Source organism: Aquila chrysaetos, chromosome 6 (genome assembly GCF_900496995.4).
Source record: "Aquila chrysaetos chrysaetos chromosome 6, bAquChr1.4, whole genome shotgun sequence".
Classification (NCBI taxonomy): domain Eukaryota; kingdom Metazoa; phylum Chordata; class Aves; order Accipitriformes; family Accipitridae; genus Aquila; species Aquila chrysaetos.
In genome coordinates this window covers 26,769,106-26,913,284 of record NC_044009.1, presented here as the reverse complement: position 1 = coordinate 26,913,284, position 144,179 = coordinate 26,769,106, and the positions used below count along the sequence as shown (strand labels likewise).

Genomic DNA, 144,179 nt, shown 5'->3' with positions numbered 1-144,179 from the left:
CACTAGGTCTTCTGACTGGATCTCATTCACAATTAACTTTTTTTTTTTTAAAAGCTTACCAAATCTTCATCAGGAAAGAATACAGCCAAAGACTATTAAAAATATAGGTCTTTACACTTTGAAAGCCCAAGATCTGAAAGAGGCAGGCAGACCTAAAGGCATTTTTCAAATGGCTAAGAGCTGGATTAGGCTCTAGTCTAGAAAGTACAAAGGCTGCATATATTATATAAGATTGCTCTCATTACAGAAAGCACCATAAATCTTGAAGAAGTACAGATAACTACAGAGAATCAAAGGACTGAAGAGGAGGAATTCCTGCTAATGTACTTGTACTCTGAAGAGTGACTTTGTTTAAAGGGCAAAGACACATTCCATCATCTCTGAATCTCAACAGTGCAGTCAAAATTGCTCCACGAGCAGGAAAGCAGTTCTATTTACTGCTCTTTCAAACTCCCCAAGAAACTTGAAATTCAAGCTGGTTAGTTCTGACTTGCAAAAACCTCCATTAGCGTGGATAAAAAGCACATGAAGTAATACCACATTTATGCACCTTTTAATCCTGCGGTCTTGGGAACCACACAGAGCATGGAACAGGCAAGGATTTGAAGAGGATGCAGAGCAGCTAGCCTTCAAACCCAGTCACCGCTTTCACTATTGATACCTGGGCCACAACACCCAGTATATACTTTTTCATACCTGGGTCAGATCCACAGGGTGGACAGGTATATGTAACACCTTACTGTTTAAAATGATGTAAGAGACTGCAAACCTTTGAACATCCGGTGATCAGAAACACTGAGTAACACGATGCCACTTCTAGGTAGTCACTTTAAAATACAAACCCCACAGTTTAAGGGTTCCTTTGTTCTTTCTTCATCTGAGCTTAGTGAAGTTTGGCATGGCAGGCTGTAAACACCAATGTTTCCACACAATAGAAAGACAGTAGATAAGACTAAGCATAAAGCGTTAGTGTTTGCAGTTTTACATTAACCTCTTGAATGGCACTTTCTTAAACTGGGCATGCTGCACAATCCTCTACCTTTGATCTAGGTTTAACTGCTTTAAAAGAAAGGATTCCGTTTTATGTTTTATGATGTGCAAGGCTGATTATAGTAGGCTATGAATAGTTAGGTCTCTGTCCTCAGTTATATGCTCAAATGTTTAAACGTTGAGACAGATTTTTGAACTCTTCCATAAGCAGTTCATGTTAATAAATTCAGATGAAAGCCCCAGCTTTCTCTATCACATAGGATGATTACACAGTGTCTGAGTTTGCATGAACTAGTATGACATACATTTCTGAAATATTAACCATTATTCCATCACATTCTGGGATTTTAAGGGTATTTCAGTCTCCCTGTTCAACTGCGTGAGGGCTGATAAAGCCCTCCTTCACATGCATTTATCTACTTGCGTGCCTTGCGTTAACTGCAAAGGGAAACTTTCAGTTTCTGAGAAAGACTGCACAGATCTTTTTACACCATCCAGCCCTGCTCACTGTCAAGGCTACAACACCCCGTCACAACTTGGACAAGCTGCATGCTTGCTCCGTCTGAGCCAGCACTGCCTGCAGATGACAGCAGTGCCCAGCAAGTTACAGCACAGCGTCCTGCGGGATCCTGTCACCTACAGCAAATCACAAGAGGGACACCTGGAGATGTTTGCTCCAGAGAGCTATATGCTTCCTTCCTATAGGGACTTAGAGCTGCCCAGAACAGCTGAGAAGTTTTGCTCCTTGATCTACTGTTTCAGTGGCACTACAGTGCTTCACGTAGCATTACCTTCACATGTTTTAATCCAATCCATCACTCTGAACAGTTAGTGTTTATAGGAGCAACACACTTTGGGACAGGCATCTTCTTAATTCATGTGCACATACTCCCATAGCACAGCAACACTCCTGCACTGAACCATGCTACTTTAGGTGGAATTGGTTACTGTCCTTATGCCATTTTGCATGCCCAATTTAACTCTGGGTTTTTTGCTTCATGTGATATAGAATCTACATCGTTCTGTTTCTGGTTCTAGGACTTCTGTTATTTAGTTCATGCTCTACTTTTGATAAAAACTTTTTTAGTTTCAATTTTAGAGTTTTGAATGTTTTATTGTAAGCAGTGTGACAGTGTTAAACCTATGCAATAAAAAAATTCAAAGTTGGGCGGTGGCTTAATGTTCCATCATCTGAGTCAGGCTGTTTGATAGGCTTACTTTTTAAAGAAAGAAATAATTTGGATTCAGTCCAAGGTGAGAAAAGCACCAGTTTAGGAAATGAACAAATATTAGCTGTCTGAAAACAGAAGCAAAAATAAGAATCACCCACAGTACTTCAGGTATCTCTTGGGTCTCCTCCACTCCCAACTCCTGGCAAAGGAAGAAAGTAGTCTGAAAATTTGAGTCAGTGACTTACACACCAAGAAGCCCTTTCTTGAATTCTGTTTACCCAGGTGTCCCTAGCTGATGATTTTTACTATTGAGCACATACTATCAAACTTGTATTTTGAGAAACAAAGCAAACAAAATATCATATCAAACATTATAAGGTAACAAATGTGAGACAGAAAATATTTTTTGCTCCAGGAAGCGTGACTAGGGATGTATGAGGGAACAGGATACTCAAAAATAATTGTATAACTTTTTTTAAAGAGACAACCAGACAGCTCAAGGAGAGTGCAGGACTAGGGCAATCTACTATTTACAATTTTTATGACTGAATGTTTACAATAACTTTCTCCAAGAAGGCAATAAAGGTTAATCTCTCATTTTAAGTATCTTTTGCACAGCATCTATTTTGATTAAAAACATTGTGGAAGACTGATGTTTTTTGTTATGTATAGTGCAGATGTATTTATTGACAAATTTATTAATGGGTTAAACGACAGTAATGGAAAGTTTCTTGCAGTCAGGCCAGGTTCTTCTGCTTATATTCTTTCAGTAGGATTCTTTTCCCTCTCACTCCCCTTTGGAAAGGCTTTCCAAAGGCACAGGTTACCAAGATTGCTATGGATACATTATATCTGCAATACTATACCTTATTATTGCAGCCCATCAGCCATATTCCAGGAGCTGCTATGCATAGCTGCCAGGTTGACTCTGCATCTTTGAATGCTGCTTCATTGCAGCATTCCATTTTAGGCTAATTTCTCTAGCATATAGAGCCAAACTAGAAGCTTTCTACATCTCTTGCAGGTGATGAACAAGTCCCTCATGGAGCAAGACTGCCTCTTAAGTCTCATTCTTGAAATCTTCCTCCCCGATGCCTTCAAAGTGTTATTTTCATCTGCTACCCTATCCAATTCAGCTAATAAAGCAATGGATTAGGAATGATTTGCCAAACTATATAAAACCACTCTACTTAATGTTTTCTCACTGCTGAATGTTGTTGCTTCAAAGAGGGAGAAAAATGACACCATTAGGAAACTGTACCTTCTGCCTTGCAGCAGACACACATGCAGAGGAACTCAGACCGAAAGTGTGACAACACAGGGCAAAGATACACACCGCAGCCCAGTACAGCCCTCTTACAGCCAACCCTGAAGCTGGTAATAGCCAAAAGTAATTATCTGCAAACAGGCCAGCTGTATTTATCGGGAGGGACATAAGTGTAGACCAGCAGGGTGATTACATTAAGAAGCTTCCTGATGCTGCGAAGAAACATCAGAGGAACAGCAATCCATGGGGTGGAGATGGGGAAGGAGAGATCCTCTATGTATGATTAAAAGCAAAAAAATTTTAAAAGCTATTTTCAGAAGATAAACAGCTTATTTCAGTACTGTGTTACATAGACTACATCTGTCACAGCTGAGGAAGGTTTTTGCCAGAGGGACTGTCAGCAGTCAGGTGGCAGATGGACATGATGTCTAGGATTAATGACAGGTAGCAAAGCCTCACATTTTGTGGCATGGAACACGAGAGAGCTGGAGATGCAAAGGACAACAAGGATTGCAGAATTAAGCAGACATGGTGTTCCTTCTTGTGGTGGGATAAGACTTGATGAAAGGGAAGGTAAGTTCTGTGCAGCAGAGTTAAAAATCAAGTGAGAAATCTACATATTGCAGGTGTACTGGGGCAGTGCCAGGACCCAGAGTTAAGACTATGTGGGCATGTACTTTAACTGACTTGTTCTTCCTTTTCACATCTATGCACTTGCAATTTGATCATACACGTCTTATCAAAAAGCAGGAAAGCCAGACTTACAAATCTCTGTTTTGACCGCTTAACTATTTGGCCAAATAGAGATGGATGGAGCTTAGGGACCTGAATAACATAAGAAGGAAGAGCTTCTGTTTGCAGAACGCACTGGGTAGCAGATAAAAGAAATATCTCTTTACTATCACTGAACAGGGTTTCATCAATTATTTTTATTTATCACTTGGCAATATATTCAAAGTACACCAGGTGGGATGAGCTAAGGGAAGCAGGTTTTCTCTGTTTGGTGGATTCATGCAAGGTGTCACAAAACATATTACTGAAGTGAGAAAAGCGTTTTGTTTCTGTCTGCACATCTGGAACCAGCCACCATTTTGGAAAGCAAAGCAGCTCCAAGTACACTATGGTAAAATAAAAAAATTCCTAACACTTGAGTAATATTAAGGTGCACAGATGAGACATAGAGAAGATACATGTGGTGCCTCCTCATAGCAAAGTGGTGGAAACAAGGGCACATGGAAGCACAGACACAAGGCCCTTTGGCATAGAGTAGCTTCAGTAAATAGTAGTTGTGGTAGGACAGCCAAAGGCTGAGGGAGAAGTTTTCAAATTCAGATTGTGGTATCAGTGAAAATTTAATGCCAACAGAAAATGATTAATTGTTCCTATCTGCAGATATAAACATCATTGTTTTTTTCGCCAAACAACAAAGTGATCAAATGGAAATAAGCTGTCAAAACTACACCCACAGGGACAATTTCAAGGACAAGCCACATCTAGAATACTTATGCACTTGCAGCAACAGAATAATCACAGTTTAGACTACCTTTTTTTAATATATATAAAAAACATATATATATACACACACACAATAATTACAGCTGACCATAGGGTAAATTCCTCTTGGTTTGAAATACGGAATTCAGCTGAGGTCCCTTCTCCCCACAGCCAAATTGACCAGCCCTTAACTATTGAGCCTCTACCTAGCATAAGCCTGATCAAGCTCTGAAATAAGGCATGGTGCAGCATTTTTGCAGTGCCAGGATAAGGGATGGGTTCCAGAAAGGAGCATGGGAAGCTAGAAGGGGGCTTTTCTTTCTTGGGAAATTGGAGCTAGGAGTTAAGAAAGAAGAGGGACAGGGAACTCACTGGAAAGAAAAACTGCCAAGCAAATCCCTAGGTGTTATGGAAAACCAGTGACATTAATCTGGTTCATCTGTTCTTTCCCTACATCTCCAGCAATGGGGATCTGGAAATGATGAGCTCACAGCAGCCCTGGTATTTGAAGTGTATAATTTTTCATTCAGCATAGCTTACATATTTTCAGACTAGAACAATCTGCCAGTATTTCCTTGGAACAGAGGAAAGAATATCCTATACAAAGCTATTTCACTAAGAATTATGCTGAAAGGAGGAGAAACAAAAATAAGAAGTTTTAGTGAGAAATAATCAAAGCTCTTTTTTTTTTTTTTTTTTTTTTAATTTATATCAGCATTTGCATGGCCCAGAGCAACACGAAAAAGTTAAAGACTGTCACATGCATGGCACACCCGCTCTTCTTTTGGGGGCTTGGCATCAATTCCTGGTTTATTTCTTACCTCAGTCCCAGCTCAGCGAGCACAGGGACTGGCAAGAACCACTCCACCATGCCGGTGGGTAGCCAGGACACCCCTGGGCTTAACAGGGTGCAGGGGCAGGCTCAGGAGCGGGGGTCCTGCCTCAAGGACCCCTCCTTGCCTCTTACTGCTTTATCAGGTCCTGCCCATCTGCAAGCGCTAGGCTTCCCCTGCTGAGACACACACACAGATGCTGTTGTGAATTAACTTTAAAAACAAACAGAATGCAACGTTGCTTGCAGTAAGCATTATAACAGCAGCGGGAGGGCTCTGTTAAACATACTGATACAACACCAGATCCAGAGCAAAAAGCAGCAGCAAACAATATATGCTGCTCACCGAAACAGCGCTACTTTGAGCTAGGGTTTTTTTCCATAAGAGATTTGTTCTGCATGTCAGAAAAATCAAAAGGCCTTTTCTCATTGCATTGCTTCCTCAAATGCAGGGTGTATATTAAGTTAAAAGACCTATATTTGTTAGCGATACAGAAATTGCCTCACGGACCACAGACTGTCTCACATACAGCTTTCAAGTGCCACTTATTTAAATAACATTACTCCCTAGAAAGAAAAACAGTGATTAAGGAGCAAAATATATTATTTCTGGCCTGGGGAGTGTGCAACCATATTTACTGTATGTCAAAATTAGCAAAAATGTTTACCAGCCTTTATAGCCTCATACATAGAAGTGCAAAATGCAGTTCTGCTTGGAAAAGCAGACCCAGAGAAATGGTGTATCACCAAGTTCATTCTTTATTGTATCTCCATCTTTCTTTTTCTCAATTTAGAAAAAAATTAAAAATCATGGAACAAGTGACCGAGGTGTAGTTTTTCCAGCTCCAGACCTGTAAAGTTACAATAGGATCTTCCCTTCCCACCCTTACAATATGATCAATACAGAGGGTAACATGCTAACACAGGTTTTTAAAAATGAAAAGATTGTCCTTCTTAAGCTCTACATACAGTGCCACGAAGAAAATCAGCAACAAATTCTTTTTGAAAGAGGAGGGTTTTGCTATCATATTTCAGCTACAAGAAATCCTATTAGAACTCCATAAAGGCATAATCCACACAACTGGATTTGAAGCTTCCCCTATTCACCAGCCTATCTCCAAGTCGGATGGAAGGGCTACAGAAGAGGAAGAGCCCAGGACAATAACAGTAGTGCTCACCAGCTCTCACGCATCTCATGAGCTTCTTACTAGGGAACAGGCAAAACAGAGCAAAACACAAAAACACACAGCATGTACTGAGGATTTCATTTCAGACTTGCAGAAGGCAGAAGTAGCACAGTATCATCTTGTAGGCACTAAGCTACCAGTGCAGCCTGGGGACTGTAGGTGCTACTGTGCTTGCTCAGAAGGTGTTTAAGTAAACTGCTGTTTTCTGTGCTAGCTTCAGTCTGAGCACAATTCAAGTATACTTGAACACTGAGCACTCTATAATAGTCCACCCCTCAAGTTAAAAACAGTATTTAAATGTCAAGAACCACATTCATGAAGAGTGAGCCTCTTGGGCTCTTCATCAGAAGAAGAGTTCTGGAGCTCCCAAGCCTGAAACGGCCTCCAAGCACCAAGGGACTCCAGAAACCCCTAGACACAAGAGGCCAGGATATGAGAGCACCCCTGGATCTTCTCCAGCCTTCTCCAGAACCACATTTTGCTTCTATAAAACATGGCAACAGTTTTCACTTACCAGCAAATTCTTATTAAACAATCTCATAATTTGCCTGTCCAGCTATATTTGTGTAAAGCAGAGACTATCGTAATTGTTCTAGCCAATTGACAAAAACCCCACCTTGTTTTATGCAAGGCTGTAAACCAGGGATCAAGGAGCATTCTGAGTGTGCAGAGCGAGTAGACCAACACTGGTGGCATGTCAGCAACCAACGACCTCCAAAATTTTTCTCTACTGCATCAGAATCACCTTAGTCTTTCTTCACCCAGCATTAGCTAGCTGCTTTTCATCTATTATTTCACCTGATCCTTTCTAAAAATACACTCAGAAAGATGCAAAAAAAGAGCTGACCATCTTCTGCAAGTTGTGACCCAATCTGAAATCACCTCATCCCCACAGAGGTGTTGAAAGAATTGTTTCTTCCTGGAGATGTGCTCCAACATCAAGCTCTTCCTACTGAAGAGGGCTGCTCACAACAAAGTCTGCCTTCCACTTACAACAACACAAGATCATCCACTTTCATATCTCAAATTAACATATTATAAATCAGTCCCACTGCACTTGACTTCACTGTCTGGAGGAAGCGAGATGGTCACTATGCCTCAGGTTGACATCTGAGAAAAACCCACCGATTCACAGGATTTAAATACATTAACGAGGTTGGAAAACCATTAGACAATGCTGGTGTTTTCTGTCACATTATTAACAAGAATTAGCTTGGTGCCTTTCCTTTCTTTTCATGCCCAAATGAAGTTTAGGAACTTTGGCTGAAGACAGTAGACTAAGTAAAAATGAGTTGGTGTACCAGAGACAAATCAGAACAGCTGCAACTTTGAGCTTCCTCTTATATTATATCCAACATTGATCAGGTAATATTGTTCAGTCTACTTACTGAAATGTAGTCTGAATTAACTTGAAGCAGTAATGCACACTGAATATATTCATAGTGAGAAAACACTGGATGAGACTAGACTGATTGCAAAGGTTTCAGCAGGTCAGCTCTAATGAAGCAGTTCAGCCATCATATTCCCTATTTTTGACCTATACTCCCAGAGTATTTTAGAGCATATTAAACACTAGTGAGGCATTTTAATTGAGAAAATTAATCTGTTCTTACAGCATTAGCAAGGTTGAATGCTTCACAACAGTTCGGTTTGCCTTGCAATAATATTCTAATAAATTGTTTCTTATCTCAGCTCTGCATAAGGTTTGTACCCCTAACAGTATTCAGTTTACTAACATGTCAATGGTACTTCCTTCCCCTTCCATCACCAGCCAGAGAAATATCTTAATTTCCAAGACGATACATTTTTTCCGCTCACTGATATATATATATATATATGGTTTCCCTTTGTTTCACTCTCCAAATACACCTCATTTGCACATGTCAATATTTGAAGGACCTAAAATTTCATCAGCAGATCCAAGATGTTGATGTTCCTGTTTAAACTTTTTTAAAAAAGTATTTCTTTTATTATCAATGCATTAAGACCTCTGCAAATAGGCTTCTTTAAGACCTAAAAATATTGAGGGTTAGTGCCTCTGCAAGTGTATGTCAGCATACTTCCTTTGATAAAGCTGCGTTAGTTAACAACAGCCAGGATCCAGTCCCAACTGGATTGTCTCTAAAGTAGATAAAAGCAGTGGTGAACTCTGGGGCATGGGCCGGTACCAAAGAGATTTTAAAGACTGACTGCTTATGTTTCCCCCAAAGTTAAATTCAGATTGAAGCCACCCACTACACTTTAAAGAGCTTTCTTTTTTCAAGCATAGTAAGCACTTGACTAACTTGCTTGAAAAAATTGCACATAGAATAGTCCAATGGATACACTCCTGTTTTACAAAGGTATCAAGGATCGGTAATTATATGCTCTTACTCTGAAGCATACAGGGTATTTGATGCAAAAGTGAACACAGCTCTGAGCAGTCATTTTATTTAAGGAAAAAAAAAAAAAAAACAGAACCTGTCAGACTAGACATCATAATCCTGTGGCATCTGTTCATAAAGTGAAATACTCCTGAAAACTGGCTGAAGCTTTTGTTATACTACAAGGTAAAGTCTTGGCAGATAAAGCTGCTGCAAATATTCAATATGATCTTATGCATGTGCTGGATCACATAACAGGTTAAGGCACTTCCATTAATGAGCTGGTGCCTCTTTCTGTAACTAACACACTTGATTTTTATCTTAGGCTGTGTGGGAAACTTTCCTTGGCATTGCAGAGTCCTTCAATACCATCCTTCACCAGAGGTTAGGATAAAATTTACTTACTTGCTCAGTAAGTAATGACTGAGAACACGCATTTTCTGTGCTGGTGGGAAAAGGCACAATATTACCAAGTATTTTCTCTGCTAGCTGTGTTTCAGCAGTCTCGTGACTTAACAAGAAACAGAACAAATTAAGAGGCATGTGTCCTACTCATAAAAAGCCTGTCGCAGGCATCTGTGCACACAGTCCTGTGCATGAACTGACAGTGTAAGCCAAGCTCCCAACTCTCAAATTCCCCTCTCTAATTGAGGATGGAGGCCGGGTGCAGCACCGTGCCCAGCAGCACCCCTGCTGCCGCTCCCAGCAGTCCTAACTGCAGCTCCAACAACAACGCAGTTGCTTTTAGCTCAGATGTAACACCACCGCACACCTAACCTTATCTTTGCAAGGCAACGTATACAACAGCATAATATGAGACTACAGGAAGGTAATTTTTATTTTTTGCAGACAACTGAAATGGGATTCAAGACAATGAAAGATACAGCCTTTCCTCTTTTCACTGTCTTCAGCTTTGCGAGCAACAGTCTAGCTCAATTATTTGCAGATGATATAAAGGCTACTGCTGAAGAACTACAGATCAGTTATTATCAAAAACATCACCTGAATATATACAATGGCTGTTAGGTTTGCCACAAGGCTAATTCTTAGTATCCTCTATTTGCCAGGGGAAATATTTCAAATAATTATACCATTACAGAAAGCTGCATGGAAGAGTTCAGTATGGATTATTTGACTTAACTTCACACTCTTCATTGTTTTCTAGAGTCTCTTAGATTGCCCAGAAAAACTATATAGCTCAGAAGACAAGCAAGCCACCTTTTCATTAAGCTCTAATAGAAATAAAGTAGCAAATTTCATAGATGGAACATGGTATTAGCCAGAATTCATACAGTCCTGATGACAATTTAGGGAATTCTCCTATTTTTCTTTTTGCATTCTATTTCCTTGGTAGTTTCATGCCTTCACAGATTTTGTTTTTTTCCTTGGCAGGGCTGGGGGCGGGGGGGGGGGCAATGCTGAAGAATACTATACTGTTTACATAATTTTGGCCATTGACTTCAACAAGAATAAGGCTAGAACCAATAATGCATGCTTTCATAAAAGCAGCTCGCAAACTGTAACTAGCTAATTCTTACCACACTGCTGTGAAGGTGTGATTAGTGATGCTATTATCCTTACTTTACACTGCAGAAAGAATTGTAACACAGAGGCTGAGTGACTGCCGGGGGCCTTGGAGGGAAGCAATGTTTGTACAAGAAAATAGACTAAGAAAGAAGCTCTTGGCTCAAAGGGCAAAAAGTGCTTTTCATTACTCTGAAAGGAAGAGGAAAAAAAAGCAAGCTTTAGCTAAGAACACCCTTGTCAGCTGTTTAGGTGGAAAATTAAGATAGGACAAAGAAGCAAAAAGTTTTATGATCATTTCTAGGAACAATGCCATAGGTAAAGTCCAAAGAGTTCTGAAATTAAACTAAAAAAACCCACTAAAAATTAGCATTTCTCTGTATTGCCCACTTCTCTCTAAACAGGTTTCTTTTGCCCACCAATAAGTTAAATCATGTAATATCCTCTTCCAAAGTATGGCCTTTGCATAGCTAATAGGAGCTGCCCCACTAGCTGAAATGGAAGCAGTTGTAGGATTCAGAAGATGCCATCTGACCAAGACTGAAAGATCAGCGCCAGGTGCCAACTGATGGGTCAGAGCTACATACTCCAAACCAAATTAATATCCTCTCTGCAAAGGAGCTAAACTACCACTACAGTGTACTCAAGAATCTATAAACACTAGGAGGGCAGTAAGGGGATAGACATGGCAGGGCAGGAGCAGATTTGCCATAGTGCACCACTGGGGAAAGAGGGGATTCTGCAGTTAAGTTAACCATTTACACACGTATAAACTACACTGCTGCTGGGTTGCAGGATTTAGGGGCTTGGGGGGGGGGGGGGGGGGGGGGGGAAGACTAACAGCAAGTTAGCCATACAATTAATTTGACCTCATACAGATCTCTGGTATGAGCCCTCCATATTTCGTGAAACAGAATGAGCATCTGAAACAAAGCTAACCAATAAAAAGTTGACTTTAAGTGGTTTTCATCATATGGATTTCTCTAACTAATGCATAGAAAGTATATTCTTGGCATCTCATACAACAAGGCCCTTCTCTTTCTCGGAAGGAAAAAAAAAACTGGCCTTGGGGTGAACTCAGTGGAGACAGGGGAAAAAAAAAAAATATCAGTATCAATTTCAGTGGCACACCAATTAACAGGTAGCAAAGACAAGGGCAAAGGGATGTGCAAAGTAGTGAGGAGAAGTATGAAGTGCCTGAAATTTTAAAAGGGTTTTCAGAACAGGGTAAGCATACCTTGTTCCTTTGAGCAACCTATAAATAAGCTCATGTTAGTGGCATCACTCTCCAATTGCTTAGCTTAAAAGAGAGCTCAAGACAGAAAACACTGTCAGGCGAATAGATTTTTGCATGATGTAGACCTCTTTGCTTATACTACAAAAACTGAAATACCTGACCTAAAATGGGGAGCAAGAGGCAGAGACAGGGCCCTAACTGTTAAGTGTTCAAATCAAGGGTAATACTACTGGACATTATTCTTGCTTCTAGAAATATAAACACAAATTAGCAAACAATTTACGTTAAAACAGATTTGCTGATATCTAAGCCTATTGCCTGTCTATGCAGAGCTGGGATGTACGCATCACAAAGACCAATCTGGAGTTTTATAGGCAGGTTTATTTGCTCTTACAGCTTCAGCCATTGAGCTTGTTAAATTGGTAAAAATGAGATTATAATCAATATAAAAATAACAACCATAAGAAAAAATGTCTATCCTGAATTATTATGACATAAGATCTATAATGTGTCATATAAAATGAGATCCCCCCCCCCCCCTTTCTTTTTATTGCTCAAGCATTAGTTTCCATCTCAGGGACTGGACTATACAGAGGATTGGTAATGAAATACAGATTGGCAATGAAAAAGCAGCTTTTCATCAGCAGGCTGCCAGCTAACTCGTGTCCCATCAGCAGTGATCCTCCTTGGCCTTCTGCAGCCAGTGGGCCAGCTGTCCCATTCCACTTCTTACCAGATGCATTTCCGTATCAGAAAAATTAAGCACTGCGTGCAATGGAAACTGCCCCGGCCAGCATGCAGAACTGCTCTCTCGCAGGCTGCTGGCAGGCCTGAAGACCCAGGCGTAACACAGGATGATTGTAACAGTGTTGTCACCTTGCTTGCTTATAAAAAAACAGGCAATGAGCTTCAGCTGTGCTCCTGTATTTTGCAACACTCCATTCAGTTACAGAGCACTTCTGGGGAAGTTTTGAGAAACCACTGCCCATCTTTAAGCTAGGTTGCTTTGCTGCTGGGCATGTTTCCTTGCTCTTTTTGATAATCATATCAATACTGCTTGGCACTTGGATTACTCTGCCTTGTGCAGACTCACACTGAGATCACACTCAATGCTATTTTCTGGGAGGCTGAAGGCTGCAACTCCAGAGTGGCTGCATAGACCAGCTGCTTGCCAGAAGCAGAAACCTTGGAAAGCTAAGTAGGGAATGTAATTTAATACCCATTCCTTTGACTAGGAGAACACTTTGACCCAAGATATGAAGCAGCAATTACTGAAGTGCACTTACAAAACTGCAGAAAGGAACTCTACTGTAATAATGAGCAACAATATTCTCCAAACTGGGTACATGCAATGCATCATTCAAATGAGCACTCACACTGAGCACAGGCAAAGAGGCAGAGACATAACGCACTCAAGGAAACAATGCCAGCCTTGCAGGAAAAAAGTGAGAGAAAGGAGGCTTTTATACCTGGAGATGACTGGGCTTCCCAGGAACACTCTACCTTCACAGAAGTAATGTCTCTGTCTTCATCTTCATATCCTGGACATGCTAGAGCTAGGCAGGTCTTGCCAGGTGCTGCATCTTTTATACTTTTATGATGCTTTAAAGCTTATTGCCATTATTATTATATCAGCAAGTATTTCTTGTTACCACTGAGGTCATAAAATGCCAGGCAACAAAAATCACACCTAATCTTCACTTTACGGGCACAGCTTTGTTTTTAAGACAGCAGTGCAGATATCAAGAAAGTGAAAATTCCCATTCCTCTACAAGTCAATGGTAAAACTGTCATATACCTCAAGGTCTGGAAGGTAGCCTGCAGCATGAGAAATACATCAGCAACTTAGGAATTTGAGTGCTCCAGGCAAGATATATCACTTATCACTGAAGCCAGGATTAGCATCCTGGACTGAATTATATAATGACTGGAAGAGAAAACACTTTCTGGAGGAGAAACCTCAAACTTGGAACAGCCAGAAGAGTGCTCAGGGTGCTCACCTCATATACTTTGCTTCTCCAGGGCACTGGCAATCCCATTAGGTATTTTTCCTTTTCTTGTGCTGCCCAGCAGTCAAGGAACCAGCTGGAAAGTGAGAGGCATGGCATCTTAGGAAGATGCTTAGATTTCTCCAACTTGCTCCTACAGTTTTGGGCGTAGTGGCAGCTTCCAGATGTTGGAAAAAAGCAACAGTGGAAGTAATCAAGCTTAATTGTTTCTTTACTCAGGACAGCTATCATTTGTGATGCTTTTCCTAACCTGAGCTACAGACTACATCAATCTTCAAGTGTGGGGTATAGAAAGCTTTTTTAAAAAACAAAAAACCAAAAGAAACAAACAAACAAAAAAACCAAACCAAAAAAACAACCAAACAAGTGTGCTAAAACTATCATGTGAAACCACCTTCCACCCAGCAGCCAAGAAACCTAGGGTTGAGGCTATGGGACTATTTAAACCATGCCTGTCATGGCTTGGCAAGTTTCTGTGCAGTTGGTGGTTTGAGAAAGGTCCAGAGAGGCTGCCTGATCACCAGTCCTGGACACAGCCACACAGCAGGATGTCTCCACATCTGGCAGCTTTTACTGTTGCTCTCCTGCCTCTGGCAGGCAAAAGCAGGGGGAATGGGGACTGGCATGCTGCCAGGGCTCTTTAGCTGGCCCAAGATATGAAGGGGGCATGGCTTTCCATCTTCTTCACAGCCATCAGCTCCAGCTGAGAGCTGCGCTGAAACAGCTTTACTTGCTGGCTTATCCCAACTCTGTAATAGCTGTAGTTGACAGAGATTCATTTAGACACTTCATTTTGTTATCAGTGCTATATTGCTTCCATGAGCCCATCACTTAAACCAGCCAAAGCCAGCATGCTTTTAAAAAAACCCAAAGTTATTCAGAAAAGGAAAAACCCCAAACCAAAACATCTAAACCCAGAGGAATTTTAATTTGTTAAGAGTCTGATAAGCAAACCACAACAAAGAAGTGTATAGGTCTATCACCTCAGAATTCAACTTTTCTTGCTGCCCCAGGATGGAAACAGCTTGACCTAGAGGATCCTAGGATTTCCCATTTATCTATGTAGAAAGGGGGGGGAAAAAAAAAAAAAAAAAAAAAAAAAGACTAATGCTCAGTACAAGAAAGTAGCTGAAGAACTTTTGGGATTTTTTTTTTTTTTTTAAACACTTTCCCAAGTGGAAAAGTCTTTCTGGAAAAAATATGGATTTTGTGGGGAAAAATAACGTTTGAGCAGGTGGATAAAGGTGGATGATTCCTAGCTTGCTCAAGGTAAAAAGCTCTCTCACTCTAGAGAAATAGTTTTGCATGACAATATCCTGGGATAGCGTAGGAGTAGGGAAAGTGATGATTTATAGTAGTTAAGAGGAAGAGAGGGTGGCAGCAAGAGCTAGTTGGCATAGTTGTGATTTTACCACTCAGACTTTCCACTTTTCCACACCTGGGCTGGTCTCTCTCTGGGAAGAGACCAAGTAAAATTATTTCTGATCTGCACTCTTACAGAGTTTTTTGGGCCAATCTACTAATCAATCATAAGACAGGCCTCAGTGTCCAAGAGTTCTTTCAGGGTGCACCTGAAAATAAACATTAAGCAATGGTCCCTACAAAAGCCCGCTAATTAATTTACTCAGACTCTGTCTATAAAGTCCTAAGATTAAGGTAAATACTTTTTTCAAAGGTAGCATTCATGAACTCTGTAAGTGTATTTTACAGGTTTTATATCTGATGAGATCACTTGGTTTCCTCTGCTCCAAAGCACACAGAACTCGGGCCAAATTCTGTCCTCATTTAAAACCAAACTGTCCCATTGGTTTCAGATGGGGGTATAGCCCAGGTCAGAACTGGCTCTATTCCTGTATTTCCTGAATGAGAAAGACATGATCTCATAAGGGCATTAAAGGTCCTCTATAGGATGAGTAGTCACATACAGAATGGTCCGTACCTGTCGAACACAAAGCCAGCATGCATGAATTGAACCGCACCTTACATGAGTTCCACAGAAATGGCAATATTCCATTTCCAGTGAAAATGGAAGTAAAAGCAAGTGGTACAAATAGCCTATTACAGTTTTAGGATAAGTGTCATTTGATAATTTTCGCTGATGTTGAGACTTTTTTTTGTTCCCAAGTAGTACTGGGCAGACTCTGGCCAGAGAATAGCTGCCATGATGTCAACTGAGGAGATTTAGCACATACTGGGTTTAATCTATGTTCTTCTCTATTCAGACCTCAATTCTTCAGTCTTGACAGGATTTCCAAGAACCTCTTCAGCATGAGCTTTAGTGTTTTTTTTAGAAGAGAGATGCTTTTAAACTGTAGTTAAAACCCCCTCAATCTGGAGTTGTGAAAACCAGGTGTGGAAATACATACTTAGAAAGCAAAGCATAAATACTGTGCCCCATTTCTTACTTCACACTTCAAGCTTCCAGTTAGTAACAATTCGACATGGCTAAGTGCTTGTCCAAGGAACCCTGCAGATTACAAGGAAATGTAATACAAAACAGTAGCCAAATTATCAAGACTGTGTATTTAATAACTAACTTTACACACTTTGCTGCTTCTAATAGCTCTCTTGTCCACGCAAAGGGTTTTCTCGCCTGGGAGATTCAAGTAACCTGTAACATTTAGCAAAAAGGTATAAGGCAGCCTAAGGGACAGAGTTGATCCCATAGTCATGTAATCTGTATCCATAAAACAGCTACTTGGTGAAGCTTGCGCACAGATAAACGCAGCCTCAGAGAATAATCTAACAGCAATAACACGTACTATAGTGAATGAGCACAATTTGAAACCAATTAGCATTATGACAGTTTTGGTAAGTATAATGTGCAAACACCTATAATATTGCAGAGTATTGCTTTAAAAAGGGAGAAGGAAAGAGGGAAATAAAGCTGTCATGTTTTTCACACATAGCCGATGAGGCATAACCCCAAAAGCTTCGCAGAAGTAGATGGTACAGCTTTCTTATTTTTCAAGTAATTTCAGACTGAGCTTTGTGCTCAAGAGGTCCATCCCATGGTTTCCTTTTTGTCCCCAGAGCTGCTTAACAACTCCCAGTCCCATTTGGAAATGGTCAGTCTTGCACTGAACATAGTGATCAAAGTAGTGTTTTGGTCTCCAAAAAAATCCACATTTTTAGACTGAATAGTGCAGAAACAATACCTATGTACTGCAAGACTGAAAGCAACATTTTATATTACCTTTTCAAAGGAGAGCTCTGAATTTCTACCTCATTTGGTAAATACATAGTTATAAGAGTTGAGAAGCCTTTTATGGTCCACAAATATGACACTAGCGACCAGAAACTAAAGAGTCATCTGTAAAACCTACAAAGTATTGGAGAACTGAATTCAACCCACACCAAAGAGTACTTAGATTTTACTTAAAATAGGTAGAGAATAATGCACTCCATGAATTATGTACAATTCAGTTCACACATGTATTGCAGAATGCATTGAAAGCCTCCTGCCAGCTGCTACAGGGATCCAACATAAAGCCAGATTGAGGACCTGGGGTGCCTGCCTCAGAGCAAGAGCTTTAATACATCTCCACTCAAAGATGTGGAGACTGAACAAGAATGTTTTGCATTGTAATTCAGAAGGTGGTAGCAATATCTTTGCAAAGCATACAGAAAGGAGAAATTCTTTGCATTGCTTTTAAATATTTCTTGAAGCATTTTCTTAAGACATTTTGTGAAGATTTTCAGTTTAATTTTATATAAAAGAAGCCCTCCAAACTGTGAGTAAACAAACAGTCCCTTTATTTTCTGTTCCTGCAGCTAATTGTTTTATCTAGTAACTTTTCAAAACATCCAGCTTCGGAATAAGGTAATATTAGATTTTCTGTTTTTTTTAGTTTTTCCTGAACATTTGAACTTGAAAGTTAGTTCAACTGCCAAAAATTAAACACACTTAGTACAGCCATTTCAAAATTTTGCAGTAAGTAGTGTTTGTAAGGTCTTATTTCAACATTGTCACAAGTAAATTTTTCTGCCAGAAAGGATAAGATTTAAATCTACTATATAGACAGAAAGTTCATATAATATTCAGAGGCAAACAAGTCAGTTCTTGTAAAAGAGAAACAGCCATACAGAGCAATAGCACAAAGTAACCCTTTCAATGGAGGGTTACAATTGATTAGCCTTTCAAAAATAAAAATTAAAGAAAAATATTAAATCCTGTAACAACTGAATCAAAACCAGTATTTAAAGGGGGAAAACCCTTCAGTTTTGGCTTAGCCAAGACCCTTCTTGAATGAGATAAAACTCCTTAAATAAGTATGGCTAATTCTTGCTTCAGATAAAGCTGAATCAGATTCGTTGTCAACTGTATTTCAGTCAGCTGAGCGCTAAATTGCATTTATTCCATCTAAATGGAACATAGGACTTGACTACCTTCCTTTCTGCATATCAAGTGTCATGCACTGTTAGTCTCAGAGCAACACTGATCAATATACTTTTTCCCCCCAAAAGGAAAAAAGTGTACAAATGGGAAGCTGCAGAAAGGACACAGCCTAGAGTCAGAGTCAGATCACACATGTTTTCATGCACATGCAGAGGATACAAAGGTCTCTGCACAGCTCTTGGCTCTGCACAGATTAATTCTCACTCTCAGCCAGACTACAGATGTACATTAATGCTTTTGTTGCTGTACCCATAAGCATCAGCAAGGAGGGTCGTTGTGCCTAAGCTGATATGCCAGCTAGAGTTTAGCACAGTTATTTGCAGATATTCTGTGTTAACACCATTCTGTTTATTCAACCACACTATAAGAAGTGAGATCTTCAATACAGTTGATTGGGCATTTATTGTGGATTTACCACATCTCACATGTCTAAATGAATAAGGACTAATTACTGAAACTATTGAAGCTACACAAAAGCTTTGGAGTATTTATATTGTCGCATGCAATTGCTTTTGACTGCATTTTTAAGAAGCAGGGTAAGCAATTTCCTGGTGTATCAGATTTTGGGATGGCAGCTCCCCATGACCACCTTTTCAGCTTCCAGTGGGAGGCTCTTATTTCTCCCCACAAGCAGAACGTCCAGCAAGATAACATCCAGAGAGATAAACAAGATGCCTGGGGCCTTGCATGCAACCTTGGGGCCTATACCAGTCTGGGTTTTTTTTAATTGTTCTTTGTGTCATATTTGGTTAGCAAGAACACCTACAATAATTTTACACTGCTTCTTTAAGGTGATATCCTACTCACAGTGGCATGCAGTTAAACACTAGTAATAATATTTCTAGACAGGGGTAAGAAACAGCCTTTCTACTGCAATTTTTTGTGGTTTCCTTTCTCAGCTTCCATCTTTCCACATCCCACTTTGTTTCCCTGGCTTTTCCCCGCTTCCACCAGTAGGCAACCTAGTGAATAACACAGATGCTCAACTGTCCCTCCTCCTTCCCTCTGCACTGACCTTTCTGCAATACCACGTACCAGGCAGCCAGGCTACAGATTTGTCATTCTGCCACACGGCACCAGGAACTGCTGCAGGGACTGAAACTGAAAATCCGATTCAGACTTAAAGGCATTTAAGATATGGAAGAACCAGTACAGGGCTTTCACTTTTTATTTGCCCTGACTTCTCCACCCCTGAGTCCTCAGACAAATTCTGACGGCACTGACCTATTTCAATAGCTACTTTTACCTTGCACTTGACTGTGTCACTCTTCACCACAGGCTCACAAATTGATCTACTATTCCCTTTTTCTCCTGATAGTTAGACAGTAGCAGATTGTCCACACATCTCCCCAGCGAGGCAGGAAATTCTATAGTTTGACATAAAGGCAGGGGTATCCACACTGAACACCTTCCCATTTTAAGCCTCTTTTATCTCTACAGAGGGCCTGTGTTTTTCCCTACTATTTTAGCAGGTCTAACCCATCAAGTTTGTCAATGTGGTGCACTGTTATAGCTTTGTCAGTTAAAAGTACGAATGCATTTTATGCACAGTAATCCTCAATTCCTCTGTAACATGGGAAAGTGTTATTCATTCTCCTGTTATTTTTGCTCAGAAAAATAACTACTCTAACAATGCTACACAAACCTGATAAGAACAAAGCCCAATTACTACAACAGGGCAACATGTTCAGAACTTGAGAGCAAGGCTGATAAGCAGCCAGATAACAGACTAATGAGTAAAATGCCTGTAGTCTATTAAATGGCTAATGAAGGTATCCAAGACACCTGTAGCATTTTATAGAGGAAAATATAAAAAGGCCCAAATATAGCATTTAAAAAATACACCATAAACTCCTGGTATACTAATTTGTCCACTTAGAGTGTGGATAAACAAATCAGCAGAAAAAATAATGTTTTTATCATACAAGCCTTACCTGGTTATATAGATCATCATATATGATGGAAATTAGTAAACTTGTAAGTATGGGAGATGCAACAAGTCAAGGCTGCTGAACACTCAGATGCCACTGCATGCATGAACTATTTGTTCATCAAAATAGATTATTATACCTGACCTTTATCCTGTCCTGAATAAACAAGTAGACCTGCATAGTGGGGCAAGGCTGAGCCTTGGGAAAGGCGGCATGGAAAGACTCTGGAGCAGCAGCTGTGGCCATAGGCAAGCATCTCCTCCCAGAATTGTATTTCTAAGTGCCACTGGCCCTGCAAATACTTAATCCAGAGGGAGATAGAGACCCTGGAGAAAATAACCAATATTAACACTACAGCTGTTTTGATTTCTCAGCAGGACTGATTTGGGCATAAGCATAGAGCAGAGGCTAGCAAGGTAAACACAGACCAAAGCTGAGAGGTGTACATCACACAAAACTAGTGACAATAAATAGCAGCTGTAGCACCACTTACTGACACTACTAATATTATCCACCTTAAATGATAAATATCCGAAGGGTTATAAAGTCTGCAACTATCATAACTTCTCACCTGAAGCAGTGTTTCTCTACTTAAGTGATAATTGCATTCATTTCTTCCTGCTTGTTAGGCAAACAACTAGCAGCAGTGGAGGAAAAGTCATGACAACAAACCTTACAAAAGGCCTTGTGATAAATGCCACCAGTTAAGGCCATCAGCAAAAAAAACTCTGCATGTAGCGACGTTCTCTAGCTCGCCATCCAGTTTGCTCCCATGAGATGCATTGAAAAACATGTCTCACAGCAATAAATAGAGAAAAGATGAGCCGTGTTTTTTCCCTAAAACAAGGCAGAGTGCACAGTAGGCAAAGGCACCGGAGGAGGACGCAAGTATGCTTGCTTTTCCCTATTTTTTCTTGTGTCACCTTGGGCTTGTCACTTAATTTGCCTGACTTGCAGTTTCTCCTCTGCAAAAACGGAGGTAACTACACAGGAGCATTGTAGAATCCACTAACTCTTGAAGACTCTCAAATACTAAACTGAACCATCAACAAGTACATAAGACACAGGCGGCTGTCATGCTAACATACATATAGCAGGACCTGTTGCAATAGGACAAGGGATAATGGTTTTAAACTAAAAGAGGGTAGATTTAGACTAGATAAGGAAGAAATTTTTTTTACAGTGCAGGTGGTAAAACACTGGAACAGGTTGCCCGAAGAGGTGGTAGATGCCCCATCCCTGGAAACATCCAAGCTCAGACTGGACAGGGCTCTGAGAAACCTGATCTTGTGAAGATGTCCCTGCTCATGGCAGGGGGGCTGGACTAGATGACCTTTAAAGGTCCCTTCCAACCCAAACCATTCTATGATAATTTAAGTTGTAATTTCACTGCCCTTGGTGTTTTCCCTTCTTTCCCCGCCAAGATATAAGAATAATCTGCTAGTGTTTTACCACCAGGAAAAGGAAAATCAATTTAACAGACAGTAGTTTAATACCTTGCAGAGCTCAAATAAAGACTTCCCAATAATCAAGCCTTGATTAGTGTCTAGTAACCCAACGCTTTGATCTGAATAGGGTAAATGGAAAATGAGGCTGCTACATGCTAGCCTGAACATTAACTTGTTCTCCCTTTCAAAGGTCTGCGTTTAGGCCTCAAATACTCATAAAGATTATGTATTTCTGTTACAAAACATAATCAAATATTGCAGTTTTAGACATACCAAGTTGAAGTTCCCATGCCTATCAATGTTACATATGAAGACTGTTTATTAGCTGCTGCAAGAAGAGAGGGAAGTCACACCATGGTTCGCTCGCTCTGCAGCATGTTCCTTCTCCACCCCCCAGCAGCCTCCAGGCTTGTCCTGCGACAGCCCACAGCACAACCCACAGTCCCCTCCAGAACAAGGAGTCCCGTGTCCCCACTTCCACAAGGGCAACGGGGCTGCTCGCACAAAGCCGCTCTTGAAGCTACAGCCAAAATCCTGGCCTTACTGGAGTCAATAGGAAACGTGCCGTCGACCCCCACGAGGCTAAGTTTCACCCTTTGCTGAGGTTATGAAGTGTAAACAGCCATAACTTACTTCCAACGCCACATCGATATTTGCAGGCTGCAGGAACACGCACATATTCAGTGTCTTGTGTCACTCAAACTGCATGAATTTGCACTGTTCTTTCAGAACAAGTTCCAGAAGCAGGATGATATTTTTAGGTTCTATTTCATGTTGAAAAATACTTGAAAATAAAACCCGATTTTACATTTATTATTCATATGTTATTTTATGACATAGGTCAGTGATAACGTTTAATACAACACATCATTGTACCAAGTCATGTCACAAGCTTTATAATCATAATGACATGTCAGATTAAGGCACACCTGAAATATTCTATTTTTAAAACCTTTAGAGGTGGCTGCTGCTACTCAGTACTCCTTGAAACTTCTTACCTTATTTTCTAGATCAAAATATTTCCTTTTTCCCCTGTAATGAGACACATCGTTATTTTCCAGATCAAAGTATTAAACTCTATTTCTAAACAGAAGAGCAGCTGCTTTCAATACCTTTGAGCTTCCAGTATTAAATTAAAACAGCCCCTTTTGACTATGGGGCCTGTCAGGGACTACAATTACTCAGTACCTAACCAGAAATAATGCAAAACCTATATATAATAGCAATATATAAAGCACTGTACATTTTAAAATTACAGTGGTCTATTAGTCAATTTGGAGTTTCAAATAACTTCTAAAATACTTAATTTCAGGAAACATTCTAATACAATTTTTTGTTTGAATATGGAAAGAAAACATAACAAGATGCTGGAACTTCTAATATAACAAGTTACCCATGCTAATGAGCTCCAGGTCTGAGTCAAGATCCTGAGAAGTGGAAGAAGCAGAAAAGATCCAGTTTATTAGAAAATGATACTTTAAATTCTTATTTAATAACCTGGAATTGGTCACAGTAGTTGTTCATCATTTTCCCTCTGCAGCAGAGAAGTTGCTACAAGTCTTGGCTTCCTATATGACTCTGCTCTTCCAACACTTTCAGGTTTTTATTTGATTATTATTATTATTCAAGAACAAACTTTTAATATCAGATTTTTGCAAAGTGATGTCGCAACCATTAGCAGGGACATCTTGCAGAAGAGAGTCAGAGAACAGCGTGATGCCAGGCAGAGAGCAGGAGTACCTGCTCAGACCACAGCCACGCTCTGGCCACTAAGAAATTTTCCCTGAGCAAAGGAGTTTCCAGAGCAAATAAGCTGCTTACTCCACCTACATTTTCTGCTACTGCATCCTACCATTTCCTTTTCATAACACAGGTCATCATTCTCCATACCATATGCCATTCTGTAACCATTCATCTTACCATCTGAGATATTGGCATACGATTTACTCGCACAGAGTTTCACTGTCGTGCAGCCTAAAAACCTCTGCCCTGGTGTCCCCAGGAAACCAGCTCCCTTGGGGAGTTTGAACAAAACACTGAAGTCCTAGTCCCTTTGCCCACCATGGGCTGGGACCCCTCTTGGGTTTCTTTTAACTTGCTCCCACAGTACCAAAAGGAGGATAAGTAATTCCTAACCCGTAAACCTAGCTACTTGAAGCCCTGTACATCCATTTTGAACAAGTGGAAGAGCACAAGCCATCCCCTGGCCTCCAAAGTAGTAGAAGACTCTTTGTAGAGAGTGATGAAATCGTTTAGTCCAAACTGTGAAAACTCATTATGTTTTTGTGGGCAAGATGATGCACACAGGAAACAGCACTGAAGTTTAAGTATATGCAACAGGGCACAGTTGCAGCTGGGGCTGGGGCTTCTCTCATTGTTTGGGAAGACTCAGAAAAAGGAAGATTCAAGGAAAGGGAGAAAAGGCAGAGTAGCACAAGAGGAAGCAGCAGCAGAACACTTGGAGCAGTAGATTCAGCCAAAGTTGAAGCAGAACCAGGCCCTTCCTCCAGGCTCGGAAACAAAAGCGTTCCCAAGCACGGCACCCACCCGCCGTCACCAATGCCCATGCGGAGGACAGCCCTGCTGTGGGTCAGCCAGGGAGACCCCCTGCAGCTCCCACCACCCAGCCCCGGGGCACAGCAGCCACACTGCTCCCAAATACACTCTGTAAGCACTTGCGCAGTGACCTCTGCACCATCTAGCCTGCAGTAAATCCTCATCAGCATTTACTCTGAGGAATTAAGGGATTACTTCACTAGAACTGCCTGAAATAAATACCCTGGAGACAACTTCTTTAATAGTTTACTAAACGAACAAGCCCAGTTTAGTTGATGCATCCCTAAGAGCTGCATGAGATTAAGAAGTGGCCTCCCGTTGCCCTCTCCCCCACAGCCAGCCTCACCCCCAGCACAAGCCAGAGCAGGCATCAGCCTCCTCCTGCACCACATCTCAGGTCCTCAGCCAGACCCCTCGCCTGCCTTCCCACTGCAGGCAGCGCCCAGCCTGCCTCCTCTGCTTTTGAGCACCACGAGTTCCCTTCTGCTTCAGCCAGCATCAGCCACAAGAGCCGGGCTGCATGTGCCTTTGTCAGTGCACTAACAGGCTGATCCCATAACCCTTTATTAGTGTGAGCAGCCCTGAACAAACTTTAATTTATGACACGAGCCAGACAGCCCAGAACCACAGGAGAACAGAGAAGTGTGTAAGCAGGCATCAAAAAAGCTGGGCTCTCACTGTCCAACTGCTTCTATGAATAGGCAACAAATTTACATGGTTGGTCTTCCAAAGATAACCCTCTTTACTAAATAAATCCCTTGTTCCTCAATTCCAGAATAAATCTAAGCACTGTCCCAACCTGCAAGGTTATAGCATACTAGCTCCTACAGTACATCCAGAGGGTATCCACACACATACAGAGAAGAAAGATCAAGAAATAAGCGATAGCAGGTGCACACAGCCAACCAGGCAGTACAAGTACATCAGGACAGAGGCAGAGCATGTGCAGGCGTTGGAAAGCATATGGAAACGGCACCGAGTTTGTCCAATCTGTCCCCATAACACAGGGCTGCACATCCTGCTCCAGGTTCTGCTGCATGGGGGGAATTTTAAGACCAGGTTAGCTCGGTCTGTCACGGAGTTAACTAGTTCTTCTCAATGTCCAGATGGAGATCAGAGACAAGTGATGTCCCTCAGGGGTCCATATTGGGATCAGTACTGTTTAATATCTTCATCAACGACAAAGACAGTGGAATCGAGTGCACTCGCAGCAAGTTTGCAGACAACACCAAGCTGAGTGGTGCAGCTGACACACCTGAGGGGCAGGATGCCATTCAGAGGGACAAGGACAAGCTCAAGAAGTGGGCCCATGTGAACTTCTTGAGGTTCAACAAGGCCAAGTGCAAGGTCCTGCGCATAGGTCAGGCCAACCCCCAGTATCAATACAGGCTGGGGGGTTGAAAGGATTAAGAGCAGCCCTGTGGAGAAGGACTTGGGGGTACTGGTGGATGAAAAGCTGGACATGAGCCAGCAATGTGCTCTCACAGCCCAGAAAGCCAACCATATCCTGGGCTGCATCAAAAGACACATAACCAGCAGGTCAAGGGAGGTGGTTCTTCCCCTCCACTCCGCTCTCGTGAGACCCCACTTGGAGTACTGCGTTCAGCTCTGGAGTTCTCAGTACAGAAAAGACATGGACCTGTTAAAGCAGGTCCAGAGGAGACCACAAAAATGATCAGAGGGCTGGAGCACCTCTCCTATGAAGACAGGCTGAGAGAGTTGGGGCTGTTCAGCCTGGAGAAGAGAAGGCTCCAGGGAGGCCTTATTACAGTCTTCCAGTACCTAAAGGGGCCTTTTAAAAAAGATGGGGACAAGTTTTTACAAGGCCCTGTTGTGACAGGACAAAGGGTAATGGTTTTAAACTAAAAAAGGTAATTTAGACTAGATATAAGGAAGAATTTTTTTTTTTTTTAACAATGCGGGTGGTGAGGCACTGGAACAGGTTGCCCAGAGAGGTTGTGGATGCCCCATCCCTGGAAACACCCAAGCTCAGGCTGGATGGAGCTCTGAGAAACCTGGTCTAGTTGAAGGTGTCCCTGCTCATTACAGGCGGTTGGACTAGATGACATTTAAGGGTCCCTTCCAAGCTAAACTATTCTATGATTGTCTATCTGTCCACATTCTGGAGGTACTGGCAACTTTAGGAAGTATTATCTATTTTAATCTAAGCTTCAAGCTCATTTGAAATTTTTTTACATCCAAAACAACATCACATGAAGCCTGAAAGTTCTAAACATTAATTTTTCTTTAAATCAAGCAGAGCTTATGCCCAAGTGCTCCAAGAGCATCAGCTGAAAGCGCCCCCAAGCCAACCTCTAGACCACAGAAATTCAGCACCAATGCATTATACAATTCAGCACTTCATAAATTTCACAGTTTGTGTCATATTCAAACAACATGAAAGAGGAGCACAGTGGGGACATGTTACAAATTTTCTTTGTAAGGAAAAAAAAGGATCTAGCCACCCTCTTGTCAGCTTTTTTTGTCATTTGAAACGCACTTCTCAAGAAAGAGCAACCAGTGCTCCCAGTGGAGATACCTCAGCTGGGAATTCAGAATTAAAATTCAGTTATGAGTAATTCTCTGTCCTTTCAGTCAAGGTTTTCTCCATTTCAAGACATAAGCTTCAGATCAGAATGAAGTAACTCAAGTGACCACTCAATGCCAGTCAAATGACTTAAGGCATTCCCAGATACTTACAAAAGTTGAAGGAGGCAGAGATAGGAATGCTTTTTCCAAGGGGTTTTCTGTATGGTTAACTATGGAGACCCCCACATCATTGGCCTCATCTCTCCCACCTACTGCCCTTGCCTCTGAGGCCAGGAGCTCCATGCTCATACTTATTCCAGGCCAGATGCCACCACAGGTGCACCTAAATTTAGACTTCCAAGTTCAAATTAAGGTTACTTAATCTGTCACTAATGGAAATACACAACAGGCATGCAAACCTCCCAGCTGCTGTAATTCAACATGGAAAGGTTGAGACTTACTGCTTGAGTTTACGCCAGGAACCAAGAAAACATCGAGGCTCTCTAGAGAGTCCATTTTAGCTCCTTCAGACAAGTGATCAAGCCCTTGGCTAAGCCCCATGCCAGCTGCTACTAACTATAACCATCAACCCAGCCACAGCCACATGAACCATCTGAACCAAAACCCAATGGTAACAAAAGCAGAAGCCCAAACACTCTCTCCCAGTATTAGGCAAGTGGATTTGTAGAGCCTTAAAGACAACAGAGGAACTCAGATGAATTTAGTGGTACTCTCTCATATATGCATGTAATGGTAGTGTCTATATATACACACACACAAATAAATATAAAAACTTAGGCTAGTCTGGTTCTTTCCAAAATCATCAGGACCTGTGTTAGGGTAAGGAACTCTTGCAATACAGGGTAGTAAAAAACAAAAGTTTAACAGCATGACTACAGATACTTTTTCTGCAACTACAGTCTTTTTTGGTATTCACTCTTGGGCTTTTCCTGTGATATATCTTCCAGCCAGTGCAATATAGCAGCCTAGCCTTCATACAAATTTAAGTACAGGAAAAAAAAAAAGGAAAAAATAATCCCAACCATTTGGGATAGGAGGAGGAAACATTACACCTCACTTACCAGGCTTCCACACAGACCACGTGGAAGCAAAAGCTGCAAGGAGCCCATTTCATCTACTTTGTTGGCAATCTTGAAACAAGAAGAGTTCAAGAATCTGCTAACAGCCCAGTTCACAACCATTTGCTATCCCCCTTGAGAAGTGGCAGGCAGTAGCTACAAGCACATTCTGTGGAATCTCGGAGAGTTCAGTAAGGGTTACGCATCTGTATTTTCATCACTTTTCATGAAGTGCTTTAAGTGTTAATAATGAAATCGGCCAGAGACCATTAAATACTGACTGAAGTGACAGCTCTGCTATATTATTACAGTGTTTGCACAGCAATCATTCTGCAGGTTCAGTTATTTTAGGATGAGTGGTGTTTAAATTAAATATAGTCCCCTGTGTTCTTGTTTCATTTAAAGTCAACCACAGACTGCATGTCTGAACATTGTGCAGAGTCAGTAAGTTTTGCCGAGTCTCATTTGTTTGTTTTGTTTTTACCCCTTAATATTCCTTTTCCCAAGCAAGATGAAAAATTTGAAAGAATCCTGCTGCAATACTTCACAGGCTTTCACACTAACTTGGTGAAAACCAGGCTTAAGTGATTTAACCCAAACACCACACACAAACTCTGCACACCATCTTAACCACTGGCACCAGCCTTCAACCAAAGAAAATCTGAATCTAAGCTTCCAACTTGTTTTCTACAAAAATCAGTAGCACTTTAAGTCAAAGTGAATAAAGACAGAAAACCCCAGGTCTGTTCTACCCAGATCTTCAGCTACAAGCAGATATAACAGAACTATTGTATTTAAGTCAGAAAGAATAGCTGCTGTCTTTGCTATGTTGTTAATATGGTTTGACACAATTGTTTACCTGTTATCAAAAAGCATCTTTCAGATGTGTATTATCTCCTTCAGACAGTTTATGCCATTAATCAGATTTAGCTAATTGCTTTCCTGGAAAGTGAGCGCACTGCAGTACTTGTAATCTACCTATTTCTTAACAGGGAACTATTTCAAGTTGCAGTTCACACTCCCCCTTCCCTAGTGGCTTGAAACCCCATAGCAAACATTAGCACTGTATCCATTATTAATACTTATTCAAGTACATTTTAATAAACACTACATACATATGCATATAAGTACATGCTCTTGCATCGGCCTTCAGCTCACAGTAGGATGTTTCCCGGAGCATTTACTGTTCCTGCTATGCCACCAAGTGCATTTACTGTTAGCTGAGAGACAGCGTGATTTGTAGGACTAGAAAGAGTAAAGAGAACAGCATTGCAAGGCTGTAGGGAAACAGAGTTGGAAAATAAAACAGCGAGTTAGATGGAGGTCTGCAGGATAGCCCCTTCCCAAGGGCACTGCCAGAGAAGGAGCACAGCCCACAGCGCGTGTGGAGGTCACATTCAGTCACAGGGTTTGTTTCAACTTTAACATGAAATAACTACACTCAGGATGGGGTGGATAGGTAGAGAGAAGCAGCAGGATGCTTAATAAAAATTATTATTACCGTGAGAACTAGTAAAAATACTAGACCCCACACAAACAGTAAAAAAGGAAAAAACCCCTCTCCCTGACATCTGAAGATATGCCAGCAGTGCAGGGACCAGTACATTTAACTCAGCAAACTTCAAATTAGTCAGTCCCCAGTACCAGTAGTCTGTCAGAGACAGGACAGACCACAGCCAAAAACCTTGACGCACAGCCAGCTCAATACTTCCCTATTCATACAGCTATAAGAAATCAAACCAGCAAATTTAAAACCAAGCACTTCAAAAGATATTTGCTTAGGAAACAGTTGTGGTATCTTAACGCACTTCAGTCCCCACCTCCTCTCTCAAAGTTACTCATCATCCAGAACCTGGCAGCCTCAGCGAAATAAAACCTCAATAACTTACCTCCCAGTCCTGCAGAAACGGGCCTACACAAAGCCGACAAGAGCCCCCACGCTCCCCCCACCAGCTCCTGCGCTGCAGCCGAGCCCCCAGCCCCAGGCACAAGGAAAATCCCTCCCACAGCCACCCCCCCCAAGTCAAGCGGCCTCCAGCACAGCACTCATTGCCAACAGCTGAGAGGCAGCAACAACCCAAACAGCTCCAGCTGTGAACCCAGGGCCAAGCCCCACCAAAGGCAGGCACGTAGCCCACACCCGAAGTACATCAGCGTAGTGGAGACCTAGCTCAACTATCGGGCAGCTGAGAACAAGAGAACTGCAAGGGAGGACTAGCTAAATTAGGCAGGCCAAACCCCTGTGTCATAAGTTTTACTAAGGGAATATTTAAAACCCCAGTTTCATAATTTTTTTTCCTTTTGTATCAAACTTAAGTGTGTGGGTTCGGATAACAGGACGTGTGGGATATTGCTGTTGGAATGTATGCAGGTCTTTAAGGCCACCATGTGAAAGGGGCATGTGGATGTTCCCTGAAGGACAGAAGGTAGTGAGTAAGAGGCAGCCCAAGGAGTGCTGGGTAAGGGATACCAAACACAGTCGGGAAGCTGAGAAATTTGTGGCATCTGAATACATGTTAAATCACCTATTCCATGAAAAAGGCTAGTCCTCCAACTCAACACTATTAACAGATTTTCACTCACCGTCTTTTCTAAACATTGAACTATGGAAAGCTGGGCTTCGGGCAATTAGGGAAGAAGGACATGAAGTGATCTAAAGAGCTATACCTCACATTTAGCTGAATTCATATTTGCAGCATATTAAAGCCTTTAGACATCATCTTTAGAAAAGATTTGTTTTCTGGATGCCCAACGTAACACCTTAGAAGCATCCTGCAGTTCTGAGCAGACAAGCTTATCGCTTCTAAAGCCAGACTTCTTTTAGCTGTCATAAGCTGGGGGTCCCACGTCCCCAAACAATTGAAAATCTCAATACACACCACATGTTCCTGGAGTTTGCCATGCTACAAAAACTCAGTCTCGCTGAATGCAGTAGGCCCCATCAGCTGAGTGTTGTTTAGCTCATGCATAGGTATTTGCAGGGTCAGGGGCCTGAGCGCTAAAGAACTCATGGGATATACTATAATAAAAACTGGAACTAGCAAATTCTTGCCTGAGTAGCATTTATGAAGATTTATTGTAAATATATGTAAACATTAAGTAATAAGTGTTGTAAAATATCAGATTGTTACATGCTTTAGCTGCTCTGTATGAAAACATTTTACCTAAGATAGCTTTTAAAGTAGTCCATGAATATCCATGCTTCGCCATCTGCTTTCGAACTGAATGATCCCTCGAAAGCAGCACCATAAATATTTCCGCAAATGAGTGATCTGTTCACATTATATCCACTAATGCTATCTTATGGCAGAGCAAACAAATAACTCAGATGTCACATCACTGCACACAGCAACAATAAGGTGCACTCTGACTGGGTTTTAGCACATTACTAAGAACTGCATCACTGGTTGTCTCTGAGGATCTAACCTGGCTTTTTAGAGACATATTTCTTGACAGCCTGTCAAGAAAGGCTGGAGATGCACGCCGAAGAAAGAATACCTTTAGCATCTCATTTTTTTGGAGATGATGAATTCTAATCTGGGCTAACTCTCAAAAAGATCTGAACAAAAGGATGAATAGGAAGTAGCAAAAGAGGATTCATAAAGGTGGTTTTATAAAATGAAGTCTTCAAGGCAGAACGTGCAAAAGAAAATTTTTATGCATCGGTTATACAATCTGCTAGTCTAGTAAATATTTTAAAATATAAGAAATTAATTTCCCATGTTTATACAATTGTTAGCTATTTCAAAATGCTCTCATCACCTTCTTGGGAGACAAGGAGAATTGTAGCGGCCAAGCAAATGCACACCCAGGGTTTGCTGAAGTTCATCGACTGAGGAAAATGGTTCCTCGACGATATTCATAAACTCCAGGTCCCTGCTTGATCTTCCCAGCAAAGTGTTCAGGTTGAAAAATGGGCTTTGGCATAGGGGATTCCTTTACATTTATTTCCTGTCAGGCACTGGGCAGATCAGTGGGTCCAGAGGAGCAGGGTGCTGAGCGGCACGGGGAGCAAGCCTACCCTCCTTCACAGCTCCTGCGTGCCAAAGCCCCACTGCCATTCAGGCTTGATGAAGTCAACAGCTTTGCCCTAGAAATGGGCTGGTTTGGGTTCCTACACAGAGGCAAGAAGAGCTTAAAATAGAGCTTGTCTCTGGGGTGGCAAGGCTGGGGAGGCTTTCCAAGGCCCTGTACCAGCCCAGTGCTGTGGTGCTTGCTGAGCCTGCCTGATGTCTGCTGCTCCCCAGTGGGAAGCTCTGTGGAGACCCCTCTGTTGTTCCTTTTCGTTTATTTTAGAGTAACCACTGAAGAAAACCATGGGGTGGGTGAGTGATGTCAAATGCTTAGAGGCAGCTGAACAAAACTAGTCTGGCCTACCCTTGACACCCCATCACTTACTGAGCTTTTACTTCAAAAATGAATGAAGCAAACGATTGCTTTAATACAGCTCTCTTGTTTGTCAGAAATAAAACATGAAGCAGTTGGAGCCACAAGTGGGGAAATTATCAAGGATGATGAGTTAAAGTGCAGTTAATGCAGTTTTTCTTATAGATGCCATCCTTGTGACAGATGGCCTGGTCTTGCTGCCCTCCTAACAGGAAAGAAATGGCCCTGTGGGAGGAAAGTAAACAAAATTTCAAATAGATCTATTGTTTCAGCAGACAGGAGAGACACCGTACACTCAAGTAGCTAACAGCACTGGCTGACTAACCTCAAAGCTGGTCTTTCATAAGAGGATAGACTTTTTCCTCTATGCTGCTTCTTGAGAGTATCCTCTAGGGCTAGCTGTGCCTGGGAATTAGGAAGCTGACTTTAACATCACAGCATCCAATGTTATATCTAATTTTGCCCTTGGGTTAACTGGTAACATCAAGGATATTACCTATTGGCTAACAAATAGGAAAAATAAGGCATGGTGGTAGAAATAATAGTACTCTCACAATGGCACAAAGATCTATAGGTTCTAAAAAAATTAAGAATACCAGATGTTACTGTTCTTTCCAGTTGCCATGCAACCACAGCTAGCCTGCTATGCTTCACCTTCCTAATCTCCTTAACAGCTAACTCTAAAACAAGTACAATTAATTCTCCAATGAACAAGACAGGACATCATCCAGTCCTGTGGTTACAGAAGTACTTTGACTGTTGGTATATAAACACTAAACAGATACAGCACCAGCACACAGCACGGCACCAAGCTGTGGTTTTGTAAGACTAACACAAGTCATTGTTGCAAACTATAATCTTTCCTGTAGTACAGGTTTTTACAACTCCTAACAGATATTTCTTACACTGCTTAAGAGACAGTCCTTGCCAGTCCTCCGGTGATCCAGGCAGCCTCTTACCCTAGAAACCCAGATAGAAATGAGCGTGCTGTGCTTCAGCTGAGCAGCATGCAGAGGCATTAGGACACATGGAGTATTAACAGTTTACTTGCTATGCCCACGTATGCCCTCTGACAATAACTGTATGAATAATGATCATATTTTCTGTTTTATGAGCAATGTCTCGGGTGATCTGGTTTGCTGTGGTTTTTAAACAAATAGCTTCTGGACCATACATATAAAAACATCATCGCTATAGCTGTGCTAAATGAGATCACTTCCATTATCAATAAAATGGATGGTGAACAGTGGCTTTTGCTCCTAACAAATATTTCTATATATTCGTGTATTTACAGAAAGTAATAAACACTCAAAAATCCCTTTTATTCTGAAGTGGGTCTCATTTACACTAGGCACAGACCCATGCTAACATTTCTACATAGCTTCCTGACCACAGTGCAGAGTTGGTGATCAGCCATAGAAATGATTGGAATTAGCACTCAATATGAAGGTGTTCCCAGAGTTTCTGATTTAGTGATGGTGATTTTATTGTAATGACTATAGATTGTACAAGTAACATGCCAGTTTTGTGCAATGCCTTATTTCACAATATGGGAAAAAGAATACATGAAAGAGGAAAAAAGCTGTTCCATTTAATTTCCTGTGAATTCAAACTCCAGGGAGCAGCAGGTATTTGCATATAAGCTGTGTAGGAACAATAACGATGACATTTAGTATTTTGATAATTATGGCTTTCTGATATTTTTAAAGGTGTCCTTAAATGATAAATACTTCAGTTAAGCACATGATATATATGCTCTTAAGCATTTACAAATGGTGATAATTCTCCATTCATCTGCTGTAGAAAATACTGCATTGGAAAGGGCGGGCAGACACACTTGGCTGTGAAATAGGGGGGCATTAAAACCTTTCTTTTTCAGACCTCCTGTGACTGTCCTGCTCCCTCTCAAAACTTCTCATGGGTGGATTACTCTTCCTGCCTTCAGCTTGCTGCCAGGAGTCACCACATCCCTCCAACATAATCGAATTTCCCAGGCTGAGCTATCCACTTTTGATATAATGACCTTGGCAATGCGGTCAAACCCAGGAAAGAGTTAAACAGCTAGGTGAGCCAGGGCCATGTCCTCGGGAGAAGAAAATTATATGTTGGCTGTAGTCCCAAGAGCAGACCCATGCCTGGGACCCTGCTTCTGAAGATCTCCTCCAAAGATTTCAGATGCATGGTTCAGAAATGCAGCACTGTGGCCAGCTATTCTGGTGGATGAAGATGAGAGCGGGACTGACTGGTTACTCCCAAAAGATACCAGTAAGTGGATGGCTAAGGACCCGTTCACCTGTCAGTTTGGGGCTTTTAAGGAGGAGGCTGATAGGAAGCAAGTTAGCCTGGGCGTATGGTGTTAAAAGAATTTTAGCAGTCTGACAGGGAGCAGCATTTGATCTATGCTGTGTGTAAGTCAAATAGATCTTACCCTTGGCTTCATGGCACAAGCATGTACTTGTCCAAATTATGCTTTCATGAGTTCATCAGGTTTTTAGGATTTGCCAGTCTTCATGCACTGTTACTCAAAGAAAAGTTCACAGAAAAAAATCACATGCTGTCTGCATAAAAAGGTTTGCGTAGCTGTGCTCTAAAGCCAATTCACATTTCAAAGTCAGAAATGATCGTGTTAGGCTATAACTTGGCATAGCAGCAAGCATCGATGCCATGGTTTCCCATTTACTGTTTCTGAGGCACATGGAAATGCACAAAATAATTTTTCAGTGTCATACAAACTAATACACAAATCAGTGAAAATGAGATTTTAATGTTCTGATTATATACTTAGATTATTAATTGCTAGTCCAGCTTTCGTTATATTTTGCCTTCCTCTCATTATCTTGTTTTTGCAGTAGATGATAAGGGAGAAAGACAGACAAACCTGAACGGTATTGTAGCCAGAGGGGCATTTAAAATACTGCTCTGCACCTGGGAAACAGGTTTAATTACTGCCGCTGTCAAAATGTTTTAATGTAAACAGGTTTCCTGATGGATCACATTTCCTTACTGTGAACTATCATCCCCCAAACACAATCCACTTTATGGTAGGGCTTAAAATGCAGGTATCGTAAATTAGAGCAATGGAGCTTTTATGATTAAAGATGCTTCATCTGCTTTTAATGCCTCAAATTATAGAAACTATAACAAGCCTTCACATTAAAATTTAAATAGGATTAAGAGTCTGAAATTCTCTATAAATTCGGTATCATAGGCCTGATTCATCCTGAGATGGTGCAGAGCTTAGCACAGACATAGGAGGGAGGCAGCTCCTACTTCCTCACTTTTGGACAGCTTGGAATTGGTCTAGCTGTTGGCATATATTAAAAAGAGACCGAGACTGCCCTAACCTGTATACTGGAGACAGTCTTTGATGTACCAAGGGAATAATGTGATTGCCTCAGCCGTGCTGTCTCTGTCCTACCATGCTCCTCCCTCTGGAGACCTTCCTAAAAGGCACCACAGAGCCAGAGAGCGCGCTCTCTGCCTGCGCTTACTGCTCTGTTCCTCAGGGGTGCTTTGGGTCCTTTAAGATAGACAACGTACCTCCTGTATATCTATTCCAAAAGAGGATTCACCATAAAAATACCTGCACATGAATTGAGAGATGATTCTGATTACCCTGTTGTATTTGATTTATGTAATCATCTTATCCTATTCACATTAGTCCTGGTAATAACTTCAGAGAGCATGTTTCATATTAAGCAGTGTTTGTCAAAAGCAGATTTAAAATCTGTAATTACAACGTTTGCTTCCACAACATATTTATATTCTGCTCATCCATTCAAGATACAGAAACATGGATCTTACTTGACCAGGCACCAATAGGTGCTTTCAGATGTGCATATTACCTCAGAATTTAAAAAAAAAAAAAAAAAAGAAGTAAAATAAATGAAATTATTTCACGTAGGTGGTACATGAAAGAGGAACCTCAATTCATCTTATAAATTATTCATGGTGAATTATTCACTTGACTCATATAGAGATAAAGAAGGTGCTTTTTTATACTATAAAATCTACTCAGACTTAAAACCTGTATTAATATGAAGTAATGTGTGATTATAGTTGGAGATGTACTTTTAAATCATCTTTGCGAAATCTGAGTTTGACTGAAGACGCTTACTAAGTATGCACTCTGTTCCTTGATATGAGTAGTCACATGGAACGTGTGCAAGTGAAATGCAGTATTCAAGAAAAACCAAAGGTCACCCAACTTTGTAGATCACAAGTTCCCTCATTCTTTTGGGGGATGAAGCAAATAAGATAAGTCCAAAACAGTCTAAGGGCATTCCTCAAGATTTCTGATTTATGTTGTGGGACCACAGACTTCTCTGTATGTATCACAGCTGACTTTTCAAAGTGTTTGTATTTTTTCTAATACTTACCAGTTCGGACTCATAAGATCCTTTTGCTAAATTATGAAACGTCAAAGCCCTGATCCTCCCAGCCTTTAACCATGTTAACAACGGTACTGTGAATATTCCCACTGATTTATTGCTGCAGTTCAGATGAGTGAAATTACACATACACCTGCATGTTGGCAGCCTTAGAAACACAGGAAAGAAACTCGGTTAATCAAGGCCAGTCTTCCAACACTGAAACACTACTGTAAATCAATGCCCTTCAGAAAGAGTTCTGTGTTTGAAACAGTCCTTTTATTAGTGGAAAGCTCTTCCAGAATCTCACTACTCTGAGAGTTAGGAACATTTTCCCCTTATTTCTGTTCTACACTCATTCATGTTTGTACCATTTTGTCCTGCTTCAGCATGTTAGGATCAGGACCTAATTGAAGATGCTCCAAGTTTGATTAATACCTCACTTTCTTATCTGAGATCTAACGTAACACATCTCACTCTTGACTAAACACCACTGTATCACATGAAAAGACATCTTCAATAACTAACATTCTTTGCTGATCAAACATAACTGTGCTAAATGCAAGAAACTGAAGTATTCCGCAGATCCAGAAACGTGTTCACAGGTAACAGCATGGACTATAAAGCTGTAATAACTGCATGTTACCTCTATACTCTACACACTAACTAGTTTCCATGGTGATCTCGTATTTCAGAACAAATACTAACACTAGGCAAACTGGATAGCTGGTGAAGATGTCTAGATGGTGATATGGTACTGAACATTACAACCTTTCTCTGGCGATGGCAGCGGTAAAGCCCTCCAGACTTGCAACATCAGTGTCGTATTTGGCCTTTCCGAGAAAGCTCCTGGCCCACCATCTCAGCAGTCGGAAATCAATGTCATACTTTAACTTCCCTCTCTCCAGCAAACACGGATGTCGGTGTAATATTGCTGAGCATGTTATGGGCTCCGCTTGGTCCAGTTTACTAGAACACCTACAGCTAGCCCTGGCAGCTAACTTCTGATTACATCACACCATGCACAATATTACCCACGGTCTCTTGCCAGACTTTTGTGCTAGCACAGTCCTCATTTCCTTTAGAAATAGAAGCTTTAAGTCCAAATTTTTTTAGGAACAAAGGGGAAAAGAAAAGCAAGTGCAGTTTACCATTTAAAATCAAAGCTGTATGTGCAATAAAATTAAAAAATGGTGGTTAAATTGAGATGCCAGGGTTATCTAAAATCACTCGGTGACATTCAAATTCATATGGTTTTTTCTGTATATTTGTTAAGATGGCTGGTTTATTTGTTTTAAGCAGTGTCTTTTCTATTGTTGCTCCTTCTAACCCGTGAGATTAAGGCCAGTATGAACTTCAGCCATTTAACGTCAGGCTTCATTCCAATAGTAAGACTGTCGCTAAGAAGATTGATAAATTGATGCAAAAGAAACCTGATACGCACAAAGTTGTGCCTAGACTCCCTCAATAGGAAGGCAGATATTTCATTCAGTTCCCTGGATTTTGTTTGCTGATTTAGAGTGATACAGATTTTGTTCTGAAGATATTTGTTGTGGTTTAACCCCAGCCAGCAGCTAAGCACCACGCAGCCGCTCACTCACTCCCCCCCACCCAGTGGGATGGGGGAGAAAATCGGGAAAAAGAAGCAAAACCCACGGGTTGAGATAAGAACAGTTTAATAGAACAGAAAAGAAGAAACGAATAATGATAATGATGACAACAGCAATAATGAAAGGATTGGAATGTACAAATGATGCACAGTGCAATTGCTCACCACCCGCCGACCGGCACCCAGCTAGTCCCCGAGCGGCGATACCCCCGCCCCCACTTCCCAGTTCCTATACTGGATGGGACGTCACATGGTATGGAATACCCTGTTGGCCAGTTTGGGTCAGGTGCCCTGGCTGTGTCCTGTGCCAACTTCTTGTGCCCCTCCAGCTTCCTCGCTGGCTGGGCATGAGAAGCTGAAAAATCCTTGACATTAGTCTAAACACTACTAGCAGCAACTGAAAACATCGGTGTTATCAACATTCTTCTCATACTGAACTCAAAACATAGCACCGTACCAGCTACTAGGAAGACAGTTAACTCTATCCCAGCTGAAACTAGGACAATATTTTACTTCGATTTATGAATAACTGCAAGATATACAACTATCTTTTGTAAAATTCATTAATATTAATAAGTTTGAATTTCATTCAGAGAATTTAGAGCACTGGTTATTTGTAAGGAAACAATATAAAACAGTAATATAATAATCACTAAGTTGTGATGCTATTATATTAACTTATTACATCACCCAATACTAGTAGAGACATACTTCAAAATCAGAAACTCACCAAAAAGTTTCTATTTTGAGCCCTAACCAGATGACCACCTGTCTTTAAACAACACTTTTGCTTAAAAGTATGTTTCTGGATATAGACATGGTAATTAGAACTTTTAATTATAATGCAGAATCTTAGCATCATTTATCTTACCTCACCTTTTGCTTTCTGTCAAGAAATCCCCCTCTTCTTTCCTCTCAGATATATTTCTATGAATCGCGTAAGTCTTTTGTGTTTTACTTTTACTTTTAAACTTTTAATCCCAAGTATTCAATGCATTTGCAAAGGATTCTTCCTTCAATAGGCACATAGTAGATACAGGCCTAGGCAGCAAAGTTTGCATCTGTACCTTCATTTTCTTTACACATATTAGGAAAATAATCAATAATCTGTGTGATCTGGGAGAAAACTTAATGCTGAGTAAGAAGACAACTGAAATCACGTTTTTTTTTCTGGGAGGAGATTTCTTGAAAGTTGCCACTCTGGAAGATCCAAAATGCAGCTGTAAGATCCACAGTTGACCATCTCCCTGTCCAAGCAAGGCAATGCAGAGAGTGGGAGGTTCTGTGCCTCCGCTCCTTCCCTGCAGCTAAGCAGCCACCCTGCTCCTTCTAAAAGCAATCAAAAGGGATTTGGACATTGCTAGCAGACAGGCATAGAGCTGTCATCACAAAATAAAAACACAGAAAATAAATGTATAACAATCTCAGAAAGTCTAGCCTTGAAAAGTAAGCTTTTACCCTTCAGTTACTTAATTCTGGGGAAAATTTTTGATCAAATCTCATTTTTAACCTTGCTGTCAGGTGGTGAATCTGCCTGTTTTTCTGAAGCGGGTGTTGGCTGATAGCAATCTCTTATCTTAGGTCATACATCTCCAAAGACTTCTATTTTTCAAAAGAAGCCTTACATTAGGAAGGGACAAGAGGTTTTTTGAAATTACTGTACCACGCATATATTTACATTTATTTGTAAGATTTTGCAAGACGTGTTTGCCCAGCAAAGTGCTTCTCACAAAAGGTGTTTTGATTTGTCACTGAAGCAAACATTTGACTGTCCTTTTCAGAAATATAAAAAACTGCTATAAAGCTTTTCCTAGAACAAATTATTTAATGAATACCAAGCAAAGTCAGTCTTTTTGTGCTCTTAAACCAAAACTTCTTTTTTTTCGGGGGGGGTGGGGGGTGGGGGGAGGGTGGCGCAGGTGGGCAATATTGGTTAGCAAGCACTTATTACTTAACAGAAGGATAATTACTTTTGCTGCTGTGAGAGGGACTGGATACTTATATCTGGAAAATAGCTATTGCAACTACTTTCTAAAATGCTTCATAATTACACAGCAGCACTGCACACTGCAGAGTTGTTTCCATGCTAAACATCAGTTTGGACATGCTCAAATTTTACAGGACTGAAAACAAGTATGCATTTTTCTCTAGAGGACTGGGTTGTGGAAACATTCATGTTACAAACCTGACACATAAATGCATATACCCTGGGTGCCTTCTGGAAACTGACCCTGTATCCTCGGTTTTAAATTTATTTGTATTAATTACAGCTTTGTGTTTACATACAGAATAGCAGGCTATCTGGTACTTAAAGTTTAGTTAAGAAAAATCTTCTGGGAATGTGAAACACTGACTTTGGCTGCTCCTTTACCAGGAGGCAGAAATGCAACAAAACATGTGCAAGTTAATCTGCATATGAGTTCTTTCAGATGTTGGACTGACTGTTAGGTGTCCATGATGCTTACGCAATTGCTATTTTGTGTAAGGGAAGAATAGAATAACAGTGCAAAAATATTGCACAAAATTCAAAGTTAGCAACTTTTTATAGCTAAAAAGGAGTCTTTGGAAGATCTTCCTACCAATTTTATAGGGAAAATACAGACAACTAAAACAACGTGTGGATTAGTTAGGCCTTTGTATTACTGCTAAGTGAGGACATTTTCTTTATGGTTCTATAGCCCCTTGTTGAGAACTGCAGCTTTACAAAGGGGTTTCACATTGACAGTTACTTTTGCAGGAAGCAAATCTGGTCAACTCCCTCTTTATCAAAGAAAATTTCAGTCCTGGACGCAGAAACTGTATTAAAGAGTTAAGATCCAGCTCCTGTGAGCTAGCTGCAGATTGTCTGCAAATGTCCCCTGAGACACTGTGCACCTTGGATCATACTACAGGGGACCAGAAGCTGTAATTCATGTTTTATAATATTGGTCAGGGTACCTGTTTTTTCAATCCTTCTCTGTACCCTCTTCCTCTATGAAACCCCAAGAGTCAATCTTTTTCCAATATGTGGATCAGGATGGGCACATAACTGGTGCAGAAATGATGGCTGACCACAGTAACTAGATGTGGACCATACTCATGGGGTGAACACAGGTTGAGGACTTCAAGGACTCAGAGCCTTTTAGCTGCTGGTCCCTACCATTACTACGGCACCCAATGCCTTGAAGCAACTAGCTGGCGCGGACTCCTCTGGCTGTGACTGTGAAAAGGGAGTGCTGCTCAGTAATAGAAACTTGGAGAGCCATATGCAAATTCCAGAATAGATATTTTTTAAACCTAACTTAGTACAGAAGCCAGATTTCTTGTATGTTTAGTGAGTGCTGAATATGACCCTTTCTGTGGTCCTTGCTGTCAAACAGCAGTATGGTTAAAACACCACTACAAAACGCAGTTATCCATCCCCATCATAATTGTTGCATTACTATCACCTACCTACCCTTCCAGTTAAGCTTAGGAAGTCATTTACAGAATAAATCCAATAAAAACACACCATAAGTTGTATTCTAACAAAAGATTAAAACTTATTTGTTGTTGTAAATAAAAACCAGGATGTGAACGGATATTTCTCCGAGTGACTGCTGAAAATCTATTGTCTGTAACGTGTGCAGCAGAAATTTCACATTCATGGTCTTCATAGCATTAGGGGCCTGAGAAGAATCTATTCAGTTCAGTGACCTATTATCCATGCTATTTGATTAGATGCAGCCAACGCTTTTTTATTTGGATAAAAATCTTAAAACATTTTTAAGATTTCTTTCCCCTTTTAAGGAAAATATGAAAGATATATTGTACCACAGTTGTTTATCCTCCTAAAATGGTATGGTATGAATCATTCGAGCTGAATTGCAAAAAAAAAAAAAAAAAAATCTGTTCACTATATATGAAGGGAATCAGTACTTAAGGATTAGATTTGTGAAATAATGGAACCTGTGAAGTACTTTAACACCTGAAATGGAAATGTTCAGGGCCAGTTTTGAGACACAGCAGCGCCTGAAGATACAGAAAGGCACCTTGTGGAATTTCAGAAGTCCCCATGCATGCATTCAACGCACATTTATCTCAGTATGAATGTTGTGCTGGACACATCTGTCTGCATCTTCAAGTTTTGGTCCCCCTATTCCTTTGTTTCTAACATAATACATCCACATAGAAATAGCCAACATAGAAAACAGGGCAACTTCTTACACCCTCTTATTCTGCAGTTTCTGCAGCCTTTCTTTGTGAAGTCAGTGGTCTGCCTGGATCCGAGCAGGCTCAGCCATGGGCTGCTCTGAAGGAGCAGAGGGCCAGCTGTGCAAAGCACTCTCGGTTTGGCAGCAATTTGCTCAGTTGTGTACAGCAGCAGCTTGTCCTCTGACAGCCAGCAGCTCTGCAGGTTTTGTTGACTGTGGCTACGGGGAAAAAATCACCCCAAAGAGTGACTGTTTTGGCTGGAGTCATATTGGAAGGAGCCCATTTATTCCTTTGCTCTCTCCCACGAGACTGGCAACATGCACCTTAGGAAGGTACTGTCCCTATACAATGGATGCGGGCTTATTAGTATTTATTAGGCAGAATACAGAATACAATTTTGTTGGCAGTGTGCTATATTGAATATGGATGAACTGCAATGTTATCAATGAAGTTGCCTTCACTGCTGACTGCTTTCCATTGCATAAGATAAGACCATTTGCAGTTAAAAGCTGTTTCTTCAGCTTTTCTGTCTTTGGGGGCCAGAATTAGGGAGGCACTTATGCACCCACTAAAATCAAATGGGAATTATGTCTAAAATTTTTTCACAGTCAGGCTATTAATGACTCCAGTGCTCACAAGAAGCCTACTTCATTTTTTTATTTAGTGCTTTATGGCAGTATATAACAATAAGATAAGATATGCACCACTCCACTTACTTACACTTTCAGTTTTTAAGGCACAGTCCTCAAACCATACAACCCATAGATAAATTTGTCAGTGGCTGGGAGTGTACTCAAGGAAATATTTTAATAGGGGAAGAGAGAAAAACAGGTTGCAAAGGGATTTAAGGGAGGAGAATGTCGACAGGGATACAGAACCATAGACACTCCTTTAAAATTTCCTTTTAAAATGTTAATAAAGGATATTAAGTACAGAAGTGCTCTAAGGAAACAAGGCAGATGCAAATATTAAGAACAAAGTAGCAGCTAACCTTCAGGTTTTGGATTAACGTGTTACAATTCAACAAAGCCTGTGAAAGCCCATCAACTCCAATCTCTATTCCTTTCCTTTCTCCAGGTCCACATAACATAGGACAATTTAATACTCGGGCTAAGAGGCTTAAGTATTGGCTTTTACACAATCTTACTGCTTTTCTGTCATCAGGGCTTCAACTATGACTATTGCTACTACTGGTGAAGAAATACAAGTTCAGATTTTGCTGAGTGCTTTGAAGTACTTAGGCAGACAATGCAGACAATTAAACCAAAAAATAATCATCAGTTTCTACCAGAGAATGTAACAGAAAAATCTAACAAAATTCAGCAAAGAGGAACATTTTATAAACAGATTAAATAAGATTTGGTGGATATGACAGAGGAAAGGACTGATAAAGCAGAAAGTCAGAAGTGAGAACTATAGGATATCTTTGTTCAGTTAAAAAACAATTTCTGATGGGAACATAGGCAGTACTGGAATGGAATTATTCTTAATTTTCCCCAAAGAAAAGAATAAATGTTTTTAAAGAAAAGTAAGTTCAGGCAAGAAAACAGCAAAATTAGTTGTATTTACTGATGATATTTAATGCTTTTTGTAACTAAATTTCAAAGCACTGTTTAGAGAGAGTTCATCACTATCATCTTCATTTTATAGACATGGAAATTGAGATACATGATCAGAACAAGTAGATTACAAAAAAATGTATCCAAGAAATTGCCAACGCTGAAGAACAGATTGTGGAACCAGCAGGCAAATGGATATAAAGAAGAGAGATACTGCACATGTAAGTCATACTAAGCAGCCCATGTGGTTGTTATTCAGCTATTATCCTCCATACATATAATGAAGCCTCAGAGCAAAAAGTTAGCCATACAAATCTGTATCTGCATCTCTTTTTGCATGTAATTATTTTCCTTTATTTGATAAAACAGATTTAAGTTACTGCTGCATTGTCAAATTATGTTTCTGTAGCCTATTTTATCAAATGCATTGGCTATATCTGTGTCAGGCGACAATTTTGCCTGCTTGCATTTAATGTAACTGTCAGACATATAGGCCATTTCACCAGTGCATCCATAAGCATGTAACACCATTTCAAATTCCCAAATAGCTGTCAAGTGCACAAAAGATATATTTTCAGTTCAGCAAACTTGCTACCATCACTTCTGCTTTTTGTTTATTATGCAAACCCAACAGCATTCAGTATTTTTGTACAGTTGATAATTGCTAATTATGGAAGGAAAAGTTATCTGATTGTCAACCACAGAAACAAATGAATTGAAAATATTCCATCAAGCATTTAATGAAAGTCTAGGAAAAAGACTGACTAAAAATAACAATGAACATGTTCTTTGCATTGAAAGATCATTGGCAGAATTAAATCGCACAAAATTCAGATCCTTATTGCTTAATCATTTCTCATTTCATTAGCCACAGCTGCCAATTGTCTTGTGCAATGTGAGTTGCTTTTCATAACAAAGGAAAAAAAAGGGAAAAAAAAGGGAAAAAAAAGGAAAAAGAAGGGAAAAAAAAGGAAAAAAGTTTCTTATGCTGGAAATCAGTTTCACTAAGATGCAGTGTCGGAATGCAAATATTCATTTCTGAATTAATTCATGACAGAGGGCTTGGCCAACCTGAGCTAATCACACCCCTGGGGTCCTCTAATCCTCTAAAGCTGATTATCTCATGATTGTCACACCCACTGGGAGTTCCCTTTGTCATTAGCAAATTCAAACTGTAGTTTAAAAAAAAAAAAAACAACTTGTTTTGATGCTAAGGTTGGGTAGTGAATAGCAGCTCCAGCTCTAATCCTTTGGCTGGCTGACAGGAGGAAATGCACTCTAGTATGTCTCATTGCTCCCTCAGAATTATTAGGATTCAGAGAACTCACAGATAGCAAGTCAGGTGGCAAGATTATATACTGATAAGAGAGCTTTGTCCCTCCAAACTTAAAGCAGATGATACCAGTAATAAATACATGCAATTCTCTTTTTTTTCCTATTCCTTTTTTAGTGTGTCTGTTTTGATGGCAAATTGGCATCAAGTCATGAAGAAATTTGTGCAACGTAAATTGCAAATATGTTGTATGACACATGTTTCATGATGTCCTCTTCAAAATCTGTCTTCTACCAAGACTGTAGAAGCTGCAGGAGGAGCAGACAAGTTCACAGCATGCATGTGAAATGACTGGAAGTGAACAGGTGACATCCGTCTCCAGCAGGTACTTCTCAATGCTATTTACTAGATTATATCAACAGAGAAATAAAGTCAAAGTTTAAAGCTCACTGCTGGAGCTATTACACATGCAAGCCCTGCAAAACACAGTTTGCACATTCAGCCACATTGCGTGGAAATTCTCCATGTGAGGCAATTTTCATCTATTGAATATGAGTTTTTTGTGCTGTGAAACTTGTGTTGTACAAACGCTATAAAATCTGAATTTGTGTCAAGCTGGAAAATTGTGCGGGAAAGCTTGCACTGAGGGTATGCTTTGAATTATTCATCACGGTTGTTGTTGAATTTGCATTGTTTTTTACCAGCATTTCCAAGCTGCTGGATTTTGCTTGATACATTAGCTGTCTAACCACTGTATTTAAGTGTACCATAGTGGCTTTTCACTCCCTAATCCAAACACTACTTGTCTGTCATCTAAACTGTTTACATTTCTAATAATGAGTCTGTATTTGTGGGATATTTTTTTGGCACTTTTTTTTTTTTAAATAAAAAAATAATTGCAGGTGGGCAGACGTGTGTGTACACGTACAGGTATGGGATGTGCAAGAATGTAAAATCTATTAACTTTTGCAGCTGGTATATGAGAAAATTGCTGGTACTTGTTTGATGTTCTTAGAAATACTAGTATGACATACTCTCATGTAATTTATTTTGAATCCATCCATAGATTTAAGGTTTCACTCAGCTGTAGAGTGTCCAATCTATATTACAATATGCAGCTTGTCTTGCTCAGTGAAATTCATACTGATCCCCTGAAGTTTGCATTATGAGATTTAACACTCCTTCTGCACGAAAGCTTTTAAGGCGCAATATTATGCGTATTTTGTGAAAACATGTAATGTGATGTGGAACGTACATAACCTGGCTCATAACGTTCCAGCAACATAAAGAAGTGCGAGATCTGATGTAAAAGTTTAATCATGTGTGGTTTGCAATTAATTTTGCATGCAACATGAAACTTATGCTACTAAATTTGTGTTCTTTCTTGAATGGGCTAAGAAATTTTTATCAGGCAAGTTAAAATCTATTACGCTTTGCGTATTGAAAATGTGTTCTCTGTGTATTGTGAAGTTGGTACTGCATGCATGCTGCTATTCATATGAATATTTGCACTTCCCTCAGGTGTGCTGTAGGGACTGTATTAAATGCTCCAAATTATATATGCATGCTGAGAAATCTGAGCTACACAATGAGAAATTTGCACTGAGTTTACCATGAGGGTACCACTTACCTTTCCCACAAGATATTCGCAATGTGTATTCTATGAAATTTTCATTGTAAACAGGAGATCAGATTTTACCAAAGCAAAGTAGCACTGTAGCAAAATCATGTGTTCAGTACACAAACACATAGACACAGATGCACACACTGACAGTAAGATCTTGAAGATATTACAGACTTTACCAAAACTTTAACTACCTACAATAGCAGCAAGATTTTTCCTCAAATCTTCATACAATTCTGCATGGAATTCCATACGGAAACGTTGTTTCACATAAAAGATTTTAGGTGCATTTCTGTGAGAAGCTTTTAATGGGCTTGACAATCATAATGAAAGATTTATAAATTGAGCCTATTCTGGAAATTTGTACTATGTGTATACATGGTAAAAACTAGAGCTGCCAACCCTCAACATTCAAAAGTCTTAATATACATGGTATTTTCATACAGCTTCCTAGAGCAAACACTCATGGAAGACTTTAAACTTCATTTTAAACGAATTACTCATGTTAAAATTGAAAAGCAAGAATTGAAAATGCAAGACTTGATGTACATGGACCAAATAAAAATCAGCCACCACTACAGAAAACTTATTTCTTTAAATCGCTTGACAATGACAGCAAAGCTTCTACACTGGAAATGGTGGAGAAATCTGAAATACTAAAGCCATTGAGTTTAAATTCATATATCTCAAGCAAGTTGTCCAGCTATTCCAAATTATGATTTTAAGAGGCTGCTTTTCCCATCGAATTTATAGGGTTAAGTTAAAAAGCTGGAAAATCTAAACTTCTAGGATCATGTAAGAAACTGGTATCAGAGTGTATGAATAATCAGTATTAAAAATAATGTACATTTTACCTTCAGGAGCAGTTTGTTGGTTTTGTTTTTTAAAAGTTACACATCTGAAGCAAACTGTTTTTTTAATCATATCTGTTAATACACTGTGAAACTCCCATGGGGAATGATAACATCTAAACTAGTGTCATCTAACAACAAAAACAATTGAGCTGAAAGACCTGAATTTACAATTGTATTGGTGAACCCAAGTCTTCCTGTGTACCTGCCAGTGTCTTAAGTCTTCAGCTTTTATTGCAAAAATTGTTATTTTCCTGATTGCTTTAGAATCTAAATCTTCAAAGTGTTTTGATAATCAAAGCTTGTAAATCACTTAGGAACTTTTCAAAATATTATGATGCAAGCTTAGTTTTCTGGAGTAAAGATGTGTAGAATGTGTGTGTGTGTGCATGCATGCATGCACATGTGTGAATGTATCTCCCCCAATGTGTCACCAACAAAATGAACTGTTTGTCTTATGAAGTATGACTGAGCTTTTGCCAATGTAACTATAGAGGAGAAAAGAGAAATGGGATTTTAAAAAGCCCTCTCACTTCTTATGAAAGCTATGTATAAATCAATAATTTAGCATGGAGGGAGGAAAGAATTTTGATAGATAGGACAGATTTGGGTAAAACACTTTTTTTGTACAGATCTTTTGGAATAAGTTTGCTCAGCATCATTGTAGCACTCAGTGTCACCTGCTTTGTATCCAAGAAAACTGTCCTGGAATCATCTCTAACAGTTCAAGGGTGAGCATGACGAGATGGATGTGATGTTCAGCCATGACACATCGCATTTCCTGACAACATGCCTCGTGCAGGGAAAAGTCTTGTGACGAAACTGAAACGTGTGAAAACTGTAGCAGACTGCATGATTCAAATGGAAATCAGGTAGTAAAAACGTCTTCTAAACCTGCAAATGCACTAGTCACATTTACTTATATTTATTGTGGTAAAACAGAAGTCTTACTAAAAATCAGGCTCACTCTGTGTAAGAAACATGCTTTTTGACACCAAAGGAGAGGGAGAGCTTGATAGCTTATATTGCATATTCTATAGACAGTTATGTGGACCCTATTGGCTTCTATAATATTTTGAAAATGCATTCACAATAATATTCTAGTAATGTCAGTGGGAGTCCTGGTAGTATGCTATTTAGGCACATTGAGAAAATAATAGGATTTACAATAGCTGGCAATTTGTTTTCTGCTGCCACAATGTCTGCTTTTGTTACAGTCTTTGTAGCTGTTAGACATTTCTTTCTGGCTATTCTGTTCATCTTTTTCACAGAAACATTTCTTCAGTGTGAATCGCTTCAATATGAATCGGAGTGGTTTTGCTGCCATAAGTTTTCATTATTAGACCCAATATAAATAGTGCAAATATTTTTCCAGGAATAGTCGTTCACATTTTTAATGTTTACTAGTTCTGTTTGTGGGCCTGATGGATGGTCTTACCAGCAGTACTACTATACTATTTCAGAAGGCAGAAAATATTGCCAAATACTGGTAGCAAGTTGCTGGGGTTTTTTTAATCTAAAAAAAATTAGATTTAAAAATCAGATCTTGATGTTGTTGTTGTTTGTATTTTTGTTTTACTTTTTTGGGTAATGCTATCTGCACCAGAATGTTTGTTCTGTGAAATATGCTTATTCAGTCAGGGAAAATGATTGTGCAAGGAACTTTGAGCCTCATCAAAACTAACCAATAAAAGTTCATATCAAGCACTGGCAATCACCAGTCAGTTCGCTGCACAATTTGCAGAATTCAATGAAAAAAAAATACCGCCAATAATGAACATATTAAAGACAATTAACAAAATCTGACATGTTAAAGACCTAGCAAATGTTGTCATCCAGTAAAATTGTACACCCAAATTCAGTATGACACCTTTCAGAAGGACAGCCTGGAGATCTGGGTTTGTCAGTCCAGTGTCTGTTGTGTAGTTATACGTCATATGCTGCAAAGAAGCGTATTTCCCTGCTGTTCTCAGGTTTGCACATCATCACATAACTATTCACATTTACTCTAAATGTTAAATTCACTTTAGATACTCCAAACTCCAGAGTAAATACCATCAGATCTGGGAAAATAATATGCTATGTGATACTGTAAGAATCCTTAATAAAAAAACCTGTAAATTTGCTGCAGATGAAAAAGTCCACATTCAATTATGAAAAGAGATACAGGCAAATACTTTAAAGCTGTTATGAATTATGTGTTGCACATTGAATTAACTTAGATTATACAGGGAGTAGGAAAATTAAAACATAATAAACTGGCAAGATAAAAATAATTGAGTTCTTACTTCAGACTTTTGATACGTAGACAGTAATGTCCCAGTGCAGTGTAAATATTCATATATAGCTATATGCTTGTAAATTTTTTTCATGTTAGTTAGAAATTGGTTATTATTTTTTTAAAACTTGCCAAGAATAGCATTGCCTAGTATTTGCTGTGTACCTGTGATCTGGTTCTTCCACCTGCCTCACACTGTTTGTCTGGATTATCACCTGCTGCATTGCCCCAGACATGTAAATACATGAAAATAAGAAGAATGCGACCCATTAAGCTGCAACTTTGCTACTTCAACTTACCCAGTAACCACCTGGCAGATACAGAATGGTGAAGGTTATCCTTTCTTCCTTAATCACTTCCAACTATTGGAGGGAGCCTAGCCTCCAGGTCTTCCTTCCCCTGTTGCCAGAGCATTTGGGGGATCTTTGGGTTTTATATGTGTGTTAGAAGATGGAGGGAGGGAAAGGAAAAAATAGTATTTGTTTGACACATCTTAAATGCAGAACTCCAGTCCTAAACTTCTTTTTGAAAGTCCATTCAAATCCCATAGCAAACTGAGTGTTGCTCTGGTTTCCTACCACACACGGATAATGGTAATTAACTATTTAATTGCTAATCATTTTCTTCAGGTTAGTCGGTCAGAGCTGTGTTCCTACATAAGTGCCCAGCAGAACTTAATCCAATGCTTGGATCCACAGACCTAGTCTCAAACTCAGACCTATCGAACTCCATCTACTGACCAAAAGATGCTTGCAGCTAGTGCCTGCCTGCCTCCTAAAAGTGGGTTTCATTTTGTGACCTCGTCATTTGACTCACCAGCCAATTTTTCCAGCTGGGTAGGGATGAGTCCAGAAGAAGCCAAACAACTAAGTGTAAGGCTAGATTCAGGGACAGTCTAGTTAGATGAAGTTTAGAAGTTGCGTAAGCGAGCTAGCACCGCGGGACACAGCATTTGATCCCAAAGCTGGGGTCCAGACAGTGGTCCAAGGGCACAGTCTCTGTAGTACCCTCTGTGGACTAGGGTTGATGCACTTAAGTATTCTGTCTTTCTATACTCAGATGAGGAGATACAAACACATTTAGTAAAATATGATTATTAGAGGTTAATTTGCCGTAATTTCTTCTGCCAAATTACCAATTAATGTAGCTGGAAAGAAATATTTTACAGATCTATAATCAAGCCCAGAAAGAAATCTGAGCTTCAGTTGGAGCCTCCAACTATTAATGTATTAAATTATCCTGATATATCTTCAGCTGATTATATCAAGCACTCTTCTAGAATTTGAGAAAGTAGTAATAAATTAAATGATAAATGACTATTGATTATTTTTAACTTATCATCATCACCTAGATTTTGATATGGATGTTGCCAACTGATGCTGAGACATGGTGAACACAAGCAGTGGTTTCAAACAAATACTTAACATCTGCATAATAATTGTGTATCAGGGTTGCATTTTTTCTCTATGCTCTATTGCTAGGTAATGATGCACTATGGCTATTTTTTTTAGGCATATATGTATGCATATGTACATAGTAGCAAGTTCCCTTCAGATGCAGGAGACTGCTAACTGAAATGTTTTTGCTCTTCTGTTAAGGAGTACAAACTCAAAGCCTTTCATGTCTCATTGCCACACCATGCCCCTTTAGAGCCTATGCAGCCATTGCCAGAGGAACACTTAATCTTTGAAGCTAATTAATGTTTAAATTAAAATTTTTAAAAAGGGACCATTTTTCACCTGCTCTTCCCTCCTCTTTGCCTTCTAACACCCACAGAACAAGTGAGTGTAAGAGGCAGCAAGTATGTTCTTTCCCTTAGGTGAGAAGCATTTTGCTTCAAAGGGTATGTAGTTTCTAGGTTTGCCTGTTTCATTTAAAAAAAAAAAAATCATCCACACGGAATGAACATAGTGTTTGATCAACATACATGTTAAACAGAGCATGCCTGGGTACACAGTTATATAAGCACCACAAAACAATGGCAAGGACTGTGTTTGTCAACGTTTAAAGAACTGGAAGTCAGAAATGCCATTGCCAACACTTTTTGTAAAGCGTGATTGCAAAGAAGTCCTGAAAATGCTACTATTGGCATACAAGTCATGGTGGTAACATTATCCTACACAAAGAAATATTGTTCTAATCAGCAATTTTCTAGGTGCCAAGTACTTTTGCTTTCAAAAACATTTTGTTTATCTATGCAAAACTGCTGTCGACAGTAGGTTTTCTTTAATGCAAAAAAAATCCTAGGATAGAGAATAGCTTCTATGATAGCTAAAAAGTAATATTCATATTAGTACAGTAATTCTAATAAATACATCATTTCTTATTAATTTGTGGCATAATAAATTCAGTCATTTTACAGCATATAAGAGTGTTTTATTGGCCATTACAAAATTCCATTCCCTTCCAGATAGCTCCCTGCAGTTTTGTCTCCCAATTACAGAAATATCCTTGAATGCGGTTTTAGAGAGTCACAGGCCAAGCTACATAAAAAGACAGCTGCAGACCAGCTGAAAACTGACTTTTGAAAGTGGCCAGCTACCTGATTCAGTTTTCCTTAGCAAATTTGGCCTGGAAATGCAACCACAAATTTAGGTCCCACAGGTTGGTGGAAAAATATCTTTACAGCCTACTTGTCCCAGGCTGTCCACATAATCAACATTTAATAGGGAGGGAGAAGAAGATGCAGAACATTACCCTCCCTTGAGGTGATCTATGGGGGTCCAGGTGGCCACGTGGCATCAGAACACTTTTGTGCTGCAGTGGAGAGCAACTGCTGTTGTCACACCAGCAGCAGATACGGGGCCCTCCTACACAGACTTTACACTATCCTGCTGTCCTTGGCACAGTCCAAGCACACAGTTTTGCCTGCACTAGGTCCTTGCATATCATCAGCTGGAGGACAATAGACGTGTGATGACTGGAAATGAAAATGCAGAGGATTCTGAAATAACAGTGAACGAGTTAATGATATTAAAGGATAGGAGTTATATATACTGTGAGTGAAGAACATGTAGGATGCAGCTGGATAGAGCAGTCATTCAGTTAAAATGGAAACAGTTTATGAAGGTTGAGCTCTAAAATAAAATCCATTTTGCTGTCATTACAGGAAGCTGGAATGTTAAATCTGACAACAAGGCTAAGCAACATCAACTGAAATTTGATTTCATGTATATCAGGTCAAATTACACGTTGCAAATAAGATTTACTGTAAGTTTAATGTTCATGAATCATTTGTGAACGGATTTTCTTTATTTGTAGGCATACACCAAATTGCTTCTATGTAAGCATGCCACAATCTTCTGCATTGTTTGCGAATCGCTCATATTGACTATTCATAGCATGTAATTGATCATTTAGCTCACAAGCCAAAATTTCCATTCTTGAAGGATGCCTTAGAATGTCCAAATAAAATAGAGATGAAATAACAAAGAAAAATACACTTTTGATATGTATGTCTGGATGAATACTTGTATCTTCTGAAATTTGTGAAATTTTAGTAAATATTCAGAAACTGTGTAAATATGAAGACTGGATAAAAAAGTGAAAGTGAATACACTACAGTGTTCATTGATTAAGTCAATAATTAAGGACTGTTTTTTAGCTCTAATCCTAAGAATTTCACAGAAAAATAATGTCAAATTATTAAAATTTCCCCAAAGGAAAGAAAAAGTAGCATTGAATGTAATGAGTAGCCTTTGGCTTAAAAAATAACAAATATTACTTAATTCCATGGAGAAAACAGCATAATAAAAAAGCTTCACGAAAAAATGAAAATACACAAGGCAGCAGAATACAACTCTGAAAAACTTAGGCAAATCAACAGAAAATTAACTTCACTGCAAGCTAAAATGATTTAGCTCCATAGCCTAAATGATGTACTTCATAGAAATTAAGATATAACCAGCATCTTTTATGAAAAAGGTCAGCCTAGTACAGAGAAACTACAGAGATTAGAGAAAGAGGTTGCAGAAAAACAATTGAACAATGATCTAAGAAAACATAAAAGCAATTCCCTGAGCACAAAGAACTTTATCTGAACCAGAATTTACGGATAATCCGGGAATGTGTAATTTGGAAAAAGCTTTTAAGGCAAATCTAAAGAGTAAGTGTCAAAAATCACCATAAAAGAAGTTTAGTTTTTGCCAGACAGAAATTCTTCCTTCTTCCCCCTATCAGTCCTCAGTCACAAAGATACATCACCTTAGTGATCTTAATCATCCATCAACCTTAATCATTACCTATGATGTATTTGGAATCTTAACTTGAAAGCCATGAAAATGAAAACAACTATTCTACATACCAGCACTGTTTTTTTTGTAACATGTGATCATCACCTTCAGAAACCATGTGAAAATGTTCTGGCCAGAAGGGCAAAAAAATTAAGCTAAATGACAAATTGTTAAACAAAAACATTTGAGAAAAGTAGTGGAATGATTTTACTATAAAATTAAAAGAATGGCAATATTTAAGAAGTCTGATCAGTCAGAAGGACATTCCTGAAAAGGTGTCCTGTTCTACAGAAGAGACTTAAATATCTTCTCGCTAATGTGTAAAATCTTGTGAGACAAAATTAAAGACATCTATCTTATTCAGTACTTGTTAACTTTTTTAATAAGAAGTAGACCGAATGAGCCTATCATCAACACTATATTCTGACTGCCTGTTTTCAGTACAGAAAGAGAAAAATGTATTTCCCTTTACCAAAGAGCTTTAAAAATTTGAGTAAATCAGTGAGTCATGACATCAACAGTTCTTGTCATTTTTTTTCCTACTTTTTCTTGTTTGCTTTACTTTCTTACAGGTGAAACACTGAGTATGAAACAGTGGAAGTAATGAAAATCTTGAAAAAGTAGCCTGGCTCACAAACTATTATATTATAATGTCCACAATAGCAAAAATCAAGATTGCAATAGCTCCTATGAATCAAGCCTTGTGGATGATGGAGTTAACCCTTTCTAAGGGCTCAGGACAAACTGTTTTTCTGGTCACAGTGGCCTTCTTCCTTCCTAAAGGACATGACCTCAGAGCAATGGTAGACATTCAAAAGGTTTTTGTGAAGAGCATGAAAAATGTATTAACTTCTCATGCCCATCTTACCTGCTGTTATTCATTATTAAATTCAGTAACAGGCATAGGAAATGCTACAGAAAAAACCCCACCTGAACAGATCCTTCAGCCAAAGTTAGTAGAATACTGTTGTGTTCGATGGTTTGGTTCAATTCAATTCCAGGGGTTTATATAGTCACTAACATCACTGGGAGGGATAAGAATCAAAAGAAGAAGAAAAAATGAGCACACGGCATAGAGGTAACAGATCATTTTGCAATTGAAATTCTAACAGGGGGATGACATAGCCAAGCACCATTTAAAGCAACAAAACTAGGGAACACTGTGCACAGAAGAGGATGTACAGAGCTGGGTATGTAGCTGGTGCATGTAAATAGGAACTGAAGATAGAACCCAGCTTTTCTGTTACCTACAAAACTTAGATAACCATTTTGCTCAGATAAAGCAAAACAGTTAGATAAAACCAGGAAGCTCCATCCTGGCTTAAAGCAGCCCGAAACAAAGGGGCTAGTGTCTTCAGATTCTTAAGCTTGTTACCACCACTGACATTAAAAAATTATTGCACACATTTGCACAGATTTTCTAAGGCATATTTAGCTAGTTTTCTATTAATAAGGCACCATTATAACATCGCTATAGCAACCCCAGAGTTATGGTTGAGAAGACATTTTCTAAGCCTTTCTACCCAGGTGCTTCTAACTTTTAAAGCTTTTGAAAACGCTTTAAAATGCTCACTGGTTCAGCTTAAATATTTCAAGTCTGTTGTTAACTTAATAGCAAACACTTTAGAAAAGTTTTTTGGAGGGGAAATGTCACGCTTGACAAATCAGCGCGTATAAATATTACACTTCTTGCATTAAGAGGTATGTTCAGAAGATGAGACAGTATCCAATGAAAAGGAAATGAAAGGACGAGATGTCGATATGATGAGTAAGACTGTAAGTTTATAAAAACTAAGTCAGTAAATTAAAAATTATTATATCCTCAACACCTGTAATGCTGCCCTGAGCAGAGAGATTAACACATTAAGTAGTGCACACATTAAACGATCAAAGCAAGCAGCATGCACAGCAATACAAAGCACTATGTAAGCACAAGTTAAGGTTATTTTGGGAAACAATTTCTCCACTTGTGTGTACAAAACCTTATGCTAACATAGGACCAGATTTACTCTTTGGCAGAAATGCAGCAGAGATGAGAAGAAAGGCCATAGGCCTGTCATTGGGAAGTTTTCCCTTCAACAGGTTGTTTCCTCTCAGAAGTAACAACAGTTTCACCTGCAGACCTATATGCGGGGCCAACGGATCACCTCTGTAGCTCTTCGCAGCCACCACGTGAAACAGGTCCGCTTTGGCTCTCTGCCATTCAAGACCTAGACTGCTCGTGGAGTAAGCCAGACCTCTGCAGAGATTTCTTCTGTTCCTCCAACTATGAAAGGACTCTCTGGGCAAGGTGGAGTACTCTAGGAAGCCCACTATTTTTCTTTTCTATAAGTGTTGCCTGAAGACTGTGAAACAAATTGGACATTCTGACAGCTGACGTTTTCATTTCTGGTTAAAAGAGAAAAAATCAAATTTTCTCACAGAAGACAAATGCTTCAATTTTTTCATTTTTTGAGCCAATACTGAATCATGCTGTTCTGGTCACGATGAGACAATCATGAGTGGAATCACAGGAATGTATTTCCCTACTCCAGAACACGACTAAACTATTTCTGATGGATATTCTCCTCTAACACGTTCTCAGAAATCCTCAGTGATTCCACAATCTCACAAGACAACCTGCCCTACTGTTGTACCACACTTAGGGCCAGGAAGTTTTTCCTGATGTCTAACATAAATCTCTCTTCCTGCAACTATGTTGAATTTATCTCTTAAAGTACTATGTTCAGCAGGAGATGATAAGTGAATGATGATGTGGTGACTTGTGAAGCTACATCACCACTACTCAGTGTGCTATTCTTACAGGACAGGCGGTATATATTTTCACTAGAGATCATTTAGTTGAAAAAGACACATTCACCTGGGGGAAATAAAGTCCAAATTTTAATAAAATCTAATTTTCTACTACTCATTTTTTTCAGTTTTACACAGGATACAATATACAATATTGTACACAATACAGTACAAATATACAGTCTCGTGAAGGGTTTATTCATGGAATGTTTTCTGTTTGCATATATTATAAATTAGATCTTGAAGGAAAAATCACAACTGTTTTTATTTTCACATTTAAAAACTTTTATCCGTATGTGCTGAACAGCCTACAGAAAAAGTCCCTTATAAGCAGCAGCTACATACAAATAGACATTAAAGACCAGAATATTTTCAAACGTCTCTTTGAAAAATTCACATGGCACAAGTTCCTTGATTCCTGCAGAACACACCTAGCAATGGCACTGCTTTCATAGCATTTGTTGACAGAAAATGATGATTTCCTATTTTAGGTAAGTTAGAGATTTTACATTTCCTAAGGTTAAAGGTTCCTAAACACAGCTGTTTCTGGCATAATCAGAGAAGAAATACATATGGAAAAGACACTAGCTGAAAGATTATGTTTCTTCCCTGCTAAGTGAGTAGTTTATCAAAACATCTGACTTTTTTCTGCAGGAAGAGATGACCACATTTAATTGGTCAAATGCTTTTTGTACAGCTCTTACTTGCTGTATTTTACACCTTTGGATACCAATTAAACATGACAAACAATGGATAAGAAATGTAGAAAAGAATATACAGGCCAGCACTGCTCAGTTGTGGACCAGAAAAGATTTCAAACTTAGGGGGCAGAAGGGGTCTCAGACTAAAGTAAGTTTTTACATCAGAAATAGTGAGTTCAATTTGCACATCAGTCCTCAAAGAAAAGAGTAACGTAGGTTTGGCTGGGATAGAGAGGATGTGATCAAAAACATCGATGTAGGATGAATGTAGGACGTAGCGATCACAATCTCATCTTTAATAAAGGTATTGAAGTTGCTGTTGTTGAAGGTCTAAATTCATTCACTGTCTCAGCAGTCCAGAGGGATGATAACAGCACGTAATACTGTGAATATAGTTGAGAAAAATAAAGAAGATGGAACATCCCAGAAACAGAGCTATATTTCTGCATCGAGGCAATTTGGCAATTTAGTGACACCAAAAGCCAACAAAGGAGGGACAGCTGACACACACTAACACAGAGAACCTTCAGCAATACAACAGCTCCTGGCAGGGAACTTGTATCCAGATCCAGACCTGCTGCAGGATAATTGCAGCTCCATGGAAATCAACCATTTAAACTGTGTAAACTGTGTCTGAATTGAATCTTTTGGGTTTTATACCAGTGTCAAATGAGCCTTCTCATTTTTTCCCACGATAACAACAGTTGGTCTAAGTGCTATCAACAGCATGGGAAGATGACATGTAGTAACAGCCACTTTGGGATTCTTAACAATTCTTCTGTGCTGCTCATGGAGGTGCTGAATTGGTGACAGCATCATCATTACTTTTGTTTCCTGGCTAAAATGAAAAGTGCTAGGGATTCAGCTCTCACTGTAGTCTACCAGGAGCTCCATAAAACAGTAATATGCTGTGGGTTAATTTCCCACATGGAACATTTCACACAGCTCTTTCCATAGAAAAGGAATCCTCAAAGGAAAAGCAATCTATTGACTGAAGGTGGGGGCTGACAAGGTGGTGGGTGTATATAAACAAACTGGTTATATTTGTAAACACCTCTAGTAACCACTTAGTTAACACTGAATCAGAATACGTTTGTTTTCCCCCTCTTGGGATCTAGTCAGGCCTTTTTCCCTGCAAACCCGTCCATGAAATTCTATAGTGTTCAAGGAGTTTTGCAAAGTCAGAGAATATTTAGCAATTAAATTTCATAACTAGTCACTTATTGTGAAGAAGGTTATATAGAGTATGTTTGCTGTCAAAAGTGCTCATTTATCACCTATATGACACCTAGGGGACATAAGTATGCTAAAGCATGAAAACAGTGCACTGGAGTTAAAACATTTTTGTTACTTCCTTTTCTTCACACCTTCAAGTAAGATATACGGTGTTGCTATTGTAAACCTATTCATACTTGAAACCAAGTCAGCTCTGAAACATGTTTAACATATTCTAGGTGAGGGAAAAGATAATAAGTAAATAAGGAAAGCCATTTATTTACCTAACCCCTGCAGCTACTGTATTACTTATCCCAGTGCAAAATGTTACCAAATAAGAATTGTGACATTCCACACAGATGTAAATGATTAATTACACACAGGACACAAAGTGTACAGCAGACTGCACAGGATGCAAAAATTTTCCCATTTTTACTCAGATTCATTTTTATCTGTCACTAAATCCACCTAAGTACAATTTCCAATTTTTTTCATAGCCTTGGTTTTGGTTTCTTCTGTGTGTGTGTGTGTGTGTTTGTGTGTGAAACTATCTCTCTGTACTCATTAGTCTTACATAATTCAGGATATAATAGGGTGAGTTACACAGGTGCATCAAGATTCCTCCAGGAATAATTGCGTAAAATTATCTTTACAGAACCCAGATTTTTTTACATGTTTTCTGATGTTGTCTGTCAAAGGGACTGTGACCTGTGGATGAGTCCACATGGGAGCAGGACACCCTGAAGCGTCTGTGGCTGTGGATAAGCCCAAGCCAGAGCAGGTACAGCTCAAAATGTCTGTGGCTGTGGTTATGTCTGTGCCGCAGCAGGTATACCTCTGAAGGGATTGTGACCCAAGGATAAGTCCATGCTGGAGAAGGTACACCTTGAAGCATCTGTGACTGTGGATAAGTCCACGCTGCAGCAGGTACACCCCGAAGCATCAGTGGCGGTGCATGAGGCCATGCTGGAGCACATCAAACCATGCGGCCATGGATAAGCCCATGACAGAGCAGGTACACCCCTGGAAGGACTGCAGCCATGGGTAAGGCCGTGTAGGAGCAGGTTTACTTCTGAAGGGACTGTGGCTGTGGGTAAGGCCACGCTGGAGCAGGTGCATCTCTGAAGGCATTGTGGCCCATGGATAAGGCCATGCTGGAACAGGTGCACCTCAAAGCGACTGTGGCTGTGCCTAAGTCTATGCTGCAGCAGGTATACCCCTGAAGAAACTGTGGCTCACAGATAAAGCTCCACTTGGAGCAGGTAGCCCCCTAAGGGACTGCAGTCTGTGGATAAGTCCAAGCTGAATCAGGGGCAAGGAGATCAGTTCACTGCGATATTAAAGCCAATGGTCTGGTCCAAAGGGACCATGGGTGGAGATTGTAATGGAAATATACCTTTAAATTGTTGTAACTTGGGATTTAAGTTGCATGTTATAGGAATTACTATAGCAGGAACCACCTGAACCAATGGAGGACAAGCTTTACAAGAAGCAGTGCAAGTGCAGCAGTGAACCGACCTGAGCTGGCTTGGGTGCCCAGTAACTCCATGCAACCCATGACCTCTCCTGTCCTGAGTGACCACCATAACAGATGGAGCCCAAAGTCATGGACTAAATGAACTCAATGGACATTTTGTAGTCATTTGTGGACATTTTAAAGACATTTTATAGGGGTGGTCCATATACTAAGGGAATGATATCTGTGTCTTATATCAAAGGATGGGAAGGGGGGGGGGTGGTTAATGAGGTTGTATAGGATAGTGTGGGACCTGAGCATGATGTAAATGGTATGGAATAAGGGGTGGAGAACATGCTGGTTTTGGCTGGGATAGAGTTAATTTTCTTCATAGTAGCTAGTATGGGGCTATGCTTTGGATTTGTGCTGAAAACAGCATTGATAATACAGGGATGTTTTCATTATTGCTGAGCAGTGCTTACACAGAGCCAAGGCCTTTTCTGCTTCTCACCCCACCCCAGCAGCGAGTAGGCTGGGGGTGCACAAGAAGCTGGGAGGGGACACAGCTGGGACAGCTGACCCCAGCTGACCAAAGGGATATTCCAGACCGTATGACATCATGCTCAGTATATAAAGCTGGGGGAAGAAGGAGGAAGGGGGGGACATTCGGAGTGATGGCGTTTTTCTTCCCAAGTCACCATTACGCGTGATGGAGCCCTGCTTTCCTGGAGATGGCTGAACACCTGCCTGCCGATGGGAAGTGGTGAATGAATTCCTGATTTTGCTTTGCTTGCGTGCGCAGCTTTTGCTTTACTTATTAAACTGTCTTTATCTCAACTCATGAGTTTTCTCACTTTCACTCTTCTGGTTCTCTCCCCTATCCTGCCATGGGGGAGCGAGCAAGCGGCTGTGTTGTGCTTAGTTGCTGTCTGGGGTTAAACCACAACAATATTTCTGGCCAGGAGTGATTCCCTGCCATTTTTGTAGGACCTGGGCCTGCTTGCTGCAAGATGAGTCCATTCTACTGTAGACCACAGTCACTTCTCATCATTATACACTGCACAGCTACTTTACTGTAATTCATTTCTTTTCAAATGATTTAGCTATTTTCTGCTTTGATTTCAACTGGGATGCTATTACTTATCTTTGCTCATTATTTCTTACAACATGTTTCACACTTGTAAGTTCTGTATTTCTGAGAAACGCCTGTATTAAGAATTCCATAGTGCCAAGTTAAGACTGAAATATTCCAAGCATGTGTTAAGGAAGCTTCAACTTACTACTGTCAAAAGGCAATGCAACTGAAAGCATGTGTTTTCTTTAATCTTCCTAAAACATACTTAACATACAGAAATGTTTTAAAACTATGGGAACCATTTTTCTAACTATAACCATTGCTTACTATTCCAATACAGTATAGTGTTCAAAAACCCAGAGATGATCGCTATCCCAAATATTTACGATCTAAACAATACACAGACAATAGATTAAGAAACAAGTGTCAGAAAATAGAAGTTCTGTGAATATCAGAATCCATGAGGTCTTCTTTCTATTGGAGTTGTACATTGTGACTGATTGGTTTTGTTACTGAATAATATTAACGATATACCATGAGTTCACTTGTTATTGGACAGCAAAGAATACACACAGGAGAGAAATAATTTGCAGGCTGCAACTGTGGGAAAAGCCAAAATCAGAGTTTGCATATGGAGAGTCCACAGAGGAGAGAAACACAGACTGAAGCTCTAACAATATAATCTCTAATAATGTAGTACCTAATAAAACAAGAGTCCCACAGTCCTCTGCGTGGATTTTCTACTGTCTAGTAAGAATGAGCTCAAGCTACATTCTTTCTTTTCAGAAAAACATGAAATAAACTCCTTTTCTTCTGTGTGGCCATCTTCTTCGATAAAACTTAAAGACACTTTAAATCACTCTACTTCTCTTGCAAGTTTTGCCAAAGGCTTAATACTTTATTCACAGTAAAGGGTAAATATATGCATTCATACAGTATAATCACAGAAGTTTTGTTTCCTCAAGAAACCAGGCCTAAAACTAGATGAAGGAAGCACTAACAAGGAGCAGTTATTTCATTATGGTGAGAGGCAACAAGGCTGGACAAGCAGGCGTTCAAAAGGGGAGAGCTGATCTAGAATGAAAGGTCAAGTGAGGCAGTGAGGTGGGTGGCAAACCTGCCAAATGAGAACTTAAGTGGATGAAAACAGACAAACACAAAGAGAGAGAAAGATGCAAGAGAAAATCAGAGAAGAGAAGGAGGAATAAATGGAGGAGAACAGGAGAATGGATGAGAATACGGAGAGTAAAAACTGGCTTGTTGGGGAGAAAAGATTGACACTGCTTAACAACTAGTCCCTCTGGAGGACATTGTCTCAAATTATTTGCAAGCACAAATTCATTCATCTTCATGCAAATTATGCAGCAAAAAAGAGGAGGGCATCTCAGAGGAGATGTTATCCACTCAGTCCTTCCACTTCTCTGAGGAAACAGCATCTGCTCAGTGCTTCCAAGGCAAGGAAGTGAAAACTAGCTTTATGTAACAGCTGCAGATGTAGACTGCCAAGAAGTCAAAGTAGTTCATTGCTCCTTCAAGACTCTAAAAATTCACAGCTCCTGTGATCCACTGGAAGCTTGTTCGGGGCTGTAACAAACAGTTTGAATATTCTCTCCTGTGGAGAATATCAGTTGTGGAAGCACAGAGGAATGATGCAAGCAATGGAACCTGCAAAAGGAAAAAAGTCTATATATTTCAGGTGACATAAGAGATGGCAGTGATCAGAGGCTCTGGATATCATTGATACTCTCCAAGATAGAGCAGAGGGAGCAAAAGAAGGATGTTGCATACTGCGACTACAAGAATGAGAAGCTGTTCAGCACAGATATTTGAATGATGTTTGAAAAGAAACTTCAGTAAAAGAAGGCTCATGCTCCAGGATTGCCTTGGGAAAGAGGTCATGGTGAGAGAAGTTACAGAGCTCTGTGACAGCTAATGAGTAACTAATAATGAGCAACTGTATGTAGCCACTGACACTATAACTGGTTTGGAAATGTTATAAAAATAGGAATAATTTTAAAGATTAAAATTAACCTGATCTGAGGATGAAAAGGTCTTTGGTTTTATTTAGTAATTTGTTGTGGGTTTAATGTTAATTTAAAACCTAGAAATGCAATGACGATTTTAATCCTTTCATGACATTGGCTTAATGAGGACCAGACCATCTCATCAGCTCTGGTACTCTCCTTGCTAATAGGAGCACCGTGGTGGGTAGTGCTGAAGATGATGTAAAAGGCAATCCCCTCCATAACTGCCCATGCCCACCATGATCTTCAGAACCACGACACCAGCGCAAATCACATCCTGCATAACTGTGGAAAGGCAGACATCAAGAGAGGAGCACAAGGGCTGCAGTTTTGTTTGCATCACCTACCCCTACAGAGGTGACACCTCTCCACTTCTCTATTGCACCTTCTGCAGAAGAAGAAATGCCATAGTTTGCCCTTCCCTATGATAGCAGCTGCTGAACAGTCCTCTTTTTTGGTGGTAAGTACATGCTATGGAGGGAAGAGGCAAGGTTAGCATCTTATTTTCAGCTCTTCTAAAGAAATTATCTCTTGCCTTCAAAAGAAAGTGTCAATTTTATTTCCAGACAACAGTCCCACAAGGAGCCCGAGCAGTCTCTGAGGCTTGGCTGTGCTTGACAGGAATGGGGAGAGGGGAACAAGCACCACAGCAGACAGGAGAGCGCATTAGCAGCGCTCCTCTGCTTTAAAATTAGGCATGTGTTTCACAACAACCCTTCCTTCTTCACATTTTTAAAGTCGATTATTTTCCAAGAACATCTGAACTGACAGTACCTGTTTTTAAATGAATTTGGCAAGAATATATAGAGATGGAAAAGACAGCCCAGAAGACACAGGTTGTTCTGTATTTCCAACTGATGGTCTCAACAAGCCTTAACAATAAGCACCGATTAATGCTTCCGAGGACCCTGAAATGTAAGAAAGAACAATTCTCATTTTACAGATGAGGAAACTCACAGAACAGTTCTGTGACTGCTGGGGTCAGAGTATAGCACTGCTATCTATCTCATCTGTCAATCTCTGCTGCCCTTTCCCACAGTATATGATCTTCTCTCACGAATTAATAACAATATTACAACAGGCCACAAGTCTAAATTCGCTCTTTCTTTTCCCCAGACAGGGTTTATCTAACTTGTTTCCTCTTCTCCCTCTCCATTCTGACCTTTACTGCTTTCCTTTTTTCTCCATTGCTGCTTTAAGCTGCGTACATGGTGGGGATAGCAGGGCTAAAATAACATGTTATACTTTACCCTGAAGGCTGTGAAAGTTGTGACCATTCTTATCTGTTTCAGCATGGGGTTTGAAAGTCTTCTATGTCTTCTACTGTCATGAGACTTACCCTTCAGGTTAGGAGAAATGCTGTTCCTAAAGTAAAGTAGATGGCAGGATAGAACATCATTGTCTGAAAAGTAACTGCTCTAGGTAGTGACTTGGAAAACAAAGCTTTTAAATTTAATAATGATATTCTGAAACTGACCCAAATTCTGTGGAGGGCCAGCCTACAGAGGGAAGCAGACCTCTGAGATTCCAGGCAGCAGGGTAACTATTAGTGAACAAGTACACCTGAAGACAGAATAGAAGTCTCCCCTTTCTAGTGCTTGGCGGAAAAAGACTATTTATTTGTTAGTTGGAAGTACTGTTGTATGTGGAAATGTCAGGAAAAGTGGTCTAACTTGAGCACAGTGCTGAACAAAATATAAGTTTGCTTCTTTAGATACGATCTTGACAATCTTGCAGCATCTTTGCCAGGTGCTGAACCATACTGCAGCGAAGGTGGACAGGTATCACCCAAAATCACAAGTAGGCACACTGTACCTTTCTAGGGAGTGCCTCTTCCCAGAAACCCACCAACGCCTTTGCAGGATATTAAGTCCTGTGCCTGCTGCATGATTACTGCCTGCCAAAGAAGATTGACCTGTTCTGGTAAGTATGTTCATGTCTCCTTACAGTACAGTCCTTTTGCAGTTCACTGCATTCAGCCCAGTCTGAGAAATTAATCTACAGCCTCAAGATACTACAGAGAGCTGAATTTCAGACTGTGGAAACCTCAGCGACAGAGTTTATCTGCAAGTTTAGCTGCAAGTATTACATGACCTGTAAACTACGTCACAAATTGGATTTGCTTTATTCTTGTTATATCTGACAACACTGGTAAAAAAATGGCGGAAGAGACTGGAAGAAAAGTGAAATATTTTTACAAGTGATGTTCACCTGCAGGAGGCCCCACATTCTCAGAAAAAAATGGATGATTTTTTCTTTACCAGATGCTTTAAAGTACCTGAGCTGAAAGATTTTCAGTTTGAGGGCAGACACACCAGGGTAGGTGCGCAACTTTGTTTTTCAGGCTACACCTATGTTTGTAATTGAGTTTCTGATGTGACCAACGTATGCTAAGGTGGTTACCTGAATGACAATCATGTGACTGATTGGATAGACGATTTGGGAATGTCTGAGTACAGTCTGTGTGAATATCAAAGTGCCTTAGGAAATGAGCTTCACCAGCATGTGAAACCTACAAGCACCAATCTTGGCAACCCTCTCTTGTGGGGAGATCTGAGAGCTGGCTTGATATATTCAAATGATACTACTACCATTTTAGCATTGGTGGCTGAATAGTATAACATACCTTCTCTCCTTGCTGTTTTGAACAGCCCAGTGGACTGACTTTGGCTAGCTGGCACCATACGATTTGGTTTTGCTAATGAAGGTCAGGGTGAAGCTGCAGATCAGCTCTGAGGTCGAAATTCAACAGGTTCTGGATCTTGCGCTCAACAGCATGAGTTTTCTGTTACTAAAGTACAAAAAGAAAGAGACATAATCAATTCACCTATAATTATTCAAGAGAATGGTGCATTTATTCACCTTTGTAGGGTTTTTATTTGCATCAGTGTGTAGTAAAGGAGAATGCTAATGGAGACCTATATATCTGAATACTGTGGAGTGATAGGTGCTTTCTCCCACTCGTTTCTCATTTTCCTTTTTTTTTTCTGGGAGCAGAACCACAGCTTATCACCTGTTAGCCCTGAGCCTCAGCACAAAAGCTCTTCCTATTCCGCTGGACATTATTTGTATGAACTGTGCTTTTTGATAGTTCAGAATGACCCCATCAATAGCATATTAACTGCTAAGAAACAATGCAAAGAAAAGAAGTTTATTTGCACTTTCAAAACTTTTTTCATGTACACATCTACTTGTTGCGTAGGATTCTGTGAAAGATAAATTTGGGAACATAAAGATGGACTTCGCTGCTTCTTTGGTGCAAGAAACCAACAAAAAATAATGTATCATTAAGAAGATTTTTGTTTGCTTCAGGATTTCACACATTCTGAGTCACTTATCCATGTCACCAAAGTTTAATAGCTATCAATTTGAAAAAATGAATCTTAATGTCACTGTATTTCTTCATTGAAAGAGATATCAAACAAGTGTTTCAGCCAGAATTATATTAGCACCATACTATTTCAAAGTTAAGTTTGAGAAAGATAATTAAATAGGAAAAATGTACTCTGGAGACTTAAAATGCACTCTGGAGACTTAAAATGCACATTGCAAAATGTCCATTATTAAATGGATATGCTTTAACCAATTACGACTAACGGAACCATTTTGGTTCTACATCTCCTTTATCCTTGGTTTGATGCTGAGACAGGAAAGTACCACACCAATATGTCAGATATCTATACCGGATATTGGAAGATATCATATGTAAAATATTGATTGGAGTTACTAGCTTTTTTTTGAACAATCTGGCCACCTGTTTATGTGCTGGCATTTAAACACTTATCTTTAAATACCTGTGTCCCAGTTCAACACTAAATTAGATGAATTCGATTCCATCGACCAAGACATTCCCTATCTTAAAGTTTCCATTGGTAGGATTAATACAGTCTACTAGCAAGAACATTACTATTTAAAATCATGATCAGCCTGACAGCAAAGGCCAAAAGTTCATTCTCACACATAGCTGAAACAGGGACAAAAATAAGCAGACCTCAGGAATTATGATCTCCATTTAGCTAATTAATTAAAACAACATAAGGTAACTTAGGAGTAAGAATACCCCTGAGAGATTTTTTCATGGCTTTCAAGATCATGGATACAGTACAAAGTAAAGTATTCTTTTGATGTTAGATGAGTGGAAGCAGCTTCATTGGCGTATTTTTTCTGGTGTTTTGAAGTTAGCACCATGTTCTTATTTGTTCTGGCATAGTACAGTCTCCGCTATTTTTATTTAACCAAAAAGCACTCTTGAAAACATAGTATGTTAATATTCACATTAAATATTAGTGAGAACATAGTAAAGCGGTAGTAAAAGATAACTGCTAGAAATTCAAGTATGAATAGGCAATGCTATAGTTAGACCGATCCAAGCAGAGCTGGCTTCAATTAAGCTTGCATTTCCTAGTCTTCCTCACCAACGTTGCGCAGAACACAGAAGCATCATTTCAGCTTAACTCCGGTTGGAAACACTAAAACACTTTGAACTTAGGCTTTAACTCACACTTTCATTGTGCTAATTATATTTCAAACTTCCACTTCAAGCTCCTGCCCCTCCACACTGTGCCTCCTCATGAATAGCATATTCAGTGATATACAAGCGCAGTCATACAACCCTCCTACCTGAAGAGACAGAGTAGGTTAATTTACATATTTATTAAACATTGTAAGTAGAAGCACACACTGCAGTGCCACCTTGCATTGTGAAGGAGAGCTCCAGTAGCAGCTGGGATTACTGCACTGGAAAATACACAACAGTCAGTCTGTTGACATACATGTGAATAAAGGTAGGGAAACGACACAATGAGTATTTAAGACAAAAGCAACTTGAGAAATAACTGCACTCGGCAGTGCAGCTGTGCTCTGCAGGGGCATGGAGAACATCCTTGATCTCTCATTCTCTGCTGGGAGTGCAGTAGAGACAGCACACGTGGCTGGCCAGGAAGGACACTCATCCATCAGCTGCTACCCAGCCAGCCTAGCAGTAATGAGGGACTCCAGAGGGAGCCTGGTTCAGTTCTCACTTGGAAGGAGGATGTTGTTCAAAAGTGTAAAATGGAAATGCTCATTATAAAAAGAATCAAAAGCTGAAAGAAGAGTTTATTGCTGAAACCATGGGACAAGACTAAAATCAGACTGGTCTCACACCTGCTAATCATAACTTCTCTCCTGTGCTAAGATTTCTGGCTGGTGATACTAAGAGAGCTACTTGAAGATAGTCACATCTTGACATCACACAGATGGGGGCGATAAAAGTGACTGTAACACTAAAAGCAGCTCATTTCTAAGTCTGCACCACTTCACCACTCAAATACTTCAGAGAAACCTTTCAATGTGCTCAATGACAAATATAAACCCTCCACCTACCCTGCAGGATTCAATCCATTCCAGCCCTTGCGTTTTACCAGTGTATATCTCCAGGGCCTGACTTTCCATCTCAGATGGCTTTAGCTACAATTATTTAAGACAGCACCACCCCAGCTCCCTGCTTGGATGTGACTGCTCCGGCAGGGGAGGGAACAGAGCAAATAGGGGAAAAGCTCTTCAGCCAGGGCTGTCCTCCCATCTCAGCCCTTATCACCACTGTAGAGATCCATTCCTCACACGTTTGCTCCTGCTGCAACTGCTGTGGGACCAACTCCTACTGACCAGGGCACAAGAGAGACTGCTGGGAGTTGCAACACCTACTCCTATTGCAGAGACTGCCCAGCAAACTCAGGAGTCCAGGCTGTGGAAGATCAGCCCTGCCCAGTTATTTGCAGTAGTGATTTATTGTGAACAGGCCCTGACCTGTCTTTCCTGTCCCTCTGTGGGAGGTTAGGGCTCCTACAGCAGGAAGGGAGTGGATAAATGCAGACAGTAATGTTCCTAGTCAAAAAGCAAGATGCCACAAAGATAGTCCACAGGAGTCTTTGGTAATCCTGATCTTTATACCCTAAAAAAAGGTATTGCTTCTTTATTGTAGAACAGACATGATAATGGAAAATACGTATGGGCCTTACCCCATAATTAGGGTGCATTCAGAAGTGTCACAGGCTTTCCAGGCAGGCAAATGTAAAGCACCATGACTCATCACTAAAGGGTGTGACTGCTCTCAGGGGTTTCTAAGATTTTCTTTAAATGCTGATCGGTTCCTTCCTCTTCAATGGGATGTCAGAAACCAGAATTTGAAGAGCCTGTTGGGGCCCAATGTGTCAAACTGCTGATAGGCCAGACAAAGCCTTCTGTGCCCATTGTGATGAAAGAAATCTTTTACCCACCTAACCCCAGAGAAACAGGTTAGCCAGACTGAAGCAGTAAGGAGCTGTCCAGGACCCCTTTTTTTTTTTTAATAACACCCTTAGGATGGACCAATTTAGTCATGTAAATATATATTTCTTTTTTTTTTGAAAAAAAAAAAAAATCCATCAGCTTATGAATAATACCTGCCCCATGTATACGTTTCTTTCTGACCTCAACTCGGTCAAGTGAGTTTGACTTTATAATTATCTTGCCGCCTTCTGGCTGGCATGAATGAGGATATTGGCTCTGTTACTACAAGCCTATTAACTTTCTGCTTTCACTCAAACTTTGGTCTTTTGGAGCCAAAGGTTTTATGGAGCCAAAGGTTTCCAATATAAGCAGTCTGTAGATAGCACTAAGATATATGCTTGTGTATATACTTACAGATAATTTAATCTGAGATCTTTTAGGGGTGAAATATCTCTATTTGTAACAGGGAAATGAGAAGTTTACTACGCCTTCAACATTATTCACTACAGCAGCTACTACTTTCATAGCAGAATATCACACACCCAGAATGACAGCGTTATTTTACTATGCCCCGTGTGCAGAAAAGGGGCAGATTCTCACACTGAAAGTTTTCCAAGAATGCTGGTCTGCCAGGTTGTATCTGTAGAGCCAAGTTCTCCCTAACTTATGATTTACACACTATACTGTTGAATATACACCACAAAATTGTTTTATGGAGTTTATGAAGCTGCTTATAGACTTACCGTTCTCACACTTTGCTGTAGGTGAAAGTCTGCCAGTATTTGCATTTTACTCTACTCTACTCAAATATTCATGATACTGTACTAAAAATTAAGTCTGTGTTAAAGCAAGCTGAAACTACCAATATATATATATATACATCGAGGATATTTTTTCAGTTAAAATTTCAAGGAAAAAAAATTCTCTTCATGACATTGCTTGCAGATGAATACTTACTGAAATAATGATTATTTATAGCTGGAAATACCCTTATGAAGTACAAACTACTATTGTCCAGCAGACAGCCAATCCCACCTGAATTTTCTCTATTTAATTTTTCTCACTTTTCTTACAGCTTTCCAAGTAAAATGAAAACTACAAAGGTTAAAAGCTGGCTAATACAAGCTGCTTTCAACAAAAAAAGTATGGATTTTTTTAAAGCACTGATACTCATTTGACATGCACAGACACTGGGTTCATATGAATGACTACAGGAACACCAAAGGGGCCATTATGGTTTTTTCTTGCATCAGTAATCCACACATAAGGAAAGAATTTACACAATAGAATACAAGGACTCCATGGGAACACTGAAATAAAAACATTTCCACATGACTTTGTGCTTCAAAAACATGGATTTACCTGTTATGTTTTTTAAGTGCTTAACGCTAATCTGCCCATTAAAAACTAGTACCCAACGGACCATTTAGTCTTTTAGTGTGTAAAAAAAACCCTGTCAAATCCAATATATACCATACAGTAGAATTTACTATCTACTTCATAGGATTACGCTGAAGATTAATTAATATCTGTAGTGCTTTAACATATGTTAAGTATTTTTCTATGGATTTAGATACAGCAGTGTTCAACACTATAAAGAACCCTGGCTAACTAGCTAACTCCTGTGTTAAAATACAGTTGGTAAAATTCTGCTCCTGGCTTTATTCAAGCACATAAGGATCCAGAGAAAGTAGAGATATCCTGAAAACTCCTCTAAGTATCCCAAGTTTCAGGTCTCGTGACAGTCTGCATTAGAGAAGTCTCAGGACTATTGCTGAGCTACAACAGCCTCCAAAAAGTCAATCTTCAAACAAGAACAACTGAAGCACAGCAGTGTTCTGGCTCCTGCCTTCATCTCTTCCCCCTGCCCCCCTCCCCATCCTTCCTCCACCATATTCCCGTGCCAGGATTTGTAAGGTGGCAATACAAAACCAACAGATGGGCTAAACACCAGCTGACAAAGGGACCGGGAGGTGGTTTCCTAACGGTTGGTTCCTGCCCACTGCCACGCTTACTTTACTTCTCAGTTCGAGGACAAAAAAACATTACCTCTGCTTTTCTTGTAAATTCTTGAGGATAGAAAATAATTGAAACATAGTAGGAACATTGTTCTTTAGGGGCTTATTTTTCATTCATAAACCCAAATGAACCTATAGCATCACAGTGCAAAAATAATCCTATTTATGGTAGTGATTTTAAGTTTAAGGCACAACAGGATGGGCCGCAATTACTGACTCTGTGGCAGGCTTCCTGCACTCGCTTCTGTAAGTCACTACATCTCTTCCTGGCTCAAGGTTTTTGCCTAAACTACTTTCGTAGCTCTCTTTGTAAAAATTGTTAATTATCTTGGGAAAAGACATGCTGGGTATTTGTACAGGATCTACCTTGCAAGGAGCACTAGTTGTTACTATGACACTAATTACTAATAAAAACACAATCTAAATTTTACTCCATCTACTTGTAAAAAAAAATTTTGTTCATTTCCTGGTTCGGCAGTTTGTGCTCATCTAGCTATGGTGTTGTAGTAGAGCTCCAACAGGTGCTTTAACAACACAGCCTGGTATGGGACCACACATAGAACAGAAAGATGCATTGCTAGTTGGAGATATATTTACTGTCAGGAAACAATGATTTTGTGATAAAGAAGATGGAGTGTATGACTGTAAACATTAAGTAGTATTTTCAACTGAGCTGCTCTTAATCATGAAAAATGTATGCTGGCCTTATTTTACCATCTGTACACCCTTAAAATGGTAGGGGCAAGGAGATCGAGCAATGATATTTCCATCCTCATAGTTTTCTTGTGAGAAGAGGAAAATGCCTTTCACCCTAGTTCTGGTGCCAGGCATTGAGTTGTTTGCTATCACAGAATTTCATGTCAGATGGAGGAGACTGAACTGTGAATTCCTAAACCTATAAAAATATTTTCAGATGTCTATGCAGCCCAAAGCAGCTGTTAAACCTCTGGATGCTGACAGTAACTTCATACCTGTGCTCTGACAGAACAGGGATGGAGACATACCCAAAAAGACATTGGGCTTCTGAGAAAACATCAACCGCCTTTGAGAGCAGGGGTGTGAAAAAACAAAACAAAACAAAACAAAACAAACACAGGCAACTGATTGGGGAAAAAAATGCAGGCCTCAGCCACTCCAGAGTGCCCAGGACTGTTCAGACAAGTCTGAATGGTCCTTAGGAAGGCTCTGCACTTCACAATACCAGCTGCACTTTCATGGTTCAAGTACCCAATAAACTGCCAGAGAAAAAGCATTCACGATGGGTACATCAGTTAAAATTACACTGATGTCCACGAGGGATATGAGAAGCCAGAGACATCGTGATGTGTAGCTTTGTAACAATGGCTATTAAAATAGGCATTTCTCCCTCTCCTACAAACTGTACCGTACCTCTCAGTGCAGTACTTTTCCTATGGTTGACAATGTAACAAATACACCCAAGGAAAATACAACCTCATAAGAAGAGAGTGTCATCCTTTGAGACCTGATGTCAAATGAATGAATATTCATTCAAATAAACATCTGTTATACCCACACGTTGCTGTAGTAAACCTGTCTTAATAAGGTACAAAAGACTGGGAAAAAATAAAATCTAGGCTAGCTTTTCAATCAGTCTCTGCTAAATGGGCCTTCTTTATTTTCACTTGGTATCCTGAAAGCCACAGAAGCCACACAATGTGTAGTAGCTGACATGGCGTGCAACCCTTGACCAATTCACTTCCATTTGGTAGATGCACGCTCTTCTAGTACTTTTTTTTGGAGGCCTCTGTTAATTTTCACCTGAAATAAACTAGAAATTTAAACACTTAATCCTGACTTTCAAAGTTCCAGCAAGCCTCATCCTGAGCATCATCAACAGAATGGGGGGAAAAAAAAAAAAAAAAAGAAAATAAAAGGCTCTCGGTGCTGACTGATAGATTTTTGATATTGCCGTGCTTCCCTTTTACTAATTATGCCCAGATTGCTCATCATGCCAGATACTGTTTATGCTAGGAATTTTCTACAGCATACCTCAGGGGCAAATTGCCTGTAGTGGTGATCTGGGAATTCTCTATAGCCTACTTTAACAAACAAACCTCCAGTATTCCTCCACATCACATCACTCAACTCTCTCGCCAAATCTTGAGCATACTTTTCAACTGAGCTAACTTCAGCTACCCAGAGAAGGGTATTCCCTGACACACCAATTGTTTATTCCCTTTAGAGCACAATATATACTCTCTGACCCCTGGATCTGCACAAGCTAAGGAAACACAGTACTTTTAAGTCTTTAGGCTGTTGATAATGAAAGCCCTTGAGGTAAAAGCCATCGAGGCGAAAGCCCTTGTGCTGGACAGCAACGTTAGCCTGAGATTTCATGTAAATCGCACAAACGTTTACAGTAATTGTTAATCCCTTCTCTGCTTAAGCCAGCTATCCACAGCCTCGTCTACTTTTCACAGAGAGAATGAATCTTCTTTTACAAGTGGATTTTATTGTCAGTACGATCAGGCTCCAAGTTTGCAATATTTACGTTATTTCAATTGGTGGATTGCTTTTACCACACGGCACGCTCCAGGTGCATGTTGTGAAAAGCTGTTCAAGTACACAAGAGCACATTCGTGACGGGCCAGAAAATAAACTAAGTCTCCATCCTATACCATCTTCCTGTGACACCTACCACAACCGCTATCGATGATTATCCCCTCTCTTCTTTAAAACATTCAGAATTTGGGACGCTGGCTGCTCACAGAACAACTCCTAATTCTGTTTTTAATCCTGAACGCTCCTATTAGGAGTGGGGAGGCTGCGGGGTGGCACTCCTGCTGCAGCTGGGGTGCAGCACCGTGTTTTACGGCGCAGGCTCTGCCGGCACGCTGGGTCTCCTCAGCCCCGTGCAGGGCTTGCTCGGCGGGACGGCCAGGGCCGCCGCTCCGCTGCTGGGGCTCCCGCAGAGACGCTACGCTGGGCAGCGGAGCGTCTCCAGTTCCCGTGGGTGAAGACGCGCCAAGCGCGGAGCTTTTTTGGAGGGGAACGGGTGAGGGAGGTAAAGGCAGGCAGAGAAACCACCAGCGGTCCCACTCCGGTGTCGGCGGCCAGCGTCCGTCCCTGCGCTGGCGCCGGGCGCGAGGCACGAGGTTGGCGCGAGGCGGTGCGAGGTGCGAGGCCGGGGCGGCTGAGGAGGCCGGGAGTGGTGGAGGCCCCGCGGCCGCCACCGGGGTGCAGCCGTCGGCCGGCACCGGCCTGGCGAAGCCCGCGGCGGTGCCCCGCAGGCGCCGGCGGGCTGGAGGCAGGAGCCCGTCGGGACGCGGGCTCAGCCGGCGGCTGGCGGCGGAGGGAGGCCGCGGAGCGGGCCGGGCCGGGCCGGGCCGGGCCGGGCCGAGCGGCCGTCGAGGGCCCCCCCGCCGCCGCGCGCCGCCGCTTTGTCCTTGCCCGGCCCGAAGCACGCGCGCCCTCGGCCGCGGCGGGAGAGCGCCTGCGCGCACCCCGGCCCGGAGGGGGGCGCGCTCCGGCGGCCGCCAGGCGGGAGCGAGCGCCCCCTCTCCCCTCCCCCCCCCCGCTGGCCGGCAGCTCCGCCGGCGGCGCCGCGGCAGCCGCGGGCGCGGCGGCGGCGGAGGAGGCGGGAGGCCGGGGGCGGCCGGCGCCCCCTCCCCCGCCCCGCCGGCGCCCGCCCCCCGCCGCCGCGGCCCCCCCCCCCCCCCACCCCCGCCCCGGCCCCCCGGCCCGCCGCGGGAGCCCGCGCCGCAGAGCGGGGCCCGCCAGCGCCACCCGCCGGCCGCGGGGCCGCACCCGCGCCTCCCCCCGTCCCCCCCTGCTCCGGCTCTCAATGTTCCACACTGCCCGGCCACAGAGCCGCCGCCGCCGCCGTATAGCCCCCCGGCCGCCTCCGTCCCCCTCCTCGGGCGCCGCGGGCCCGGCCCGGCCCCCCGCCATCCCGCCCCTCCGACCCAGCAGCGGGACAGGACGCCGGCGAAGGTAAGGGAGAGGCGGGCGAGGCGGCTGCCGCGGCGGCTGGGCGAGCGCGGTGGGGGGAGGCGGGGAGGAGGCGGGGGGGCTGGTAGAGGAGCTTTGTTCTTGTTTTCGGCGCTCGCTGCCTGGCGGCGGCCGGGGGCGCGGAGCCGGCCTGAGTTCACGCCTCACTTGGTGCACACGCACGGTGCGGTGCGGGGCCGGCCGAGCCGCCGCCGCCGCCCGCCGCGCCGCGCCGAGCCCAGCCGCGCCGAGCCGAGCCGAGCCGCGCCGGGCTCTCCCCACAAAGCGCGGCCGGGCGGGCGGCCGCCTCCAGCCCTGCCGCAGCTCCCCGCCGCGCTCCTCCTCGGCCCCCCCCGGCCGCCGGGGCAGCCCCCTCCCCCCCCCCCCGCGATCGGCGGAAAAATGTCGGTCTGGCTGGTGGAGCGGCGCGGGGAGCGGCGGCGGGGAGAGCTGTGCAGAAGGTGCAGTTTGAATTATGCTTCTTCCCCCTCCGGCAGCTCTGTGGTGGCCAAATGCAGTTCTCGCTGCTGGCCATGTAAATAACCGGGGCTGCTGCTGCCCGAGTTGCTTTAAATGCATCTCGGGGCTTTTCCCTTTTAAAACAACAACAACAACAACAACAACAACAAAAAACCCCTCGTGTCGTGTCGTGTCGTGTCGTGTCGTGTCGTCCCCCCGCAACCCAGCCCTTTAAATGCACAGAGCAAGTGTATGTTTCCATCTGAAATCAACCCAAGTGTTATTGGCAATATATTTTCTCAGAGAGAGGGGGAGAGGGGGGAATCTGGCGTTTGGACCCAATAAAATGCTCTGCTCCAGTGTAAATATTTACAGGGTATTAGTGACTTTTTAAAAAACATTTTCAGTGAGGTCTGTTATTTACAATGTGTCATAAGTTATTAATGTTCATTGCCTAAGTACCCTGCTAAATCTGTCTCATGCCTTAGAACAAAGTCGACAATTGGCATATTGTTTAAAGTATGAAAAAAATGCGAGTGGGTTTAAAAATTGGAAATATCTGTATTTTCAGAAGTGTAAATATTGCTTTGTAGCTGTCAAACTGCAGCCCTTGGGGACGAGACAAAGAAGTATATTTTGGTTAATTTCTCAGTGAAACGGAGTTGTCACCGATTCAAGTGTTCTCTGGAACTTGGGGAATGGCAAGAGAGAGTCCTGCCTGTTGTATTTACTCTGCCTCACTTCCTCTCCTTCCCCAAAAAAGCTCCCCACGATGTCCAGTGATAGGCAGAGGTCAGACGATGAAAGTCCGAGTACCAGCAGCGGTAGTTCAGATGCTGATCAGAGGGATCCACCTGCACCCGAACCCGAAGAGCAAGAAGAACGAAAACCCTCTGCCACCCAGCAGAAGAAGAACACCAAACTATCCAGCAAAACTACTGCTAAGCTATCTACTAGTGCTAAAAGGTAAAGCGGACAGTAAAACATTCCGTATTTGCACAGTATTTTGAGTCACGGTGTTTGCATTGCGCTTTTCAAGGCAGGGGGGGTTCTTGTAAAGCTGGATGGAAAGCAGAAAGTACCAACTTTTGTAGTACAGGAGCCTGCCAGGCAGTATCTTCATTAATCCAAGTCTTACTCGGGTAATAATTACACAGACTTGTCATACATCTTTTGAAGAGTTGTTTGAGAACATGGTAACTTACAGGCTGGCTGGGGGGGCACCTAAATACCTTTCCTATTTGCAGAAATGCGTGAGAGAGCGTCAGCCTTGGCTATCTTTTTCAGAGTTAGGTTTCCATGCTTGATTGGTATAGGGTGGAGTCCTCCTGGTGTATTTTATTATGGTCTGTAGACTGATGACAAGCAATGCTCTTTAATTAAAGAACGCACAAAACCCCAGTGGCTTCTGTGGGCCTTATGACTACCTTTTCACGTCAATGCACGGGAGAGCCTTGCACACCTTGAAGGAATGGATTCGTTCTGCAGTTCTTTCAGGAGAAACTTAGGCGAGTTTTCTCCCTTAGGATCTGCAGATTCAAACCATGGGGTTCTACAGGTAGCCCCTACCTTTTAAGTATCAAAATCTTCAGAAACCTTGTTTATTTATATCTGTTGCATTTTTATTTGCATGTGAGGTTACTGGCAGTCCAGCTCTCAAGACATGCGCTCTGATAATCTGTAAGTTCAGCTGTGTGAGATAAGCAAACTCTAAATCCCTTGATTCCAGTGGTCTTCGGAGATGTAGCTTTCCAGTCCTTTCCCTGGAGCTGCTTTTCTTTATAAACATTTGCAAATATCCTGTAGTGAGAAAAGCTGTAGAGTAGCCGTAGTAGCTTCAAGTTTTGCTTATTCAGCGTGAATACTGTAGTTCTAACTTTTAGGAACACTTTAGTAATTTTGTATTGTATTAAATTCAGTAATTATACTTGAAATGTGTTAAAATTGCTGCAGAGTATGACTGGGTGGCTTTGATGACTTTTGAGCTTGTTAAAGAAACCCTTTAAAATAGGACTAGCTGATGAAAGAAAAGTTCTGGAACTACTATGTAGGCTTTGTAATTTGTTATTCCTTATCTTTTTTGAAAAGCCTGAGATGCAGGCTTTCGAGACTTGAGTTTTCCCCTCTTGCCTTTATTTCACTTAATTGTTGCAAGTCTAATTCCATACATGTCAAATAGTTCATTTGTCTGACTGAACTTACTGGTGCTAGTGCAAGGGCGTGCAGAGCAGTTTCTCTTAGCGCATATTTTAACACTTGCTATTCACGTGAAATTCACGGTCTTGCTCGTATGGGTGCTTTTCTGAAGAGAAGTCTTATTTGATATTTTTAAGAGGAATTTACCACGGGTCTTTTGAAATTACACCTCTTACGTACCTGAATAAACACTTAAATTGACAAAAAGTTTTCGGTATTCCTCTTCCGGATCTTAACACCTTGGGAATGGTTGTAATAGAGTAAAGCTAAGCACAGATTATTTCAAGTTATTATATCACTTTTTGTCATGTAAATACAGCTACTGTATAAGGTTGGGGGAGGAAAGACAGCAGAAGGTGTGGAGAGAAGCAAAGTTGATCCAGAGAGATTATTCCAGTAACAAAAAACAGCCTGGCAGATCTGCAAATCCACTTTTTAAACACACTGCAAAGTAATAGGTAAAATATTGTGAAAAGAGTGTGTATGCTGCCAGCACGGTTCACTTCTTCAGCCTCAGTCACAGGTCTGTAGTGCTGGTTTAAAGTCATTGTCAAATCTGCCTGTGCAGCCCCCCCCCCCCCCCTCCCCTTGCCTCATTTGCATATTAGCTTGAAAAGAAAATCTCTCTGGTAAAAAGTGCTTGGATGTGAAAAAGAGTTACTTTTCTGAATACTTGTGGGAAATTTCTACCCAACTCAGTTGTAAGTGTTCTGTGTACATACAGTGTGGAGCAGGAAAAAAGCTGCAAAGTTTCTCAGCTGTGGGATTTGGGTTATGCCTCTGAGAACAAAGAGGAAGCAGCCATGTTAGCATTACTGAAGGCAAAGCCAATCTTGCATTTAACTGCATGGTGGTAGAGGGCAGTGTAATTCCCTGATTTATTCTATAGACTATCTCAAATGCTTTGTGTCTGTTCTCATTTCACCAACAGAATCCAGAAGGAGCTAGCTGAAATAACCCTTGATCCTCCTCCTAACTGCAGGTATGTAATGGTTTCTTAAATTGTGGACGGTGATAGGAGATTAATGTGCTTAGGCTAACAAATGGGAAACTTAGTGTTTACAGCCGCTGACTGTTAGACAAAAACTGTGTACAGCAGATTGAACAAGCATAGGGAACGTTTGATATTGAAGTTTGCTATTTTGTCTGCATGTTGGAGGCATAGTCATTAGTGATTGATGTACATAGTAAAGTGTATTCGGTTTGTTTTTCGTAGCTGGTCACTGCCTTCGTGAAACATTCATTATATGAACTTCAGAATACACTGAAGCTTTCAACTTAATGTCTGCATGTAGTTTGAACTGGCTTTTTGAGTGCCAGGTTTATAGGGTTATCACTTCATTCTGAAGTAAAGAACCATATGTGATTTTTCTATGCTTTCTCTTAGTATGTTGCTTAACAGTTAGATAAAATGAAGTATTGCCTTTAAATTTATGTGTCCGTTGGTCAAAGTTGTAGACTCTTGATATAGAATATTTTTAAGGAAGTTCCCAACTTGGGAGACACTTCTGTAAGGTTTTAGAAAATTAAATTGTAAGCTTGGAAGATCGAGTGATTTAGTCTTTGATAAAGTGACGGCAACTGGAGCACTTGATCTGTAGGAAAGTTAATAGTAGCATAGCTAGCTAATTTCTTTAAGTTTTTTGCATGTTTTACTTTTGTTTAAAGGATGCATAAAAATTCTCATTAGCTGTAAGCATCCAGTGTTCAGATTTGCAGTAAAGCTACATTTGAATAATGTTGCTTTTATTTGATGCATCTCAGTAAGATTTCTGACTGCAAGGTACCTTCAGATTAATAGCTGATGTGTAACAGCGAGCCTTGTACACATTTAAAATAATGCTGGAAGTGCTTTCTGATTTTATGTTGGAATTGTTTGGCTTTTTGAATAGTTGGAAAGGCTTGGTGCAGGTCTTGCAAATTCAGTAAAATGTGAGTTGTTCTCCTATCTGACTAGTCTGTGAGAGCAGGGACTAACCAGAGCTGTGTTTTATTGAATTTGTGGTAAAGGTGTCTTACCCTAAGGACTGTGCTGTAGATTGCCTGTGGCAGCCTGATGTATTTGCACGCAGGGTCAGTGGCTCGCTCTCTTCAATAGAGGCAAGCTCTGTCAAGAGAGCAAATGTCTGTTGGGTTTGAAGTTTTTGTTTTGTTTTGTTTTTTTTAAGGGGGAGATGTTTTGTTTTTAAATAACTTTTTAAAATAACTTTTAATAAATTACTGGGACCTAGTTCTGTGTTGGTCATGCACTTTATACTTGGATCCTCAAAGCAGGCATGGTATGAGACAAGTATTTAAATGAAATAGAACACCAACACTTTGCGTTACAGTTGCTAAAAAGATAATTGTAGCAGTTTCGGGTACAGCAAGTTACAGCTTGGCTTTTAGAAGGAGAAGCCTCCCCCCTCACACTCTCCAATACCATCTGATATTTAGTTCCTTGGGAAAACATGTTCCTCTCGTATTAGCACAAGAGTGTTGCTGAGAGTTTTTCTTGTGAGCTGGTACTACCAGATGCCCAGGAATGCTGTTGAGTATGATGAAAACCCCCCAATGTGTCTAAAATTATTCAAGTTTCTCTCCTACAGAGCGTAGGGGAAAAGATTATTTTTTTGCCAGTGAGGAAGTGAGTGCTTCTGTTCCCATAAGTATTTTTTAAGAGGAATTTAACCCTTTTACTCAATGGCAACTGTATGATGAGTGCATTTTTACCTTTTGCAAAATAAAAAATATTTACAAGAGATATTGGCTTCTGTAACAGAAATTCTGGGTTTTCAGGATGAACAGTTTGAACAGAGTTTCAGTGCCCGAAGGTTTACCGTTACAATGGAATTGACTTGTTAGAAGGAGCGTTTCTGGTATTAGGAGGTAAATGCAGCTGTGTGTTATGTGCAGAGCAGTTGAAGCTTGTAACACGCTTTCTTACAGGGCGTAGTAGCACAGATTAGGCAACAGACTGACACAGCAGGCATATGACACCTCTTCATTGCTCATCATGCAACAAGCAGCAGAATGCTACTTATTACATTTCTTGTAAAAGAAAAAGAATTTGTAAAAAAACCCCAACCATTTAAAAGCTTGTGTAACTTGGGCATATTCACATGTGCTTTAAAAATAAAAAAACTTTGTCATAAGTTCTCCCAAAGAGATTTCTTCATGCAAAGGTGTTTCTCCACCAGTTCTAGAGCACACCCTTATCATTTGCAGTCCACATGTTGCAGGCTTCACAAGAATACAACTGACAACCGATGCTCTTGGACGTTACTCCAACTCTGGTTACTCAGTTACATAAGTGATAAAAAATTAGCAATTTTAAAAATATGAATTATCACATATAAAACATTAAATGTTACTTTAATAGGGTACAGTACAAATACTGAAAAGTATGTTGAATTCCTCTGTGTTAAACACTGATGGCTGCTGCCACTTCTCACCTGCCAGTTTAACTGCACGTGGAGTCACTCCATTGGAGTGATCTGTGGCTGATTTAGCTACTTTAAAATGACACCAACTGGTTGCACTGTGATTCTCATGCAAAAGAAGTGTAGGTTTCCTCAGCAGTTAAATTTCCCACACTCATATTTATTGCTATAACATCTGTTTTATAAAAATGCAGAGCCCCAAGAGAGCCCCGTTCCTGGGTGTGCTGAGCAGGCCTGGGCTGCACATTAACTTCTATTTTAGGCACTGGAATAGCAGAATGACAGGCGCAGGAAAAATGTCTAAATAGCAGTTTTTTGCTTGCTTGTCTCAACAGTAGGGATTGATTTCTGATTCTTTTAATTGGACGATGAACTGTTAGAAAAATTGTGTTGTCATGCATCATGTTGTCATGTTTGTGGGCAGCGAATAAGAACTGCATCTTGGAGGTACCAAGTAAAAAACTTAGTATCTTTATGCTGATAGCTTTGCTCTTTAACATACAGTAATACTTTAAATTCCTGTGATATTGGTGTGATTTCCAAGAAAGATAGAACATCAAACCCAATCAAATTAGATATGGTCTTAAGCCACTAAAGATGTTGGAGGGAAATTAAGCACTCCTTTCTCCTCATGTTTTCTCCTGTCCAACAGAAGAGCCTGAAATGAGTCAGTTACTGTCCAACATGCAGCACAACACTAGGACAGATAGGTAAACTGAGGACACAGGTGTCTGATCCTGTTTTTTCTTGCTTTTGCTGGCTTAACTCAGAGCTGTGCTAGCTGGTGCTGTGTGCTGTATTTAATTTCTTTTGTGCTTTTAATAGCATAAAGCAAAGCTAAAAAGGTCTTGGCCCTATTGCTCCTAGGCAGCTCAATTTCAAACCATGGCCAAGCACTTACACATACTTCAAGGTATGGAAGTGTGCCAAACCCCACCGTTATACATTCTCAGGAAAATGCTGCAAAGATCTTGCATGTAATGCGTGGCAAATCTGGGCTGCAGGGATGCTCTTAAATAGGTTTGACATACCTGGAATAACTATTTTCAGTTCATGGCATAAAACTGTTTAGATCAGAGGTCACTGCTCTGTAGTTAAGGTTGTATCTGCGGCTGCTGTTCTGACCTGCCCAACTTGGAGGCTGCAGCTCAGGTGGAGCAGGGCACAGCGAGCTCTGACGCTCCTTGTACTTCCTGGATTTTAGGGTTGGCACAAGTAAGGCTGTTCCCAGCGGTACCGTGATTTACGGCAGCTTCCGTTAGATGTTCCTGGCTGCTCTGCTGATCCACAATAGCAAAAATGTGTACTCCCTGTCTTCTTCCCTCACTCCTCCTCATTTCCATCCCCAAATTAATCATTGTTCATCTTCATGGGAAAGTTTTTGAAGTTCAACCCAGTATTAAGTAAATTTAGTAACACCCATGCCAGGAAATGAAAGCAAACACCACTCAGAGCTTAATTCATGTGGTTTAAAAAGAGGTGAGTTAAGATAGTGCATCTTTCCCATGCATTTTACAGTCTGTTCTGTCAGTTGGCTTTAATCTCCTTGTTAAATTAAATATCAGACATCTGAAAGCAAGTGGTTAAAAAAAAAAAGAAGAAAGGCTGGACAAAGGACGTGCCTTAGAGCACTCGTCAGAGAGACAACTTTCCTCCTTTGTAGCTGCTGGGAAATGGGAATTCTTACCAAGGGAGAGCTGCTTGAATCGTCCCAAAGGCTCCCTGCTCTGTCTCATCCTCTAGCTAGTGAGTGCCTGACCTGATAGGTCTGTTGAAAAGATTTTCTTTGATAGGGATTACTATCTCGATTACTATTTATTTTCAGGCCTTGTATGCTAATATATACTGATGTGATTTCTTGAGCAATACTACAAAAGGTAGCAGCTAGATGATTTTGCTGTTTGTAGCCTCTCTTTGACTTGCAAGTAGGTTGATAATTTATGAGTAGTTAATTTTAAAATTACTTATTTTAAAATAACACTCCAAAGTATGTGTACTGAGCACAATGGGAGCAAGGCATGTAGGGGTTTTGTTTTAATACAGGGTTCTTCTGCTTCCTTAGGACTGCATTTGTCCCTTTCATTACTGCCACATCTTGGGCTAATTCTACACTGCAGAGTGTTGCCAACCCAACCCCATGGTCTGGAGTTTGACACAAAGAAAAATGCCTGCAAAACCCTGGCAGACGAATGCTATTACTGGTTTAGTTATGGACCCATGAATCCAGATGTTTGTAACTGTCTCACTGTGGTTATTACCCCATCAGTGGGGAAGCATTGCAGTATGTATTTAAAGCAATATTGTGAAGGTATCCTTCAGACCAGCAATTTAAGCTCTTTCAATTGAGCTGTCTGAAACAATGAGGAGCAATGAACAATTGTGCTGGTGGTGCAGGCTCTTCCACATGCAGAGGTAGTGCTGGATTTGAGCTAACGCAGCCTTGTGTTAGCGAGGAAAGTGCTGCAGCTAAGCTGGTAGAAGCCTTCCTTTTGTTAACATACTCTATCTACAGTAAGGTTATAGGCAAATGTTTACTCTGCAAACAGTTGTGCCTGTTGAAGATGTTACTGCACAGCTGTGGTTTGCTCCAGTTCTGCCATGGAAGTGACTACTCCAGTCAGTAAGTGAAGCAGATACATGTGATTACTCCATAGTGCTCCCCAGGGAGGAGAAGAAAAAAAAATCATCCAAGTTTGCTTAAATGGTTTAAATAGGTGATTCAAACTAACTCGGCTGGATTTTTCCTCCCTCCCTTCAGAGTAGGGATTGTTCACACAAAGCATTTTGTCAGACACACCAGGATATGAATAAGTCAATCCATTCCTTTGTCTCTCCAATGTATTAAGTTTCCATCTCTCCTTTGTCAAAGCCAGGCGTTAGTTCTGTTGCTTTTTTGAAATCGGTAGGAGGAAGAATATTCTGAATGCAATCAAATACCAGGCCCCTATATGGTAGCACAAATGTGTGTTGAAGTCTTCACGTGTACTTTTTTTTTCCAGTCAAGCTGTTGGCTTTTCAGTTCAATGGCAGTCCCCCAGTTTTGTGTTTATTCTGTTAATTTCTTATTGGGCAAACATCTTCATATTGCTAAATATTGAGTCTCACTGAGAAAAAAAAGGTGTCAGTTTTGCTTGTTTTCACCTCTGCAGTGAAAACCCCAACTGTGAACACTAAATAGATCCCTATAGAAGGAGAAGTTGGTTAAGGTATGTAAGAGAGTTTGTTCGGAGTATGTGCAAAAATGCCTGTGCTGAAGCTGAATGAGCAAAGTTTAAAAAACTTCACTCAAACTCTACTTGATAATGTATCTTCTGATAGTTACATTATACTTTTTATTGTCTCTCCCTGCCCAGCACTTTCTCACCACTGAGAAATAAATACATGCTACAAGAAAAGAAAGGTGAAGTTTGCAGAATGGTTCTGAGAACACAAACCCACATGATTATTTCTAACACTTCCTTCCCTAAACAGAAGTTTGCAGTTGCAGTTACAAAAATACAATGAAGAGCGTTCACAACTCCTGTAAGAACATGTTTGAAGTAGCTCTCGAGTGAATATTGAAATACTACTTTTTAGTATTGTCCAGCTCTGAACATAGTCCTGCGGTTCCTTCTAAAGCATTTCCTTCTTTGTTAGCTGCTGAATGTAAATCAGTGTCTCACAGTGATTTAAAGATATGTTTATCTAGTGATAGCCTTGATTTATCTGAAATTATTTCTACTAAGCATTTTCTTCCATTCTCTTTCTTCCCTCCCTCTTTCTTACCAGAAGAGTATGGTCTCGGTCAGTGTAGGAAGAAGCAGTATAATTTAGCACAGCAATCAGAATTCTGGTATTTTTGTATTTCTGTCCATTTGTAGTAACAGCCTGGTTCTGCCATCTTTATATGTGCAGAATGGCTTTTACCTTATTTGCCAGTAGTCAGTGAAACTGCTTAAGGAGTAGGGATGAAACAAATTTAGAAAGGCGTTTCAGTAAAACATTTAAGTGTTAAGTAGAGCTAGAGTGCACTGTTATTTAACATGCTTTTATTAAAAAAATGCAACAGTGGAAGATTGTGTAACTCCTGAATGTTTTGAATTGTGAGAATATTTAAATTACTTTCTTTTCAGTTCAGAGCAGATGACAGATCCACTAACTCAAAATGCCTCAAGTTTTTTTCTTCCCCTGTGCTAATATCGACCTCTTGCAAGCCATAAACCAAGGTTTTTTACCAACCCCCACACAGTGAATTTCTCATGCAAGTAATCTCAGTGGCATAATTACGACAGGGTTATGCAACACAAATCAACATACCTACTCACGGGAGTAAGTTTTCATGCCTACAGATTTGCAGGTTAGGCACTTGTGTAAGCAGTGTCCACAGTGCTGTCGTACATGCTCTTAAATGTCTTTGTGTTAGTCAAAAGGTCGTATAGATCCTTCACTGTTTTTCATTAGCATTACTGTAAAATAAATAAAAAAAAAAAATCATGCCTGACTATCTACTCCAGAGTTGTAGAAATAGTTAAAACACTTTTCACTGTAGCTACTGGTGTTAGAAAACTGACCCTCATTATGTCAGTTTTATCTGGAAACAATAGAAGAGCCCAAGCTGGACCAGTTTTTTAAACAATTCTTTAAACATTGTTGTGCAAAAACTTGTAAAAACCGCGAAGTAATGTGTCCTTCTTAGACTTAAGGACAAATCTGCTTTTCTAATATCCATTTGTATAACTGTACAAAGGCCTTTTAGGGTCTGTGATAAAACTGATTAAAATATGCTGTGTATAATATATTTTTTTTACACTCAAACTGTGCATTGCTTGCCACTGCCAGCCTGTCATATTTAGTTTGTGATAAACAGTACGTATGACAAGGTCCTAGCACACTGAATGCTTCCCCCTCAGACTGATTTGTCTCTGTGTATCAGTTACTCTTTGATTTGATCTTTACTTTTATAGACTTGGGACACCTAATTTTAATTAAAATTAACAAAGTGCAAATATAAGAGAATCAGCTGAACTACGTTAAACCCTTTATTTAAAATGAGTTGACTACTTCATATAAAACTGATGTGTGGAGATTTCCAGGAGCTGATGTAACTAGGATTTGCATAGATGTGGGACATTTCGAAACAGGTAATACAGAGATAATGAAAAATACCTTGAGCATGTTTTCTGAGTTCAGGGCTAAGTAGGCAGGAGCAAGAATATCCAGCTGCCATCTAGGACAGGAGCATGCATACAATTAAGCTAGCCAGGAACTATGCTGTAACTTTAAATTGATGCCTTACTTTGAGCCAGTAACTGCTAGTGATAAACGAGTCCTAGCCTGCTTGCATTAATTTGGATTAATTTTCCCTGTGCAGAGAGTGCACTATACTGTTATCTAGTTCAGAACTGTGGCTGAAGCAGTTGTTAATTTTATAGCACTTACTGTAAAACAGACTGGCCAGATCTTTTAGGAGCTCATACAGATTTAATTGACAGTGTTGAAACTACTGTTGTAAGCATCACTTCTGGAAACAAATGAGGGGAGAGATTGCCTTGATGAAACACCACGGTGACCTGTAGTTACCAGTGGGTCACTTTCAGGGGAGAAGAATTTGTAGAGAGAGTCTGTAGAGGACCGTGCTGCAGTCATAAGTAATTGATGTTTTCATTGTTGATGTGGATACTGGACTAGAGCATATAAATACTGCATTTGCAGGTAACAGCGGGGAGGAAGGGGTTGTAGGCACATTGGAGGACAGGACTAGAATGCAAAGTGACATGGGCAAATATAGGAAGTGACCTTAAAAATAGCATGTAATTTAACAATGAGAACTGCAAGGCACAGCACTTCAGTAGGCATAATCAGCTGCACAAATCCATGGCGAAAAAAAGACTGGATGAGGAGCAGTTCTTCAGAAAAGGTGTAGCCACTCTGAGGATCATGTGCTTTCCAGGAATCAACAATATGAGGGCACAGCAAGAGAAATAAATAGAACAACAGTCACAATAGGAGGATGTATTTAAAAAAAGAAAAAAAAAAGTGTTGGAGACATGGTATATAAAGTCATCCTATTCGGTTCAGCATTAGTAAAGGCCAGCTGGAGTACCTTATCCAGTTTTAAGCACAACACTGCAAAGTGACATGGGCTAGATGGAAAGAATACAGATTAGAGGAAAGAGAGAAAGAAAGAAAGAAAGAATAATCTTTGCTTATAGAAGAAAGTTGCTGCAAAGGAAATATGGCAATTGCTGCTGGTCCTGTCTGGTGGTTATGGAGAGCAACTCAAATTGCCATAACGAAGACCTAATTTAGGCGAAGACCTAATTTAGACATAAGGAATACCTAGCTATAAAGACAGTATGTGTAAGGAGGTGGTGGATCTGCATCACCAGAGTTTTTTAAGAACAAAGTGTAGACAAATGACTGGCAGGAGCAGTTAGATACAGTTGATTCTATCTTTAAGCAGGAAATAGACTAAATGACCTCTTGAGGACCAGTTTGACCAAGGTATCTGTGATAAAAGATTTAAATAACAATGTTAAAGGAAAGCTCATCAGGAAGTGATTTTCCCTTAATTTAAAAACTGTATTTTAATCAGGGTTTTGTAGTATAATCATCCTGGAAAATATACAGGTTCTATGATTTCAAGCAACATCAGTAACAGCAATTATTTAAAAAGTCACTGGAACTGCACAGGTTTTGTCCTGTTGTGAATTTAAAAAAGCAAATATCTAGTGATTTTTCTGCTGATTTATTATTTGTTTTTCCCCGCATTTTAGCTTTGTTTTCATTTTGGGTCCAATCCTACTTTCCTTGCACAAAGTTGCCACGTTCTGCTAACTAGAAATAAGCTAGGCACACGTCATCGGTTCTCCAGAGGTATATCACCTTTGTGAGAAACTAATAGCACTGATTGTGCAGTAGATCTTGATTGTTTGATACTCCATGTGCTCTGTACTTGGATTCTCTGCTTTTGTTCCACAGGCACATAAGTACCTGTAACACAGATAAACAAAAGCAAGGGATGCTTTTTCCCTGCTTCATAGAGGCAGTTTGCAGTAGATATGCAAGGCCTAATGCATCTGTGCACAACACCCCAAATGGATCTAAGCACATCAGAAAACAGTTGTATAGCATACTGCTTCTGACCATGGATCCTATCTCTAAGCACCCTCTGGAGTCAGGGCTCAGAAGATTGTAGTGAAAATGCAAGCAGCCTGGCACGTTTCCAGCGGATGAGTTAATGCTGCTATAAACTTCAGTAGTTCCTCTCTGAGGCAGGCAGGAGGGTGCAGGCGCTGGGAAGGTAGCCAACGAAGGCAAAGAGCAGACGGCAAAGCTAAAGGCCAGCCTCAAGGATTCACAACGCGATTGTCTTTGAGGTGGGCTCCTCCCTTGCCAGAAACCCTTCATGTAGCTTCAGTGGCAGGGCTGGAAATCAGTAAGCAAATTAAGGTTTGCATTCAGTGCAAAGCCAGCCTGACTTGTGGATGCTTGATTAGCACAGCTTGAACAAAGGTAGCTATGCCCAGCACTCAAGCCACTCCATGCCTGGATTAGCAGTACAGGGTGCTGCAGAAGACAGGGGGTTGTTGGTCATGCCAGGTCAGTCCATTGAGCTTGAAGATGCAGTGAGGCGGTTTAGGTTTGAACTCAGGTTATCACTTCACTCTGAAGCCTAGACATGGAAGTCACCAAAATATTGAAGACAGTAAATCAGTGGAGCATCAGCAGGTCAGATTCCGTGGGACAAATAGAAAACAAATGGCAAAGAGAACCATTGATGTTTTCCTTTCTGTAAGGGAAGGTTAGCAGCAGAAAGCTATTTTTGTTTGCAATTTAAGTAAAGCATTTAGACTGTAAACGCTTTGAGCAGAGTGAGTTTCAGGGGGGGCGGGAAAGCCTTATAATAGATTAGTAGCTATGCAATAGGACCTATGTTCAGCTGATGGTGATTCTTGCTGTGAAGCTGCAGCTATTGTAGCAGACAATGGACAGCCAGATTCCTCCCTGTGCACAGGCACCTTTTCTAACAAACAAAGGACTTGTCTACTGTGCAGTCACTGCCTGGGGTATGCTCATACTTTAACTAGCTTTTGTCCTTCCCCCTGGAATCTCAACATCAGAGACCTCATCCAGGCTGGAGGATCCATGGGACAAATGAAGCGGTACAGGGATGGTTAGTTGACATTGAGCTCTGTGTTATCATTGTACATTGGTGCTCGTCCTAACATGTTCATAGATACCTAGGGCATATCTGTATCTACTTCATTAATATCGATGGCAGAAGCCGTAAATGGGAAATTACGGATTTAGCGACACCTCCCTCTACAAACACCTTAAGGGCCCAGTGAACCAAACCCATTATGCCAAAGCCCAGTTTTGTTCTTAGAGTTTTGGACTTCAACATCTTGGGGAAAAAAAATGAGATGTGGTTTAATTTCTAGCCTATAAAGCAAAAGCAAAGAGAGGTCTTAAGAGACTAAAATCAACTTGTAATGAACGCTGTAACAAACACTATATTCCCATGGAAGCAAATTTAAGTGATCTAAGTTACACAGCACAACCTACTGCATATTAAGCATAGTCTGAGTGATTAAACAAACTTCTTATGCAAAAGGTAGAAATACTATACAACCTAAAATTCTACAAGCTTGATTAAACAGTAATCAAATCTGAGAGGGTGATCTGCACATGATAAACTATTTGAAGCACAGTCTATGGTTGCAAAAGTGTTTGCTTGTCTGGAGTAGATATTCTGTATGATACCCATACAAATTTTATACAGCCAGGTAGTTCCTAGCTCCACGTTCCTTTTCCTCCACAGAGTTGCTGGGATTGCTGGGGTGCTGTGCAGAACTGCAATAGCAACCTGGCTACCTAATTTTTTTTAGTTTGGTTTGCCTCTTTTTTTCTTTTTTTTTTTTTAAGTAACTGAAAGCCAGAATTACAGCTGGTGTACTTACTGGTACCAGAGCAAACGCACCATAACTTAGTTTTTTAAAAAGGAAACAAGTTACTAAAGTAAAAGGGGCATCAGCAAAACAGAGCAGTAAGAGAATAGTGATTTGTTTGATAATATACATTACCAAACCTTAAATAGATCAATACCTGGAGAAATCAATTACTTTCTAGATTCTCTGAGAGCAAATACGGTGAAAGCATTTTTCTTTCAAGTGTTTTGGCTGGTATTTATTTTTCATGGTAATACCACAGACTAGCATTATTTTAAGTGTTTGGTTTTTGTTAAGCCTGCTTGGGTTTTTTGTCTTAGGAATAGAAGAAACAAAATAATTTCTTAACAGTTAGAAGGCAAGCTGACAATAGTTGCTGTCGGTACTAAAACAACTATTGTAGGCTGAGCACTCTGTGGTTTTCCTAGATATAAAGGGCATTCTGGGCAAAGTTCCCATACAATGGCAAGTGTGCCTTACTAGAAATTAGTGAAGGTGGGGTCAGGGATGGAGGAAACAGAGAGAGATGTGAGCTGTACTAATCAGATAAGTGTCTTGTTATCAGTTTTATTTTCTTTCTGTACAGAAGGCAAGCTCTGTAAGAAGATGTCTTCAGTTAGACTTTGATAATTCTGGTCTGGGCAGAAAGAAATGGGAACTGTTACTTCCTGTGAATTACACTTGTCTTTTGTGTGATTTTTCTATGCTTTACATACCATGTCTAAATAAAGCTAGAAATAATTATTTGCTGAAGGGCTAATAAACTTAATTTGGCCTGGCACTGTGCAATGGTGATCCGGACTGTTCTCTGTAGTGTTTTAATAGAGGTGAAAAGGAGGTTCTGCTAGTTGATGCCAAGGTATAGAAGCACCTGTGAGATGTTTTGAGCTTTTTCTGTGGAACCATGAGTTTATAGCACTGAAGCTGTAGTTACCAAGTATTTAAGGCCGTTTTCAGTAGTAGATTCTCTAAAAAGGTATTAGAATGTTGAGGGGAAAAAACCCCTAAAGTTTGTTTTCTTCTTTTTTAACAGTTAAAAGGGTTGCTACTTTAGGCACTTTCCATTAGGCAATTGTTGGCTGGAGAGATGGAAAAGGTTTCTTCTGCTTTAGCTAACCTTCTTCACCTTTAGCCTTCTATCCCTTCAGAAACAGCCAGAGAGAAATCACGTTACTGTTGGCTTAATACAGTTATCATGTGTTTTCAGCTTCTCCTTAAAGTTTCTTTCTATCCCTTTCCTAAGGGGCATTGGTGGTCACAACAAACTATCTCGTTTGGGTTGTGGAGGTTTTCTGGCTCAGTGCTTTGTTTCAGGCAGTCGGTGTGGAGAAGCCCTGCACCAGCTGCGTCACCATATCTGTGGCCAGGTCTGTCACTGCGCTCCAGCCTAATTCAAGTGCTGGAGAAGCTGAGGCAAAATTTTAATCTTTTTGTTAAATCTGCATGGTGGCACCTTCAGCTTTGCATGGAGCGAGCTTAATTTTTTACCTTGTACGCTCATATCTGGGTTGGCGCTTGATGCGAAAAGTTGAAGCACGTGAAGGATTGAGTTAGGCGAGGGGGTTGTGGAATGGATCAAATGTGTTTGCTGGCTGCTTCTGTTAGGTGATCACTAGTGAAACAGTTATGTGCTGGCTTTTTAACTCTCACACTGAGTTTTTATTAGAAAATTTCAAATTCCCTGGGTCCTTATCCTGTTTAAGCATAGGGGGGAGTTCTGTAGTCTGAGGCAGACAAAGCTTTGCTAGCCTAAAAATCATAAACCAAAATTAACCTCTCCTTGCAAATAGCTAGGCTCTGTATAACACTGGAAAACTAAATCTTTGAACTTGGGACTCAGCTTTCTGGATTTCTTGGCTGCTCGGTTTGCATGGCTGTGGGCACATCGCATTGTTGAGCTCCCTGGTACAGCGCTGCTGACTGAAATAGCCTGAGTCCCATCGGGGTGGTAGGGCTGGGTGCTGGCAGGTCGTTCTCTTCTAACGGTTACCTGTATCATCTGCAGGCTGCTTAAGTACAGGATTGTGTCATTCAGTGAATGAATGTGAATCCTCATCCTGCTGGATGCTATTTAGGCTGCTGCATCACCTCTGAATTGCTCTGCGTGCTGCTCTGTGTTGTTAGCTGAGGAGCAGGCCATGCTTGATACTTGTGCTGTAAATGGCTAGTGCCTGCTTTTCACTTAGACAGGACTGTAAGAGAGGTTTTGGTAACAGTGACAAGTGGCATTCCTCAGGGGTCGGTATTGGGACCGGCGCTGTTTAACATCTTTGTTGGCAACATGGACAGTGGGATTGAGTGCACCCTCAGCAAGTTTGCCAATGACACCAAGCTGTGTGGTGTCGGTCAACACGCTGGAGGGAAGGGATGCCATCCAGAGGGACCTTGCCAGGCTTGAGAGGTGGGCCTGTGCAAACCTCATGAAGTTCAACAAGGCAAAGCACAAGGTCCTGCACATGGGTTGGGGCAATTCCAAGCACAAATACAGGCTGGAAAATGAGTGGACTGAGAGCAGCCCTGAGGAAGAAGGACTTGGGGGTATTAGTGGATGAAAAACTGAATATGAGCCAGCAATGTGTGCTTGCAGCCCGGAAAGCCAGTCACATTCTGGGCTGCATCAAAAGAAGAGTGACCAGCAAGTTGAGGGAGGTGATTCTCCCCCTCTACTCTGCTCTCGTGAGACCCCACCTGCAGTATTGTATTTAGGTCTGGGGCCCCCAACATAAGGAGGACATGGACATTATGGTCCATGGAGTGAGTCTGGAGGAGAGCCATGAACATGGTCAGAGGGCTGGAGCACCTCTCCTATGAAGACAGGCTGAGAGAGTTGAGGTTTTTCAGCCTGGAGAAGAGAAGGCTCTAGGGAGACCTTACAGCAGCCTTCCAGTGCCTAAAGGGGGCCTACAGGAAAGCTGGGGAGGGACTTTTTCCAAGGGCATGTAGTGATAGAACAAGGGGTAATGGCTTTAAACTGAAAGAGGGTAGATTTAGATAAGATGTAAGGGAGCAGTTCTTTACTGTGAGGGTGGTGAGGCACTGGAACAGGTTGCCCAGAGAGGTTGTGGATGCTCTATCCCTGGAAGTGTTCAAGGCCAGGTTGGATGGGGCTTTGAGCAGCCTGGTCTAGTGGAAGGTGTCCCTGCCCATGGCAGGGGGGTTGGAACTAGATGGTCTTTAAGGTCCCTTCCAACCCAAACCATTCTATGAACTCTTTTTTTTGTTTTCTGAGAAATGCAAATTTGATGTGCTTAATTTTTCTTTACTCCTGTATTCAGATTCTGACCTTTGAAGAGTAAATGTAAATAAAATGTCTTATCTGGATTGTCAGACTTAGTTGTGCTTGCACTCTCTTTTTGTTTTTAAACATGGGAGTAAGGAGACTGGAGTGACAGTGAGCATACCTCTTCCTACACCTGAGATATGCTGGATACCTCCCCTCTAAAATCCTCCATCCAGGCTGGGCAACTTTCCAGTAAAGATGACACGCGCCCACCGATGTGATAGCAGCTAGTTTCAGGAGGCGGGAAGACAAGAGTGCTGTTCGAAAAATACTGCTGCCCCAATAGAAATATCTTTTTTTCTTCTGCTTCTTGAAAGCGTGTGAAGAACAGGTAGTTACACAGACCATATTGCCCCAGGTCTTAGTCCAAATGCATTTATGCCTAGAAGCGTTCCAGGTTTGTTAACTTTCAAAGTGCCATTGACTTTTGAAGCCCGAAGGAAAAAAAAAGGCAACACTAAGTTGTGCAGTGAGCAGTCCATGAAGTGCACTGAATATTATTTCTGAAAGTAATTCTGTTGATCTTTTTCTGAAGTCGGTCTCTGATCACAAAACTGAGGGGTCAGTTCTCATTAGTTCTGCAGTAGATGTCATTAGCAGTGAATGCTTGACGAGCAGCATCTGTGAGATGCTATGCTGCAACTGCTTGTGCTTTCCATATGCAACATCTCTGTTCGGTACGAAGTCAGCTGGCAGAGTGCAAAGCACCATGAGTCATCCTGGCACTGCTGGTGTGTATAACTACAGTCTCTAAGCTAGGTGCAAGCCAGACCCTGGCTTTTATCCGGTCCATATGCAGAACAGGACAGAGAAGCAGACCTTTGCACTCTTCTGTCCTAGGGTGGGTGTATAAACCGCAGTATCTTGGGTGCTGTTGGAAATTGCACCAGCTGCATGTGGTCCCAAGAGGCTGAAACCTCCGTTAGGAGTGAACGTGTTTCTGGGTGCCCCAGCTCTGCTCCAGAGCCAGCAGCGCAGCACCAGCCAAGGGCACCTCTTTCTCCCGGCGAGGAGCAGTGTTGGCCCAGCATGCTAATAGTGTAGCCATGCTCTGCTTGTAGCATGACTCAAAATGACTGTGCTAACGGGTGTTGTGCCTCTCAACCTGTCAGTTAGCAGTTTCTGTGATTTTCTTCCTAGTCTCTGAAGTTTTAATGTTGGAGCCTGGATTGCCAGTGGAATAGGAATTTGGGGAAAAAGATCTTCATAAGTAAAGTTTGAAAGACAGAAGCTTTACTATAAACCCTTTTTGTTCTCATTTTTGGTATCTGCAATAAGTTGTTCCCGGTATTATTAATTCTTCTGGCAGGTGGAGTTAATTTATTTGTGTATTAGTCTTCATGCTGGTGGATGAATTATAGATTTAATTATGGTCCAGGTGCTCAGAGCTTTGCTGTTCTTCTAAATGTGAAATATAAAGAAAAAATAAGTCTGAGTAATTTTTTGGCTTGTTGAATAAATGTAAACATCAGGAAACCATGCCAGAGTATAAATAAAGAGAGGATTTACTTTGCGGAGAATGTTATTATCTACTCTAGGGTATTCTACTTTGTGGGGAGGATTAGTGCTCTGCATTATACTGGGACACACCTTTTTACAGCTACTACTCTATGCAGCAGAAGATTTAAAACTTTTACCTGTAATTCCTTGTATTTTCAGACAAAGTTTCTTTTGCAATTACAGCTGATTATTAGTGGCCAAAGGTTGAATGGAGTTAACATAGTCTTAACAGGAAACACTCCCCGATTCCCTGGTAGGTATAAATAACCTACCTACTTGTAGTTTTCCTCTTCAGCTCTGTTACTCACTTCCCTTTTCTGCCTGGCACACTTTTATTCACAGTCCTCAAATGTTCTCATACGGCAAAACTAATCATGTTTGTTTGTTTGTTTCTTGTCCTAAACCAGTTTTCAATCATGCTTTCCCTTAATGTGTATGAAAATTTACTTTTTCGATGACATTTAATTCCATGAGAGCTCTTTTCATAACTGGCTGTTCACAGTCAGGCCGGAATACAAATTCCATGAAAAAATTCTTTTTTTACTGAGATTTCGTAGGATATTTGAGCAAGGGGCATGTGTATGAGCTATTTTAATTAAGTGGGACTTACCTCTGTTCATTCCTCTTTTGTTTCTACCTTTTTGATTACCACCTTTCTGCTTTGTGGCCCTGAGTCAGAAAAAGCACACCATACCTTTCTCACCTTTTTCAGGAAAACTTGTGTGTGTGTGTGTGTTTAAACACTTTTCTGAAGGGAGTGTGAATTAGCCCTGTTTCAGCTGCCACTAAACATCACTTGGCAAAGCCTATGGAATAATATGCCTGTGTGTCTGCTGCAGTATTGGGGACAAAAGAAAAATAAAGACTATGCTTCTTTAATATATTTCACTATTATAATAGCCATTTATACATGCAATAGTATGACATTTTCAGATAAAGATCAACTCATTTATTCTTGCAATTGTGCCCTTATGGTCCTTTTAATTTGGGGGTCAGAAAAATTCATATCATGATTTCATTTTTCTTTTTGGGGCTGCATAACAGCTATCCTCAGGAGTCCACTGTTCCTCAGACAGAAATAACATATTTGATGCATCTTCTGAGGAAGCAGCCAAAAGTGCATGTTCTGACCTCGTCTTTAAGCTTTTTCATTTCCTTTACTGACACTTAATGAAGTTACTATCACAGCCATTAAAGATAATTTGTAAAAGTAGATTATGTAATTATTACAGTTTCTTGTACTCTTTTTAGTACAAAGTCAAGTATTGATGCTGATTCTTCATTTTCACCTAGTATGGCAATGCCAGTTTTCTCTGGTTGTTAGATATGAAGTGTGTGTTGGGCGTCCGAGTTTGAGGTGGGTAAGGAGTTTGTTTTGGGGAAATCTGCATGTTTTAGAGCACCTTGTTATTTTTATTTGAATTTAGAAATTGGGTTAAACCAAAGGGACGCCTTCTTAATGTCTCTGTATTTTCCGCTTTTCCTGTGATGCTCAGTGCAGGGGATTATTTCCAAAAGTTTTGCTGGTATCACTGGACTCTGTTCTGGTTCATTGGTATTGAAATTATGAAAAGCTGTGCAACTGTCTTCTTGATATCATTGGTGCTAGTGGGCCTAAAAGTGGATTGTTACAATTTTTTCAAGCTCTCTTGGTACACTGCAACTTTTGGTTAGGGCAGGTACACGTCTTTATCTGAATACATCTTTAAGGTGGTTAAATTTAGAATAAGATTAGGAAGTAAACTCTTCATAGGGATTTTCCTATTACAGAGCCTAAATTTAGCTTCTCTTTTATATAAGTGTAATTTTAGATCATGAAGTACCTATACTTTGTGGGAGGTTAGTGAATGAATGGACTAGGGGCTGACAATATATATGGGCTTTCAAGTCATTTACTCAAGAAGGAAATGCAATTGATGTCAGCATGTTAATTTGATGGAGTGCATTTATAGGAGGCTTTATGTAGCTGTTGGGTGTTAACTTAAAACCGTGTCTTCATTTGGTACATTTGCTCGTTTGTTGTGTCCTTAGGTTATTTAACAAAACATGCATTGAAACACTAGAAAAGCTGCTGGACTTTGTCTTCCAAACAGCTATTGCTGTCAGTGTTAAGGTTCTTCATGTCTTAAACAAAACAGTCATTTTTCTTTGTAGCAAAAGTGTGATTCTGAAGAGTTATTGACTCTTCATGTATTATTATATTTTTTTTATTTTAAAGCTAAATTATATAGATTGGGGCTTTTCCAGGTGTTGGAGTGCACTGTAATTTCTGTAGATAAGAATGCTACTGTATAAAATCCTTATTAATATAAAAAATACGCGGAGAAACAATTCAAGACAGTGCCACACACTCCTCAGGTTCCCATTGTTTCTAGTACTGATAGCCTTTGTGAGCTTCACACATGTATTTTTGTGTCTGGTTGTATATAACTCCTTACAGTGGTCCAGTGCATTAAACAAGGTTGGCTTTGCACCACTGAATTGTAATCAGTCCAATCACATTATTACTCCTAAATCTTGGTTCGCTGTAAGCACACTATAGATGCTCCCTGTTTAGTGCTCAGGAACTCTTTCCTTGGAAATTGTGTGCCTTTTTAATGTGTCATGGCTCAATTATCACATTCGGTTTTGGCTGCCAAAATAGCTATATATATTGTCTAGCAAGTGACAGCCTGGGCCTTTATCTCTTCCTGGCTGTTTGCCAGCTGTTTAATTGCAGCCCTGTGTTTGCTGTGTGTCACATCTTATGGTGGTCTATTATACCCAGCTAAAACAATATTTTGAAAATGTTTCAAATGTAAACTAATTCTGTGAGACTTTACATCCTGTTATTTACATGATCTGCTGAGGATGTAATGTAGGTCATTTCATTTTTTCCCCTACAAATATGAACACTTGTACGTCCGATCATCTCATGAATTTCCAGGGCAGAGAGAAGACAAGATGGGATGCAAAAATGCTATCTCGTCCCCTTGGGAGATGTAATTAAAACTGTACACTTTCATGTAATTTTTCATCTGTAGTTTCCGAGGCATTTTTAAAGCCAAATATTCTCTTTGTTCTGCCCTTTAGAAAAGAGCAAGCATACAGAAACGGAGCTGAGATCTCCAATGGGAGTAGCAAAGCCTATGGGCCATATTTCTGCTCAAACAGATACTTCGGGTGAAGGCGACGTTGAGTTTTGAGTGAATGGTATCTTAGAGAGGCAGAGAATGATGCAGGCGCTGTATGCAGCACATTCGGTTTGGCAGCCGCCTGCTTTCCATCAGGAAAGACTTAAGGCTCATGTTACTTATGGCAGAGCTGAACTACTGATTTGTGTCCTACAGCCCTGCACCACCTGTGGGATGGAGCCACGTGGCGTGAAACTGGGGTATTAGAGGGCTAAGCACTCCACAGTGCTTAAGTGTGTGGGGAATGCTTGGACTAAGTATGAATCCAGTTTTCCCTGCTCCTATTTGTACAGCTATTAATCTCTTGCTCACTCTCTCTCTGAAGAGCATATGTCTTGGGGAGTTTCAGCTACTGGGTGAGATTCCTATCTGGTGCAAACTGGTTTAGCCTTGAAAGCAATGAATGTACATTAGCTACCATTCTTGGCTATGTAGATTTTTTTGGCAGAAACTTTGCTTTTCCACTGCTTAAAGAAGAAATCGGGATTTGTCCTATTGCTTGTTTAATAAGAAGAGTAACTGTTTAACAGGAAAGACATGATAAAAGTCTTGGGAAACAGCTTTTCAATTTTAGGACAGAGGAACACAGAGCAGAAGAGAGCTTAAGAATGATCCCATTTTTTGTGCAAAACACCAGATTTATAATTAAGTAGTACGTGTTGGCTGTTTAAAAAGGAAAGAAAAAGATAGCCTGTAGGCAGGATTAGATCTACAGAATTTTTTCTTCTTAATTGGAGGGGAAAAGATCCCATCTAGCTAAAGCCATCTAGCATACTGGAAGAGGTTTGATATTAAAATGGGCTTTTTTAAAAGGAAGTAAAATTGTTAGAGTACTCTTAAACCTGCTTTCTGAAAAGTGTAATACTGTGTGTGACTAATATACTCAAGCGTGCGCATGCGTGTTTTTTCTGGTTAATCTGCTAGAAAAGTTCTGGTGAATAACCCCTACACACACCTTTTTCAGAAACTGACATGTTTAAGTAGGGTTACAAAGTGAGTATTAAAAGATATTTAGGAAAGAGTTGTGCATATATGGTGCAGCTCGAGTGTGAGTGGTTGTGGCAGTTCTGCTGTGCTGTCTCTGTGTGTCTTTTCAGGAGAAGCATCAAAACAGTCGCTAGCATCACTTTGTTGTAGCAGGATCTACATAATTCCAGTAGTTTACAATGTGACCAGTCTATCTAGTGTCAAAAAAAGGCCATGGTTGAGTTTCTGCTTGACTAAACTCTTCCCTGTTCCATTAAGCTTTCATGTAAGTGCTGTATTTAGTATATTTTGCATGTGAATTTCTTATATATCTCAAATCATGTTACTTTCTGGTGAGCCTGAAGACATCATTGACTAAGTTTTGTAGCATACAGATAAGGTGGGTGCTGAAAGGAAGCCTGACAGAAATCCTTACTGTGTATGTGTTGCCAGGTTTCATAAGGCAGGTGTGCATGTGTGCCATTGACATGGAGACTTTAGGCAGCCCCCGACGTAGATGTTTACATGATTTGTGAAGAAGTTGTTATTTCTAAAGAGTAGTTACAACACCCAGTTATAGATACCATCTTGTTGAAAACGATTGCTTACATGTTAGACATCTTCATTGCAAAATAATGGTGGCCTTGGGGAAGTGTTTCTTTATCATTCGAGGTCTCCAGGTAGCCCTGGGAGTTAGATAGAAGGAAGTGAAATCCGAGCAAGACTTACACAAAGCCCAGTGCTGGCAAAGCAATGATGCCACTTACTCGTCACAGCTGAACATTCAGTATCTGCTTGACAAAGTTTAAATGAAGGAGGACAAGATCAGGACAGGTCACAGGAATGCACAGCCCCTACGCTGCTACAGGCTGATGAAGCCCTGAATGTTGAAGTAATTAAATAGTCATCAAACGCAGAAAACTGGGGGAAAGCAGGGTGTGCAGCAGAGCAGGGTGAGAGCAGGTTACCTGTGCTGCAGTTACTGTGGTACTATTGAAAGGTGCAATATAGTGCAGCCAAAATGCAGAACTGTTGTGAGCCCATGGTCTTTGGGGTGAGCATGAACCAGCTGCAGTACTGGTGCTTGAGAGTTTTGCTCGGCTTTCCACGCACTGGGCTCTGCTTCCTCTTGCGAGTCCCATTTCACGTGCTGCCTTTATTCTCAGTTTCTGACTTTTTGCATCTTGTCCCTCCCTCTCCCATCTTCATAGGTGTGAAGTGAAAATGATTGGGGCTGAACACTGGCTTTTTTCAGTGGAATATTTGTTGTATATTTGTAGGTACTTTATTTGGGGGTTCAAAAAAAAAATTTAAAATGACACCTCTCCAGGAACATGCAGCATGGTCAGGGTTAAAGCAGGCCGTGAAAAGGGACACTTCCCTTTCTTGTCAAATTGGCTTTGGTTTCTTAGATCCATCACGCTGGAATGCATCCCTGAAACGCCAATTTTCTTGTAAGGAGGAAGCAGAGCCAATTGATTTAAACTTCTAGTTGCGTCTGCTGGCAATTTCCACCAGAAGCTAATTACAGCTAGCAGCTACTGCCAGCAGATGACTGAGTGGTTCCACCTCTTAAAGAAGAGAGTTTGAACCTGCACAGAGTTTCTTTTCCCTTGAGATTGTAAGGCTGGGGTAGCATTTTTCAAGCAGGTATTTTACACCTCCAACAGAAATCTTCAAAAATTAGGTAAATTATTTTATCATACAAATACTATCTGGAGCTATTCCCAAAACTGGAATGTAATTTATTGGGCTTTGCACTGTATCCCTGTATCATTTCAAGACTACATGGTGTGCATGTTTAAATTCTGATGTGATTAACCCAACTCGCTGTCTGTGTTGTCAGTTCTGTGAATAATGTTAGGGTAAATAAAATGGTTCAGACCTTTTTGCTATATTAATGCTGTAGGTTTGAAAATGCTCATAGCTACTGAAACTTTTGCACCTCCTGAAACTGTACTTCCACTAACAAGAATTTTGCAAGAGTGAACCTTTTTAATAAAGAAAGGATGGAGCATGGATTTTTTTCAACTAGCAACACTAGATGGCGTTGCTTAGTAGTCTAACAGTTGAGTGTCTGAAAATAGCTGAAATTAATATAAATCGATAGGGTAATTCAAAAATATTTAAATCTTTCAGTGTGTATGTCTTAGGGATTTTTTTTTCCTTTTGAATCATGCTTCTAATTGTTCAAGAGAGGGTGTGTCATTAAAGTATTACTTCTGCACGTATAGCTCATAGGCAAGGAGTCTGCTGTAGTTTCTACTGTGGTTCTGCTGTCTTCCTTGGCTTGCTTGAAAACTCCTTGAAGTCACTTGCTGAGGGACTGAGGCTCAGCCAGACCCCATGCTGCTGTTTCATGCATGGTTCTCTCTATACACAATTAGCCTCTTTTAATTGTATGCTGAAATATTAGCAGAAGGACTGCTTGGAGGATGCTAGATCAGAAAACAACAAAAAGGCGTGCTAGTATTACTTTATGGAAAGCTCCTGGTATGGCATATTCTTCTGAAGTATGATGTCCACTGTTATTATAGGCAATGTGAAATCAACTGACGTGTTGTTTGGGGTTTTTATTCTGTTTGTTTATTTTGTGTTTTAGACACTTTGCATTTTTTTTTCTGGCTGGTTTCCTCTGTTTTGTTAGTAGTCAGTCATGCTCCTGGCTACAGCACTGGCATGACCCCGCCGTGCCTGCACGTGGGGCATGACCATGCCTGCACACTGTTCTCTGGCATGCTTTTTCCCAGGCAAGGCAAGAGAAAACCTGCCTTTCGTGTCAGCAGTGTATTTAGCTGAAAGCAGAAAGACATCAGGTAGGTGGGTTTATTCAGGGAGGATGGTAAGAAGAAATGATGAACCCAAGCAGCTTTTGTTCAGTGCTTTCAGTTCAACTCCTTCATCTGCCTCTTCTAAAATGTCAGTGCGAATTTGGCATAACCTACTCCCTTTTCTTGGTTCACCAGCACTTTTAATTTAAAAGATCTCCTGCCTAAAATTATAGTTATTTTTAAATTCTTTCTTAACCCATTACAGATGTCTTTATCAGTCTACTAAAAACTAAAGAATTATTGTTGGCAGGAATTTGTATAACTCATTTGTTTGTTTTCGTAGTTTAAATAATGGTTCTTGTTAACGTCAATCAATTTGCCTGAAATTCTACATTTAGATGTAGTGAGTGTGCACACCTCTGGTTGCTCTAACACTTGTATTTACAAAAGAATATTTTTAAAGTTTTTATAGTAGAGTTTTTGGATAGTTGTAGGAAAATGTTGCTGATTTACATTAACAGCTTGGACACCTCTAAAGCAGTATCAGATTTTGCAAAAGAATGAGAAATAAAAAAGCCGAATTAAAGACACCAACAAACAGTAAGCATGTACCAGAATGTATTTTGATGACAGAAGGTCACCAAAGTTACTGTTTACGTAAGAGATTTGAAACTAGGTGCTAGACCTTATTTGAACAACTTTCTGAACACCACTGCAGTGTATTTCTGTAGGTTAATGTAGTTTTTTGTGAAGCCTCACTTTAAAGAAGTGGCAAATAAGAACTGGGGGGAGAGCAAGGTTGTTTGAGAACTGTGGCACAATGCTTAAGAGCCTCCTCTTGTGTGCCGGGGGAGCGGTATAAGAATACCATGACAGAAAAACCCTTAATCCATATGTTCTTAAGTCAGAATGAATGGTAGTAGCTATGAAGTAATCAAATCACTTATGGGCTAATTTTTCATCACTTTATACAGGGTAATTGATAATAAAGCTACAAAATTTGGCACAAAAGAGCACTGGTGGGAGAGGTCTACATTCATTTAAACACCCCAGTCAAGTACTGAAGCATGTGCTTATCTCCTGTTGAAGTCAGTGGGTTTTAAGCACATGCAGAAATGCTTTCCTGAGCTGGGTCCAAGGGAAGGGAGTCAGTTAGGCGGGGCCAAACGCAGAAGGAAAAGGGGAAAGCAGTGGTGATTGCGAGTTGGAAATAGCTGTTGTGTTCAGTTATTTTACGGGGGGAATGCTCTACCTATAGCTGCGCAATGCCCTGCTAATATTTTTAACAGATCTCAAAGCCTCATCTTCAAAGATGGCTGATCCACCAGTGGCTCCGCATGGGGTTTAGCCCAGTGTCAGGTCAGTGCATTTGGAAACCATAGCCTTTGGTGCCTGAGCAGGGTGAGGAGAGAGAAAGCGGGGGAAGTGGGACCTGCCCGCTGTCCCCTCGCCTTTGCCAGATTTCTTGTGGCTGTTTCAGGAATATGCCATTCAAAGGAATAATATTTCTGCCACACCTCCATCCCAGTACGCTCTCTATCTGCAAGCAGCAAGAGGTGGAAATGTGAAGCCAGTAGTTGTCAGGATCTGCTCACTACGTTGCTCTTAGGAAGGACTCTGTTTCATAACCGTAAAATCAAAGTACATATTCAGTGCCAGGTTTTTTGGCTAATTTTTACATGAGGGCTGAATACTCTTCTAATCCTGTTTATTTGGGGGCATTCAGCACATAATACTAAATGTGCTTGATTTTTTTTTTTATTTGCAGGTCACCTTTTAATGGAGCTGTAAAAGTAAGTGTAAACTGCACCTTCTTTTGTCATCAGTAAGTGCTGAAGGGCATAATGCTCAGGGCAGGAGTGTCTCCGGGCTCACATGTGGGAGAAGGGTGGGCAACCCCTAGTGCTACCCAGTAAGAGGGTTCAAAGGTAACATGGGCTCTTGTTCATTTGCACTGTCTGTTTGTACAGGCCTCCTCAACTCTGCAAATACGTCCTTTGTTTTTTTTCTTGGGGTGCTTGTCAGGGGACCCTGTTGTGCTAATCCTAACACAAACACATTCAGAAGGACAGTTTTTGTTCTGTAGAGTTTACCTGCTGTAGCTAATGGTTCTCCCGCTTGGTTGAAAAAGAGAGCTGGATGGCTTGTCTTGATGACCTCCAGGTCAGACATAATTAGGAAATAGAGCTCAGGCTGTCACCCTGCATAGGGAGGTAGCACTTAACCTTTTTCAGGGTGTCTTACAGAGGATCTTGGTCCTTGGTAGAAGTCAATTGAGTACATTTTCCACACGATGCAGGCAATTCCTGTGGTCCCTATCTATGGTGAAGAAAGTGTGATCTGGATGCACTTTGCACATATGCCAGAAATGCAGGTGTAAGCCAGATGAAGCAGTCGTAGATCTCAAACCCCCTTTTTCCCTGCCTGATTTGCAGCTGTTGAATTTGTTAGCAGTGCACATTGATGGGCAATGACCCAAATAAGGGGGAGCAGTATCCTGCAAAGGCTTTGGGCTGTAAGCTGGGTGGGTGGTGGGATAAAAAGTCAGATCTGGAGTCAGAATGTCTTTCTGAGCTGTCCTCTTCTGTTGCAAGAGCAGCTTATAACCCCTAGCAACTGCTGCTGCAGATTCTCCTCATTCACTCCCTTCCTTGGCAGCTCCTGTTTGAATAGGAGATGTCTGCATATCCATGGTGATGGGAGGAGATGAGCCTCAGGGTGCTTCACTCCAGAAGATCGGTCCCTTTCAGGCACCAGGCAGGAATGGGCAGTGTCTGGAGGTGGCTGCCCAGCTGCCAGTGCTCTGTGTGTCTGTCTGCCTGTCCGTGGTGGAGACGCTGGGCCTGGGTGCTGAGCAGCACTGTTCCTCTAGCAGGTGTATGATCACTGAAATTGGGATTATGTTCTCATCTTCAGAAGAAACTTTGTGTTTATTTTAAGTCACAACTTTTTGGAAAAAAACCCAACTGTTTAACCATGGTGTTTCCAGGAGGGTGGGAAAAATGCCAAATGGAAGCAAATGTAGTTTTTAGTGGTTGTGAGAAGCAGGTTTGAGGATCTGTATTACAGGTGGCTGCCATCACTGCATAAGTTGTTTTCCTCTGTGCAGAGCTGAGCTCCCAGTGTAATGTCAGCATTGCGGGAGATCATCTAAAGTAGATCTGATGTCTCACTGCAGTGCCAGGCATGTGAATTTCTCCGTTTGCTTTGAATCAGTTGCAGTAAAAAAACCCCCTTCTGCTTGCCCTCAGCACCTGAAACAACTTTATGAGATTGCGGGTGATTTCATCCCACTTCTGTTGTTTCAGAGCAAAACAGCTTGAATGACATTTGTTGGGTCTGTTCTCTGGACATGGAACAAAGTCGCGTTAAGTGCTGGAAGCTGGGAGCTCAGAAAGGCCTCAGCCCTTGTGCAGGCAGACTGTGGTGAGGGGCACCGTGGCGTCAGCGAGCTCTTACGTGGAGTCGTGTGCGTATTTAGAAGGTGTACACCAGGCTTGCAGGCAGTGGGCAGCTGCCGGAGGGTCTGTCTTGATTTGCTGTCTCCTCTGGGAGCTGCTCTCCGTGTGAACTGGGGTGTGCGGCTGCCAGCATTAGGAAACGCTGAGTGGGGCTGAGGCAGCGGTGGCGGCGAGCTCCCCTTCCCATGCTGCTGGGAGGGTGGCAAGGAGCGTGAAGCGCAGGTGAGCTGCCAGGCCTGACAATACACGCTGCAGAGACTGCCAGAAGGCAGAGCTTCACAGAGGGATGAATACTGTAAGGGAAAACCAGCTGGCCCGACTTCATCTCGAAGGCTGCCTGCTTGGTATGAAAACATCACGGGATCCTGCCAGGAGCTGTATGAATACACCAGAGACCAACATAACTAAGGCAAGATGGCCGGTGCCCCTGAGAGAGACCACCTCCATGTCCTGCACTTGTTTGAAGGCAACAGGAGCAGCCTGGTGTGGGAAGACTGACAGAGCGTTTCTCAGGAGAAGCTCTTCCCTTGCCTCGTACTTTCTAGTGCTCCAGGAAAATGGCAATACTGAAGTAAAAAGAAAAATGTTTTTTTTTTGCATAAAAACAAAGGGTTAGAAAAAACCAGAATGTTTGACTGGGTCTTGCTGGGAGGAAAGAGTCATGATTCGTGCAGGGACGGTGTGGTTGGTGTGGGACATTTTGTGTGTAGGGCTGCGTAATGAGGCTTGTGCAAGATGCTCTCCTCTGCCTGTTCCCCAGCTTGGAAGCACTGTGGCGTAGCTTTATTTTTTTCAGACACTGCGTGAATCAACTCAGGAGCAGGAGGTTGAAGCAGCAAGACAGCTGTTATCCTCTCCTTGGAGACGGGGAAGTATCAGCATGCCACCAGACCTGCTTATATTACATGTACTAAACACACTTGGTTCCTTTCTTCTGTCTGTTTTTCATCAAAAGGTTAGAGCACAGGCTGAAAAAAGAGGGACTTTGACGGGCAGGGCCCCCTGCCTAATTATGCATTAGGCACCTCATAATAAACAAATGAGCTGGAGGCTGTCTCCTAAGTGGTCTAATTCCTGTTGCACAAACCCACAAAGGAGTAGTGGTGTTCAGTTCCTGCTTTCTCTTGATGTTCACGGGTACTCCGGTTCTGAGCACCTTCTCTGCCTGGAATCCTGCTCTCTGGCCAGGGAGACACTCTCTCACCCTGTTGGATGTGAGACAAGGAGGGGGAGGATTGCTGTTTCCAGGGAAAGTACATCTCCTTGGCAGTAAGCGTTTACCTGGGAGAGCCAGGAACAAGCTTGGGTGCCTGCCAGTCCATTCCAAAGCTGTGATTTGGCAAACATGGGGCAGTAGGAGGGAGGGCACCCAGCAAGAGTGTGGAAAAGCACACCTAAAAGACCATTTTGTCCAGCTGTGTCCCCTGGGAGTAGCTTGGGCTAGCTGGGGCCCAAGCACTTCTTTTCACCTGCTAACCATGCTACAAGAGCAGCAGTCTACTGCAGAAGGGAAGAGCGGATTTGCAGCCCTCTCCCTGTTTGGTCCCTGGCAAGATGTGTGCTTTCAGGAGTGAGCTTGGAGAGATGCTTCCTTAGCAGTAGGCTTGACAGCTATTTCAACGGCCGATCAGGACCAAATGAGCATGCTTTTGCTTCCAGCTTTGTGTGGTGAAAGACAGCCCACCTCTCCAACAGTCTCATCTTCTACGTGTTCTTTCTGCCAGCTTCCACCATGGTACCTCTTTGCCTTGAAACACATCTTGTCATCCTGCTTTTGGCCGGGCGGTGGTAAAAGCAGGCTGGTGCGGGCGGCATGTCTCTCCTCTGCGGTTAGCTGTGATTGCTGGCTGCGTCCAAGAATAGCCTGTGCTTCAACTCGTTTCCTGACCCATTCTCCAGACAACTTGCTTTTCTGCATCATCCCAGGGTTTCTGGGATCTCTCTTATAACCCCTGGCTTTTAGCTGGAGGCTTCAGGATTATTTTTTTCTTTTACAGCTTTTCAAATTGTCCAGAGGTACTGCTGGCATTCTTGGCTGGCTTCCAGGTCAGGCATGAAAATGAGCTGAAATCTCCACTCTCTTCCTTTTGTTGCTGGACAGTCAGGTTGTTGCCTGCCTGAAACTCTTGCTTCCCTGGAGAGACCCCGGGGATACAGGGAAAGGGCTGAGCAAGGACCTCTGAGTAAGCAGAACAGGAGACAGAAGTGTCCGCCCAATAGTGACAAACATTGCGGGAGAAGCAATGTCTGTATTTGTTTGAATTAGGAGGACAAGGAAATGTTGCAAGCTAAGGAGTTTGTGATTGCTTTGTTGATGGAGGATGGACTTCAGTGAGGCTATTACAGTATTGACTTGAAGAGGATGGATTTGCTAACAGGCCGGGTGATCCTGTCTGGTCTCAGACAAGGGAAAAAACAAAACAAAACAAAACAAAAAAAAAGAGGGAAGTTAAGAAACTAGTGCCAGTTTGTGGCATTGGATGAGTAATCTCAAACAGCCATACTGATACTGTAGCTTTAAAGTTATATAAATATATGAGGGAGAAAAGGAAGATTTCATTCAGTAGACAGGATAGTGGCAGCCAAGAGAATTAGTTTACATTTTTATTAGGCATTCTCATTAAGGGAATGAGAGAGCAGGATTTATACTCTTCCCGTCTCATAAGGCTTATATGGGACTTTTCAGTACTGAGATGCTTAAGCATCTCAAACTAATGAAAAGATCATTTCAGGGCTCTTGAACTGCTTTATAGCTTGTGATAACAGAAAAGATGTGTTTATTTTGGGAAAGATTGTTTAACTGGTGGAGAAATGTGTTCTTGAGCACTGCTAGAGCAGTATGCCAGTGGTTGTCACATGCATATGTAACACAGTAGCTGCATCTGTGGATCTAATCTGTTTACCAAGAAACCCAAATAATAAGATTGTAGTTTTTGTCTTTGCTCAAAAGAACAGTGAATTAACCTGAAGAGATTTTGTATCTTATGCTAAGAGATTGTATCTTATTCCAAGAGATTTTGTATCTTATTCAGAGAGATTGTAGAGGTTCTGAGATTTTTCTGTAAAACAAATATTAAATCAGAAGAAATTATAAATCAATTTTTATCTAAAGCACTGGAGGTCTGTTTCATTTTCAGTTTTATTGCCTCTTTTTACGCTGCTTATTAATTCATTAGCTATACTAATTCATTAGCTATATATAATTACTAATTATTGTTAATTATTAAATGTTAATTCTTAATATTCATTCATCAGCAATACATTAAAGTATTCTTTATGCTTTTACTATACATTTATAGATAAAAGCACAAGTTACTGTCTTTCTATGAATTTTGAATTAAGTAAATTAATTCCTACTAGCATTTCTTAGTGTCTAAAATATAATATTGTGTTGGTATAAAGCAACTCCAGTAACTTCAGTGACATTAGTCAAGCCTCAGACCAGACTAACTGAGAACAGTATTCAAAGGGACTGAGTACACTTGTTCGTTTTAATAATGCTCTACATAGCTAATACCAGCAAAATATTTCCTATATCCTATGAAAAGATACAGATTAAAATAGCTTTGCTGAAATCTTTTCTACCTCCTCCATTAAATTTGGGAGGAGCATCTATCCAGAAAGCATTTAAATAGAAAAGTGTCCTGAGTTTTGGGTCTTCATTGGTCTTCATTGCCTCCCTCTCTCCTGCCTTGTTGCACATTTCTTGGATTTGCAACTAAAAGCCCTTAACAGCTCAAGAGCTAAACCTGCTCATCAGACTGACAAAGGCAGTGGCTAGTTGTGAGAAACCAACTCTTCCCACTAGATCCCCTCGGTTCCCTGAGAGCTAGTCAAAGTCTCTGGTAAATCTGCAGGAAAGGGGAGAATAGAATATTCTCCTGTAATATGTTCTGCATGGGGTGTTTCTAAAATTATTCCAGCCAACAGAAACTCTTATCTCTTTAGGAACAGAAGGTAATATTGGGTATTACGCTGATCTCATTTATCATTTTAAGGCTCCTTTTAGTTGACCCTTTGCTGCTGACATTTGTAGCATTTCCCAGACAATAAAACTGAGCCGCTGTCTGACTTTCCATAACCACTGGGAAAGTGGTCCTCTCCTCACCGCTCCTCTCCACCAGTTCCCACAGACCCACCCACCTCATTCACAGTCATGTGAATTCCTCCTCTGAGTTTGGACCTGAGCATCTGGCTTTTGGTTCATTTTTGGACAGGCTTTTGAATGCTGCTCTCCTAAGTAAGAATCAAGATTGCATCCAGCTGCTCCAGACTATTTAAATTTTTCTGAATGTATGTTTGTTCTGGAACAGCCCCACCGAAACGAACAGAGGAGTGGGACGTGCCAAGTGTATCCTTGGCTGCTCTGAACAAATCCCTGCCTGATAACATGTTTCAGTTTGTTGTTCAACAGTGGAGCGAGTTTATTGAAATTTCAATGATCATAATTAGGCTTCAAAAGTTAACGTTGCATCAGCATGCAGAAAAGAAGTTGAATGTTGCCTTGGAGTCAAATTTCAGACTTGGTATTGCTTGTTGCTGTGTGTGTGGTACTTCTGCCAGGACAAAGACATCTGTGACCTCTCCTCCAACAGGTATTCCCATCTAAGACCAGTAACAGGTCTAGTATAAGGCACTTTGTCCATCCTTTTGGTGCAGGACATATGGGGGCAGGCCCCCAGGGCTGAGGGAACAATACTAAGCTCTTTCCAGCCAGATTTGTCTTTCTTTAAAATCCTATGCGAGCACCCTCATTTGGTTACAATTCCTTGGGATGCCGTGAGTCTGCTGACATTGTCTGGTTTACTTCGTCAAATAAGCAAATTACTCCCTACCTTGGAAGAGTTTATTTTTGGTGTTTCTGAGGAAAGTGTGATAAAAAAACCCAACCACACGGAGTTTGAGGGTTTACTTTTTGGGGGCTGGGTCTTTCTGGTTTGTTGTTGTTGGGTTTTTGTTGTTACAACACCCATGGGATCCATTGAAGTCTGGAGGTGGTGTCTGACTTTGAAAACTCTCAGTTACAGAGTAGGGCACAGCCCAGGCACTGTCCAGCTGGTAAGAGCCCTGAATCAATAAATGCCATATAGATAGCTTTAACTTCTCCTCAGCATTACCTGTCTTAATGCCAGTCAGGGAAATGGATTGATGCTGAACTCAGACACGAGCCGGCTTGTTTCCAGACTTCATTCATGGAGTCACCACAGACAAGGCCAGCTCGTGCCTCCCTCGGCCTCTTGGCATGGCATATATTCCCAGAGCAGAGCAGCCTGGTGGCACAGAGGTGAGTTTCAGGAAAAGCAACTTTAACATTTGTCCATGTTATTTATGTGCACCACACAATGGCAGTTTTTCTGCTGCTCTTGCTTCTTACTAGTTGCTTGTTTCTACTGCTGGAGCCTGATCGTTCTTGAAGGATTTGGTCATGATTCGGTAGCTGTGCAGAAATCCTTGAGAATGTTTTTGTAGGTTTTAACTGGGTTTTGGGTGCTTTTGCCAATGTGTCTTCTGTGGGTGTTTCTGTGCTGCAAGACTGGGATATCCAGCCTCAGGCTGATGAACTTTCTTTGTCTGTCAGGGAGAGCTGGTTTAGGGTTAGACATGCTGCTGCTAGGATCATTTTTTGTCTTCTTCAGTAATACAGATATATTTTGAATCTGGCTCTTCAGCTCAAGTAAAAATAAAGTGTTTGAGAAAACTAAATCCAAAGAAAGCAAATGTTTCAGTTGTTTACATGTTCCAAATTAAAAAAAAAAAAAGGACAGTTTTATTTATTGAGATAGAGGGAAGATGAGATGATTTCTTTACAGATGAAAGTCATTCTCACTCTTGGGGGTCTGCACAATAAATTATTCAATCCTATGTCTTTTTTGCAGATATTTGAGTATTGACATGTATTGTCTCAAGCTCTGATTTAGCTACAAGTTGCAGGAAAGTAACAGCAGTGTCATGTAGCTGAAAGAAAGCAGGAGGCAGGGAAACAAGTCTTTTACTTGACAAGTTTATAAAATGTAATGGTCAGGGGACTGACAGCAACCAAGCAAGCAAACTCTTAGCCTGTTTCACTAAGAATTTACTGTGAAGAAGTGAGAGGGTTTTTTTATGCCTTACCATTTTTCGACTTTCTTACAAAATACAAGGATTCCGAGTGCTAAGCTCAGAAGGAATGCATCTGCTGCTGCTGCTTGGATAACTTTACAAATGCCCAAGTGTAAAACAATTTCAAATCTGAATGCTTATACATACGCATTTTTTTATGTTAAGCAGACTTCTTGCAGTATCTCTAAAATGTACAACTGTCCTATACACTACAGTCCCTTTAAATTACTGTTTGTTTTTCAAATTGATGGTGCTATTTTTGCCTGTGTTTTCATACACACTTAATACATCCTGTAAGATTTTCTTTCTTGTATATTTACATCATCTTCATGTTACAATGCTGGCATTAGTCTGATGTTTTTTCTAGAAAAAAACCACTATTCTCCAAGACTTTTCCTTTCCTGTCAGGGTTAATAATCATATAACATGTAATTCACTTTAACAGTGGAACTGTCTTCCTCGTAGTTGTTTCAGAGGATATGTTAGTGGTGAACTTGGCTCAGCACACGAGCCATAGGTGTTCTTAGGTATTTTGGTATTTTTCACTGGCAGGAAGCTGGGTATAGACAATTTGCTCTATAGGTTACAGACACAAAATATTTGTCTTACTAAAAGGTGGTGTCTCTGAAGTTGTGAAAAATTGTTTAAGGTAGAGTGTATAGTCAGATAGCTAAAGGGAACTTCAGGAACTTGTAGGAGAGCTTAGAATTTAGATCGCCATGTGTAACTTCAAATTTAGCATTTCCTAGTTTATGAATATTTAACCAGTCTCCTCTAATATTTCCATGTCATTTTGCTCTTCTATTTCTATTCTTCACTATTGAAATATTTCAGATTAAAAAGAAAGATTTTTAAGGAGAAATAAATGTTGACAGTAGAAATATAAGACTGTTAACAGATCAAAGTATTTCAGGTAACTACAGCAGATTTGCATGGATATAGTTGTTTGAAATTAACATGCAAACAGCTAGAGGCAGTGTATCATCCTCTTTAGACTTAGTTTATAGTAAAAACATGATAGATTATTTCTATATTATTATGCAACAGGCATAAACCAATTAAGAAGTATTTTACCATCCACAAAGAGGATCCTTGCATTCATTTGACTAGAAATCCAGGAAGAAAAAATACTCTAGTCTTCAGTAGTTTCTGGTTGTTATGTGGTTATGTCAGGCATGCTCAGAAGAAAAGTTTTACAAATAAAACTTCTCCAGTTTGAATATGAGCCTAAGGTGAATAATTCAATCTGTGTTGGAAACAGCGATGGTGAAAGATACTTAGGTATTGCTGTCTATCTGATGAATATTTTTGGTAGATACGAAGCAGATAACTATGTAATTTATAATTAATATTTCTTCCTTGAGTCTGTTAGATTGTCAAGGAAAAAGAATTGTGTCTTCAGGAGATGAACATTATCTTCATTGTAAGAAGAGTAACAGTTTGAAGGAGTACTAAGGACTAGTACTAAACCACCTAAACATCTTGTTACTCTCATTCTCTGCACAGCCTATTTCCAAAATTGAAAACGTCCAGCTAGTTCTCCCACATGGAAGATGCCAGGACTGAAAGCTGTTGCTGGCCATCACCTTCCCTTTGCAGCCCATTCAAGGGAAGAGGAAGAAGATCACTTTGAGACTGGATGGGAGGTGTTCGGCTGAGCCAAACGGAGGGAGAGAGGTAGAGCAAATGTAGGCACATTCTGGGAGAACTGTGGTCGGTCTCTGCTGGCTGAGATTTTAGTGGAAGACATACTTTCCTTGCATTTCTGAAGGGAGGTTGAGAAGGCTGTGAATGGAGTGGGAAGGTGTAGAAGAGCTTGAAAATTTGAACTATGAGGAGGCTGGAAACATACCGTCTGCAGAAGTAGTACATTAGTTTTGTGGACCTAACTTGTCAAAATTAATCAAACAGCAAGTAGATGAAGGTGGGGGGAAGTTGGTGTTTGAAAGTTAGGATTTATTTTTTATTGGATGCTTTCTGATGCCAAATAGACAGCTGTGTCTAGTTTATTTGTGCTTGGCATATTGAGTGTACCATGTTGTTTTGAACACAGCCCTTATCCGTACCTGCTTCACCTTGTGCCTTGACTCCATGATACACTGCTTGGAGCTGTGGCTAGAGACCGTTCAGAAGCTAAAATCCAGCCTGTGCTTGTTTGTTAGGCAGCACTTTGTTGGGAGTGCCTGGCTTTTAGATGGATTCGAGGTGGAGCTTGACCTTCAGGGCATTGGAGATTTTCAAGGCCCAGGTATTTGAGAGATGGCTCCCCTCTGCTCCATACCTGCTTTCTGGGGAGGATGCTCGGGTTTCCGAGGTGTGTCCCAATGGCACCCACTCACCAGAGCCCAGCGAGTTCACCCTTTTCTGTGGTCCACAAAGTTCTCCCCCCATTGGACTGTAGGTCTGGTCAGGATTTGTAACTGCAATATGATTGAGCTGGGTGGATTAGTTTATGACTGTGTAGGCAGTTGACGTTTAAGTGACTAATGTAATTCTTGTTTGTAGGAAGGCTTGGCATAGCCACTTAGTTGATCTGAGAAGCACAGAAATGCTAATCTGCAGAGTATATATAAAGCTTTAAAAATGGAAAGAAGAAAGTGAAGAAGCATCGTCAAGAATGTATCATCATGATATGCTCCACTTCATATTGCTAATCACTGTCTTTATACCTTCAGTGGTTTAGTGCCTTGTATTAAAGGTGGACTGCTGCTTCTTCCATGGCTCAGATGAGTCAGTGGTTAATGAGGTCGTGCCGGGTGCTGGAGGTCTCTCCAGGGCAGATCTTTAAAGGGAGGTGCCTGCTCTGAGGTGTTTGAGAGGCGCGTGAAAGTGTTGTAGATTGACTGTTTCAGAGCATGTTAGAAGATTTATCTTTTCACAAAGCCACACTTGTAAAATTGCTGTAATAATAACTGAAATTTGTTAACATTTAAAGAAAAGAAGCATTCATAAGAGTTTAAGGCATTCAGGATAGCATGGGGAGACAAGTGCCCTGGAGGAAAACAGTGTTAATCTTTTTTTTATCTTTAATACACAAAAACTTAGGGTGGGCTCCTTAGAACTGACAAGAGTGACTGTTCCTATTGACTGCAAGAAAAGCATATGGAAAAAGTCAGGTAGAAATTACTGGCGTCATCACTTCAGCATCGACTCTTAGCAGAGTAGTACCAGATTTTGCAGTACTTCCCTTCCTAGAATATATTTCAAACGGTTCATTGCTTTAGTCTGATTGGAAAAAAACACTGTTGCTGCCTTAGCATTACACTTTTGGCTCTTGTATGGCATATCCACGTGGGCCTCAAGTTCATCATGGTCATGTAGTTCAGGAGCAGCACTGTCCTTCAGGTACTGCAGTTGCACTTCTGTAAATGGGGGCAACTCTTCTACCCAGTTGTCCTGAATTCTTTTGAATGAATGAGGCCTCTTGCTTCCTTTCTTCCGAAGGCATGAGGGATGTAACGTGTGGTAGAAAGGTCAAGTCCTCTCTCACTGAGTTTTGCTGCTTGGGAGCTGTGGCCATACCGGTGGTGGAGGGATCATGTCATTCTGTGCCTGCGAAAATGGGAGCTTCATGTAACCGTAATTCTCCTGGATAGTTGTCCACATGTGAACACAGCCACTAATTCTATGTTTGCCACTTTTCTTTTTAGCAACAGGAGTTTTGTAGTTAATACTAGTGTGTACTTGCAACAGCAGCTCAAATTAAGATTGTGATTGAAGTGTCACTTGGTTTGGGGCATAGCTGCTCCTTCTATAGTGGCAGTTCCTATAAACTTGATGTTTCCTGAATGCTTTTGTGAAAATAATCCACTGAGAACAATATTTTAGGTACTTAAGTTAGTATTTTGGAGGGGGAAAAAGGTGCTACTTGTCGCAGATGGTCTTCTACTACCAAGAAGTACAGTGTGTTTTAGGTTTATTATCCAAAATGCATGCATCTAAGTACTTTTAATACTGAGTGCTGAAAAAGGTTATTTATTTTTACACCGCATAATCTGCAGTATCCACAGGGTAGAATTTGCACAAAATAAAAGCAAAGGTACTGCTTCCATTTTTAGTTATGATAGAGTCTTTCCAGAGCAGGTGGCATCCAGCAGCCTGGGTGTTTTGCCCGAGGTGAAAGTCCTTGCTTTGTTTCTTTTGGCCAAAGGGGTTTAAATAAAGCAACTTTGATGTTAAACAGAACATTCCTGCTATACAACTAGCAAAAAGCTATATGTCACCCATTCCTCTTGGCCCTGGGCATAGGACATATTTCTTAGGGTTCGGAGTCATCTTTCTTTCTATAGCACAGTCAGAGCATGGTCAGGCATTTGCTTTGCCATCAGCTGCACCTATGGAGATGTTACCAGCCTTCTTCTCTGGTGGTTCAAACCCTTCCCAACTCTGCCAGCTGGAGGATTCACGTGAGTGGGGGTCTGTATTCCTGCTTCATACTAAATCCATACGGTTACTTGGATGGATCCCACTGAAGTAGGTTAGGGAGAACTGACAGTCTCCTGTGTCAGCAGGACTGCAGGAGCAGAAATACTCAACTGACTAACCCTTCACTCTTCATCTTTTTCACTATGTCCCCCAAGAGGAGGCAATTGAAAATCATTTCCCTTCATGTAAATTGTAGACTTGAATGCTCAATGTTCTGCAGAATATCTCTGCATTGCCACTAACAGTTATTCGGAGTAAGATTTTGTGGACAGAACAGTTGCATCCGAGCAAACGTCTGACTTGGTCCATTTCTCTTTTCAGCCCCCTTTAAGATTTTCATTTAAGCTGTCCTCAATAAGCAGAGTACTTGAGTGGCCACATTTGGCAAAACCCATAAGTAATTTACAACTGTTGTTCGTATTCATTTTTGTAGTTCTAAAGTTATTTTAAAGAAACAGCCCAAAGCACTTTTTCCAGAATTAATAAATTTTCACATAAATCTGGAAATGCCTGTACTTCTTTCTGCTCAGATCTCCAGAAAAGTGCATTTAGTTCATTAGTTTCATGCTGAACTGTTAACATTTTAGGTTGTTTTATTAGGAGAGAACAAAGAACTCCTGGCTTGTTGAAAATTTGTTACACAAAAATAAGGATGAAAAGGTTCCAAAAGAGCTGATGTTAAACACTGCAAACTGGATGAAGTTGTGCAGACTGGAAAGATTTACAAGACATCTGGTAATTAGCTTCCAACTCCTATGGAGTCCTGCCCTGTGGAAGCCACTGCTGCTTGCACTGGAGGGGGAACAGGAGGGAGATGAAGCGTAGCCCTGAAAAGCTAGATCTTTGTGTTCACAAATTATCAGTGGGCTATTGAAGAGTCTTCAGGTACCTCTTTGGAAAACTACCTCCTACAAAGAAAATGCCTGGCATCTCTCCCTTTGCAGAGTTGTCTCCTCTGCTGGCATTTGCTTGGTGCGGTGGGGGAGGGGGAACAAGCTATCAAAGAGCTGTTTATGACTTTCCCTGCCTGAGCCAATCTGCCAGTCTACCCCACACCAGCTTGCTGTGCTCCCCGGGGGACTGCACGGCAGCTGGGAGTTGCTGGAGTGCGACCGGCTGAAGTTGCCTCCCTCTGCCCGGCCCAAAAGGGTGGTGATGCTTGGGACTGCTGTTAGAGCTGGGCAGCTGGTGAGTAACCTCCTCCAGGGAGGTACAGCAGCATGCTCCGGTGCAAGGGACCCAGAGCCAGGCCACAGAGTTTGGTCTTTTCATTATTATCATCATCATTATTGTTGTTGTTGTTATTATTACTGCTACTACTACTGTTATTTTCCATCACTATTTTTTAAATTCCAATGAGGAAGATTTAAACAAGAAAGAAAAGTTTCCATTTGGATTTGTTTTGTAAGTTGTCTCTTGGGAGCACCTATCCACACCCTGGTTATAGGATAAGATGTGTTTGTGCTGTTTCTGAAGTTCAGGTGTATGAACCTTCAAGCATTGAATGGGAATCGCTGAGAACTGGTGCTTTTGTTACTTGTCAGAGACTTGGGAGACTTTGGTTCTGTACTCCATTCTGTCCCTTACCTATACAGTCACTTTTAGCAAGTCATTGCCCTGTCACATTTATTATTCTGTCTGTAAAACAGAATGTTGATCTTGTCTTAGCTGCAGTAAAAATGTTTAAGATCAAAATGATATATTTACTACTTCTTTACTTTTTTTTTTTTGTTACAAATATTTAATCATCTAAACATCAGTGATCAATCCCAGCAGGCTAACTACTAGTAAAAATGTTTATCCTTTCAGCTCTGAATCTGTTAAGTACAATGAGCAGGCAGCCTGTCTTAAGTTAATTTTTCTAGCAGTGCTGTACTTTAAAATTAGGCATATGCAGCAAAGAGCAAGCTTTATTGAGATTAGTTATCAGAAAGAACATTATTTTTCCTAGATTGCAAATGTAAGCAAATGTGTGGTTAATGGCGTTCACTAAATTATAACTGACTGAGAATATGAAGGAAGTAGAGTTATGTATGAATATATAATATCAGGACATATTGGAAGGGATTATACTGAATTGGTATATAACCTGATGAATTTTGCAATGGTAGTCATTAAGCATATTATTTCCACTGATAAAGCATGCTTATAGTCTCAAATAAAACCCGTACACAGTCTGAGCCTTTTCTTCTTGAGATTACAGCCATTCTGTGTCCATGTTGTAGCGGTATCTAATTCCTGAACGCAGTGCAACTGTTGCTGCAACCTGATCTATTGGAAAGAAGGATTTAGCGCCCAGGAAGAGGTCAGTGCTGTCCATGTGCTTTTGCTTTGCCTGAGGTCTGAGTTGCTGTATCCTACTGCAGGCAGTAAACTGCCACTTTCCTAACAGCTGCCTTGAATCTGGACTGTAGGGGAAAATTACATTTCTTTTTAATCATAGTTCTGCACTGACAGATCTGTAAAAAGGTAGAATGAAGTTGCAGAATATCTTAGTCCACTAGTACCAGGGGTCCAAGCTCTAGAGCAAAGCTCTGTGCAGGTCACAAATTCTTAGCTCTTCCTGAGCGGTGGCAGCTGTCTTAGAGGAGGGGTACTATTCCCTGCTCCCAAGGCTAACCCAAACAACTTCTGCTCCATACGCTACAGCTGTCTCCGCAGAGAACGTTCCTTCGGAAGAGTTACTCATTAAATTAACGTTGTTAGAGGGAGCAATAGTTGGGCTGGAGCTGGCTTTTCAATAAGCAGATTTTACTGAGTGAGACTTGTTTCACTTAGATGTTTATTGACTTTTTTCCCCGGAATGATTATTATTTTCACATTTTTCTTTAGTATAGTACACTTTTGTGGAGTATAATGAACTCATATCAGACATTGATTTCTGTGTATTTGTATGCATGATGCTTTCTCCATTCCTTTGAATTGCTGTGCTTTTGGAACTAAAGCTGGCATTCACAGGTTTTTTTAATGCTTTTAATACACAAGTTACATTTATATCTACTCTGTACCAAGTGTTGCTTCAGCTGTCTCCAATTCTGCATTATACAAAACAGATTCCTATCCTCAACTGCTTTTGTTTTGAAACTCTCCAAATATTCATATTCAACTGGTGAAATGTACATTGTTGGGCTAATGTTTTAGCACCTGAATCAAGTCTGCCTTATGCTCGGTACAGGACAGTAACTGCTCATAATATCAGGTCGCTCTACAGCTTACGTACTAAATGGACAGAGTGGAACAGTGAAGAGACAGAGATAGGATCCTGAGCCTCTACTTTGATAAATAGGGCACTGCAGATCCAGAATTGCACTTGCAGAGTATAATTCCAGCATGTTTTAAGACAATTCAGGTCGAGCTGCTGCAGCTCCCCACTTCTGCCCTACTCCCCGCTGCAGCTTCACAATCCCGTTCTTGTGCTGACGCTGGCGTCCATGCCAGTCTGCAGTCAGCTCCTGCTTTCAGGAGCCCAGGCAGCCTGACAGCAATCCTTGGTTACTTCTCAACCTGCTCAGCACCACAGAGCAATTCACTACATGATTTCACAAGCACCACTACAGGTGTCAAGGGAGGAGAAGGAGTAAGAGGAGGCACGGGGCTGGTTTTGCTGGGGTTAATTGGTTGTGGGACAGCACCGGTCACCTTGCACGCAGGTCTGCTGGAGTGTGTTATGCCCCAAGAGTTTGCTTTGTGTATTCAGATTGGCGAAAGCTTATTTGCAGAATTCTTTTGTTAAAAGTACAAAGGTAAAAAATCTAATATCAAGTAATAGACTAAATACATTAAAATTGTCAACAATGATAAACTCATGCCCTGCACTGAATGTGAAGCTTGTCATCATTTTGCTTAAGCAGAGTTTAAAGCCTGTAGCCAGAGTTCTGATGACTGTTTCAGACCATGAATCTTGTGAAAAAAGTTAAAATCTTATTTAATCAATCCTCAGTGTAGGAAATTTTGTTAACCAGTGTGGGAACAGGACTAAAGACAGGCCTTTGGAACATTGGGCTGTTGTGTTAAACAGGGTTCTTGCTTTTTGGCTAACCAGATTCACACCCCTTCAAAACAGCTAACTTTTTTCAATTCAGATGAAATAGCTAGTGACAAAAGCCACGTAGGGACTGCAGCCATGTTCGGAAAGGAGCTGGACTTGAGAAGTCATCCTTATTGTGCTGTCAGTGGGGAAGGTCTTTGTGTGTGAACTGGGAAAGGTCAATTTTATTTTTGAGAAATACAGCCTTTTACTAGTTACAGAGATTTGCATTAGACTTCTACGGCTTCAAGTTAGGCATCCGACACAGGGAGCTGTGGCACAGCATTTTCTGTTTTGTTAGACTGTACAGTGTGATGTAGAAATGGGTGGAGGCAAGAGAGAGCAAGTATTTAAAAGTAATAATAGAATTACGTTTGGAAGAAAGCCTATGCTAGAAGATTAGGAAGACTGCACCGATGATGACAGCTGACTTAGATGATGACAACACAGACTTCTTTTGAGAGAAAATATTCAGTGCTTGCTACAGGGCAACTTTCAGGTAGCATGAAACAACCAAAAGTATGAAACTAATACCCATATATTAACAATCATTAAATCCTTAAGTAGGTGCTTCTTACTCAGAGTGTTAATGTGTTTTAATGGAGGCAGGCTATCTGACTGACTGGTTTTGTCTGTTCTCCATCTCCATGTGGGAAAGCTGTAACTTGTTTCTGAAGTTGAAAGCTGATTTTTTAGAGGGAGGGAAAAAGGCAACTTTTAGCTATATGGCTGTGAAGTGGTGGAGAAGCCCAATCCTGGACATCCCGGAGGAGGGGAGGAGGTTCCACTGTGGTAGCACCAGGCACGCTGGGTGTTCGTCTTGACAGGTGGATATACCCATATTTCAGTGAAGGTAACTTCCCAGCAATTCTCTCCTTCTTGATCCTTCATGAAATCCCTGCATAAATTGCGTTCACTAAATTGTACTTTCTCCTTCTACAATATTAGAAGAAAGTTTCTCCACATCATTAGCACCATTTGCAAGTTTCATCATGGAGTCTGCCTTTAGGCCTGAATTGTTAGACTGGTGATTTTCTAATTCACTGTCTTGAAAAGCACTGTTCATAGGTGGAGTTCCTTTCAATTTTTGCCTGAAGATATGTTCCTTTAAAAAACCAAAACATAATCCACAGAGCAGTGGAAGATTTTTTTAATACATCAGTCAGTATTTGAAATTGCCTAATGTTTAAGTATTTGGGGTGGATTGATAGCTGGGGACTTCATTTGAACCCCTCTAGTTGACTCGCAGGCTTAGTCTGTTGAAAATTGGCCAGTTATTGTTCCTAGGTGTGAATCTTTATATGTTTACTACAGTTTTAAAGCTAGTTGTATTTTTGGATTGATTAGATCCTTTAGTGAAATAAATTGTTTTAACTGTTCTTTCTTCCTCCATTTAAAGTGTATGTGTAAAGGATGTTGGGAATAATAGATTTTCATTGTTGAAATTAAAAGTGTCATTGAAAATATTGGTAGGAAGTGCTAAACTGGATTTCTCAGTGTCACTTAGCTTTTTGACATGAAGATTTTGCAGTGAATGATGGAGGTGACTGATGTCTAAAACGTGTGGATGCCACAGAACTATTGAATGAGCTACAACTAGTGTAATCTCAGTCCAGTGGGCAAGGTGATGGCCTGGGATTTGGGAGACTTACATTGCAGTAATACTCCACAGCACACGTTTTCTGGATTACATTAGGCAAATGATTCTGTGTCTAAGTGCCTCCATTTTGTGTATTTGTGGGTAGACACCTTAAACTAAGGCTGCACGATTTCTCAGATACCGTGTGATTATTTCAGTATGGATTGCTAGCATCAGTATGGAGGCTATAACATATTAAAGAATAAAATATGCATGTATCCCAAATGAGTTTTGTTTGTGTTAGGGAGTTTAGAAGGATCCTCTCTCATGGAAGAAGAGCAAAATTTGCCCTGTTTGCTAAATACAGGTTCATCAGTAATTCTGAGGGGAAGGAAAATGTGAACTGTATACCTGGTAGAAAAATTTCTTTGACAAAGTGATTTGGCCTTAGTACAAATCGAGCTTTATACCAACAGCAAGAAAATAGCATGCATTTTGCCACTAGCAGTACTACTAGTATTTCAACACTGATGACAGGGAGCTAGTCTTTTATTTTATCCTAAATTATAGCTCTGTTATTATGAACACATGGCAAAGTAGCAGGAAATGTTTCCCTTTACGGACTGTCCTGCTCTGTGTTTTAATAGGGAATATGGATAATTTCTCTAGTGTAGGTGTGTGAGAAGGACTTACATGCATATTTCAAGATATTTAAAATAAATCAGATTTTCAGCACGAACTTTCTTCATGCCTGTGAGTCCTGTGAGTTCTCTGTTTTCAAAAACAACTCATGTTTGGTAAACGTTTTATGTATTGCCCTGGTAGTATATATTTACAACTTTTCTGTCAAAAGCATAGGCAGAAACAACCTGATATGTTTTCTTACCTGGTTTAAATTCAGTATTTCTGCTGTAATTTAGCGAACTACATTCTGGGGTTAGTTATCTTTCAAAAGAAAAATTATAAGAATTCTGCCTCCTTAATTGGCTATGTTTGTTCTGGAAGATGGAGAGAACCTGAGCAGACTTCTAACAGCAGCAAGAAAGGTCCTAGGAACCAGCAAGAATACAAAGAGGAAAGTAAAGTTGAGCTATTGTAGCAATGAACTAATTTAATGGGGCTTTTGGCAGTGGAAAAGCTATCAGCTTTCCAAAATACATTACTTGGGTTATCTACATATTACAGCTTTGATGGAATTATCAAATGATTTGTTACCCAGCTTCCTTTAGTAACAACAATGTATGTTCTTCTACTAATGGCAAGTTTAGCGCTGGAGGTTTTAATCGTCTAAAACACTACAATCTGGCATCTTTCTCTTTAGGGTGATTAATACCAGATCTGCACTTGGTTAGATTCCCCTAATGATAGAATTTACATGAACCAAATACAGCCACATGATTATATTTCTAAGCCGGACCATGCAATCTAAAGTTTATGCCCTCTTTATGCTGGCTGCAGGAGTACAAATGATACCCGATTAAGCATAAAGCCTGGTGTTACAAAGCTAATCCATTGACGTTTTTGGAACGTATATGGTTAGGCCAAGTTAGTTTACATTGGATCAGCACTTTGCTTTGAGTAGCCACACTGCTTTTGATCTGGTAGGAGGAGCTCTCAAGTTGGATTTACTGTTGCATCGAACCATGGCCTCAGGCACAAGTCCTGCACTGCTTTACAACCAGCTGAATTAGAAGGGGATCCATGAGTTAAAAATAGGCACTTTTTTTCAGCAGTAATTTCTAGATTTCAGTCTTAAGGGCATGATAGACTTTAAGGAAGTGACAGAAGCAAAGGTTTGTACAGTGAACTAGACTCCTCAGTTACATAGACCCTCTGTGGATCTGCTAGAAGCAGTAAATAACCTTTTTCAGCAAACAGACGTAGCAGATAGTTCAGTGGCCGGTAAAATAGTAACAGTTGTAGATATATAAAGAACACAATAGACTGAAATTTTTCTTTGTAAGAAATTGTACATAACCTGGAAACCTTAATAATAGTGAGTACCTTATCAAAAAGCATTTTCAACACAGATTTGATATATTGCTGTAGACAACCCACATGTGTCCAACCCTAGAAAAATGCTGTAATCCAAAAATTAGGGCTATACTTGAGGCTCTTGCAAGTGAAACCAGTATGCTTTCTGTGTATAGAGGATGTACTACCCAGATTCTGTAAGTAGAGGTGCTTAGGCACTGGCGCTGATAGTACGAACGCTGAGAGTAAGTACTTCAGAAAGCCCTGTAAACAAGGCATTGAAAAATAAAGGAAATGGAAATTGCTGTCCATGCTTGTGAGTTTTTAAATGTCACAAGACTGAAAGGCACAAACATATGTCTTCTAATTAACGTTCATTTCCTTTCTTGTGCTCTGTAACCAAAAATACAAAAGCACCTCCACAATTGGGAAAAGAGGATTAAGAAAAAAAGGTAATGGATAAATTTTCTTCAAAATGTTGAAAATATCAAAGCAGGAAAATAATCTAGGCATCTTTACATTCCCACATTTAACATTAAAATACAACTACAGGTAAGTGATTTGTGCTCTCTCCAGGCTTCGCAGTAACATTGAACTAACTCTCAGACAGCTTGCACTACACAGAAATCCTTTGGTTCCTTGTAAGATTTTTTTTTTTTATTATTACCAACAGCATGGCAGTGTGTATCTATATGTAGATAAAAAAATAGGGTGCTACAAGGTAGCATGTGAATACAGAGCTAGGCAACCCTTTCTCACTGCGTGGAGGGTGAGGAGGAATTTCTAAAGTACTGAGCTTAGAGGCTTGAGTTAGGAGCCAAGTTCCCCATGTGGTCAGTAAAAAGTAGGTGTCACCAGAAGGAGATGGAGAACCTTAGTATTAGGGAGTATTTAGGTGCTCCTTGTGCCTCAGAGAGTCACCGATCTCTCTGCCCTGATTGTCTGGGAAGTCTGAGGTGCAAACATCAGCATCCACACTAGATACCCTACATGGTAGATGTGAGTCCCCACGTCTGTGATAACTTGACGTTACCTGAGCCTGGGACTTTCTCCTTCCACTGGACATGAGTTCATCAAGCTCAGAAGCTCAGATGCGGAGGCAGGCAGACTTGCTACAGATGGGATCTGTGTATTTGCCTGGATTGTATATGCTGCTAGGATCTTTTACAGCCCCATTAGCCCCTAGTGGCACGCTAGTGAGCGAGAACATAATCAGCTTTAGCTGAGATGTTGCTGTCCAAAACAAAGCCTTTTGTGATGGTAACATGCTGAGTGCCTTTCTTACAGCAGGATTTGTAAAACTCAATTTCTGAAGCTGTGTTGTGATTTTTTGCAAAACTCGCTATGTAGCTTTATGAAGTGAATTTTTCAAGCATGGAGTTGTGGAATATACTTAAGGGCATTTATTCGTCCTTTCTTTAGCACCTTCAGTTGAATTAAGAAAAATCAAAAAAGATCTCTTACTCCTTTCTTAAAGCACTGTCTTCATTTACATTGCTGTAAAAATTATAATGATACCATTGTGACAGTCACTGTGGTTGAGCAGTCTGTGAAGAGCTTCGGGAGTTTTACTTTTGCTGAATCTCATCTTGAGAGAAAAGTTTGGGGAGGATGGAGGGGGCTCTTTCCTTACCTAACTCTCACTCCAGGTACCCCATTTGGTTTGTTAGCTGCTGCCTTTGTGATGCCTGCCTGGGGATCAGACCTAAGGGTGGGGCCGTTGAAAGGAGAGTGTAGGAAAATATTCCACCACTTAAATCTGTGCTGTGTAGTCACCCCCGATGGGCATCTTGGGATATAGACCAATAGCTTTAGTTTTATGTACCAATGACATTTCTCATAAGACTGTTTTAGAGTCTGACAGACTTCACTTTTGGGAAGCTTTCTAAAAAACAGATTATTTTTTCCCCCCTCAGTTGTATCCTATTACAGACGCAATTTTTTTCTCATAATAAAGCATACCACGCAGTTAACATCAAATCTAGCTAAATTACATTTTCCTTCCCCCTTTTTCTTAATTATGACAGTCTCAGTACTATGAAGTTGCCTTCTGTCACCGAATTTAGAGCCCCGTGTTTCAGAGGAGTGCTGTTGACAGGAGAAGCACATTTAGCAAGTGCAGAAAGCAGCATGCTACTAGCATCATGTAGATTGGAAATTTCTTGTCCTAGTTTCTCATCCTGCAGCTGGTTCGATATGGGCAGCTTTAATGCGTTTTGATTTAGTGAATTGTAACAAATGCTGAATTCTGATTCCTGTAACCACTGCATCAGGAGTCTAACAGACTTTTTGCTGGTGTGAATGCCGCTGCATCCGTGTGAATGCTCATAACACTGTGCTGGAAAAGCTGTTCTTCATCTTCGTGAAACCTGAGAGCCAGCATAGTTAGGTTTAAAGGACCTGGTGTGACCCCATGGGCCCCTAGAGTTTAACCTCATGTCTTCTCAAATTCACCATCTGAAGTCACACTTGTAAATTAAATCTGTTCAGCAGACTAGCTTGGGCAGAGTCTGGTTATAAATCCTTTGTCTTATCTGGATCAGGTATATATCCCTCAGTGAAGTGGCATAATGAATATTTACTTAGGAAGCAGATGTAGCCAGTTAACTTTATTCTGTCAATTTACCTAATTTATTTAAAAAAACCCAATCCAGCTTTTACGTATGAAATAAAACCCCCTTAATTTTGCAACAAATATTTTGTCATTTCAATTAATTTGCTTTGTTATTTTGTCTGAGATTTTTTTGGCCCATATTTTAAAAAATTAATCAAGTGGTTCTTTTATTGAGAGTATACTGGTGGTGCCTTTACTGAATTTGTGATGTTCTGTTAGCTAATTTAGGAAGGCAGCAAGCTGGTAGCAATGAACTGCACATGTATGCTGTGTAGCCAGAACACTGGAGTTGTCATCAGATCCATTGCTCCATCAAGATTTTGTGTTTTGAAGGACAGAAGAGAGGAGGATTTTGTGTCCATATGGATTCCATGGGGGAAGTCAGAAGGAGCTGGGTCTTTCCGTGATGAAAAAAGGAAAGGGAAGAAAACCGTGGAAATTCCCCATTGTAGTGCTCTGCCTGGGTTATTCTGTCCATTGGGCAGACAGTGAGAAAGATTCCTAGGCTGTCACTCACCACAACTCTCAAGGTTTAAGGTGAGATGCTTGAAGCCTATGCTTGCAATAGGAGAGTGAGTCTCTTGAATAGCAGGAGAATTTATGGGAATAAAGAGCTCAAGTACAGCCCCTCGAAGCACCTCCCCATGCCAGCCTCTTTAGTGCCCAACAGAAGGAGGAGAGTATTTCTTCAGGGTGTATCAATGAAACAGAAAATTGCATACAGAGTAAAGCTTCCTTATTCCCAATTTTCAGCCCCATTTTTTGGCCGTCCTCTGTGGGAGCAGAGAAGTTAGATTTGCACCAGGGAGTGGCGGTTCCTTCCTTGCGGCTTTCTGCAGCACCGAGACAATGTTCTGCAGTGACAGAGTCGAAGGCAGTGACTCCAGTGGGGCTCTGGCACTCGCTTGCAGCTCAGGACACAACTGAGGTGTTGCCTGAGGCAGGACTGCGCTTCTCTGCAGTCGTCCAAGTGGGTGTAATGCCTGTGTCCTGTCCTTGTGGAAATCATTGCAGAGGCTGAGACTGCCGTGAATAGGTCTGGTATGTTTTGCTGAGCCTTAGAGAGCGTGGGTTGTTTACTTCCAAAAAAGATCACCTCAGTGTGTATACAAAAGACAAAGTAGGGTATGGCTGGCTGAGGATGATCCCCAGTGGAAATATACAAGTAGTAGAAGCCAAGTGTGATGTCTTGTCTCTGCTCTTTAATCTCACATCTCCTCACACGAATAATGTAGTAATTGCGGGGATTTTCAGGTTGCTAATGAAGCAGGGGTATCTTTTACACCACTGGAAGTGAGACACCACTTCAGCTGCTAAATAGAAATTTCACAAAACTCATACAGGTGTAATGAAATTGTTCGATTTAACGATTTTCTCCTTTATCTGAGTGTGGTTATTGTTACAGATTTGTGTTACTTTTGACATTGCAGCAATCTTTTCTCAGCAGTAGGAGGGGTTTTGAACACAGTGTTTTCTTCCTCTTACAAGGTTAGGAATCCCCCTTCTCACTTTATAGCCCGATCCTTTTATATATTGCTAGTGGTAGCATAGAAGAGGATAGCGGATAGTAATAGGCAGAGAGTTATTGCACTTAGCTTCTGGCTACTAGCTGATAGATGCCCTTGCTCTGACTTGGTGAGTGATTACCAGATAGTTTGGCACCGGACTGGTGCCACACTTAGTTGTGACTGATTCATTGGGCTGAAATATGTCACTAATTTAATTCAGCTGTTTCATTAATCTGATTGAATTGCATCCAGTTGTTAGAGGGGTATGAAAGAAAGGTACCTGACACATGAGGCAAGAGCACTAACCTCTGCATTAAACTATAAAACAGTCATTAGGACTTCTAATGCTGAAATTGAATTGCTCCATAGAAATTTGGTTTCCAAGCACAATACTAATTAGCTGTAAGCTTAATGAATGTCAAGAATTAATTAAAACATTTCAGTGGCCTGTGTGGGTTTTAAATATTGTCATTATTGCCCCAATATTTTCAGTTCTTACACTAATTGCTTTTTAGAGAGCATGAATGGAATTATCTTCTGGAGTGACTGAGGGTATGAACGGTTCATTACATCATCGAAAATGGACTCCCTTGCCTCTGGATTTCCCCCCCCCTTTTTTTTTTTTTCCCCTAAAATTTATCTACTGTTTTCTACTTTTGTGCATGCATTGCAAATAGAAAGGTAAGATCAGTGATTTTAGACCCAAACTTTATTTTGACAGCACTTCTAGTTTTTCTTTCTTAGCTGTACTCTGGAGGCCAGCATGCCATTGTTAGCTACTTTCATTTTGCCAACAGGAAAATAGCTACAGCTCCATCAAATAATTTTTTGGTTTTAATTAAATAGGATGTCAGCCAAAATCCATGATTATTTTGTCCTGTTAATGAAAGGCCTGCAACAGTTTAAACATTTGGTACGTGAAACATCCGCGAGATAAAAAACATGTTGGGAAATTATGAATTGAAAGGGAATTTATAATCAAAATCAGCTTTTGGTTGTTTCTGAAATATGATCTTAACGTAAAAATAGATACATTTTTGGTGCAGGAATTGCAGATGCATAGTGCAGACTGCTCATGTTCCTTGTCTCTGATGTCTCCACATGTTTGGCTACATAGTAAGGATGAATGTCCAACATGCCATGTTACAGACTGTGGATATAAGTATGACAAATACATGAGGCGACGTGACATGGGAAGAGCCTTAACACTTGGATGGCTTGTAGGGAGGCTCCTCTGAGTGTCGAGCAGTGCCAGAAACCAAAAACTCCCAGGCTACAGCTTGATGCCATACCCTGTCGCTTGCTTTATGTGCAATCACATATGATGGTCCTCAGTGTCTGTTCCTTAGGACCACAGAGGGAGAAGGATGGGGATTCTTCACCATGTGTCTGCTAGATGTAAGTGGTGCCTGGGAGGCTGCCGAGGTCATGAGAATTGAAAGGATCTTTTACAGTGCTGCATTATTGACTTGTCTGCATAGATGTCATGAATCCACCGTGCCTGCATGAGCTCAGCGGTGTTGCTTTCCATAGCAGTCAGTTTGGATCTCAGTGGTTCAGATTCAGGACCTTTTGCGGAAGGTTATGTTAGTTTTTACCCTGAGATTTGCTTACAGAAAAAAGATTGTACTTTGATTTTTTTTTTTTTGTGAGGAGGTTAGATGGTTACTGTGTGATAATAGCATTAAGTATGATGGCTCAGAAGTCAAGAAAATGCTTGTTCATTACACCTTCTTTCAAAGCTTTACTTTAATAATTAATTATGCAGTAATCCTTTCCCTAGTGAGGAATGTGTTCGGTATTGTACTTCTTAAAGTAAACTATTTTTGGCTAGTAGTCTCAATGCTGATTGCCTGGAGGCATAATACAAATATATCCTGAAGAAAACATTTATTTGGGTTGACAATGCTGTAAGAAGCTCAATTCCGGGTTACTTGATTCTGTCTCTCCCATCCCCAGTTTTCCTGCGCAAGGATGTAACATTTCAGTCTAGCCTGTGAAACAAGTGGCAATAAGTGTGTATCAATATAGGTGTAAGTCACGTTTTTGTGAAGGTATGATCTGGTTAATGCCTGGAGAAGATGCATGTGGTCAAGATACACAACTCCTTTTGTGTATGGATATAATGTCATTGGAAGGGCATGATGTAGAAGCTCAGAGCAACCACATACTCGAGAAAGCAGATCTGGGGATATGTTTCAGACAGTGACAGTCCAGTAGTTCATGGTCAATCTGTTTCATTGCTGTATCTCCAAAGGGACAGCGGAGTGCCCAGCTTTCGTGCCTGTTTAAAACACTGAGCCCACTGAAATCAGTTGGAAATTAGGCAGATGTTAAAGATAGGCAAGTGGTTTGTATAAAACAAAATGAATGTAGAAGGAAATCCATAAAATGCCTCTCTCAAAGGCACACCTGACTCTTTCTTTCTCTCTCCTCTTTTTTTTACATAGTGCTGGTCCTAAAGGAGATAACATTTATGAATGGAGATCTACTATACTTGGACCTCCAGGTTCTGTATACGAAGGAGGCGTTTTTTTCCTGGATATCACATTTTCATCTGACTATCCATTCAAGCCACCAAAGGTAAGGGTAAGGCTTTTATTGTGTTTATTATTTTTTCACATGTGAGAAGAATGTAACTTGCAGTGAGTGAGTGCTCATCGCTTTCTGAATATCAAATTTGTTTATGGTCTCTTGAAAACTACAAGGTCCAAAATTTTGGCTTGCAGTTTCAGAAAAATCCTGTGTCTATTTCCCGATTACCACAGTCAATACTGATTTCCAAGCTTTACCAAGTGATAAATGAGATGATGATTCTGATCAAGAGTTAAGATTCAAGACATTTTAATTTTAATAAGAGACAGGACAAGACCTTCTTATGCTTCCTCCTTCTCATGCCAGCTACTAAAATATATGCATAATAAACTTTTTTTCTGCTATGAACCACATTCTATATTATATATTTTTATGTAATTTTAAGCAAAATAACAGAAAGCTAAAATAAGTTAAGATAAACAACTAAAGTGTTATATTGTGACTTCAAATTGGGTAAATTACTGTGATGATTTCCATTATTGTAAAATGTCTATTCTATTCACTACTGGCAAGATCAGCAACCTTGTTTGATAATATTTTTAAGCAAAAGCTCTTTTTATTAAATGAAACTAATCTTAACTTAAACTAAAATTTCATTTCCTTGCTCAGAAATAGTATGGACACTTAAGAAATTATAGTTTACTAACAGATACCAAAAAAGTTAAAGGTTGTTCCCTTTTCCCCTCCCTTAATGCCAAATTACAGCATTTATGCTCTTGACGAAGTCACCAGAAAGGACACTGCTGTCATTCTCAAAAGACTAAATATATTCTACCACACAACGTTTCTACAACTTAATGGCTGTTGTGGCTATAATGTTGTTATTATAAATCAAATACCTTTTTTCATTCCCAGAAGGATTACAGCATAAAGAATAATATACTTTCTATGTATTTCACACTTCTCTGAAACCCACAAAATTTAATACTCTCTGAGTTAAGATTGTTATAATGAAGTGATGCAGAGTTTTAGACAAGTTCCTCATGAAAATCTTGTAGATTTTTTTTTTAGAGGATGATCATTTTTGAATTTTCAGTAGTTTCAGAAAACATCATGGATTTTCCCCTCCTGCATCAGTATGAAAAAGAAAATTTTCCTCATCTTCATATGCTTTATGTAATTAAAGCACTTAGAAATATTTCTAACTTACTTGTGCAGAATAATGCTTACATGCTCTACTGATATTAGTCTGAAATAATTTAAAAACAAGTATGGTGTTAGTTAGTGTGATAGTGTTGTTTTTGCTGTGTATTATGTCCTGCTTAATGAAGGCTAAGGCAAAGATTTCATTGCTAATTTGAACAAGAATAATACAATAGTCCAATTTTAAATATTAATTTTCACGGTCTATATTTAGGCTTTTGAAAGAAAGGAAAAGATCAACTAATACTGCACATGCAGCCAAATTCTTCTTCACCTTAAGAAACCAAATAAAGTTACATTTGTGATTAGATTGTTCTTGACATGCAATATGTTCATTAAATAGCGTACAGTATTACAAAGTAGGTCCTAATTTTTGTGGGCACCAGACAGAGGGCCTGTGTGAAACCAGTTTATGGACCAAAGATCTCCATGGTAGGTTTCTTGAAGGCAGCCATGACTACAGTAAACACACACTCTTCTGTTAAATAATTGCATTTTAGGAAACGAGCAGAGAGGAGCTACCTCCACAGAAGCTCTGCAGAACTGGGAGCGCCCCAGGCACTGCTGCTGCTGAGAGACAAGGGGCAGCATCCCTGGGCAACACTGAATGGCTCTTTTTCTGTCTCTTATGCTGTGATTCTAGGTTACTTTCCGTACCAGAATTTATCACTGCAACATCAACAGTCAGGGAGTCATCTGTCTGGATATCCTGAAAGACAACTGGAGCCCTGCTTTGACTATTTCAAAGGTTCTGCTGTCTATTTGTTCTCTTCTGACAGACTGCAACCCAGGTAAGGAGCTGATAGTTTACTGAGTGTCCACTCTTAGTCCTTTGACTCTAGTTGCCATGGAATGTAATTTGTGTATTTGATTGTATGCATATTAAAAAAAAATAATATTTTTAAGATTGAGGATGAAACACTCCTGCTTGGTTGCAGTCCCACATTTAATGGCGCTTTTCACTCCTGTGGCACAACAGAAAGTAAACAGCCTTAAGCTCTTTTTCCCCAAGGTATGGTGGAGAAAATAAGCTGATGTCATTGAAGGTCCATATTGCAGGAGCTCCAGCAAGTGAGTGGTCAATCCAGGAAAGCAACAAAGTTCTCTTGAGTTGCACTCATAAATCCTGCAGGTTGGAAGGGGCTGCAGGAAGTCCCTTCTCTTAAGACAGCAATTGAAATGTTTGATCTTGCAAATGTGAGGGGGCCTATGTTCGGAGAGTTTTTTCCCTTTTTCAAAGAGACTTCCTTGTTCCTGTTGGGAGGGGAGGAACTCCACTGGAAGCAATACAGTTTCTCAGTGACAACTGTGTGTAGGCAATGAATGCTAATTGCCTGCGGTCAGGGCAAGAACAGAGCAGTAGTGCTAAGATGACAGTTCATTTACAGAAGACTGGTATTGATCAGGGAGAAATGGATTAGCCTCTTCGATACAAAAGTTTGATGACTCTTGAAAAACTGGATCCCCTCGGTGTGTGTCCTACAGTCCTGACACCCTAACGTACACTAGTCTTGTCCAGCACTGTGACGGGACCGTGCCAGGCTGCGCTCGCTGAGTGTCCCCTGCACGCAGCGGCCCTTCCAAAGGGGTGAAAGCAGGGCACCTGGCTGGGGCAAGATTCATTAATACGCAGATAACTACAACAGATATTTCTGTTTTCTCTTTCTGTTCAGTGTGGCTTGCATACTTTCTCTTGGAAATATCTTGTATGATAAGACTCCCACTATATCTCACAGCATTTTCTGACCTAACAAAGACTGTATTTTGGAATAGATTCTCTTTTTTAAATCGTGTGTTTGGGGTTTTTTTTATTGTGGAGTGGTTTCTGATGCATCTTCTCCTGCCTTTTACAGCTGACCCTCTGGTTGGAAGCATAGCCACTCAGTACCTGACCAACAGAGCAGAACATGACAGGATAGCCAGACAGTGGACCAAGAGATACGCAACATAAATGACAAACTACTTGTGCAGTGTGAAGGTGCAGAAGGCAACTTTGCAGTGTGCAACAAATCTTTATAGCCTTTACAATACGGACTTCTGTGTATATGTTATACTGATTCTACTCTGCTTTTATCCTTTTGAAGACTGGGATACTGCCCCCCAAAAAGGTAAATGCTATCAAGAGTAGAAATTTGTAGCTGTAGATTAGTTATGTTTAAAATGCCTACTTGCAAGTCTTGCTTCTTTGGGATATCAAAATGTATTTTGTGATGTACTAAGGATACTGTTCCTGAAGTCAACCAAATATTATAGTGCATTTTAGCCTAATTCATTATCTGTATGAAGTTATTAAAGGTAGCTGTAGATTACTAGGAATTATGTCATTTGTATTAAACCCAGATCTATTTCCAATATGTGGTACATGCTGTTGTGAAAACTGTTTTAACTTTTACCTTTGTCAGTTTGTAATGAAAGGATTTCCTTTTTCCCTTTGTAGCTCAGAGAGCACCCAGTGTATCATCTCAAACACAATAAACATGTTCCCCAAGGAGTAGTTTCTTTGTTTTCCTATTTTAAATTAATATTTGAATAAATTTAATTATAGTAACAAGGCAGGGCCAATGTATCACAGATCCCTGTGGATAATCTTTAAATTAATATACATAAGCAAAGGCTTGCTATTAAATGTTTAATGCACACCTGTGGATTGTTTAAGTTTTCCCTGTTTTGTTTTTAACAGAACAAATGTCATTTCTACAATTTCCTTAAATTTAATACCGTTCAGCTCTTTCTCAAGTTGGAATGAGAGCATTGCATATGCTTACTCCAGAAGTTAATGTAGCTGGTTGCTTCAGGGCCAGTCCTGCTCTCATAACAGACTGCCCGAGTCTTGCTACATTTTTTTTTTTTTTTTTTGCAGGACGAGGGCCAAGTTAGAGATAGTCTGGTGCTTTTGTTTCTGAGCAAAGCAAGTTGGACTTGCTGATCTAGAGAACTACAGTTATCCATTGAAAATGGTCTTCCAAAGCATGATTGAACACTATATCATCTGTCCAGAAAAGAGAGGAATAGAATAAATTTAATCAGATTTTTATGACATAAAAACAGTTGTGGGGGAAATGAACCTTTGTTAGTGAAAATGAAATCTGTAAAACTTTTACACTACGTTTTCCCCCCTTCACTTTCTGGCTTGGAGATTTTGTAACGTCTGTAAGTAACAAAGATATACAGCTTTATAGTACGTACAGTTTAAAGAGTAAAGTCACTAATAGTTTTATAATTTAAGATTTTATAGGTTGCCAGTCACAATATTGATTATAAAAAAAGAGACTTGATCCCTTTAAATGATTTTTAAAATTACACTTAATTTTAAACTTCACAGTCTCCCTTACTACCTGATGTTTTTGGAGATAATGTAGCACTTCCATCAATAAGATGCTCTGCTCATTTAATATATGAAAACTGAATGTTAAGTTTAAATATTGAAGCAATAGAAAAAATGTTGAAGATTTAGATCTAAAGTTAGCCATCACTATATAGGTCCCTGGTTTTTGTATCACGTAACCTTTGACCATGAATTGTCCACCCTACTTTAAATATTTCTACAGATTCCTGAAGGTGGCTTGAAGAACCGTGTATCCCAAATATCTCAACCTAGAAGCCAGTCTCTCTTGGTAGCTACAAGATAGCTTTAGAGTTCAGGTTATAAAGTGCAAAAGGGAATGAGAAACGGGATCTGGCAGGTGAATATGCCTAAGTCAGGTAACAGACTAATGCCAGGAGATGAAGTGCTGGAAATCACTGCTGAAGGTGACCAGAGTTTCTCATTATGTCATTGGACGTGTGAGAAATAGCACAGATTGGCAAAGAAACAAGGGGCTATCACATCCGGGCTGGACATCTAACGTCTGCTCACTGCTGACCATTAGCGCACTCGTGGGTGACACGGTACTCGTACACCACTCCAGTGACTTTCCAGTGAAGAGCAAACTATGTATTTCACATGTTAACTGTGTTGCCTACAGAATTTACCGATATTTATATCATAAAATATTATGGTATAGAAATACAGGTTTTAATCCTAATTTTAATGTATTTTGGTTTTGTATTGTACCTACAACTTCAGATACCTAGGTGTACAAGTGGGATGCCTTGTTAGTGTTGCCCCATCTTGCCTTCCTTGCAATTGGATCCTTTACACTGAATTCCCATCCTTTTTTTTTTTTTTTTTTTTTTTTTTGTTGGTTTGTCATGATTCTGTTCTTTTTTAATGTAGTTTTTTGTGTGTAAATTTTATATTTACTGAAGTAAAGGTTGGTTTTGTGTAAACATTTAAACTTTAAAGAAAGAAAAGAAGCTAATTTTGTTTCTCAAGTTCTCTCTGCTAAACCATGCAGTAGAAAGAAATTTGTATTGTTAAATAAATCAATTAGTTGTTAAATGAGAATGTGTGTCTGTTTCCATGGGGAGGGGAGAAATCCCTGCTGAAAATACCAGTTGCAAAGAGCATCTGGTGTTTCAAACTGTTTCCTTTATGGCTGTGCTGGGGTGAATATCGGACACTACCAAAGCACAGCACTGATCCTATTTTACAGTTTTAATTTTCAGTTCCATCTTCTTATCGCCAATCACTGGGCTCTGTATTTGGAAAAAGTGAACTGAAATGACATTTTTGTGAAAAGACCAGCTAAAGATACCACACATCCCCTCTTCTTCTCCATTTTGGATGGGCTTTTCTTGTTCTGTTGTCTTCGGGATTTGAGTGGGGAACACAGGCAGCTGGCTGGGAAGGTGCCCAAACTGGGTTCTGTGATCTCCTGGCACAAGGAGCACTTGCGTGGGAACGAGCTGTCCCAGCTTTTGAGCTGTGACACTGCTGAGGAACAGAGAGGGGCAAACGAAATGGGCAAACACGATCACATCTCTCTGCTTTTCAGCTGGGGTGGTGGCTACATTCAGAGCAAATATTTCATCGTATCAGATGAGAAGGGATGGGTGAATATAAATACATTAAATATAAATATACTAAACACAATGGAAAGGCAAATACATATCGGCCTGGTTATTTCTGTACTAACATGTTCTTGGTGAGCTGCTTCATGTTCTGTGATGTCTCAGCAATGTGTGGGGTGCCTTATGTGGAGACGGTCTTGCTTACTGATTGATGGTGGCTAGCAATCATTTGAAGTCTATAGCCAGGAAGGGAAGGGAGTCATCTGGAGCTAGAAAGCAAGACAGCCAGGTAGCCTGCGCCACAGGCCAGGCTTGCACAGCCTCCTGAGGAAAGCAGGAACCGAACCAGCTCTGGTCCATGCTCTGCTCCCTCCCTGCCTCTTGGGCTTTGCTGCACACCGGTTCCTGCTCTGTACCAGGCCATGGGTATTGCAGAAAGTAAGACCAAGCTTCTCACTTTCTTCACCTTCATGTGTGGGAACCAGATGGTCTCACAGCAGCATCCCCGCTTGCCTGCGCCACAACGGGAGACCTGCAGGGCTGGGGCTGAAGGGCTTTGCGCCAGCTGGGTGCAGCTCTGAGCCGCAGGGCAGCCCCAGCTGCCCCTTTGCTGCTGCTGCTGTGGCTTCCCCATGGCCCTGCCCAGGTCACCACAGCGCTGTAGAGGAGGAAGCTGGAGACCGCAGCAGCTTCTACGTTGATCTCGTGGTCTTCTGCCCCTGGGGTTTCATCTTTGTGGGCGCAGGTGGTGAAGGAAGGACTCCTGACTCCAGGCTGAAGAGCAGATTTCATCTTTCCTACATTTTCTTCAGCAAAACTCAGCACTGGATATTTATGTGAAAGCAGGAAGGTCTGTGCAGGCATCCTGAACTAAAACAGCTTCAAAGGACAGTGACAGTAGCGTGACTAAAATGAGATTTGATTCAGCCGTAAACCAGCATTGTATTTCTGCACCCCATGCTATAGCCAGGGAAAGATGCCTTTGAGAACTTGGTGCTGCTTCGTGCACAGTACCCCTGCAACATCTGGATGGTGGCACCCCTTGCATTTGTATTGCATGGTAACTTCTGAGGCTGAGCCGCTGCTCCCTTTCCCTCAGTAACCACCCCGACTGAAAGTGACTGGGGAGGTTCCCAAGGCAGCAGGAGAGATCGTGTGACAGAGCAAGTGTTTTAAAGGGAGAAGTGGTGAGACAGCAGCACGGCTGCTTGTACTGCTGCCTGACCTTGCTGATGTCGATGATAATTGGACACGTTCAACTGTAGCTTAGGTGGAAGAGCAGATAATGCACTTGGAAGATAATTGCTGAAATGTTTGCAGCACATAGGGACTTTTGCTTTTTTATCCTTAAAGAGGGGAACTTCCTTCAGCTTCTTTTCCCCCACCTCCCTGTGTGCGTGTCTCTCTCAGGTGCAGTTATGACTACCTCTGTTGCTGTGTAGAACATAAAGCATCCAACATACTAGCAACAGTCTGGGGGGATCCCTAAAAACTGTCAAGAATAGATAGAATAAGAGGCATAGTATGAAAAACACATATCTCATCCCCTCATGGTGACTACCTCTGAGCACAGGCTCTGCATCTACAGGGATGTAAGATGTGGTGGGACCATGTACATGGATAACAAATGCATATAGTTGTCTCTCTTTCATTGTTGTTGCTACTGCTCTTCTGCAGGTAAGGTGTGGACAGCCCTGTCTCTTTATGTATCGTTTCCAAGTATTCGGAAGCATTTTGTAACTTTGTTGTCCAAGATTAACATTGCTTTGAACCATGCTAAATTGTTACCCTCCAACACAGCCTTTGGCAGTGAATGCTACAGTTTAATTACCGACTGTGTGAAAGAATACTTTGTTTGTTATGTGATTATTTCATGTAACCTGCTATGTGAACACTTCATTTTATTTTACGTCTCCTAGTTTTGTACTGTGAGAAATAATGAATAATTGCATCTGTTCTCCTCCTTGATCCCATTTATGATTTTATGTACCATCATTACTATCAGCCTCTAGTAACCTCTTTTTCTAGGCTGGAAAGTCCTCATTTATTTATTCTCTCCCTGTGTAGAAGATGCTCTGATTATCCTGGTCACCCTTGCCTGTACATTTTGTAATTCCGCTCCAGCTAATTTAAAGGAATGAGAGCTGCACGCTGTACACAAAAGGTGAACTCACAATTCATCTGGAATGATGCTTTCTCGTTTGGTCTGCCCGCCTAGTAATTCGTAATACTCTGCCTTTTTGACCGTTGCTTATTGTTTAGCTAATGTCTTTGTTAAGCTGTATTCAGAGATGCTGGAATCTCTTTTCTGAGCAATAGCTGATTTAACCTTTTATGTAGGTCTAGCAAATTTGTCTTTCCCAATATCCGCTGCTTTGTATTTATCATCACCAAATTCATCTGTCATCTTATCTCCCAGTTCTCAGTTATCATTAAATCCTTTATGACTCTTGGCAGTCAGTTTTAGTTTAGTCTGCCTCGAATATTGACTCTGTAAGTGTGCTGCGTGCACCAAGGGTGGGAGGTAACAGCAAAAGTAATAGCAAAGTGCACTGGACAGGTCCGTCTGCCAAGAAGTGATGGGTCCCCGAGGACAAATTATCATCTGGCTTCTGAATGGCACAAATGAAAGCAGCTGCCAACTGTTTTCATCAGTCTGGGCTTTGTCTCCCTCTACAGAACAAATGTCAGGTCATTATTTAAAGAGGAGCTCAGCGTGGGTAAATTTTCCAGAGTGCTGAATGAGCTGTCATTCTGGAGATTAGTTTTCTGGGATATCATATAGGTAGACAGGGATGAATCACAAATCCTGTGGGAGACCATTCCTCTGAACACAGCAATTGGATGTATCTCTTAAGGACACGGTTGGGTTGGAAATCTGCAGTCTAGCGTTAGTTCAAGGAGCCAGGCAGCAATAGTGGGGCTGGAAATGCAGAGGCGATAAATGGAAGCGGAATGAAGCTGTTAAAGTACAGCGGTGTGTGATGGCATTTCTCATATTGAGGAAGGCAGCTTCTTGCAAGCGTAGAAGTCTATGGTTGTGTTTATGTATTCCAGCATTTTAAATCTGCGTACATTTGTGAAAATTTGAACCAAGCTGGGACTCTCTCGCCCGCATGCTAAATAAAGAGGTTACCAGTACTTACGGTTCCTAATTTATAGGCTTGGAATTGAAGTGACAAATTATTTTAAACTTGTTGTCGGTTTCTGAAAGGAAATATTAATATGCTCTATGCTTTTCTGCCCATTGCCTGGGTTTCCCTGTTAGCTGAGAAGCTAATGTGCTGGCTTTTCACTGCTGGAATAATTGGTTATTGCGTACAAGCAACATTTTTCATTCTATTCACATCTGGGTGTTGCTGTTTCCAGCTGATTTTTTTTTTTTTTTCATAAGCATGGATTTAATGAAGAACTAAAGGTTCTTCATTAAGGTATCATTTAAGCTTTATTCATTGATTTAGTTGATATTTTACTGTACAATGACCTGAATTACCTGTCTTAAATGAAGAGAGTAAGAATTAAATTACACAGTAGTTCTTCTGGAAGATTATCCTGTTTAATGGTAGGATGTTACCTAGTTCAGTACATTGTATAGGTAAATCACAGACTTCCCTAGAATTTTCCTTTGCCTACTGCATAGTATTTGATCCAAGCATTTATAAGCTAGCGGACGGAATAAATTAAAAAGGTGAAGTACGGTGGAGTTTTGCCGGAGTGCGGGAAACTGTCACGCATATAAAAAAACATTAAATGTCTGGACTTTGCATTAAAGAAAAAGTAAAGCTGGGACAAATCAAAGCAAATGCTGGCCTTTCCGGCTCAGCTAATTTCCTGCATTTCCATGAGGAAATGATATAAAATCAATAGCCAAATAAATGCCGAGCCGAGGAAAGAGCCGAATACGACATCGGAGGAGTTGTCACTTGAGCGGGCTTCTTCAAACCCAGCTGTAGCGGCAGTGGTGCCACGCACAGCTACCCGCAGGTGCCTGCTTTTTGGCAGGGCGCAGCACCTGGGGCTCAGCCGCTCCTGCAGCTCCTCTGAAGCCTCCCTAGCAGAGAGGGAGGGTGCCCGCGCTCCTCCTGCCCGGCGGAGGAGCTGGCAGCCCGGTGCCGGCAGCTCTCTCGCAGCGGGGACCCCCGCTCCCACCGCAGCCTGGCCACGAGAGGCCCGGCCCGCTTTCTCAGCGTTTACCCTCCGCTAAGCGGGCCCCGGCTTGCGCCGGCAAGTTGCCGCCGGCGGTGTCGAAAGCCAGCCGGCCGCGCGGTTTCAGCAGCGGGGCGGAGGTGCGCGGAGCGCCGGGCGGCTGCCGCGGCCCCTCAGCTGCGGGGCGGGCTGAGCCCCGCTAGGTGGCGCCGCCGCACCGGCTACAGCTACCGCCGCCGCCGCCGGCGGCCGTCCCGGCGAGGCTTCGGGCAGAGACCGGCGCGACCGGTGGTTGTCCGCCCCAGGTGGGCGGCCCCGGGCTGCAGAATGCCGGAGCGGCGGGGCTCGACAGCGCAGCGCAGCGTGCGCCGCGGCCGGGTGCGGGTGTGCCAGCCCCGGCACCGTCCCCTCCCCCGGCGACGGGGCAGCGGGGGCTGCAGCGGGCGTACACCCGTACACCCTCACCCGTGGGGGGCGGGGGGGCGTCATCCCGCGGCCCGGGGCTTCCCCTGCTCGTGGGGAGGAAGCCCGCAGGACGACTTACTGCCTTGTTCTACTCAACAGCCGCTACGTCGCACTCTAAGGACAGACAATTCCCTTCAAAGTACGTTTTCACCAAGAAATTGTTAAAAATAAGGAACTCCGACAGATTATCTGAAACACCTACTGCCAGCCCAGTACTCGACCTCTCCCGAGTTCCTTAAGCTACCTTAGGCTCCACAAAATTAAGGATCACTTACATAAGCCCAACAGCCCGAGAGGGACACGAAGCATTGGCGTGCCGGTCAGTGCCTCAGCCTACTTGCTCATCTTCTCTGAGCGTCTCTCTTTTTTTTTTTTTTTTTTTTTTTTTTTCGGAAAGAGAGGCCATATACTTAGAACAGTGGTGCTGCACTTGGATGCCACCACTTCCAAAGAAGAGGCAGTTAAAGAAAATAAATATGCAAGTTAAGAAGAGAGATTTTCAACTATCCTTCAAAGTTAAATCTTTGCAGATGGGTAGATCTAGTCCAGATGGACTGAAATATCATGTTCAGTTTCTATTTTCCTTATTAGATTAAATATTAGGCTCCTGGCATCAGAAAGTTCTTCTTCCTCTTCTTACAAACTATTTGTATGTGCCGCTCTAAAAACTGACTTCACAGACAGCTGGATTTTCTTTCAGTAACAAAGGATTCTGACAGCGCTGCTTCCTTTTCTCCTTTGCACGGTCTGTTCTGCTGTTCAGGTCTCGGAGGAGTTTGCGCAAAACCATGGCAGTTGTGGGGGGACTGCTGCTCTGCAAGCCAGCAAAACTTGTCCTGGCCCTTGACCTGTATTTTGCCACTTGAAGGATGACCTCAGCTAAACATTATAAATCCGGTAAAGCTGCAGAGGTGACTGGTGACTTTCTCAGCCTTTCAGCTTCAGTGATACACTTGCCTACTCAGCCACAGTGCGCTAATGCTGCTCCTTTTACCTCTCCAGCAGCAGTTCCCCACTGTAACAAATGGAGTTGTGCTGGTCTGGCACTGTCTGCTTAAAAATGACATATGGATAAATATTTTAAATTTACCAAATTGCTAATGATTTTCAAAGGCTTTAATTGAGTGATTAAAGCAGCCATTGATTTTTCAGGCCTCAACCTACACTGTAATTCAGGCACTCCGCAAAGGAAGTCACGCACAATTGGATTTAGCCATCGTTCAAAGTGAGGCCTGTGCAATTATCATCACAAATGTCAGGTATTGTGTTTGCCTTATTAACTTACATTAGGAACCCGTAGAGAAGCTGTGAAATAGCAGTCGTCTTAAGACGTTTCCTGTGGTAGGGTTTTTTTTAAAGATGTTTACAGAGCCATAAACTGCAAAGGGGGATGGCTCATGCAAATTGCTAAGATTTATGCTTTGAACGTGTTGTAGGCCTGCAAATGCACTGGAAATCCTACAGAACCACTACCAAGTCCCACAGACTGCACTGGGAGGAATCAATACTTGCTGGCGGTGGACTTTTTAAACATTTAACAATTTAAATAGTCAGCAGTTGTGTTTGGAAAGCTGGTTAAAAATGACCGGGCTTTTTCCAGTCAGGCCAGGATTCAGGTTGGGAGGCTGGCACAAGGCAGCATCGTGGGGAGCTCCTGTGGCAGGAAGCCCCCACCCCAGGCTCTTCATAACCCATCCTCTGCCCCATGCATCACAGTGATTCTCCCTATAGGCAGTTGCTACTTCATGAGGGACCTTCTTGCTCACTCCTTTGGGGTGGTGTACCTTCTAGCTGCTGTTCCGTCTGGTTGGCCTTTGGAAACCTTCAAACTTCCATTTAGAGGGGGAACTACAAAGAGAGGATGTACATTTTGTGACCTAACCCAATTTATTTGTACAACAGCAGTCATCCAGAGCTGAGGAACATTTGCCACACAGTAATATAAAAACGCTCAAAAAAAAAAAAGAATCGACCGAGAAGCTTATTTGAGAGCAATTTGAAAGTGTAGTGACAAGCTAGTCCTTGGTGTTCAACACCCAGCACTTCAGAATAAGGGAGTGGATGAGGTCTTTGCAGTGCCCTGAGACTCAAGTATTTGGGAAATGTAAACCTTCCCTTCTCCAGAGCCTCATAAGTCCCCACAGATACTACCTGCTCTAACCTGCTAAAGCTGACTTTTAGTGTGAGGATCTGGCTGCCTCTTGGAATCTAAGATGTAAGATTTTGTTTGTTTGTTTCATTGCAGATAACTGAGGGAGCTGACATAGCTCTTTTCAGGTCTTGTCCCCATTTTATTTTTCTGCCTTAAGTTTACGGCAGTTCCTGCTTTCCTGCTTTTGTTGCCATACAACTGACTCTACCATTCCTGGCCATTATTAGGGACACATTGGGAAAGTGGCTTTGGGAGCTGCTTCTGCTGGTTTAAGAACAACCAAGTTACTGTAGCAAGTGGCAAGCAGGCTGCAAGCACCAGATGAGTACACCTTCCTTGTGGTGTTTATACTGTGCACCAGTACAAAAGCTTTTTCTCCCAAGACCATCCTTCCAAACCTTGCTACAGCTTTCTTTTCCTTCCACTTTAAGGGTTTTGAAAGAAGAGGTAATTTCCTTCAATTTGTTATTATGAAAAACTGACTAATGTGAATCTAGGGGTTCGGTCTTGAATTAATATAAGGTTAACACTCACAGCAGCTGAGTGA

The 144,179-nt window shown here is 41.1% G+C and overlaps 1 protein-coding gene across 3 annotated transcripts; it reads left to right on the top strand.

Moving 5' to 3' along the window:
* The first annotated feature begins 75,615 nt into the window (after positions 1-75,615).
* UBE2E3 (ubiquitin conjugating enzyme E2 E3) lies at positions 75,616-134,467 on the top strand. 3 transcript variants are annotated; one of them, XM_030018552.2, is made up of 6 exons: positions 75,616-75,857; positions 77,077-77,279; positions 79,441-79,491; positions 130,689-130,821; positions 132,620-132,767; positions 133,830-134,467. In XM_030018552.2, the coding sequence occupies exons 2-6, from the start codon at positions 77,086-77,088 to the stop codon at positions 133,925-133,927; spliced, it is 624 nt and encodes a 207-aa protein (XP_029874412.1). In that variant the 5' UTR covers positions 75,616-75,857; positions 77,077-77,085; the 3' UTR covers positions 133,928-134,467. The 3 variants fall into 3 exon arrangements, with proteins under 3 accessions (XP_029874412.1, XP_029874414.1, XP_029874415.1); XM_030018554.2 differs by lacking the exon at positions 75,616-75,857 and adding an exon at positions 76,269-76,315; XM_030018555.2 differs by lacking the exons at positions 75,616-75,857; positions 77,077-77,279; positions 79,441-79,491 and adding an exon at positions 113,627-113,788.
* Positions 134,468-144,179: the final 9,712 nt, after the last annotated feature.

What these genes read in the sequence shown, in the direction of transcription:
- UBE2E3 (XM_030018552.2), top strand. Translation starts at nt 77,086, where the DNA reads ATGTCCAGTGATAGGCAGAGGTCAGACGATGAAAGTCCGAGTACCAGC. An exon ending in GATCCTCCTCCTAACTGCAG is followed by an intron (nt 79,492 to 130,688) that starts GTATGTAATGGT and finishes TTTTTTACATAG; the next exon opens with TGCTGGTCCTAAAGGAGATA. An exon ending in ATCCATTCAAGCCACCAAAG is followed by an intron (nt 130,822 to 132,619) that starts GTAAGGGTAAGG and finishes CTGTGATTCTAG; the next exon opens with GTTACTTTCCGTACCAGAAT.